The sequence below is a fragment of the Amblyraja radiata genome, chromosome 10, assembly GCF_010909765.2.
Source record: "Amblyraja radiata isolate CabotCenter1 chromosome 10, sAmbRad1.1.pri, whole genome shotgun sequence".
NCBI classification, from domain to species: Eukaryota; Metazoa; Chordata; class Chondrichthyes; order Rajiformes; family Rajidae; genus Amblyraja; species Amblyraja radiata.
Genome location: NC_045965.1, coordinates 14,209,773 through 14,316,539, shown reverse-complemented (window position 1 = coordinate 14,316,539; position 106,767 = coordinate 14,209,773). Strand labels below are relative to the sequence as shown.

Genomic DNA, 106,767 nt, shown 5'->3' with positions numbered 1-106,767 from the left:
TGAGAATTCTACAATAAAGATTCTGAAGGTTATTTTTAATCTAATAAAGATTAGCCAGTGAATAATGAATTTTTGGATTTTCAAGTAGTATTCAGTAAGATGCTACTAAATGCTACTAAAGTACTACACATAATTAGCATTAGGGCTGGAGTAACTAGCATGTCAGGCAGTATCCGGAGGTGAACGGCTGCGGCTCGCCTGCAGTCCGTTTGTCTTTACTTTTTCGTGTTTTTTTTTTCTCGTTTTGTCTAGTTAAGTTTTTGGTTTTTAGGTTGTGTTTATGTGGGGTGGGGAGGGGTGGGGGGTTGAAACGGGGCTTGCTGTCTCTCCCTTCGGGGAAATGCGACTTTTTTGTCGTATCCCCCTTCTCTGCCTCCGTCTGCGCTGAGGCCTAATGGCGGAGCTGGCGACCTTGAGACTCCGGAGGCAGCCAGTCAGGACTCACCCTGGGCTCGCTCCCGTGAGTGCGGCCCAGCTCGGGGCTGGAACGGCGCTCCCGTGAGGGGCTGTGACGCTCCCGTGAGGGCGGCCTGGCGAGGGGCTGAGATTCTCCCGTGAGGGGCTGTGGCGCTCCCGTCGGAGCGGCCCAGCTCGAGGGTGGAATGGCGCTCCCGTCGGAACGGCCCAGCCCGAGGTGGAATGGCGCTCCCGTCGGAGCGGCCCAGCTCGAGGGAGGAACGGCACTCACGTGAGGGCGATCCGGCTCGGGGCTGGAACGGTGCTCCGGTGGCTGGGACGGCGTTCTGGCGGCTATGACCTGAGTCCGGGGTTCAGCCGCGGGCCAGCGGCTTCGTCCGCTGGACTGGAGGGCGGCAGCTTCGACCACCCCGGGCCACGGTGTTTGAGCCGGCCTGTTTGCGGGGTTCGGTGAGCCGCGGGACTGTTTGTGCCATCGCCCGGTGAGGAATCGTCTCAGCGCAGAGGGAGAAGAGGAGGGAAGAGACTGCAGCCCTAAGATTTTTGCCTCCACCACAGTGAGGAGGTGCTTGGAGGATACACTGTGGTGGATGTTAATTTGTGTTTATTGTTGCTTATTATTGTATGATTGTATGTATGACTGCAGGCACGAAATTTCGTTCAGACCGTAAGGTCTGAATGACAATAAAGGAATTCAATTCAATTCAATTCAATTCAATCTCTGGAATAACATGTATAGGTATCGTTTCGGGTTGGGATCCTCCTTCAGCGGGGGGCGGGGGGGGGAGTAACTGGATAGGTGATACCAGTGAGGAGGATTTGTGATTGGTAGATGTTTGGGCAAAGGCCAGAGATGAAAAAACAAAACAGGTGAATAAGGATGGCGAATTTTGAAGCCAAATTAATGAATATAGGTGGAAGGGCACAGGGGGAGGGAGAAGGGGAGAAATGGGTGCGAATACAGGTGGGACACAGGGAAGAGAAGGGGTTAAATAAGGCAGGGTTATTTGTAGGTTAGTTACCTAAAATGGGAGAATTCAATGATCATATGTTGCAAGCTACCCAAGTGGAATATGAAGTGCCCTTGCTCCAGTTTGCTGTGGCCCCACTCTCGCAGTACGCAGGTCAGAAAGGTCAGTATGGGAATGGGAAGGGGACTTAGTCATTAGTATCCCGGGAGATCCAACAGGCCTTAGCGGATCGAATGCTAATGATTGGCAAAATAGTCGCCTAGTCTATGCTTGGTGTTATCACTGTAAAGGAGGCCTCATCGGGAACACCGAATGCAGTAGATGATGTTACGAGGAAATCCAAGTGATTCTCTGTCTCACCTGGAAGGACGACTGGTATCCCTGGATGGATGCGAGGGAGGAGGCAGAGGGACAGGCATTACATCTCCTGCGGTTTCAGGTAAAAGTACCAAGAGTTGTTGGGCGGGTACGGATAAATGAACCAAGGATTTGTGGAAGGAACGGTCTCTGCGGAAGGCAGAAAGCCATTTTCAACACGATCCCGCCGCCAGTCACACCTTCCTATTCCGATCCTTATCACACTTTTTGACTTTTCATCTCTGGCCTTTATCCAATCATCTGCTGATCAAAAAACCCTCTCTCCTGTATCCACCTATCACTTGTCAGACTTTGTCCACCCCACACCTCTCTTCCTGCTTACTCTCTTCTCCACATCAATCTGAAGGGCCCTGAATCGTCACCTATCCACGTTCTCCAGAGATGTCGCCTGATCCGCTGAGTTACTCCAGCACTTTGTGGCTTTACTTGTAAAGCACATTTCTGAGATAACAAACCATCATTAGTGCTGTGTCAAAAGGGCCACAGCTTGACCCTCACCTAATTGGATGTTTTATACTTGGCTCTTCTGTTGGTTTTGCTGGTGAGACAAACTTGATGTGCGAGTAAGCGGTATGTATTATTTATATCTAGATATAGCTGCAGGCACATGAAAACCATGAATAATGTCTTGGGTTTCTACAACCTGAATATGAGCACAGACAAGGAATAATTTGTTGATGATAAAAAAAACGGGTGATTACGTTGCAAATCACTGCTTGTGCTGGACAATTTGGGTGGCTTCGAATTATAACCAGTCCTCTTTGATGGATTTTGGAGTTAGGGAGAAAACATGCTTTGACCGACGTACTCCAGGAATTGTAATTTCATTTCACCTTTCGCAGAACATTAACGGATAAATAACATGTACGTTCCTTGGTCTACTGGAACAGAAACACAGTTTAAGCAGACATGTTTTCGGGGCTACTTTAATTTACTTAAACTTAGATTATCAATTTCAAATTTATTACAAATATGAGCCATAGAAATCTGTTTGACAATATATCTTGATCAATAAAAACACAACTAAAGTCCCCCCCCCCCCCCTCCACATCAATACAGATCAAATATTACAAATATACAGGGAAACCAAGTAGCAAATTTGATAGATTTCCACCTCATCTCAGAAAAATATTGTATTAGGTTTATAAATGAAAACCATTTTAATGCATCTGTTATAAAACCTTTGGCTATTTTTAAGGAAATCAGCCTTACAGTTATTCAAAAGGCAGGCTTTTACATGATCTATATTTCAGATCCACTATATACACTTTATATTAAATTGGTTTCTTCCTTGTATTCCCCTCCTTCCCTTTAAAGCATCCCAACTCAAGAGAGTCAAAAGTGTTTCATTGTCATATGTCCCAGATAACAATAACATTCTTATTTGCATCACCTCAACTCTTGACAGTACTGAGCTACCAACACAGCCCTCTCAACATATTTCCATCATTCCTGTGTGAACATTATAGACTGCACAAGTTCCTCAGGTGTAATTTCTGACAGTACTCACCGTGAACGCACTGTGATTGGGTTTTTTTCCCCCTCTCCCTTCCCTCCAAAGGGCTCATTAACTATTGCCCAATCACCTGTTACCTTGCAGTCTCTGTGGGCTCAGTCCCATACCAAGTAATTACATTCTCCATTCAAGTATCAGAAGAACTACATTTATGTTGCGAATTGGACAACTTTGAATGTAGCAACAGAATTACAAAAACTGTGCCTTGAAAAAGATAACAAATTAAATAGAACAAATAGATGGTGAAAATTCACTTGTCGTTGCTCAGCCCAGTTTGAACCTTAAAATAAATAAATTCTCAATATTCAGACAATGTATGGCATATACAGGAAGAAGCAAGCATTAACACATATATTCCCCAATTTTTATAAATACATTTTCCTCTTGTATAAACATATATGCAAATACGATTTCACTGTACAGAAAAGGCAAAAAGCATCAGCAATAAAATATTTTCTACTTCATATATACATAACCAACTTTGTCCAGGAAATAAATCCATAAATAAAACCCTTTTCTTTCTATTCAGTGTAGTTTATGCCATTGGGGAGCTTCAACAAATTAAGCTCTCTGCCAAACTGCAAATTGTGACGAGCACTGTTAAGACTATTTACAAAACTGTATAAATATAGCTTTGATGAAGCTCTGCGTGCAAATGCAATATCACAATTATATACAAATGTAAGGAATTTTACGCTTATGGCCAGTGTAATTTCTTTACAGTTTGTTCTGTCTTTCATCAGTGCAAAAAGTTTTTTTTCTTGCGTTTCATGTGTAGTATAAAATGCTTTGCTCATACAAAAATACACATCCTTTAGATGTCACAAATTTTATGTCCAGTGATTGGAGCGCCCCATCCTTGGTGCAATGGCCGCATCATTTGTTTCGGGGAAGCTGCAGGTCAAGTGGATGTGACACAGCTGGTCTCAGGGTAATCCGTCATCTTCCATACTCAGAGCAACACGCTGACAATAGAAAAATAAGTCATTTCTCCATAAAGATAATTAATTAATTAAAATCTTACTTAGAGGGGCGTTTTTCTTCCCACCTCTTTGCACGCTGAATCAACAACACTGGTTACTAAAGACACCCAATTTTATTCAATTATAGGAACAAAATTGAGCGCAGGTTTATGTTGTATCCTTACATCTGGAGAGTCCGTGTCTCAGTCCCATGCTGATTAGATACATTTCCATTATAAACATGACCGACAGAAAGCTGTTTCTAATTAACTGTCGTGTTCAGATTAATAAAAAGTCCCCAAGCATATTGAAGCATAGAATGAACCAGCACAAAAATGAGGCTTTGTCGTCTGTCATGTCTGTTCTGCTCCTCTTTATCCATAGCCCTTGCTTCTCTTCCTTTTAGCCTTCATTACAAAGTAGACCGTGTAAAAGAGAGGATCAATAAAACTGATGGATGTTTGGGCACTAAGGCAGTCAAAGGACCTTGTACAAGAGTGAGAAAGTAGAATTCTGAAAATTCAGCCTTGGTCTAATTAAATGAAGCAAGAGGTCCAGCAGGGCAGATGGCACTGTTTTCAGGAGACACGGCCCTGAGTTACACGATGACACTGGGGAGCTTTGAGTTACATGATGAGACTAGGGAACTTTGAGTTACGTCGAGACCCTTCCTCCGACATGACAGAGTTGCATGAGATTGGGGATCAACTGGCACAACTTTCTTTTGCCTTTTGCTGCTGAAAATGGCAACCTTTTCTGGACATTAACAGGGGAAGATTGCAATTTTGATTTTTCTGCGAAGGGAATTAAATTTCATATCAAACTGAACCCAAAACAGAACTAGCGGCAACCTCAAGATCCTGGGGAGGGAGAGTGGGGGAGGAGAAGGGATAGAGGGAGAGGAGGGGGGAGTAGAGGTAGGGGGAGTAGAGGAGGGGGGAGTGGGGGAGGTGGGGGTTAGATAGATAAGAGGGGGGTAGGGAGGGGAGAGAAGATGGAGGGAGGGAGTGACTGAAGGTAGGGGAAAGGAGAGGGAGAGAGAGGAGAGGGAGAGAGGTGAAGGAGGGATTGGGGGAGGGGAGGAGGATAGGGGATAGAAGAGTGAGGGTGAAGAGTAATGGAAGAGAGAGCTAGGGATGAGGGGAAATGAGCTGCGCCTGTGCAGTTGGGGACTATGGGTGCGTGGTGGAATATTGTGTGGGGGACCAAGCCTCCTGTGGACAGGGACCCAACGGGTCCCACATAGTCTAGTCCTTCCTAAAATTAGACAAAATACTCCAGCCAGGGTTATGTTAGCGGTTTGACACAATTTCTTGACTTCATCTGTGCATTATTTATAAAACCCAGCGTTCTATATGCTTTATTTACCAAACTTCATAAGCTCTCTCCTCGTCTCTTTAAAACAGCATTAATTAGCTTGTATGTCTCTCCTCACACTTGTCACAAAAAGGCATCGCCTCATCTTTTGCAACAATGTATCTGGTCATCCACTTATCTCAGACCTGCATACCTGCATTTCTATTACCATCTTCTGCAGTGTTTACAAAAAATCCAGGTTGTCTATCACCTGCTGAAGTTATGCTTGGTAGGCCCAAATCTAAGATGTTAATCCCTTTAAAAAAAACCCACGAACGATCTTGTTAGTTAATATCTCCTTAGAAATGCAGATAACGCGTTTGTTGTTGTTAATTGTGGGCAGCCTGTTTTGCCTGAGGATTAATGCAGTAATGACCTTCAGATTCACAGGAAATCTTGTAATTATGGATTGCTGGTCCCTGTGTTAAGTGAAGCACCAATGATGAGACTACTCTGATAGCACAGCATTAAAGGTGTGATTGTAGTGATTGCAGGGGCCAGTGATTGCAGCTGGAATTTAAAAAAGAATTGTAGAGTGAATACTGCTAACAACACTCTCCATTTAGATTTTTCTTTGCTGAACCATTCGAGAGGTCAGTTCATATTTGGCCATTGGTGGGACAGGAGTCACATATACCGGTGGGCATGGATAATAGATTTATTTCCCCGAGGGATAGAAACATAGAAAAGAGGTGCAGGAGGAGGCCATTCGGCCCTTCAAGCCATTCATTGTGATCATGGCTGATCATCCACAATCAGTAACCCGTGCCTGCCTGCCTTCTCTCCATACCCCTTGATTCCGCTAGTCCCAAGAGCTCTATCTGACTCTCTTTTAAATTCATCCAGTGAATTGGCCTCCACTGCCATCTGTGGCAGAAAATTCCACAAATTCACAACTCTCTGGGTAAATAAGTTTCTCATCTCAGTTTGAAATGGCCTCCCCTTTATTCTTAGACGGTGGCCCCTGGTTCTAGACTCCCCCAACATTGGGAACATTTTTCCTGCATCTAGCTTGTCCAGTCCTTTTATAATTTTATATGTTTCTATAAGATTCCCCCTCATCCTTCTACAGTAAATTTCAGTGAATGCAAGCCCGGTCTTTCCAATCTTTCCTCATATGACAGTCCCGCCATCCTGGGGATTAACCTGGTGAACCTACGCTGCACTCCCTCAATATAGCAAGGATGTCTTTCCTCAAATTAGGAGCCAAAACTGCAAACAATACTCCAGATGTGGTCTCACCAGGGCCCTGTACAACTGTGGAAGGACCTCTTAATTCCTATACTCAAATCCTCTCGTTATGAAGGCCAACATGCCATTAACTTTCTTCACTGACTGCTGTACCTGCATATTTACTTTCATTGACTGGTGTACAAGGACACCCAGGTCTCGTTGCACTTCCCTTTTTTCTAATCTGACACCATTGAGATAATAATCTGCCTCCTTGTTCTTGCTGCCAAAGTGGATAACCTCAAATGTATCTACATTATTCTGCATCTGCCATGCATCTGCTCACTCACCCAACCTGTCCAAGTCACCCTGCAACCTCCTAGCATCCTCTTCGCAGTTCGCACTGCCACCCAGCTTTGTGTCATCTGCAAATTTGTTGGTGTTACTTTTAATTCCATCATCTAAATCATTAATATATATTGTAAATAGTTGCGGCCCCAGCACAGAGCCTTGCAGCACTCCACTCGCCACTGCCTGCCATTCTGACAGGGACCCGTTCACTCCTACTCTTTGTTTCCTGTCTGCCAACCAATTCTCTATCCATGTCAATACACTACCCCCTAGACCATGTTGTCTAATTTTGCCCACTAATCTCCTGTGTGGGACCTTATCCAAGGCTTTCTGAAAATCCAGATACACTACATCCACTGGCTCTCCTTCATCCATTTTACGTGTCACATCCTCAAAAAATTCCAGAAGATTAATCAAGCAGGATTTCCCCTTCAGAAATCCATGCTGACTTGGGCCAATCCTGTTACTGTTATTCAAATGTGCCATTATTACTTCTTTAATAATTGACTCCAGCATCTTCCTCACCACCGATTTCAGGCTAACTGGTCTATAATTCCCCCTTTTCTTTCTCGCTCCTTTCTTGAAAAGTGGGATAACATTAGCTACGCTACTGAAATAACTACTGTCAGTTTCAGGGTTATCAATATTTCAGGACTAACATCTTTATTACATATAATTAATTTCCTTGACTTAAATTCCCCAGCAGCAGTGGAGGTCTGCAGTCCTGGATCAACGTTTAGTATCCAAACCTTTGGTTACTAGAGCTGAAACTTAATCAATAGGACTGTATACACCCAATAAAATAGTTATCTCCAGTACACTTACTTTTACTGACACACTCTCCTTTCTCACATCTAGACAGGACAAATGAAAACCCATCCTCCATACATTACTCGCTGCAAGTACTGAAAGCAAGATTGATGTATGAAAATGATTGAGAAACAAGCAGGCAGAGGTAAAGAGCAGAGGCATTAATGAAAGGGTAAATTGTAGATACAGCAATCCAACAATTAGCGAGAACACTAAAGTTACAAAGTCTCCCAATTCTACCAAGGTCATTGTACAATTTCCTGTTTAAAATGGATGAGAAAATGGCAAGAAAACTATTCCATTTCTCATGAGAACCATTACATTGAAATTTGTATGTCTAATAATAAATGTTTCTAGGCACGGTCTCGTTCACTTTCACCATTTACCTTTTGCAGAACTCAGTCAAATCAACATAGCAGGTGGATTTCATACTTCCTGCACGTCCTCATCCAGATTCCGACCCACAAAATGGAACTCGTCACTTTCAGCGAATTCATATCAGTCACAGAACTCACCCACCCTCAACAAGATTCAGTATCTCAGGACCTTGTTCACCTCAGGTAGAAGGTACATCACTCAACCTCTCCAGTAATACGCACTGCCAATTGCATTAAACAAATTCTTGACGGGGTAAACAAACTCAGTATGGGGTACTGATTGTGGATGATCAGCCATGATCATATTGAATGGCAGTGCTGGCTCAAAGGGCCGAATGGCCTACTCCTGTGTCTATTGACAACAGTGGGACTGGTGTGTTGGTGGATATTAATCTAGCAAAGTTACACCTGGTGTGTTGGTGGTTCTTAATCTAGCAAAGTTACAGGTTTTAGACCACAGCTACCAAGCTACAAACTTACACCTGAAATGATCAAGAAGACACCTTAAGTATAAATGGGAGGAGTTCACAAGAAATTTTGCGAAAGGTGCAGTATTGCAAACAAGCAAGAAACAGAGAATCTTAGCAGGGAATATTAAATGACTGTGAAGGAAAATAAAAATCAAATTTTGAAAGTAAAAAGATGTTCACCACACTTAGAAGCATCAAAATTAGATTTCAGATTAAAATGTATTTAACATGCTTATGTGTTTACACATGTGTAACTTGGATGTGGATTTCCAGTAACTTGGATGTGGATTTCCAGTAACAAAAGCTATAGCTGGTTTGCAGAATGATCCACTGTCCAACAGCAGGACTCATCGGTTTGGTGCAGTGCTTGCCAGGTGCTTAACAGGTGGGGAAGACTTACTGCAGGGTAAACGTGGCCAATTTGTCCGTTCCTTCCAATGTGGGTCTCCTCCAGTTCCTCCTCTTCTGTGGTTTTCCTATAGACTGGATTGTCAAAGTTCATACTCTTGGTGTTCTTCCTTCTCCAGTTCCTCCAGATCAGGAAGCCGCCCAGGCAGAGCAAAATAATGATCGCTGAAAATAGTCATGGAAATTAGAGCTCTGAGGAAAATTAACTCAATCGTTAAAATTTATCAACCAAAACACACAGGCGTTACCTTATATGCAATTATATACAGAACTGATTAGTCAATGATAATGAGTCACACAAAGAAAATTGTCAAAGCTCAGATGTGTCACTGATTACGATAACAGAATTGTTTAAGGGCCTGTCCCACTTGGGCGTCATTTGCGCGTCACGCCTTGCGCGCATCACGTGGGAATCACGACGTGCGCATCATGCATCGTGACGCGTAATTGATGTCGCGTAAATGACGCCCAAGAGGGAAAGGCCCTTTAGAGTGATTGAACATTCAATCAAGTTTTCACAAAATGGATCCACTGACGGGGAAACATCTTTGCCCCTTCACTCTGTCAATTGTGCTTAGATTATTTTTTATGTTTTAATGAAACCACCTTTCCTTCTAAACTTCAGAGTGTCGAAGAACCTTGTCAGTCAAGAGACACCCGGCTCGGCTATTCACTCCCTCGTTACTTGAAGGTCCACTCAAGTCTCTGCTCTCAGGCAAAATACACCAAGAACATGACAGATCTCTAATTGGTGGTTGGTTGAAATGAAGTGCTAACATTCCTATAGAGGGGAAGAAAAGTCTATAAAAATAGTAAAACAAATAAGAATTATAAAAATGTCTCGTCTGATCAGGAGGGTTCAATGAAGCAGGGAGCTGGCTACAAGTCTTCTGCCTTTGGGAGTTGGATGGGATGTGTCTTGACCCATAACATCACCCATTCCTTCTCTCCACAGATGCTACCTGTCCCGCTGAGTTACTCCAGTTTTTTGTGTCTATGAACAGGTTGCATACATAGCATACATACTTGGGCATCCACCCAGCCAACGGTAGCTGTTACACATATTTTGTGTTCAAAATTAAATGTTGCATTCCTCTGCAGTAATATAAAAAAGCTATATTTTTTTAAAACAAGAAGGAGTTACCCACCAATAGGGGTGATAATTCCCACGATAGCATTGGTTGAAGCCGACTTCTTGCCTTCTTCCTGACTGTTTGCTGTTGGGATAAAGAAACACGAGTTTATGCCAACTTGTGTATGTATGTTGTCATATGTGAACATGAGCAGCTGGAGCAACAACAGGGCCTGTGCAACCTCACATGCCGCTCAGCCCATCATCTCTGCATTACTTTTGGAATGTGTTGGAAAACCTATAGAGAGGAATCCAAGCAAACCAAGTGGCAGCGAGGCAACATCAAGCTTTGATCTGAAAAGCCCAGTCTGGAACATTAGAGAGAAATTGAGAGGGGTAACTAGCTCCAGTTCTGAGATTTGGAAATTGAACTAGAAGATGACTTTAAGAAATAGAAGTCACATTAGAAGGGAAGGGGAGATGAGAAGATCCATTTCACATTCATAGAATGCGATAGTGGAATAACGAAGGAATGGAGAGTGCAGAAATCAGGACTGCCTCTTGTGCACACTCGGGACATGGTGATGTTACAACCCTGAATAATGGTACAATATGATTAATTGGACCATATATAGATATATGTGAAAAATGGGCTGACAGCAATTCCGGGCCTGTCCTTGGCCAGATTCTCTCTGCCTGTGCAGAGTTGGATGAGGGAATGTGGAATCAAGTTGCCTGCTTTACTTTGTCATAAAACATAAGCAGCAAAACGGGAGAGATTTATACCGGTCAGACTTACATAGTTGTGAGGAACTGTTGCTGTGGACCAAGTATGCGTCAGTGCTGTTGCTGTCAGAAGGGAAATGCAACCGTGGGTCTCCGGTGCCGACGCCATTTGGAACTGCTGTACCAGCTGGGGTTGTGGTTTCTGCAGGGATCCATGTACTGAAGAAAGGTGCTCCAGATTTTGGAGTTGGGTTGATGTTCGTGACTGAGGGAGACTCTCCAACTATTGAGAAATAAAGATACACAAAAGCACACACCGTGAACTGCAACTTGAATATCAAACAGCTTAAAACAACCGCACAAAGGCAATTTCCCCTGTGGCCAGATGCAAGGGTTCAGATTTGCAAGCGATGTGAAAAATATAGAATATGGCAGCTATACAGTCCAAACAGGTCAAGGCCAGGGATAATGCTTTACTCAAATCATCTCCTACGACTATTCAAACATTCATTCTTCTAAGAGTTCTTTCCCAGCTTCTTCTAAATACATGTATGCATGGTGCTTCAACAATCACCGAGGCAGGGAACTACCTCTCCTTGGTCAATAAATCATCATGAATTCCTTATTAGTAGAGCCAGGATGTTTAGGCACTAAAAAACTCTGAAATAGGCAGGCAGGCAAAAAGGAAATAAAAAAGGCTTTTATTGACAAAAAAATGGCATAAAAATGCATTTATTTCCACCACCAAAATATGGTTAAAAATAATAATATAAAGGTATACTACATTAAATGACCAAAGTTGCCTGGTTGCACATAATTACTAGCATTTTTTTTCAAATTATCTGGTGTTAAACTATGCCATTTGTCAGACAGAATATGCTTCAGTTGTGAAAAACTTCTTTCACCCCAGCTGAGGTCACTGGTGCATACCCGAAACAAGCTACACTCTATATTCATGTCGATATCTTGTGCATTACACCTACCTTTGAGAACCTTAGCTAAGTTTTGTATTTTGTTAAGATCTTTGTTAGCTAAAATCACTCTCACATTTTCCTTGTAGGTCATTACCTATATCGCCAAGAACTTTACGAATATCGTCAGTTACTTTGTTAGAAAACCTGCAAGTAATTCACAAATGTTTTGCCATGTTTCTCAAGGGAAGTGATAGCTTGTGGGAAGTTTGCAAAATTGGAATCAATAAACATAAGAGGGACTTTTTCTGCATGATTTTACTGACGATTCTGACTGCAGCAGATTCTTCTTCTACAAAACAGTTGATGATTTCTTTTATCTTTTCAAAATTTGCAGCATAGTAGAATACAGGAGAGAGCTATGTACCCCACCTAGTCAAAACAGGCTAAGGAGGTAGCGGAATCTCAGGTGCCATTTCCTTGAACAACTGCACTCGTGATGGTACTTTGAGGAAGATTTTCTTGACATTGCCTAGGCAATCGACATTTGGAAACAAGCTACGTTTGTGCTTGGCAATTCTATGAAGTTCTTGAGCTAAATATGTCAAATGCAACATTTTGGGGATGAAACTTTAAGTCACAAACAGAAGTACATTCTCGTGTTTTATACTTTCTGGCCAAAGTACAGCAAGTGAAGATGTAAATAACTGAGCAATAGTTGAGCTGTTTGACTTCCGATGTCAACAAATACTCCTTTGATGGTTGACCTGCCTCTAGTGTACCGATGACCACATTGGCATCATATCTCCTCACAGCATCAGTTGTCTCGTCTATTGGGTTCCATATTTTGTTGCATGCAACTTCATCTCTAATATTCTGCACAACAATGTTGAAGTTGCTGTCAACATAATTTTTCCATAATGATGACTTACATGGTATATGTTCCTCTGTGTATTTCTCTAAAAAACCTCTGAGAGATTTGTTTTCCAATTTCCACAATGGAATTCCAGCATCAATGAATGCCTTGCACAGATCACTTGAAAACTCAGATTTGCAACTGGAGCCAGCAGTAAATGTAGTGAGGTGACAAGCTTGGGTATTTTGCTTGGGTAGTCTACACCCCAGCAGTATCAACATTGATTTCTCAAATTTTAGATAGCCCTTGTCTTCTCCCTCCTCCCCCTCGCCCTTCCCAGCTCTTCTTCTAGTCCTATTGTCTCTGCCTCTTCCTTTCTTTTACCGGCCCACCCCCCATCAGTCTGAAGAAGAGTCTCAACCCGAAACGTCGCCTATTCCTTCTCTCCATAGATGCTGCCTCACCCGTTGAGTTTTTCCAGCATTTTTTGTCTACTTTCAATGTTTCCAGCATCTGCAGTTCTTTCTTAAATAGATCTTGGAGAAAACTGAACCAGGGGGCAGCGGCACGAACGAATGAACGACTGACGGTGTCGCCCCCAGTTTTGGCCTGGTGGTGGAAGTTTTCTTGTAAGTTATACTATGTTAACACGTTAATAATAACATTAATATTAACGTGTTAACATAGAAAACATCATTGTAATCATGGTACAATTAGAGAAAATAGCACGACCTTTTAGCAAAACGGCAAAAAAGGCTGATTTAGGCACTTGATTGTGAAAAAGGCGTTATCCTGGTGAAATCATCAAAATAGGCATGAAAAGACACTTATGGCAAAATCCTGGCTCTACATTAGCGAATGCCTAACATCAAAAGTTTTAAATAATCTCAGTCAGGAAGAACAACTCTGGCCTGAGAAGACTCTCCTGCTTTAGAAACTGCTAAAACGAGCACAAGTCCCATTAGCAGAAAAGATACACATACCTCTGTAACACTTTCTCATGTCATGCCCAAGTTCCATGTCGTCAGGGCAAGCGCATGTGTACTTTGCAGAGTGGCTGCTGATTTGTGGAGCAGGTAAACAGAGATACTGACACCCTCCTTTTGGTGTCCCGCCATGTACACAAACGTTTACAGCTAGTTAAACATAGAAAAATGAACAAGGTATGGAAAAAGGCTTCCTAAGTCCGCCCGCACATCACAGCAGTTCAGGAAATGGAAATTCGCCCCGATGGAATTCTCAAATTACTACCAAAAAAATCTATCAAGATATCAAGTAAATAAATAAACGGAAAATTATCTTTCTTCACCTCACATTTCCAGATTCAGTTTAGTTTAGTTTGGAGGTACTTGCCCACCGAGTTCATGCCAATCAGTGATCCTACACACACACAAGGGACAATTTACAATTTGACTAAGCCAATTAACCTACAAACCTGCGCGTCCTTGGAGTCTGTAAGGAAGCAGGAGCTCCAGGAGAAAGCCAATGCGAATTACGGGAAGAATGCACAAACTCCATACAGACAACACCCGTAGTCAGATCAAACCCAGGCCTCTGGCACTGTGTGGCAGCAACTCTATCGCTGCGTCTCCGTGCCACCCACGTGGATTTCACGTTATGAAAGACTGCAAAGCACACCGTGTTCTAGGATCACACCCCACCCTTTTCACCCCGTTACACTGAAGGCAGAAATAGATTCTTCATTAGTACGGGTATCAGGGGTTATGGGGAGAAAGCAGGAGAATGTGTACAGTTTTAACTGAGTAGCTTCTGAAAGGTGTTACCTTTGGGTTGTTTTAGTTCATGAAAAATGGCAATGTCATGCAGGTTGTTCAGATTATTTGCAAGTAACATCACATCTCTCCCTGTCAGTCTATTTGCACAGTAAATAGAGTCCTGCTCATTGTCAATCCAGTAAATCTTGTCCTGCAACAGAAAGATCATGCATACAATTAGCAATTACCTGTTTAATTAGTGTCTATGGGGAAACATGTTTGAACAGAGGGGCATTTTCTGAACCTCATCCAATACTGTACTTGCCATCTGCAACATTGAAGTGCTTTCCTTCACTAATAACTTGCTACCAGAAAATATTAACATGATAATGCAGGATGCCTCTGGTTTGTAGTCTCTCGTTAATATTAAAGCCTTGCACCACATTGATCTGAAAGATTCAAAGATCAACCTTGCAGTATCCTTGTAATGTTAAAACTGAATTGCAGTCACGTTCACCTTTCATCACATTTCAAGTGGAAGTCAGATACTGCGTTCAGCAGAGGTAGAAATCACAACTTAGTCTGTGCTGATCTTGGCTATGAATTGCTGGTATTTTAGAAATGTTCAAAAGCAACAACATAAGAAGGGTCTCAACCCGAAACGTCACCCATTCCTTCTCTCCATAGATACTGCCTCACCTGCTGAGTTACTCCAGCATTTTGAGTCCACGTTCGATTTTATCCAGCATCTGCAGTTCTTTCTCACACATTAAAATATTGCTCTGTACTCACAGAACCATGTCACCAGTGCATAATTACAAATGAACAAATCTGACATAATAAATAAAGTAAACCATAACTCTAAACGTAGCCTGGATAGAGTGGATGTGGAGAGGATGGTTCCTCTAGTGGGGGAGTCGAAGACGAGGGATCATAGCCTCTGAATAGAAGATCCTTCCTTTATGGAAGGCAATGAGGAGGAATTTCTCCAATCAGAGGGCTATGAATCCGCGGCAATCATTGCCACAGAAGGCTGGGCAGGCCAAATCAATGGATATTTTTAAGAGAAAAATGGATTCTTGATTAGTACGGGTAACAGGGGTTATGGGGAGAAGGCAGAAGAATCGGGTTGTGAGGGAGAGATAGATCAGCAATGACTGAATGGCGGAGTAGACTTGATGGGCCGAAAGGCCTAATTCTCCTCCTATCACTTATGAACTAATAACACACTGAGGCTCTTAAAATTGACCTTGGCAGCCAGAAGGCTTCCCGACAGGCCGCAGCTGTGGACTGGGAACGTGGCCGGAGACCTGGGTCGGATCGGGCACCACAGAGAAGCCCAGGTCGGACGAAGCGGCCGACGGAGCCTGTGTCTGGGTCCCGGGCCGGCACCACAGAGGCGTGAAGTGGGGCGTCGGCAGCGGTGAAGCGGCGGCAGCAGTGAAGCCTCGCGATGACGGGGCTTCGGCGGCGATGCCTCGTGGGTCGACGGTCGATGAGAGTGTGGAAGACCACCGTGAGGGGAGATGGGAAGAACAATGGAGGATCCGGCGTGGAGGGACCGCCGTGAGGGAGGTGGGGGGGGGGGGGGACAAAAGGGGGAGCCGGAGTGCTTTGTAACTTTGTCGGCACCGTAGGTGGCACTATTTGTTTACATTGTGAATGCAAGCAAAGAATTTCACTGTGCCTAGTCACATGTGACAATAAAGTATTCCTACTCCTATTCCTATAGATTGAAAGTAGGTAGTAATAGGGACCAAGGAAGCGAACAGGTTCCTGTCACTTGCTGCAAGCTGTACCAATCCAGATGGCAGGAGAGGGCTGGGCTTGACAGTTCGTTTGCTCGTGTGTCAGTCGATGTAGCTTGCTGTTGGCTTCTATCGTCGTTCAACATGTTGACAGAATTGTCGCCCGACACGTCACAGCGTGCATCGCGTCATCGCTTCCAGGGATCGCTAAGAGGAGCTTCAGTCATGATCCCAGGCTTGACAGTGAAGCTATCCACAACAATAATGACCACAAACCTCCTCAAGTCCCTCATCCCAGCTAGAGTCAATGATTGAGAGGCAGGAGCTGATGCACAGAGAAACTTTGGACCCAGGTCAATTCAATTTTTCAGTGGACTCAAGTCCTGCTGATCTTAATTACCGCAGATTTGTGCAAACTGATTATAACTTAACTCAATTTAATTTAAAGAAAATGACTACATACAAAACATTCACATTCAGAAAGGCTGTGTTCAGGTATTGCATGAAGCTTAAAGAAAGGAAATTGTGGGCTTTTCTGTTTTGGTGCTAACTACAGGTACACAGAGCTTCCAAGTCTTACCTCAAATACCGCAAGTGCAGATGGATGTGTCAAATATTCTTCTGAGAATAGCAATGTTTTTCTATTCCCACCGTTGAGATCAATGCTGGAAAGCTGGTGTAGTTTGGAGTCAACCCAATATAGGCGTTGGTTCAATAAATCTACAATTAGATACAACCCTTGTGTCACTACAGATTCATCAACTCCTTTCACCAGGGGCAACAGGCATTCAATATTAGTTTTAATCCAAAACTAACATACAGGGAGAAATAAAGTTCAGCTGGAGAGACCACATCTGGAGTATTGTGTACAGTTCTGGTCTCCTAATTTGAGGAAGGACATCCTTGTGATTGAGGCAGTGCAGCGTAGGTTCACGAGATTGATCCCTGGGATGGCAGGACTGTCATAATAGGAAAGATTGAAAAGACTAGGCTTGTATTCACTGGAGTTTAGAAGGATGAGGGGGTTCTTATAGAAACATATAAAATTATAAAAGCACTGGACAAGCTAGATACAGGAAAAATGTTCCCAATGTTCCCTGAGTCCAGAACCAGGGGCTGCAGTCTTAGAATAAAGGGGAGGCCATTTAAGACTGTGAGAAAAAAACTTTTTCGCCCAGAGTTGTGAATTCGTGGAATTCCCTGCCACAGAGGGCAGTGGAGGCCAAATCACTGGATGGATTCAAGAGAGATTTAGGTAGAGCTCTAGGGGCTAGTGGAATCACAGGATATGGGGAGAATGCAGGCACGGGTTATTGATTGGGGACGATCAGCCATGATCACAATGAATGGCGGTGCTGGCTCGAAAGGCCGAATGGTCTTTTCCTGCACCTATTTTCTATGTTTCTATGTTGATGTAAAATAAATTACATCAGATTAAATGTCTACTCTGTCCAGACTCAAATTCGGTCAGATTACCTCCAGATTTAGCATTCTTATTTTTCACACGTCTACGAATCTATTGATTGTTATTTTGAACTCAATGACTGCACAGTCTAGAGAACTCTAAAGATTTACGATCTTCCAATTGAGAAAGCATTTCTCCTTATTTCAAACTTAAATAAATTGCTATTTATTTAGAGCCTGTGAAAGTTGAATACTCCTTAACCAGGGAAACCATTCTCCCAGTTTCTATACTGTTAAATGCTCTCAGAATTTCATGTTCATGTCATAGGAGGAGAATTAGGCCATTCGGCTCATCGAGTAGACTCTGCCATTCATCCATGGCTAATCTATCTTTTCCTCCCAAACCCATTCTCTTGCCTTCTCCCATAACCCTTCACACCCTACCAATCAAGTGTCTGCCAATCTACGCCTTGAAAATACCAAATGTTGGCCTCCACAGGCGTCAGTGGCAATTAATTCCATAGATTCACCACGCTTTGATTAAATAAATTCCTTTATCTCCTTTCTAAAGGTACTTCCTTTTATTCTGAGGCTGTGCCCTCTGGATCTAGACTCGCCCACTAGTGAAAATATCAACACATTCACTTTATCTAGGCCTTTCATTATTCGGTTGGTATCAATGAGGTCCCCCTCATCATTCTAAATTCCAGCGAGTACTGGCTTAGTACATTCCAATGAGGTCACTCCCATTTTCCAAGACTAGAGAACAGAGGCCTAATCTATCCAATTTCTCCTCATGTGGCAGACCTGTCGTCCCAGTAAATAGTACAGAGAATCTTTGCTGCATTCCCTTCACTGTAACTGCACTTTTTCCTCAAACGGTTAGAGAACAAAATTGTACACTGTCCTCCAGGTGTGCCTCGCCAAGACCCGGTTGCAGCAATTGTAACAGACAGTTTACCTTTTCTATTCAATCCCCCTGCAGTAAAGGCCAATATACTATTTGCCTTCCGAGTTGTGTCTGAATGTTAGCTTTCAGTGATTTGTGTGTAAGGACCTCCAGGCCCTTTTGAACATCTGCATTTTTCAATGCCTCTGCACTTAGTAAAAGTGCCCAGGATATTCTACCAGTGGATTTTCCCACATTGAACGATATCTGCCATGTTGTTGCCCATTCATTCAGCTTGTCTATCTCTCCATGAACCCATTCGCATCCTCACCAGTGCTCAGATTACCACTTAGTTCAGACATCAGCAAACTCATCCAATTCCTGATATAAACTGAATAGTTGATGTCCACCTTTGCTTCACTGTGCAATCCAAAGCAGCCTCACTAAAATAGAACACATTGCTGTAATATCACCTACCTAACGTGATTCCATTTGGCCATTCAATGTTGTCCTTGACAAGTGATTGACGATCAAGCCCATTTAGTCCAGCTTTCTCGATCTTTGCAGAGCTTCCCCAGTCTGACCAGTACATGAACCTGATTGAACAGGGTCAAAGGATGAGAGAACAAGAACGAGAACAATGGCAAGACAAAAATGGAATTGATAACTTTCCCGTCACTTACCCTTGAATGGGGTCGACCACAATGGCTCTGGGATTCTCAAGCTCAGTGTTGATAAGGGTCTTTATTTTAGTCCCGTCAATCGTGGCCACAGAGATTGACTTGGTACCAGAGTCTGTCCAATATATATTTTTGTGAATCCAATCTATTGCTAGACATTCAGGAATTAGGAGTCCTTGCTCAATCAGATGGATATGCTGGCTGGGATCACTGCCTTTATCCAAAGGTGCACTGGAACACAGTTCATGGAATAAGTGTTTAATTCATTTGTAATTTACACTCCACTTTTAAATAGTTTTAAATGCAAGACCAATCACATTGCACAATTAATATAATTTCAGACAGTGGGAGTGTAGTTATGAGTTAGAGGTTAATGATGAGGGCAAATTATGTTTGGGAAATCAGTGAATAAAACTCCTGCTCCTTCTGCTTGTTATTTATGAACTCTGTGGGAAGGAATTACAGATTCACAGAGAATACATGCATGGATGTTGGCCATCATCTTAATTTGTGTTGGTAGTATAATGTTTTGTGAAATACACTCGGATATTGACGTTGCTGCCGTTGTTACGACAATCACATTATTTAGGACCAGTGTAATATGAGAATCACCCTCGCTGGTGACATTTTGGTGGGCAATACATAAATGAGTTTCACACAAATGAGGAGGATTTCCTTCCATTGTGTGCTGCCGTCTCAGATGCACTATAAATGAAGACAAAGTTCAGAGCAGGAATTCAAATTAGACGCAGGTGGACTTACATTTATACAGCACTTTTAATGTGTTTCAAAATGTTCGGGAGCTTGGGGAAGTAAATAGTGATGTCTTAGACAGAAGGTGCTTGAGGGCTTAAAATGCACATGTATAAATCATTGGGACCTGATTGAGTGTATTCTTGAATATTGTGGGAAACCAGGGATGATCATCAAGTTGAAAGAAAAATCACTTACCTATAGATTATTTTGTAGTACAGGTCAATCCAGTATATCTTATTTTCTTCAACATCCACATCAAGGGAGACCACATTCTTTAACGTGGATACTAGACGAGTGTACTCTTTCTTCAACAAATTAATCATTCTGATATCATGGCTATTAGTGAAGAGCACAGCAGGGCTTTTGCCTATTAAAAAATGAAAAGTTTACTCACAGACTTGAAAGTAACAAAACGTAGTTGGTAGAACTCATCTGAGACCAATAGAGTGAAACTGTACTTGAAGCACCAATGTGCCGGGTAGGTTCTTGTATTTATTTATTTTGGGCTGCGTTTTGCTGTTTGCAATGTTCCCTAGAAACATAGAAACATAGAAAATAGGTGCAGTAGTAGGCCATTTGGCTCTTCGAGCCTGCATCGCCATTCAATATGATCATGGCTGATCATCCAACTCAGTATCCTGTACCTGCCTTTTCTCCATACCCCCTGATACCTTTAGCCACAAGGGCCACATCTAACTTAAATATAGCCAATGAACTGGCCTCAACTACCTTCTGTGGCAGAGAATTCCAGAGATTCACCACTCTCTGTGTGAAAAATGTTTTTCTCATCTCGGTCCTAAAAGACTTCCCCCTTATACTTAAACTGTGACCCCTTGTTCTGGACTTCCCCAACATCGGGAACAATCTTCCTGCATCTAGCCTGTCCAACCCCTTAAGAATTTTGTACGTTTCTATAAGATCCCCCCTCAATCTTCTAAATTCTAGCGAGTAAAAACCGAGTCTATTCCATTACGGATAAAGTAAACAAGATTTGCAAGCACTTTACTAATGAATAATATTTGTTGGATCCAAACTCCTAGACCTAGGGAAAAGTTGCAAGAGCACAACTGGTGCAGGGTCTCGACCTGAAATGTTGACCATGCCATCACCTTCACAGATACTGCATAACCTGCTGAGTTCTTACACCCGTTTGCTTTCTGCTTTGAAAGGACCTCAGTGACACTTTATTCCTCTGCCTCCCATTACTAAAGTGAGCAGCATAAAAACAGCTGGACTGTTACAATGATTCCACCTTTAAGAAACTCCACTGACAACTAACCCTAATCCAGACAAAAGGATGTTTTCCACCTTGCAGAAGTGGTGCTCCTCTTGAATGCATCTCAACAAAACAAGACTCATTACTGATCAGACACCAGCACCAATAAATTAGGTGTTTAAGAAGGAACTGCAGATGCTGGAAAATTGAAGGTACACAAAAAAGCTGGAGAAACTCAGCAGATGCAGCAGCATTTATGGAGCGAAGGAAATAGGCAACGTTTCGGGCCAAAACCCTTCTTCAGACTGATCAGGGGTGGGGGGGGCGGGGACAAGAAAGGAAAAAGGAGGAGGAGCCCGAAGGCTGGGGGATGGGAGGAGACAGCAGGGGGACTGAGGAAGGGGAGGAGACAGCAAGGACTAACAAAATTGGGAGAATTCGATGTTCATGCCCCCAGGATGCAGACTCCCCAAGCGGAATATGAGGTGCTGTTCCTCCAATTTCCAGTGCTGCTCACTGTGGCCATGGAGGAGACCCAGGACAGAGAGGTCGGATACGGAGTGGGAGGGGGACTTGAAGTGCTGAGCCACCGGGAGGTCAGGTTGGTTATTGCGGACCGAGCGGAGGTGTTCAGTGAAACGATCGCCCAACCTCCGCTTGGTCTCACCGATATAGATCTGCTGACATCTAGAGCAGCGGATGCAATAGATGAGGTTGGAGGAGATGCAGGTAAACCTGTCGCACCTGGAACGACTGCTTGAGTCCTTGAATGGAGTCGAGGGGGGGAGGTAAAGAGACAAGTGTTGCATCACTTGCGGTTGCAAGGGAAAGTGCCCGGGGAGGGGGTGGTACGGGAGGGAAGGGAAGAATTGACAAGGGAGTTATGGAGGGAGCGGTCTTTGCAGAAGGCAGATATGGGGGGAGATGGGAAGATGTGGCGAGTGGTGGGGTCACGTTGGAGGTGGCGAAACTGACGGAGGCACCTAGTGACAGCCCATGAGATCTGGGCAGCATTTGACCAAATGTTACATCAAGCAACTCTGGTCATACATTGCACAAAAGAATATGGTTGTCAGGAACAGCAGGTTTCAGCTTCTTTATCAATGACCCTTCTTTCATCAGAAGGTCAGAAGAGGGCCATCCACTGATTCTTGTGCAGTGTTCAATTCTATTCACGCAAATACAGCAGCGTGCTTACGAGCAGCACGATCTCGACAACATTCAGGCATGTGGTGATAAATGGCAAGTAACATTCACTCCACAAAATTGTGAAGAAACGACCATCTCCACCAAGACAGTGTAACCACCACACCTTGACATTGTGATATTATCATGACCAAGTTCGCCACAGACCAGACATGCAGCTGGACCAGCAACATAAAAATCACGGCTGCCAGAGATCAAAGATACCCTGCAGCAAATGACAAGTTTGCAAGAATAAAGAAAAAAATGACAGAATAACAACTAATAGGCAAGGGTGATAAGAATTAGGCATAAGGAACTTCAGATGCTGGTTCATAAAACATATATATTGAATGTTGGAGTAATTCAGAGGGCCAGACAGCTACTCTCGAAGACTTCAGACCAATTGTAGTTGGGGCCGAGAAAGCTGAGAAAAGACGACAGCAGCTCTTCTAGATGAGGCAAAGGTTCACATACTCCTCTAACCTAGTCTACTGCATTCAGTGTTGCTGATATGGCTTCCTTTACATCAGCGAGACCTAGCTTAGAACGGGCATATTCTGAAACCCCAAGGCCTTTCCATCCATAGCAGTCAGAAGTGTGATGAGTGCAGCGCAAATAACTCTATCTTCTAAAACAAAGCAGCCCACTTAACTGCACAAAACATTCATTTCCTCCCCCAGACACACCATGTGTACTATTTACAAGGAGGGCTGCAACTACTCACCCAGGCTACTTCAACAGCACCTTTCAAACTCCTGATCTCTATTAGCCATATTAAAAAATGAACACAAAGTGTTGGAGTAACTCAGTGTGTCAGGCAGCATCTCTGGTAAAGTTCTCCACCTCTCCTCAAGGTATGCCTACTTTAAAGAAGTTCTCCTCCTCTCTAGAACTACTGCCTGATCTGCTGAGTTACTCCACAACCTTATGTCTTTCTTTGGACAGTGCAATGGCATAGCAGTAGAGCTACTGCCTTATAGCGCCAGAAACGAGAGTTCAATCCTGACTACGGGTGCTGTCTGTATGGAGTTTGTACGTTCCCCCCGAGGGTTTTCGCCGAGATCTTCGGTTTCATCCCATACTCCAAAGACGTTCAGGTTTGTAGATTAATTGAGCTGGTATAAATGTACAGTATATTGTCCCTTGTGTGTGTAGTCTGCGGGGATCACTGGTCAGTGACGACTAGATGGGCCGAAGGGCCTGTTTTCGCATTGTATCTCTAAACTAACCCAGCACCTGCAATTCCGTGTTTCTCTATTACCTAGAGTTTACCATCCTGTACACACGCCATCCTGACCTGCAACTATATTGCCATTTGCTCATCATCAATCTAATGTTTCCAAGTGCACAGTGGATCGTACCTTCATCAGTGGTTCAAGACTTTCATCGTCACTCCTTCCTCAAGGTCAGTTAAGGACAGGAAATAATTGTCAGTATTGTCAGTGACGCCCAAATCATAATCATAATCACACTCACACTTTATTAGCCAAGTATTTAATGCAACATACGAGGAATTCCATTTGCCAAGAGTCATGCCAATAAAAAGCAACAGAACACTCAAAATACATTTTAACATAAACATCCACCACAGTGACTCCTCCACATTCCTCACTGTGATGGGAGGCGAATAAAAGTTCAATCTCTTCCCTTCTTTGTCCTCCAGCGGTCGGGGGCTTCTAACCTTCCATTGACGGGACGATCTTACTCCCGTAGTCAGAGGCGTGCCTCCTCGTTGGAGCGATCTAGCTCCTGCATCGGGGGGGATGTCAGCTCCCCGCGCCGGGCGATCTGACCCCGGGTCGGGGCTTGGCGAACGTCGTGCGACTTTTGGAGCTCCCGACTTCGCTCTCTTACCCGAGACTGCGAGCAAGGGATCGATTCCGATGTTAAGTCCACGCCCCGCGGTGGGGCTCAAAGTTAGTCCAGAGCAAGGCCTCCAGCTCCACGATGTTAGGTCGCAGAGCGACCGGAGATATGACCCGGAAAACAGTCGCATCTCGGGCAAGGTAAGAGATTGAAAAAAAAATTCCCCCGACCCCCTCCACTACCCAAAACAATTAACACAAATTTTTTAAACACACTAAAAATAAAAATAAAAAGGACATACAGACTGTCGGCAAGGCTGCCATCGAGGTGTGTATCAACAAAATAAAATAAAAAATAAATCTCACGCTTCACTGGAATATTATTAAACATAATTTGTTGCTAACTGTTGTTATCGAGAATGGAGCGGCGTTTCCTGTCGGGACCGGCCGGGACTACAGCTTCGGCGGCGGCGCAGCGCAAGGACACCATCACGGAGCGGAGCCACGGAGCAGGCGATGCCTTGCCGGGTCGCCGTGCGGTAAGCTCCGGAGCGCTGTGGCTGCCGACTCCCAACATCGCGGAGCTGTGGCTGCGGGCGTCCGGCCGCGGGCGGCGCTGGATTTGGAGCGCCGCGGAGCCTGGGATCGAGTTCGCCGTGGTCGGAGCTCCAACCGGCGCGGCCTGAGGTCTACGAGTGCCCCGGTCTCCAATCTCCGGGGAGGAGGCAGCCGCTCCAGACTTTCCAAGCCGCTTGAGGAATTGTTTCACCCGACGCCAGAGTTCCATCTTTACGGCAAGAAGGCCCTGAAAATCATCGGACTGGCTGCAAGGCCACAAATGGGCCCGACCTCGGTGTTTCAGAGGAAGAGGACTTAACTTTCTGGGCCTTTCCCTAAATTTTTTATTCTGCTGTGGGGGGATGTTTGTGTTGAACTCTATAATGTGTTGTGTCCATTTTCTTTATTTATTTATTTTTAACCTTTTTCTATGGTTTGTATGGAAACTTATTATTTAATTTATGTAAAGCACTTTGGTGGCAATGCGAGTTGACTTAAATCGTGCTATATAAATAAAACTTACTTACTTACTTACTTACTAAAGCACAAGAAAGCACAAAGATAAATAACTAATAACTTGGTGAAAGAAATTGGTCAAACACATCCAGGGATAATGAAGTTGAGAGGCAGAAGGTTTGAGAAGGGAATTCCAGAGATTGGTTCTTGGAAGCTGAAAACGTGAGCTTAGAATTGGAGTGCAGGCATCTTGAAGGATTGTGCGCTGTTTCAGAGGCAGGGAAGGATGAGGCCAGTGAGGAACGTGAAAACAAGAATGAATCTTTTGAAAGTTTTGCTTAAGTTGAGATCAAATTGAGTAGATGAAAACAGCAAGTTCTGTTGTGTTTAGTGTGGACCACAAGCACCAAACTGGCCTTTCTAACCCAACAAGGATCTGTGAGAATGCTTTTTTGTCATCTCCCATGTTCTACTCAGCACAAACTCCATCATGGTCTGAATTCCATCTTGATCATCATACCTCGTATCAAGTTGACCATGCCTGGTCTTTCTAACTATATTTAGTTTAGTTTAGTGATACAGTGTGGAAACAGGCCCTTCGGCCCATTGGGTCCGCGCCGACCGATCCCCACACATTAACGCTATCCTACACACACTAGGGACAATTTTTACATTTACCAAGCCAATTAACCTACAAACCTGTACGTCTTTGGAGTGTGGGAGGAATCCGAAGATCTCGGAGAAAACCCACGCAGGTCACGGGGAGAACGTACAAACTCCGTACAGAGTTAATGTTTTATGTGTCATTCCTAACTGTCACTGTATGTCATATTGTCACTTGCGGGCGGAGCACCAAGGCAAATTCCTTGTATGTGAATACTTGGCCAATAAACCTATTCCTTCATTCAGACAGCACCCGTAGTCGGGATCGAACCGGTGGTCTCTGGCACTGCATTTTCTGCAAGGCAGCAACTCTACTGCTGCACCACCGTGATCGCCCTATTGCCTATATACTGCCTTCGCATACAGCCTGGTTTGTGAATAGCTCCATCCAAGGATGCAAGAAATTGCAGAGAGTTGTGACTTAGCCCAGACCATCGCACAAACCAGCATCCCTTCCCCCAACTACATCCATACTTCATGCTGTCTCGGCAAGGCCGCTGGCATAATCAAGGACCAGTCTCTCTCCAGTTACTCCCTCTTCTTCCATCTCCCAACAGGCAAGAGATACAGATGTTTAGAAAACGTATACCTCCATGTTCATGGATAGTTTCTTCAGCTGTCATCAGCTGGAATGCAGTCCTGACCTCCTATCTACCTTATTTGAATTATCTTTAAATCAGACTTTATCAGAATGTTATATTATATCTTGCGCTAAATGTTGTACCCTTTATCCTTAATATGTGCACTGTGGACAGGTTCATTGTATTCATCTTTAACCGGATGGTACACAAACAAAAGCTTTTCACTGTACCTCGGTAGCCATGACAATAATAACGCAAACTAAACTGCCCCCTGTGGAGAATTCAATCAAGGCCACATCATAGATAGACACAAAAAGCTGGAGTAACTCAGCGGGACAGGTAGCATCTCTGGTGAGAAGGAATGGGTGACATTTTGGGTCGACCCGAAATGTCACCCATTCCTTCTATCCAGAGATGCTACCTGTCCTGCTGAGTTACTCCAGCATTTTGTGTCTATCGTTGGTTTAAACCAGCATCTGCAGTTCCTTCATACACATGAGGTTACACCTTCTCATTTGTCCTTGCCTGAATGGTGTCTAGGTTTCACTACATGTACTGATTCATTACAGTGGAATTGCACAACCAAAAATGAATAATGGGACTGTTTACTGATGAATGCATGCAAATCTGATATAAATCTCATGGCGTAGCCTGTTTTTCTATTCTTCACTCCCCTTGCAGCATCTTGACTGTACAGCCCTTGGCCAATGGACCGATAGTCTGAATTCACTGTTTAATATCCTTCATTTCTTCAAAACGCTCAGCAAAGCCACCTCTTTGATCACATCTTTAATCCGTTCCCTTGACTGAGGTTTCATCACCAAATGGCACTCATTTTATTTCGATAAGTGATGCAAAAAAATGAATTGTTAATAAAGTTCTGAATCTTCACGTGCAAAATAAAAATTGCTGGTGGTAATATGTGGAAGGGAAGGTTAAGGAATATAGTGATGCAAAAAAACCCAACACAAATTGAAATTTGATGATTTGAACCCTCATTCCTGGAGTACATTCTCAACGTTTAAACCTGGCACCAAAACAAGAAACAACACTTGGACCGGATCAATTGCATAGCATCAGCGAGAAATCGCTTTACTGTTTATAGAATGCAGCGGTTTGAGCAATCCACATACACTAAACGTGCCAGCAAGGGATTAACTATGAACTTTAAAAGGATGTGCACCAGGCAGTCAAAGCATTCAATTTTGGAAATCCAAGTGGATACAAATGTACAACACTGTCGAACACTGGATGACAATGGGAGCACATCAACAATGAGAATTAACATTCTTGGTAAGTACTGCCACCTTCTGGTTTGGAGCCAAGCTGCATTTCCTGATGCCATTCCGAGTCAATGCAACAGGAAGGGCATAAACATTGGTCTCAATACGTCCTGGGAATGGATATGCTTGAATATTTCACCCGTCTAGTTCGGTGACTGAACTTTTGTAAGTAAGAATGATTTTAACCAAGTTAAAAGCTCTCCCAAGAAAGGTCTCGACCCGAAACGTCTCTCTCCAGAGATGCTGCCTGTCTGTCTGCCTGAGTTACTCCTGCTTTTTGTGTCTATCTTTGGTTTAAACCAGCATCTGCAGTTCCTTCTTACACACTTTATAATTAACTATCTTTCTCTTACAACCATGTTCAGGAGAGGTGTGGAGACACAAACGACTGCAGATGCTAGAACCTAGAGCAAAAAAAATAAACAGTTGAAAGAACGGAGTGGATCAGGCAGCATCAGTGGAGGCAAAGGGATGGCCGTTGATCTGGGACTGATCAGGGCTAGAAGTGTCGAAGGTAGCCAGTGTACTGATGTGAGAAGAAGGAGTGAGGCTGAGGCTGGTAGGTGATAAGTGGAACCAGGTGAAGGGAAATAATGGGTAGATGGTGTCAGGAGGAGAGGTGTTAGTGATGAGAGAGAGGTTGCTAGGTGATAGATGGAAGCAGGAAGGGAGGGATAATGGTGACATAACAGATGGATGCGGGTAGGGGAGGGGAAAGAGTCTTCAATTTTCAAACTTCAATGTTCAAAACCATTGGGTCATTTGAACACCCCTTTCCTCTCCACGCTGACCTATCTGCCCTTGGCCTTTGCCACCATCGGGCCAAACACACACCAGAATCAGCACCTAATATTCTGCATGGGTAGTATATAACCCAATGGTATGATCATTGAATTTTATGATTCCAGTTAAATAATTTCCCCGTAGACCCAAAATGCTGGAGTAATTCGGCAGGACAGGCGAAGGAATGGGTGACGTTTTGGGTCGAGACCCTACTTCAGACAATGATTTCCCCCGTGTCCTTTCCCACGCCCATGTTTTCTCTCTCGCTCTGTTCACCTTTTCTGGTGTCTCTCACCCCCCTTCCCTGGTTACCCTCTCCCACCTGGTTTTAGCTGCTCATACCCCACATATCTAACTACCTGGGTTTCTGCTCTCTTTTTCCTATGTCCTCCCTCTCCTCAACCCGGTTCCATCGGCCATTATTGCTTCCGTATCTGCTGCCACCTACCCCCCACCCCCACCCCACCCGGTTCAGACGAGCCCAAATTCGCCTCTCCATTTCCAACTACCACAGCCTCTGTCTCAACACAGATGTCTCCACGTACCTATCATCCATCCCCATTGGGTTCCAACTAGCACCTACCAGCCCCTGTGTCAACCCTCACGCTCACTGCTTTGTTTGTTCTGGAATGGTTTACTGGGAGAGGTTACTGTGATGGCAGTTTCTTTCATGCTTTAACTAGATTTTGTCTTCCCTGCGAATTGACTCTGCTGAACAGACAACTATTTTTTTACTGCAGTGGTGTCAGTAATGTTTTTTATGTTTAATGTTAAATTCTATAATGTTGTTTTTATTTTATTTGTGTGTTGCAATGGCAAGTCAACTTTCACTGCACCAATTGGTGTACTTGACAATAAATGTCCTTTGTCCTTTATTTACTTTGTAAAAGGTTTCAGCTCGTGCTATTCAGTACGGGGATAGAATGCAAAAATGTATTAAACTTTACCTGCTGCACATGACAATAAAGAAACCATTGACCAACCTGTACCTTCGTGTCAGCATCCAGGTGAATGAAATGAAGAATGATACGTTTTCCCTTCATCCTCCATCCAGGATGTACATGGATTACTAATAGAAGTTTACCCAGCACGTTCACCTCATTTCAAAGAGAGAAGAGATGAAACAAGCCTTACCTACTGCTTTACAACTCTCAGTCATTGGATCCATCTCATAACCTTGGAAGCAGGTGCATTTGTACCCTCCTTTAATGTTAGTGCAAATCTGGCTGCACTGGTCGAGATCTTCACATTCATTTATATCTGAAAGAAACATTTCAACCAGTCAATAAATCAGCTGAGTTCTGTCCAACAGCGCTGATTACTGAAACCTGTGTTTCAATTCAGGCAGCTCTTTGTTTAAAAATGAATGAAGGAAGGAGCTGCCTTGCATTTTAATTACCTCCACATGTCTTTGTGTCTAACAGTGTGTATCCAGCTGGGCATTCACATTCATATCCAACCTTCCAGTCTCTACATATGTGGGAGCAGCCACCATTGTTGGTCAGGCACTCGTTTAAACCTGGCACCAAAACAAGAAACAACACTTGGACCGGATCAATTGCAAAGCATCGGTGAGAAATCGCTTTCATGTTTGTAGAATGCAGCAGTTTGAGTAATCCACATACACTAGACGTGCCAGCAAGGAATTAACAATGAACTTTAAAAAGATGTGCACCAAAAGTTTTCAAATTACAATTTGTGGATCCCAAAATCAACCAAGGGGGTGGGGGAGGGGGAGAATTTTGACGAGATTAATTATAAAGTGAGAATACCCGGGTTAGTTTCAGGTACACGCCTGATTATGACTTTATTTATGGGAAAATGATGAAATCAATATAAGAGCCACCTCCACTTACGGCGGAACAGTGGTAGTTGCTGTTTTACAGCGCCAGAGATCCGGGTTCAATCCTGACAACGGGTGCTGTATGGAGTTTGTACATTCACCCTATGACCCCGTGGAATTTCTCTGGGTGCCATGGTTTCCTCCCATATTGAAAATATGTTCACCTTGTTAGGTTAATTGGCTTCTGAAAATCCTCCCTACTGTGTAGAATAGAACTAGTGTAAGGGTGATCGCTGGTCGGCGCGGACACGGTTATCTGAAGGGCACGCTGTATCTCTAAAGTAAACTAAACTACACAGCACGACAACACAACAAAAACATCCCAAGACAGTCTATGAATGTTTTCATACATATAGTGGCAGTGAGCCCCAAGATGATATCGAGGGAGATAACCAAATGCTTAATGAAATGGCTTGATTTTAAGGAGCATCTGAAAAGAAGAAAAAAGATAGTGATGGAAAGGCAGTGGAAATCCCAGACTTTATCCCTCAGCAGATGAAAACACAGCTACCATTAGTCAATTCATGATTGAGCAGTGGCCAGAATTATGGGATCTCACGTTTCTGAGTTAACTTTAACAGAAGATTTCTGAGTTATTGGGCTGGAAGGGATCAAAGTTGGAAAGGGTGAGATCATGGGAGGATTTGAAGACAAAGACAACAATTTTAAAATGGATGTGTTATTTAACCAGGAGACAGTTTGGGGAAATATAGGAATGTTTACTAAATAGAATTTGGTGCACATTAGTTTGTGCAAAGCAGAGCGTTGATTGACTTTTGGGTAATAAGGGAGGCCACTAGAATGTATTAATGTAGCCAACTCTAGAAAGAAAGGCAATGATTCCAGTAGATGAGCTGATGCAGGAGTCCAATCGTCTGTCACCATGGATGGTCATATCCTGATTCCTCCCTTTAAGGATCCAGCTCATGTTAAACAATAGCTTCACAAACACAACCAGCCTCACAGTATTGGGATATGGGGAGAAGGCAGGCACGGGTTATTGATTGGGGACGATCAGCCATGATCACAATGAATGGCGGTGCTGGCTCGAAGGGCCAAATGGCCTCCTCCCACACCTATTTTCCATGTTTCTATGTTTCTATATTTGCCCATGGAACCATTCATAATATTAGTGCCTGCAGACTGTCGGACTGAGGGATGGAAAGACTCCTCCGATTGCTACAATTGACCCATAGAAAATGTAATTTGTTTGCTTTGCGCATTTCCCGGTGGCATCGACAACTACCTCTAACTGACTGAATAACTGGGGAAGTTTGAATTGAAGGGCATTCTCTGCTATGCTGCCCAAGCATGAGACTGAGATGTAGTGTTGGAGACTGTGCAGCAGAAATATTATACTAATCAGTCTTTCTTATATCCAATCTGGTGCTACACATTGTAGTCCCAGCCTTCATTCTTGGGTAGAAACTCACTTCAAAGTCACAAGGTTGTGTCCGATTCCTTAGATTGAAGAGCAACAATCAAGTTTTTAAAATGCAGTGTCATTCCTATCGATTGGAAAATAAGTGTAAAGTTCTCCTCGTTATCTTTAATCTATTGACAGTTTCCACCTGAATATCCCAGGGCTGTGTGCAAATTGGTATCTTATTCCTTATATTATATCAAAGACTATACTTCCAAGGTAGTTCAGTAGCTATAATTCTGAACTCATAAAGGAGACTATTTTTTTATTTTCACAAAGCAAACACTAGTTATGCTCCTGATTTCAATTACCAGAGGGGGAGTGAGGGGAGGGGGGGGGGGGGGGGGGGGGGGGGGGGGGCGCGGGGGGAGAGAAACAAATGCAGAATGATCAAGAAACCATCAAAGTCATCTTTATTTCAACCCTGAAATATTCCACATTCTGATTGCTGTGCTTTTATGCAAAACATTAAGGAGATCATGTATGAGATGTAATGATTATCTAAATCATCATATGGACAGGCGAGGAGAGGGACATCAGTTTGAAGGTCGATCCAGACGTCCAAGGAAGGCCTGCAGCAGCCTGGGGCTCGCCTGGATCGGGCAACACCAATAAGACCTAGAGCACAGACTGGACTTTGAAAATGGCGCCAAAACATGACACTTCTTGCAAGTGGGGTCAGTGGACTATTTCTGTACACTATGCTGAGGTGTGGCAATACTCTACTGGACTGTTTGTAAGAAAATAATTTCACTGTGCCTTTGCACGTGACAATAATGCATAAATGAACATTTGATCCACCTTACCACATTCTTTTAGCGGTTCGTCTGACCAGTCTTTGCAGTCCTTGTGAGAGTCGCATACTTTCTTTGTATCAATGCACTCTCCACTCCCACAGAGGAACTTCAAGCGGCCTTCACAGGGGGTCACTGTTTGACACCAAGAACAACAATGTTAGATTTGAAGAGACACCAACAAGTTGCTTTGCAGGCACCTGACCTGGTGACCAGCACTAACCATTTCTGCAGTCTAGCTCGTCAACGTGCTCCGGACAGTCAAACACTTTGTTACACTGTTTGGATCCATGAATGCAGGTCCCATCGTTGCACTGGAACTCGTCGGGCTGGCAGGTCACCATAGCTTTGAATGGAAAGACAAGAGTTTATTTTAACATTTCTCAATTTTCAAATTTCTCATCGTTTTTGGGAGAAAGTTTCTGAAATATCAAAAAAATCTTGAAATTTAAAATGACAACCTCCAGCATGAAACTCAATACAAGAGCTAAACTAGAAGAGGATCAGGAATGTGAAAGATATTAAAGATGGTTTCTTACGAGGACAGATGAGCCATCGTTCTATCAGATAGTGATACCGTGTGGAAACCGGCCCTTCGGCCCAACTCGCCCACACCGGCCAACATGGCCCAGCTACACTGCCAGCATTTCGTTCATACCCCTCCAAACCTGTCCTATCCATGTAACTGTCTAATTGCTTCTTAAATGCTGGGATAGTCCCTGCTTCAACTTCCTCCTCTGGCAGCTTGTTCCATACACCCACCACCCTTTGAGTGAAAAAGTTATCCCTCAGATTCCTATTAAATCTTTTCTCCCTCACCTTAAACCTACGTCCTCTGGTCATCGATTCCCTTCCTCGGGGAAAGAGACTGTGCGTCTACCTGAACTTTCCTCTCATGATCTTATACATGATCTTATCCTTTTATCTTGTCTCCATTCTCGGCCTCAAAACATCCCAGTGATCTAGAAATGCCAGTCTGCAAAGCCAAAAGTCTAACTCAAGTTCCCCACGAAATGTAAGGTTCAAAGATCAGCTAGCTGTTACCAGTGTTAAATTACTGGTCATGGCGCTCGATATTCATAAATACCAGCAAAATTATCAGGTTAAATAACCAAATAGGCTTCAGGAGTTAAATGGCCTCCTGTTGCCATCTTTTCTTTCCACCACCATGAAGGAGCAAGAGGTTGCAAGGTGAGAAATCCTGATCTCCCAGCTTTGTTCAACGGCTTAATTTACTCTTGAGAGATAACTGTCGGCAGTTTCTATTAAAAACAGTTTAAGCGTACTGTACTTACTGGGATATTTTGTTTCGCCAAAAGGATTAAAAAAAATCAAGCCTCCAAAGTCCATGGAGAATGGTAGAATCAATGCACAAGCAAATTCATCCTGAAACTCCGGAGGCTGAAGGCCCTCATTTATATGCATGCTAGATACTTAATTAAAATTCTCGGCGTTCTGCATGTCTGCATCATAGCGACGCTGGGCCCGATGAGGAATATACTGCTGGTAGAGATCCTTCAACAATCCCCAACTTTATTTTATCCTCCGTAAATACCAATCTAGAATCTAGAACTCTGCTACCTGTATTTTGACTCGCAATAGACTCATTTACTCATCGGCCCAATGGTCACCGATTTTAAAATCTTACTTTTAAAGTCTCCATTAGTTCACACTTTATTATCCTTGATTTCTCACCAAACTTCAAGTTTCCTACTCCAATGCTGGCTCTTGCAGATCCCAAATCTGATCAATGCTGGCCATGCCTTCAGCTGTCTGTCCTTTTAACTCTGGAACTCCTTGCCCTTGTTTCCTTCCCTCTTTCTACTCCTCTAAAACACTCTGTATAAAAACTATATCTGACCAAGCTTTTATTTTTCTCTCCTAATATATTCTTACGTATTGGATTCTGCTGGCCAATGCTCCACAGTGTGTTTCCTGCCAAAGCACATACACCAGCTGGATGAATGAGCTAGTTCAGGGCACCCAACACCCGAAGAACCAATGTAGGAAGGAACGGCAGATGCTGGTTTAAACCAAAGATAGACACAAAATGCTGGAGTAACTCAGCAGGACAGGCAGCATCTCTGGATAGAAGGGATGGGTGATGTTTCGGGTCGAGACCCTTCTTCAGACAGGAGTTACTGAGTTACTCCAGCATTTTGTGTTTACTTGAAGAACCAGCCTCAGCAAGCATTCTAAGTCTTATATTGGGGGGGGGGGGGGAATGTTAAAAGACCCATTTGCTTTACTGTACAACACTTTTTAATTGTAACCGGTTACATCAGACTATTCCGCCAGATGCCTTGTCTGTTCCAAAGCCCTTGGCATTCAGCAGTTAGAATGAGATACCTAGCAGGTACAGTAACCCTGCGGAAATGTGTCCCCCCCCCCCCCCCCCTCATAAAGAACACACAACCCCACAACTGGATCACCCTGCCAATTCAATGGAGGTCGGTTAGCTCAGTACAGACTGGGATAAAACATACCAGGCATTTCCAAACACCCCTCACCATCTATTTATCACTTGTCAGGCTTGTCCTGTTCCTCCTCTCTTCCAGCCCCCCCCCCCACCATAATCAGTCTGAAGAAGGATCCTGAACCGGAACGTCACCTATCCACAGGTACACAAAATTGCTGGAGGAACTCAGCGGGTGCAGCAGCATCTATGGAGCGAAGGAAATAGGCGACGTTTCGGGCCGAAACCCTTCTTCAGACTGATGGGGGGTGGGGAAAGAAAGAAGGAAAAAGGGGAGGAGGAGGAGCCCGAGGGCGGGCGGATGGGAGGGTGGGAGGAGACAGCTAGAGGGTGAAGGAAGGGGAGGGGACAGCACAGGCTAACCAAATTGGGGGAATTCAATGTTGATGCATAAGGGCGCAAGGACCCCAGACGGAATATGAGGTGCTGTTCCTCCAATTTCCGCTGTTGCTCACTCTGGCAATGGAGGAGACCCAGGACAGAGAGGTCGGATTGGGAATGGGAGGGGGAGTTGAAGTGCTGAGCCACCGGGAGTTCAGGTAGGTTAAGGCGGACTGAGCGGAGGTGTTCGGCGAAACGGTCGCCCAACCTACGCTTGGTCTCACCGATGTAAATTAGCTGACATCTAGAGCAGCGGATGCAGTAGATGAGGTTGGAGGAGATACAGGTGAACCTTTGTCGCACCTGGAACGACTGCTTGGGACCTTGAATGGAGTCGAGGGGGGAGGTGAAGGGACAGGTGTTGCATTTCTTGCGGTTGCAACGGAAAGTGCCCGGGGAGGGGGTGGTGCGGGAGGGAAGGGAAGAATTGACGCGGGAGTTGCGGAGGGAGCGGTCTTTGTGGAAGGCAGACATGGGGGGAGATGGGAAGATGTGGCGAGTGGTGGGGTCACGTTGGAGGTGGCGGAAATGGCGGAGGATTATGTGTTGTATTAGCCGGCTGGTGGGGTGAAAGGTGAGGACCAGAGGGACTCTGCCCTTGTTGCGTGTGCGGGGATGGGGAGAGAGAGCAGTGTTGCGGGGTATGGATGAGACCCTGGTGTGAGCCTCATCTATGGTGGCGGAGGGGAATCCCCGTTCCCTGAAGAACGAGGACATTTCCGATGCCCTGGTATGAAATGTCTCATCCTGGGAACAGATGCGGCGTAGGCGGAGGAATTGGGAGTAGGGGATGGAGTCTTTACAGGGGGCAGGGTGGGAAGACGTGTAGTCCAGATAGCCATGTGAGTCAGTGGGTTTATAATGTATGTCGGTCAGGAGTCTGTCCCCTGCGATGGAGATGGTGAGGTCAAGGAATGGTAGGGAAGTGTCGGAAATCGTCCAGGTGTATTGGAGTGCCGGATGGAAGTTGGTGGTGAAGTGGATGAAGTCAGTCAGTTGTGTGTGGGTGCAGGAGGTGGCACCAAAGCAGTCGTCAATGTAGCGGAGGTAGAGGTCGGGGATGGGGCCCTGGTACGCATCGAACAAGGATTGTTCAACGTACCCGACAAAGAGGCAGGCGTAGCTGGGGCCCATGCGTGTGCCACGTTCTCCAGAGATGCTGCCCGACCCGCTGAGTTACTCAAGCACTTTGTCTGTAAAAATCTGCTACGCATGAATCCAAGCAACAACAAAAAGAATGAATTAACCATCACACTACACCTATTCCTTCTCTCCATAGATGCTGCCTGACCCACTGAGTTACTCCAGCATATTTAGTCTACCACTGAGTTACTCCAGTATTTTATGTCTTTCCTTGGTAAATCTATACACTGCATCCATACATTGTAAATGGCCCGATTGTAATAACGTATTGTCTTTCTGCTGACTGGATAGCACACGACAAAAGCTTTTCACTGTACATCGATACATCTGACAATAAACTGAACTGATCTAAACTAGCATCTGCAGTTGCTTGTTTCTACACTAAATGCCCCCACATGAAGCACAGTATAATACAGAGAAGAGGAAACTTACGACAGTCAATTTCATCCGACTTGTCCTTGCAGTCTATGCTGCCGTCACATTTCCAGTTGAAGTGGATGCACTCGCCATTGGTGCACTGGAACTCGCTCGCTGAGCAGGAGTCTGTCGGCTTCTGTGTTGCCAGCTGACCGCAGCTCTCCGCTCTCTCATCCGAGCCTCCAGGACAGTCGGGATCACCGTCACAGGCCCACAGCTCAGGGATACACGTGGAGCTGTTGCACTGGAACTCATGGGGTCCACACGTGGGTGGAGAACAGTCCCGTTCCTCTGTGCCATCACCGCAGTCATCGTCCCCATCACACACAAACATCATGGCAACGCACTTATCGTTGTCACAGAGGAATTCATTGGCCGCGCAGGTCTTCTTATCTGCAGGGTGGGGCAAGAGCCACTTTCAGTATGTAAATTGATGCAACATTGAGTGCAGTTCATTAAAAACACTTCCCTCTTCTCACTAAACCATATTTCAAATGTCTCTTTACCTCGTCCGAATACACAGACTGTTATTGAATAACGTGCTCAGGGCTTGCTTGCAAGTCTAAACAGAGTTGGCAGGTTATTCAACAGATGGTATCGCACTGCTGAACATAATCCTTGCCTCACTTGGGGTCAGCATGTGCACTTTCCAGCAGGTGTCCTGGGTAGTAACCAGAAGGGCTTACTTCCCTCCCCTGGAGTGGCCAAATTTAATTATGGAGCCCAGCTGTAGTCTCCACCCTCCCCCATCCCCTAACATAACTGCACAAGAGTACCTGCATCTCAATTCAGTTTCCTGGTGTCCAGCCTACTCTGCATAGGTCTGTGAGGTAATCCATAATGTCAAAGACAGAAATTATATGGGAACTTTAAAATGGCACAACATGTTCTCAGGGAAGTCAATTAGCCAAAGCTAATTAATTTTACAAATCACTTTGCTTCATGGGATCATTCAAAAGTGAAGTCTGGCATCATCTCCCGTCGGGTGGTTTCAGAATGCACAAGCTTTCGCCTGTGATCGCTGCCATCCTGCTTTTGCTCAAGAAATGTGGTCTCCAAGGAAAACAGTGGCAGCGGTACAAACTGCAACAAACTGGTCATCCATCTGCTCATCCTTGGACAAAGTCAGTAAGTGTTGAGATATTAAGAGAAACCTCAACAAAGACCAGAGATATTATTTTCAGCAACGTTTAAGAATGAACTGCAGATGCTGGAAAAATCGAAGGTAGACAAAAATGCTGGAGAAATTCAGCAGGAGAGGCAGCATCTATGGAGGGAAGGAATAGTTGACGTTTCAGGTCGAGACCCTTCTTCAGACTGATGTGGGGGGGTGGGGAGGGAAAACGAAAGGAAGAGGCGGAGACAGTAGGCTTGTGGGAGAGCTGGGAAGTGGAGGGGAAGGAGAAAGTAAGCTAGTGTCATTTAACAATAAATATTTGCTCCTTCTCTGGTCTCCAGGAAAGCAAGCCCACGGCTGGGATGATGTTAACACAGGAGCCACCTGCTTGCCGGCATCTTGCTTGTCAAAGGCACCCACAGCCAAAGTTAATCCTATAAACAGATATCAAAGGTAGACACAAAAGCTGGAGTAACTCAGCGGGCCAGGCAGCATCTCTGGAGAGAGGAATGGGTGACGTTTTGGGACTCTATCAATGTACATTCACTTTCCAGCTGGGCTCGCTGATGGTGAACGGACATAGGAATCCTGGCTTTAATAGTGCCCTCTCCGCCACATAGCCACTGAACCACAGTGGTCGTTTGCCGACATGGTTTTCTACTGAAGCCCCCTCGGATGGAACGTGGAAACTTGAGATGCGTGTAGGTCAGAATCACACGGGTGGTAGTTCGCTTCACTCGCCGAATCTTCGGGGAAACTAGATGGCAAGGGAGAGCCAGAGCCATCAGCAAAATTCACTGAAGCAAGCTTCCGCATCCACCATCTCTATTAGGGGTCGTTAGGTGTGCAACACCCTTCAGGAGTTACAGAGCAATTAATATGTAAACGAGAACCAATCTTCATCAACTATTTCAAAATGTAAACTACAAGCAGTAATTGGATTTGAAATTAAAAGCACAGCTGCATGAATGAGCACCTCTGTTTGAAGAGAGCTGGCGACAAGCTCACAGCAGGAGGTTGCTTAACATGGCTTGTATACTAACATGGCCATGAGATGTCCTTGTATCCATCAGCCGTGTGTAAGACAATGGGACTTTGTTAACCAGTCAGTATCAAACCAGGCAACAGTCATCTGCAGCTATGATATACTAGACCACTGTGAAAGAGATCAAGGATGGTTCCTCGCTTGTTTTTTGTCATTTCACACATCAGATATAGTCATGGACATATTTATTAATAATTGGGGTATTTGTGTAGCCAAGAAGTCGGTCTGTGTAACACTAATGTGTAGGAATGTGCTGATGCTGGTTTAAACTGAAGATAGACACAAAAAGCTGGAGTAACTCAGCGGGTCAGATAGCATCTCTGGAGAAAAGGAATAGGTGACGTTTCAGGTCAAGACCCTCTTCAGACTGAGTCAGAGGAAAGGGAAATGAGAGATATAGACAGTGATATAGAGAGATATAGAACAAATGAATGAAAGATATGCAAAAAAGTAATGACGATAAAGGAAATGACCCATTGTTAGCTGTGGGTCAGGTGATAATGAGTTACACAGGCAATAAAACAACGAAACTAGTACAACGAGTAGGGTGGGGGAGGGACGAAGAGAGAGTGGATGTTAGAGAAATCAATATTCATACCGCTGGGTTGCAAGCTGTCAAAGTAAAATATGAGGTGTTTGTGTGTTTGGCCTCACTTTGAACATTAATTGAGTGTCTGGGGTCCCTGTTCTCAGAAGCTCTCCAACTTTCATGCACATTCTTTATGACAACAATGATGCTTGATGGGCTTGCCAGTTAAGATGTGCTCTGTTTGTAATAATGTAATTTGATGGAACCATTTGTCTGCACCCAAGATATTGAGGTAAACCAGGCAATTGTAGCTTCTGATATTGTAACTACTTAAATTGCACCTGTTGTCTTTGTTTGTAAAGAGTATAAATCCTTGATACACTTTGAGTTCCAAGAGATTCAACAGAGGGATTCTCTCAGGAGAAAGTCTTCTATCAAATCTCCTTCCAAATCTCTGTTTGATCCGAACAAAGACATTTTAGATCTACAGAGAAAAAACAAACTGCTGGAGGAACTCGGGAGGGAAATGGACAGAAATGGTTTTGTGTCAATACCCTTCTTCAGACTGGTACATCCCAACTCAAAAGGCCATCTGTCCATTTCCCTCCACAGATGCTGCCTGGCCCGCAGAGTTCCTCCTGTAGTCTGTGTTTTCCTCGAGAGTCCAACATCTAGTCTTGGGCAGGCTAGATGCAGGAAAAATGTTCCCGATGTTGGGGGAGTCCAGAACCAGGGGTCACAGTTTAAGAATAAGGGGTAGGCCATTTAGGACTGAGATGAGGAAACATTTCTTCACCCTGAGAGTTGTGAAAATCTGTGGTATTCTCTGTCACAGAAGGCAGTGGAGGTTAATTCACTGGATGTATTCAAGAGAGAGTTAGGTATAGCTGTTAGGGCTAATGGAATCAAGGGATATGGGAAGAAAGCAGCAATGGGGTACTGATAGGGGATGATCAGCCATGATCATATTGAATGGCGGTGCTAGCTCGAAGGGCTGAATGGCCTCCTCCTGCACCTGTTTTCTATGTAACATCTACAATCTTGTGTTTGTTTCCCTCTTACATAGACAGCTCTCGACTCCGTGGCTCTTTCAAGGTCACATTTGGGAGCTCGTCCAGCATGAGGTGAAGGCTAGAGCAGGAGTCGTGTTTGCCGAATTTCACCTCAAGGTAGTTCTCACACTCACCATCACAATACAACTCGTCGGTTCCATTTTCACAGTCCTGCTGACCATCACACTGCCATGCAATTGGGATGCATCTGTTTCTGGCACAGCCAAAGGTGTCCGGTGGGCACGTGACTTTATCTGCACCACACGGGAAAGAAAAGAATCAGAGTGCATTTGCTCCATGAGTGGGGACTTTCAATCAGGCTTCTTTTGGGTCTACTAACCAGAGGGGCTTATATCAGGCCCAGTCCTGCCATGTGCAGGCAGTGAAAGAAGGGCCAGGATCTCTAGTCCAGAAAGCAAGCAGGGCTGGACCAGAACAGAAGACACGGTACATTTAGAAGCCAGTGAGTGGAAATGCCAAGCTTTGGATTAAAAGTCTTAAAAGTCTTCTCCTTTGAAAAGGAGAAAGAAAAAGATCAAAGAAGAAAAGTGGCTAAGCGAGCTTTCAGCTTTGAGATCTCAAGAAAGAACAAATGTGAAATGAACCTTGATTTTTGCAAAGATGAAGGTAAGAACAAGCGTTTTTGTTGCAGATGATTAAAAAACAGGCAGGTGAATGGTAACGTCTGTTTGAAATTATTCCATCAAGTTGGAAGAATCCATTGTATAAGCCTTCTATTAACCTTGTTCCGAATCTGTTCTTTAAAATGGTTCGATTTCTCACAGGCAAAAGGCCAGTTTACTGAGCAATTTACCAGAAACCAGGTGTTGAGACATCCATTTAATAATTTGGATTTAAAGCTAGTTTAAACAACAGATGCAATGAGCCCTAAATGCCACAGACACTTTTCAAAACAAAAATCTGTGGATTCCCACTGTGAACTTGACTGAGTGTATCCAGCCAATAGTTTTAAACAACGGCATACAGGTACAATGACAATGAAGGGGGATATCACACCCACCACAAATGTACACTGAAAGTGATGGATGTGGTGTGAGAAGGACCAAAATAACCCAGTCAGATCCCCACTCAAGAATTCCTTGCCTGTTTTTCCACACAGCAGACAAAGGGAACATAAAACATGCAGGTGGGAAACTGTAAATCAACTTGCTCTCATTACTGGGCTTGATTATTTTATTCATGAAGCTATTCAATGGAAAAAAAACCTCACACAAACTGCCTGATTTTTGGTTAAATGCATTGAGCACATTTATGACTATCAATGAAAATGTAATTGCTGTTATGTTTCCAAATCAGTTTAGGACTTTTGTTTATGGAGATGGAACATTTAATGTGTCAACAGTAAAACAATGTAAACCCCCACTGTCTCCACTCGTCCTGGTTCATATAAAACTTAAACTGGCCAACCTCACAACATTAATCAAGCGTTAATGGCCGCGGGACAATTGCCATCGGCCACCGGGGGCTTTGACTCTGACATCGGGAGGGGAATGGGGAGTGCAGGGGAGAGATAAGTTTTTTTGCCTTCCATCACAGCGAGGAGGAGATGCGCTGTGATGGATGTCTGTGTAAATTGTGTTGTGTCTTGGGTCTTTTTTTTCTTGTGTGTATGACTGCAGAAACAACATTTCATTTGAGCCTCTATGAGGTTCAAGTGACAAATAAATTGTATTGTATTGTATTGTAAATCTGCTGGTAGACAACGGGAATCATCATTCAGCACAGAAAAAGGCAACTTCCCTGTGGCGATTAATTCATAGCCCTTCTGTTGTTTGAGCAGATTCCAAAGGACAAGTTGGCACGTGTTACAGTGACTTTTTCTTATGCCAGCATCATATTAATACAATGCACCACCATTAGACATCTCAGGCTGAAACTTATTTTAGGGCAGCACAATAGCCACAGTTGGTAGAGCTACTGTCTCACAGTGCCAGAGACCCTGGTTCGATCCTAACCTCAGGCACTGTCTGTATGGCATTTGCACATTCTCCGTGCGACTGCGTGGGTTTTCTCCAGGTGCTCCGGTTTCCTCTCGCATCCCAATGACGTGCGGGTTTGAAGGTTATTTGGCCTGTGTAAATTTGCCTCCAATGTGTAAAGAGTGGATGGGAAAGTGGGATAACATAGAAAAAGTGAACAGGTCTGCATGGAGTAGGTGGGACCAAAGGGCCTGTTTCCATGCAGTATCGGCAAAAATGATAATGGGATCAAAAGCAGGGACTACCTAAAATTGGAGAAGTCAAGGTTCATACCGCTGGGGTGTAAACTACCCAAGCGAAATATGAGGTGCTGCTCCTCCAATTTACGGTGGGCCTCACTCTGGCCATGGAGGAGGCACAGGACAGAAAGGTCGGATTCGGTTGGTCAAAGGTCAAAAAAAAAAAAAAAAAAAAATGGGAGGGGGAGTTGAAGTGTTGAGCCACCGGGAGATCAGGTTGGTTATTGCGAACCGAGCGGAGGTGTTGGGCGAAGCGATCCCCAAGCCTGCGCTTGGTCTCGCCGATGTAGAGCAGTATTTGAATGTAGAGCATTTGAATGTAGTAGATATCATTAATAAGTTTGCAGATAACATGAACATTGGTGGCATTGTGGTGCAAGGAAGGTTACCCAAGGATATAGATCAGTTAGCACGTTGGGTAGAGTGTTGGGAATTGCAATTTAATCCCAACACGTGCAAGGGGATGCAATTTGAAAAGTCAATTAGAGGCAAGTCATGTGCAGTAAACAGAGCACTTATGAATAGTGATGAATAGGGAGACCTAGGGATCGATCATAGTTCCCCAAGAGTGACAACACAGAAAGATGGAGTGGTGAATAACGCAAATGATATTCTTGCTTTCATAGGTTGAGGCTTGGAATGTAAGAGGGAACCTTATGTTGTATCTTTACAATAAACTTCTTACTTAGTGCAGCTTTGTAGACACGTTAGACGCAAATATACAATAAATGATCAAGTATTTTAAGCAAACTAGACCATGATATTGCTCTATGACCTTTGTTGACCAGAAAGAGAAAGCGAGGGACCATGCGCCATTCTACAGGACCGCTATGGAGAGAATCAACAGCTTCAAGTTCCTGGGTGTACACATCTCTAATGATCTATCCTGGGCCCAGCACACTGATGCAATCACAAAGAAATATCGGCAGCACAATTATGAGATTGACCAAGTAAGGTTATGTGCATGTAAGATGGCAAGAGTGTTATGTTATAAAATGACATGTTAGTGCCTGAAGAAACTGTTAATTGAAAGTTCTCAGCTCTTACTGGAGGAGTGGTTGAAAACTAATAGGGAGACCAAGTAACAGATGCTTCAAGGAGATTTATGTGACTGGGAAATAGCAAAAGCCTGTGTGACTGACCTGATCTTCAGCTTTGCTATTTATTGACAAGGAGAGATTGAGAGTTTCATGTGGAAGCAAATAAACGACCTCTTATGGAAAGCGTGCAAACATGATAACATCCAGCATAAACTCAGCTGTAAACACCCAATAGTCAACTCAGTCAAAATTCACATGAAAATGGCCACTATAGTATGGATGTCCATAGAACGGGAGTCTGAACCCTCAGAAGATGAGAGGAGAGGAAAAACTGATAAGATTGCTTTCATACCCTCGTTGATAAGTAAAATATTATGTATCCTGGAATAAACATCATGTTGGAAATACTCAGCAAGTTAAGTAGGAAAAAAACTGATTACATTTCAGGTCTACAATCTTATTCCAGGATTACACATTTACCAATTATGCTGGAAACCTGAAAATGCTTCTTAAATCCACCAAGAAATCCCAATGTATTATATTTTTTATTTGAAGCTAAAGTACTAGTGTGTTGGAATATACCTAGACAAAGTAAAAACTAAACATAAGATTCAATTTATTTGCAATCCTCGTAGCTTTTCAATCTACTGAACATTCCCAGTTTAAAAATTGTTTCATCACTGATGGTCATGGCTTCAAGCTGCCAAGCCTCGAGCTCCAGAACCCTAAACATGTCTGCCTCTCTACCTCACATTTGCCTCGAAGGTGCTTGTTACAATATTGCTCATCTACCGTGACATTTCCTTTGGTTGCTTGTAATTTTTTATCTGCTAATATTGCTGTGCAATGACATGGGACCGTAAAAGCTTCTTGCTGTGGTTATCCATTCACATTCGATATATAAAGGCTTCCTCAGGCCAGTCATATCCCTTGTAAATATTTCAGACGAGTCTCTGGCAACAAGCGGCACTGGTTTGTTGGGTGTAAATCACTGAATGTTTCTATAGAACTAACCAACTGGCAGCTGCTGTGTGTCTGACAGGATGCCAACTTTCTGCACTGTAATAGACACCTTTTTTTCCCCCAATCTTTCTTGCTAAAATGCCACAGCCCACTAACAGTCTTCCCACAATAATAGAGGTAATCCTCAGAACTAATGGGAAACTGTTCAACGTACAGCAACTGTACTTCAAATGAAGGTGACCAAAACCTAGGTAGTTGGACTGCAGTACATTGACAACGCTTGTGTTGGCGTGCTCTCCAGAGGCCAGGCTCCAAGCCACTGAAACAGTCTGAAGAATCCAGACCCAAAACATCATCTATCCATGATTTCCAGAGATGCTGCCCGACCTGCCAAGATACTCCAGCATTTGCAGTTCCTCGTGTCTCCTAGCTATTGTTGATGTTTTCACCAAAGCTTGTAAGAGGATGTGCCTTGCACCAAAAATCTGCATGTATTTACCGACTTGCCCACAATTTCCAACAATATTTCCTATTACTCGTGATCTGGATCACTAGAATCAACAAATTTTGCCCTTTTAATTTACTTTATAATTCAATCAGAAAATATTCAGCCCTCGGTCAAGTGAGGGCTATATCAACCATGAAGGTCCCGGTTCCGATCCCTAATCTGCACTGCATGAGATAATTTAAGCCAAGCCAGGAATATGCCTGCACATTTGGCCAGAAAGAAACAAAGGGAATTACAGCAAGGGCATGCTCTCCTGGTCCTTGGCCAGTAGATTCTGTTGGAATTGAAGCAAAAACAGCAGACACAGGAAATTTAAAACCAAAGGGATTAAAATATTTCAAAGGGTCATTGACCTGTAATACTGATCCCGTTTTTTGGCATTTTCTGTTCTAGTTTCAAATCCTGCTGGAAAATGTGCACATGTGGAGATTCGGTGAGGAGAGGAATAGTTTCAACTGTGATACCATGGCACTTATTGTCTGTGCTAATATGTGACACCAATGGTCACAAGCTTCTGCTTCCCTCATACCAAAATGTCATTAGCAATGAATTCTATAAAATATCCTCTCAAACCATCTTCTATTCAACAGTTTAAAAACATGAACTGACAGAGTACTAGCTAACTTGATATTTATCGCAATAGCATTTTTTCAGATCGTGGCATAATTCAGTAATTGCCTCTTTAAATCTGTGAATAAATTATTAATTTATTCCAGGCTATTTTACGGGACTTTGCTGTTCCTATCAGTTGAAATTACTTACTGCACAATTCAGTCACCTCGTCCGAACCATCTGTGCATTCCTCTTCTCCATCACAGCGCCAGTCCCCAGAGATGCATTCCCCATTGTCACATGTAAAATGCGTAGCTGCACAGGTTTTCTTGGCTGTTTGATAAGCAGAATTTACAACAGTTAGCACTATGGAGAAATTAAAATGAACAATACCTGCACCAAAGGTCTGTCAAATGTTCCACCATTTCACATGCATACAAGCAAAGACTTAATTTAATGATTCAATGGGGGGGGGGGGGGGGGACGGGGGGACATATACATTGGACCATGGTCATCATATGAAGGTTACCACTTCTAAACAACTATGATGAATGGGCACTCAATTAAAGGGCACAAATAATAAACTGAACTTGTAATGTTCCTGTCAACCTACAGATGTATTCTGCTATCTTTCTCAAACTAGATGTTCTGGAACCACTCGCGACTCTCAGATATCTAAGTTTATAATGGGATCTAGATCATTTGGAAAGGTGGGCCAAGGAATGGCAAATGGAATCTAACTGTAACAATTGTATTGTTTATGTTTAGTTTAGTTTAGTGATACAGTGCCGAAACAGGCCCTTCGGCCCCGTGCCGACCAGCTATCCCCGCACATTAACACTATCCTACACACACACACTAGGGACATTTTTTTACATTTACCAAGCCAATTAACCTACAAACGTGTACGTCTTTGGAGTGTGGGAGGAAACCGAAGATCTCGGAGAAAACCCACGCAGGTCACGGGGAGAATGTACAAACTCCGTACAGACAGCACCCGTAGTCGGGATCGAACCTGGGTCTCCCGCGCTGCATTCTCCGTAAGGCAGCAACTCTACCGCTGCGCCACCACTTCCTGTCAAACCAGGAAGGACCTACACAGTAAATGGTAGAACCATGGAAAGTGTTGTAAAACAGAAAGATGTCGTATAGGTGCACGGTTTCCTGAACGGGGCAATTCAGGTGAATAGGGTGGTGACAGCTTGACACACTTGTCATTGGGAAGGATGACAATTACAAAAGTTGGTTCATCATGCTACACCTATACAATGTTGTTGTTGAGACCACATTGAGTACAGTGTGCCATTCCAGTCACCCTTCACTGTCAATGCTGACTACCTGAAGGTGCTTGGGATCTGGTTCAGAGGATCCAGAATGAGAATCAACAACTAGTTGGAGCGGATCAACAAGCTCCAAAACTACATTGGGAACATGGGAACAGCATGCCCTCTTGATTACGGGGAAAAACCAGGTCAACAGGTGCTCTCAGTGTTACTGTACACGTTGCAAGTATGGCCCATACCCCATTCTTCCAGCATGGCAGCCACTCGGACTATTTGCTGTTAACTCTAGTCATCCTAAATGGAGTGCATCCATCAGATCCAACTCTCCAGAGAATGGGGAAACACATACCCACAGTGCCCTTGATCCTGATGGCCACCTTTATGTGTTCAAGCTGTGCACAGAACCAAAGTGCGCAAACGCCAAGTGTCATCGTGTGCTGAGGTTCTACCTCTCCCCAATGTTGTGAAGGATGGGCCTGGCCTTGTCATTGCACAATGTTCCATTCAATTGGATTTTGTAATACCATCCATCCTTTCTCAAAACGTTCCTTCGGAGGAACACCTTTGACCACAAGTCCATCAGACAGTGGTCAGCATGGAACTAGGAGAAGGAGTTTATAAACCAGGAGAACCATCAAAGCCATTTAGCGGAATGTCTCGTCCTGAGAACCTCTCTAGCAAGCAACAAGGCTTCTCTTGGCCAGCAGTGAGAGGAGTCCTCCTTCTCAGATCCTTTCTGCACTGAAGGAGTCACTCCCAGTGCTTGCTGCCCTTACAATGGCTACGATGAGGATGAGACAATGGTCAACATCAGTGTGAACTGTGCATTTGCAAAGAAGGTATAGCAAAGGATGCAAGGATCTTTAGTGTAGTTTAGAGATACTGCACGGAAACAGGCCCTTCTGCCCACTGATTGCGCCAACCAGCAGTCCCCGCACACTAACGTTATCCTACACACTAGAAACAATTTACAATTATACTTTAACCCACAAACCTGTACGTCTTTGGAGTGTGGGAGGAAACCAGAGATCCCAGAGAAAGGTCACGGGGAGAATGTCCAAACTCTGTACAGACAGCAGCCGTGGGCTGGATCAAACTCAGGTCTCTGGCACTGTAAGGCAGCAACTCTACTACTGCACCCTCATCATAAACAGGGTCAGGTCTACGGGCTGTTGCCAGGACGCACATGAAAACAAACATCAAATGCTGCTGAAAGATTGTTAGCTCAATGAAAGACATGCTTTGGTCAACCCAAAACATACTCTTCCAATGCAAAAAAATATGAATAGATGAATATTGTTGCCCAGCACATTTCTGGCTGCAGGAGTGCATGCTAAGGGACACACTGAAGCTTGGTGCAGCCAACAGCACAAACGTTTTGTGGGGAAGGACTGCTATCTAAGCTCCTGCTGCTACTGGGCACTGAGGGGCTGGATTCTGTGTTAACAGCCCTGCAACACTTGAAGAAGCCACAAATGATATTGGTGCTTTTAACATAGAATGTAATTTGATGAAACTACGAACGTATAAATTTTACATCGTAATGAACATATAGCTTGGGGGACACTATGACTATAAAAAAAAACATTCTACTTGGTATTTCTGGAATATATTTTTTAGGAATAAAGTTTATTTTTGGAAAAAAGCACTGGAAATATTCAGACGCTCATGTGCAGTATGTGGAGAAAATTAAGATTTCAGATCAATGGCCTTCTGTCCTTTAGTTCTGAGGTTAGGTCACTGACCTGAAAAGTGTTTTATGCATTTGTCTTATAGGAACAAAGGCTGAATGTTGCAAGGGCAGTTACAATGGAGGAAGTGAGAACAATGTTTTTTTATCTCTCTATTTTAGACTGTGATCAGATACTATAGGTATCTGTTTTTTTATCTCTCTATATTTGTATGTGACCAGATACTATAGGTATCTGGTTTTTTATCTCTCTATATTTGACTGTGGCCAGACACTATAGGTATCTCATGCCTGACACTAGAACTAGTTCAAACTTTAAATCTGATTCATTAGCACAAATGTTGTGCATCACTGATCTGGAAAATATTTGATGTGTCCTGCAATTCAATAATTGTAATGAAGGTTGCAGATATTGTGACTCTTGACAGAATTTTATAAAGGGCTCTTCTTCTCAGTTGGATGCATTGCATGAGTGCCGAGGCAGCGATGAAATAATGTGTAGTGGACATTTGAGGATAGATTATTATTTTGAACTGCTTTAACTGCTTTAATGGAGATCAACGTATTTATACTTAGCTTCCCCTCAGGACATTAAAACATATATATTCAAATGCATCAAATAATGAACACAAAAGGAAACTGAAAATATCAAGAAGGTTAAAAGATAACTTAGATCCTGGATGGTGATATATTATTAACTTATGCAAATTTGAGGGGAGTATGCTTATTGGAGGCAGAATTTTCCCTATGTAAATAAAAGGATAAATTACAGCTCACGTAAACACCCCAATTGTAAACGAATGCTTTATGTATAGCTGCATAACCTAGAGTTTCCTCATAATTAATAAGGGAACTGCATTTTTTGTATTGCCACATCGATCTACACGTCACCAGTCATAAAACTTTGGAAGGATCAATCCTGGCAAGTCATGTTTCTTGTGAGACTATGAGCCAGACAACTGATACACACTACACGCACACTACCTAAATCAAACACGGCACTAACAAAACTAGCAGATCCTTATGTCAGCACTGCAGCAAGCCTGCATGGAGTAGTGGCAGGTTTTAGGTTGTAAGTGAACTAGAGGAGGAGCAGGTTTCTGGTTGTAATCGGTACTACTGCTGATTGTGCCAGCATTGCTGGTGATGGTAGCCCACGAGATGATGACAAGATTTAAAAAAATTAGGATCAGCTTCATTTTCCTCAACTGATAAACAGCTAGGTAACAGTAATGGCTAGGTTTTGTTGCAGTAAAGCAGGTCATTTAGCCCACCATGTCTGTGGTGAACATGATGCCAAAATCAACCCTTATATGCCTGTATATAATCCATATCCTCCCATTCCCTACATGGCCTGCCTATCCAGATGTCTCTTAAAGGCTACTATCGTATCTGCCTCCATCACCATCCGTGGCAGCATGTTCCTGACACCCACCACCTTCGGTGTATAAAACATGTCCCGCACATCTCCATTATGCTTTGCCGCTCTCACTTTAAAGCTATGGCATCTAGTATTTGAAATTCCCATCCTGGGAAATATGTTGACAGTCAACCCTATCTATGCCTCTCATTGTTGTGTACACTTCTATCACACTGCAACCTCTGGCGTTCCAGAGAAAATGATCAAAGTCTGTCCAGCATCTTTTTGTAGCTAATCCTGGCATCATTTTGATAAATCTCCTCTACATCTTTTCCAAAGCCTCCACATATTTCCTGTGATGCGGTGAGCAGAACTGCATGCAATACTCCAACAGCGGCCTAATCAAAGTCCTATAAAACTGCATCAGGACTTCCTGACTCTTAAAACCCCGACCAGTCCCCAAGCATGTGATCGATCCTTCCAATTATACCATTGCTCGCTTTTATTCATGTTCTCCAGAGATGCTGCTGCCTTGCTGAGTACCTCCAGCACTTTGTGTTCAAAAATATATGGATGCAAGACAACTGTGGAAACTGGTAGTGAGCAGTTCTGATCAAAGAGAAAAAAAAACGCATAAAGTATGAGGACAGAACAAAGGCAGAAGGAAGAAAACCAGGAGTCAACAGATGAAAAGAAGAGGAAAAGAGACCTCGTCACGGTCACTCACAGACTGCGATGTAGTAATCACTCATTGTGCTTTTCAAAAGTCAAGTGTATTTAATTATTCTATGTACCGAATACGGATCAATGAAATATTTACTTGCTCAGTTAACAGGCCCATAAACGCAATAACATGCAGAAAGTAACAATAAAATGGGAGCCTGGCCAGGGTGGTATAGGTCTTTGATGATATTGTTTTTTTGAGCCAGAGCCTCCTAAAGATCCCTTCGATGATGGGGAAAATCAGGTGAGGTCTAGACTGGGCTCTGAAGTCTAGTCTGAAGATGGCTCTCAACCAGAATTGTCATCTCTGAGATGCTGCCTGATCTGCTGAGTTACTCCAGCAGTTTCTCTCTTAAAGCGCTTGTTTTCTTAATATAATATGACCAATAAAACCTGCGTTCAAATCAGTTTGTTGTAGGCATGACCAGGTCCCCTGAATTTGGCTAAATTAAATACAAATTGATAAATCTAACATAGACAATGGACAATAGACAATAGGTGCAGGAGTAGGCCATTCGGCCCTTCGAGCCAGCACCGCCATTCAATGTGATCATGGCTGATCATCTCCAATCAGTACCCCATTCCTGCCTTCTCCCCATATCCCCTGACTCCGCTATCTTTAAGAGCCCTATCTAGCTCTCTCTTGAAAGTATCCAGAGAACCAGCCTCTACCACAGAGAATTCCACAGACTCTCAACTGTCTGTGAGAAAAAGTGTTTCCTCGTCTCCGTTCTAAATGGCTTACCCCTTATTCTTAAACTGTGGCCCCTGGTTCTGGACTCCCCCAACATCGGGAACATGTTTCCTGCCTCTAGCGTGTCCAAACCCTTAACAATCTTATATGTTTCAATAAGATACCCTCTCATCCTTCTAAACTCGAGAGTGCCCAGCCGCTCCATTCTCTCAGCATATAACAGTCCCGCCATCCCGGGAATTAACCTTGTAAACCTACGCTGCACTCCCTCTATAGCAAGAATGTCCTTCCTCAAATTAGGGGACCAAAACTGCACACAATACTCCAGGTGTGGTCTCACTAGGGCCATGTACAACTGTAGAAGGACCTCTTTGCTCCTGTACTTGACTCCTCTTGTTAGAAAGGCCAACATGCCATTTGCTTTCTTCACTACCTGCATAGAGACTAATCACTGACAAATAAAGTGTTCAACTACTGACATGCCTTCAGGCTACTGAAGATCCATGGATTAGTCGCCACTACAGAAGATGATCCCATATATAAGAGGTAGCTTGAACACAGAGTGAAATGTTATGAATGCATTAGTACTCTAAAGTATCCCTGATGTGTCGCTGTTGTTAAGATTGTTTGTAACAGCGAACAGACCTTCAGAATCCATGTTTAAGCAAAAGGAGCCTGGTAATGCCAATATTTCAGCCTTCTCCAAAGCAAAGACAAGGAATCTTCCGTTTTCTTTTCAATGAAAGCCAGGGCAAATTTAAATAAATCCAGCACACATGACTAATGAGCTTAGAGGGTAAAAGTCATAAAATATGAAGTTAGCATGCTGCTAACTTTAAACAATAACATCACATTGCTAAATTGTCCTGCTTTTTCATGGCTTTACGCAAGAAGTTTGGTTTGCCCTTTTCCAAATCTGCCCCGTTTTCTAATTGCCTCCGAATCACATTGGCGAGTATGGATTGGCTCGGCAGAGTATCACTATATTGTGATGTGCATAATGGCTGACAACCAGGGGACAATGGTCAGTGATGAAGCGTGATAAACATGACTGTTTGAACAACGTCAACTGCAGGGGCCTCGTTATTAACCATCACTCTCTGCTGACACAGCACAGAGCACATTTCAAATTGTGAGTCTCCCCCTCCAGTCTCCTCTCAACTCCTTCCCTGATTTGTTTGGCAATGTATCACACCATGGGGTTCCTCTAACGCGCTGAAACAGCAGAACACGTCTCTTGTTGAGAATGATATTAACATATCATAATTGTGTTTAAAGAGTTTAATGCCAGGCCTGTTGTAAACTATTAAAAGCAGGAGGAATCTATGGATCAAGAATGCCTTGAATGTCATTGAGAAATAAATATTTTGCAAGATAAACAATTCAGGAAGGTCATGGATTTGAGCCCTGTTGTGCTGAGTTGCTGATAGTATGTACAGCAATACAACAAGTGCCATATTCGGCCTTGATCTGAAGACAGGCTTTGGAGTTGGCAGGAGGCAAGAGAGGGGAATAATTTCTCTAGGATGCCTGCTTTCAAATTAAATAATGCATGAAAAATAAAAGGGTCAGGTTGTTTAAATGCTAATCATTGCATTTAGAAAAATATAAATAGGAACGTCAGAGAATTTTCCCCACAAAGCAAGACATTTCTCATTTCAAACTTCCAATAACTGTGCGTGAATAATGTCAGATATGATTTACGTTGCAGACCAGAAAACTTGACTGCAGCGGCACAAATTGAACAATGGAAACCAAGTCATGCTGAAACTTTCTGCTGCAAGGTCAGACGCAAAAGATGTTTCTTAGATACCTTCTATTGTGCAACTATACTAAGCAGAAACCAGCTACACAGAGGCTTTCCAGTGGCTACTGTGTTACCTGGGCAACTTGGACATCATCAGAATCCACCCCATTAGCGGCAAGCATAATTCAACAAGTATGGAACAAAATAAAAAATAATTCAGAAATGCAGATGAGAAAACACTTGAAATAAAATTAAAAATAAAGAACATTTTAGCACATCAGACTCGCATGCAGTTAATTTCAGTTTCATATACCCCCAAATTATTCAATCCATACTCAGAAATGCATTCAACGTTTAAGTTTGTCCAGGAATTGTGCCAAAGAAGACATTCCGAGTGTTCCAACCGTGGTCCATTCCCAGGTGAAGGCTAAGACCACTGCGTAAAAGTCAAACGATCCTGAGCCGAACAAGAAATGTTGCTACAATCTTCACAGACTTACCAGGAATACCACGAGGCAACACTGGGACAAACTTCCCAGCATAACCATCCGGCCACCTGTAGATTGTGGCAAGGCCCGAATACTATAACGGGCTACAAAGTGAAGTCAGACAGCCTTGCTGGCATTAGTGAGGATCCCTCTGATGAACTTAATGCATTCTATGCCTGTTTTGAGCGGGAGGCCAAGGCGGCAATGACATCCGTTCCAACAGACTCGAGTGTGCCATTTCCCAGGGTCACTGTTGTAGAAGTAAGATCGGCCTTCCTGAGGGTGAACCCACAGAAGGCAACTGGCCCGGATAGAGTCCATGGCCACGTCCTTGTGAACTGCACGGACCAATTAGCAGAATGTTCACGGACATTTTTAATCTCCCCCTGCTCCGTTCAGAGGTACCAACCTGCTTCAAGAAGACCACTTTTATCCTGGTGCCATAGAAATGCAAGATACCATGCCCTATTGATTACCGTCCAGTGGCCTTGAAATTCACCATCATGAAGTGCTTCGAGAGGCTGGTTATGGCTCAGATTAATTCCTGCCTACCAAGCAACCTTGATCCACTGCAATTCATCTACCACCACAACAGGTCCACAGCTGATGCCATCTTCCTGGCCCTACACACACTCTGGAACACTTGGATAAGGACACCGACGTCAGACTCCTATTCCTCAACTATAGGTCCCCTTTCAATGGCATTATCCCAACCAAGCTCAGCCCCAAACTCGTGGAACTTGAAGTCAGCACTCATCTCTGCCACTGAATCCTCAACTTCCTGACCAACAGACCCCAATCAGTGAGAATAGGTGACAAATCATCCTAAACGGTAATCCTCGATACTGGTGCCCTGCAAGGATGCGTTCTCAACTCCCTAGAGTACTCCTTATATGCAGCAAAATACCAATCCAACTCAATCTACAAGTTCGCAGACAACTGCACTGTAGCAGGCCAGGTATCGAATAATGACGAGACAAAGTACTACAAGGAGATCGAGAACATTGTAACTTATAGTGCTAAGTCAACAACCTCTCCCTCAATGTCAGCAAGACAAAGGAGATAGTGATTGACTTCAAGAAGCAAAGTGGTACACATACCACATCGATGGCATTTAAATAGAGCTGGTCCAAAGCTTCGTTCCTACGAAAAAATATCAAAGCTATGGCCAAGAATGCACACCAACACCTCTACTTTCTTAGAAGGCTTAGGAAATTCGGCATGTCCCCATCAACCCTGAACAACTTCTACAGATGCACCCTAGAAAGCATCTTATCAAGATGCATCACAGCCTGGTCTGCGAACATTTCCACCCAAGACCACCGCAAGGAATTGCAGAAAGTTGTGGACGTGGCCCAGACTATCACACACAAACCAGCCTCCCTTCCATCACCTGTATCTGCAAGGCCACCATCATCATGAATGACTAAACTTACCCCAGTCACTCCCACTTCTCCCCTCTCCCTCTCCCATCAGGCAAGAGGTACAGAAGTTTGAATATCTCCAGATTCAGGAACAGTTTCTTCCCAGCTGTTATCAGACAAATAAACGGTCACCTCCTCAGCTTGAGTGCAGTCCTGACCTACTTCATTGGAGACCTTTGAACTATCTTTAATCAGTCTTTATTGGACTTCAATGTTATATCTTGCATTAAATGCTGCAGCCTTTATCCTTTGTCTGTGCACCGTGGATTATTATTATTATTAATTCTTTATTTCGAACAGAATAAAAGAATAAAAAGCAAGTGTGAAACAGCATACAAAAAACAAAACAAGAATATTTATAAAGTGTCATAAACAATATCTATAAATAAATGAAATCATATGTGTCCGAAAAGGAGCAGGAAGAAGCCAAAGCTTATTAATTCCCACCCCTCATTCAACTGCTTATAATTATCTTATACAAATTTAGCAGCTATATGTACACCATATGTACACCAGCAGCTATATGTACACCAAATTATTTACATTTATACACTAATCAAATATTTACAAACCATACAAAGAGAGAAAAAAAATAAAAAATAAAAGAAAAAACCCTCATATACTATACAGTATCTTAGTCATATCTACAACACATCACCCTATAATCACCCTTCCCAATGCAATCAGTATAACAAATATCCCACTCACAATCACCTATCCTCATCCCAATATCCTTTAATAAAAAGTGTTTTTGTACATCTATTTAAACTGAATGGCTTGATTGTATTCATGTGTCGTCTTTTCTTTGACTGGATCGCATGCAAACTAAAGCTTTTCACTATACAGGTACCTCGGTACACATGACAATAATAAACTAAACTAAAACTAAGTCTCTTTCCCCATTTCAACAAATTCTCTGGTAAACCGTTCCATAATTCATTTATCCTCTTTGTAAAAATATTCAGCCATTTCATTTTTAAAACTGGCTCCTCTTACTATGCAGTTTTTAATCGGGAAATAAATTTGTCTGGATTGGTTGTATCAAATCCCTACAGAATCCAGGAAATTTCTATAATGCATCTTGAATTATCCTTTCTTCCAAAGTTTTCCCCAAGATATAAAAGGTATCACTTTGATTACTCCTCAGCATTCCTTTCGTAAAACAAAAAACCCCTTCAAAACAGATGCTACATTTGGGATTGAAAACTGACATCTGCAAACCACGGCAGAATTATTTAATTCATTTCTCATGTCACAACCATCAAACCTACCATTCCAAAGGATCTTCAAGACTATTTAATACAATATTTCTCAAATAATTGATATCAAGGAAACCATCTCAAAACTGTCAACCGATTCAAAAGATTGATATCTCATGGACTATTAAAACAGCAGTGTACAAGGGTGGTGGGGTTTGTCAAGATAGGACAGGTAAATAGAAGTAATAGAGAAGATTTGATAATTGTATATTTAACCCATCAGCGAAGAGAGACAGGTCAAAGCACAGAAAATCAGCTGGGAAACACAGCTCATGAGTTTGTTGAAAGTGGATAAAAGGTTCTTTTTTTCCCCCCTAATAACTGGTTTGGTGCGACTTTTCCAGACCGGAGACCAGCCCAGAGCTTCAGCAGCAGGCGCAGCGGACTTAATATCGCGGAGCCTGCGATCCCTTGCTGGGGATCACCAGAAGAAGTGCTCCGACCGCTGGCCCGTGGTCTTTAACATCGTGAAGCCGCGGACTCCGGTAAGAAGCGGCCGATCGGGAACTTCAAGCCGCGGAGTGTGTTCTGATCCATCCCGACGTCGGAGTTTTGATCATCTTACTATGTAAGGTGTCCTTGAGATTTTGTATGAAAGGCGCCCATTAAATATAAAATTTATTATTATTATTATCCCAAAGAGAGGGCTTGTACAACGGGCGTCCATCACGGCAACTGCGGAGGGTTCAAGGCTCCGACCACGGGTGAACAAAAGGAGGAAGATTAACTGAACCTTATCGCCTTCAATCACAGTGAGGAATGTTGATTCCACTGTGATGGATGTTTATGTTAAACTTTAGTGTGTATTGTGTGTGGATCTTTTTACTTGTATGTCTGTATGGTAACTCAAATATCACTGTACCTTAATTGGTGCATGTGACAATAAATGTGAACTTGAACTTGAAATGGTGTCGAAGAAAATAAGTGTAAAGGAAGCAGACTGTTGTAAATATCCAGGATCTTGGCTTTATTCTTCTCCACAAAATAACACATATAATCCTTGCAAGATTTGATGGTGGACAGGCATCCTAATGGACATCTACATCAACAGTGCTACATTTAACATCTGTTATTAAGGTTGGTTTGACCAAATAAATATAGCAAAAAGGGAGATTGGGTGTCACAAGTACACTTGGTAAGTTCTTGCAGATGATGTTTCTGGAGAATGTAGATGAAAAAAAGAGAGTCCTGGAATGCCATTTGGGCTGAGGAGGGAGGGGTGTGCTGTCGGGGTCTAAAACAGGATGATAGAATTGAAAGGGCGGCATGGTAATGCAGCTGCAAGTTGTTGCCTTACCGTACTTGCAGCGCCAGAGACCTGGGTTCGATCCCAACTGCAAGTGCTGTCTGTACGAAGTGTGTACGCTCTCCCTGTGAGATCTTCGGTTTCTTCCCACACTCCGAAGACGTACAGGTTTGTAGGTTATTTGGTAATGTTGTAAATTGTTCCTGGTGTGTGTAGGATAATGTTAATGTGCACGGATCGCTGGTCGGTACAGACCCGGTGGGTCGAAGGGCCTGTTTCCACACTGTATTTCTAAAACAAGGTGCACACAATGAGGAGAAGAAATTATTTTCAGGAGATATTTGTCCAGTGAATTTTGTAAAGGTATTCATGAAGTGGGAAGGCAACATAACATTCACTGGCATCAGAAAGTAAGAGGAAATTGGAGACAACAGGGGTTGTCTTAAATTAACCAAGTATTGAAGTATTAAGGCACAGCTAATAAAATGAGTTGAGTGGGGCACTTTTTTTTTTAAACATACAGATTAGCGGGTGCCTGGGGTGGTGGTGGTGGAGGCAGATACGATAGTGGCATTAAAGAGGCCTTTAGGTTGGCACATGGATATGCAGGGAATGGAGGGATACAGATGGCGTGCAGACAGAAGTGATCCCCCCGCTTGCCCTGTCCCCCCGCCTGCATAGTGTGTGTCTGTCTGTGTCTGTCTGTGTCTGTGTCTGTGTGTGTCTGTCTGTGTCTGTCTGTGTCTGTGTCTGTGTCTGTGTCTGTGTCTGTGTGTGTGTGTGTGTGTGTGTGTGTGTGTGTGTGTGTGTGTGTGTGTCTGTGTCTGTGTCTGTGTGTGTGTCTGTGTGTGTGTGTGTGTGTGTCTGTGTCTGTGTGTGTCTGTGTCTGTCTGTGTGTCTGTCTGTGTCTGTGTGTGTGTCTGTCTGTGTGTGTGTGTGTCTGTGTCTGTGTCTGTGTCTGTGTCTGTCTGTGTCTGTGTGTGTGTGTGTGTGTGTGTGTCTGTGTCTGTGTCTGTGTCTGTGTCTGTGTCTGTGTGTGTGTGTGTGTGTGTGTGTGTGTCTGTGTGTGTGTGTATGTGTGTGCATGCATGTGTTCCACTCTGACAGTCGCCCTTCCAGTTGCCGTTTTTTCAGGCGACTGCCGACAACTTGACAGTCGCCTGAAAAATCACCCGTGGGACAAGCCCATAAGGAGCCTGCTAAACAGGTGGAATTTGAAAGAAGACTAAGAGAGAAAGAACAGGAAATAGCCAGTTGAACAAAATTACCAAGATATAATTTGTGCTTAGCTTTACGTGGCCACGTTGAGAATCTGTGTGAGGGAAATGATGGAAATTATAACTGGGATGGGTGAAAGGGAGGTAGGTTAGAAGATCAATGTTGGCATTAACAAAATAGGATAATACAGAATTTTGGGTCTCTTATAAGTGGGACATAAAGAGGAGCCACAACATATGCAACAAGTGGATGGGAGCAATGGAGATGCCGAAACATGCTTACCAGCCTATTTACTCCCTCATGTTCTTCTATGAATGCCGAGTCATATAAATGCACAGTCACTGGGAGTTCTACTGCCTCTGGCAACTTACTTAAATAAAGAAGGGAGAGTTTTTGTTTGCTTTCATTATCTCTCACGCATCCTCTTACACACACTCAGACCAGAGCACGTAGGATGGTGTACAAAGAAGTTACTGTCATAAAAACAGGTGGGATGTTACAGATTTTCAACCAAATACTTCCTTCATAAATGCTTATTGAGGATGAAGCTTTATTATGCAACAATCACAAAGCACTTGTTATCAGTGGATTGTTCAACTGAAAAGAATGAGTGCATCTTATCAGAGAGCTGATGGTTTAAATTTCAATATACAATTAAATGTTCTTCCTGATTGTCTACTTTAAGAAGAATAACTAGCAAAATCAGCAAGAGAAAGCATGCGCATTCAGCTGAAAATGTTACTACATGCAATAGTTTGAACAATCGCTGACCTTTAAAAATGTAAATAATTTATCTAGAGATTATAATAAATTGAGCTCTTTCTCAATGCTACATGATGTGTAATTGCAATGTACTAAAGTACATTCTGTCCATGACATGCATTTCATTGACTCCAGGGTCAATAAATACCAACAATGCTTAAAGGTCCACCCTACTGTCTTAATTTTGACTAATCAAATAAAGGTCCTGTCCCAATTACACAATTTTTTTCGGCGACTGCCGTCAGCCGTCATAGTCGCAGCAGGTCGCCTAAAATGTTCAACATGTTGAAAATCCAGCGGCGGCCAGGAAAAGGTAGTCTCTTTGTACAGCATGTCGCTGTGGGCCAAGCATCAAAAATGTGTCTAGAAATCAACTTTCGTGACCCATGTCTCAGAACTACATTAGATTTTGCACAGATTTAGATAAGATAAAATTGAGAAGGAAGTCATAACTCATGCCAAAAGTTGCGCATTAATTAATTAAACTAATTAGAAAAAGAGATCGAAAAAGTAAGCACCATCTAGTCATATATATATATATATGACATGAATATGACTGTAATCATATATAATTATATTATATAAAAATATATAATTGTGAGTGTTTTTTGAATGAGACTGCCGCAGAGGTCCGGCTCCTGAACCAGCCTAATTAATGGGTGAGGGCAGTTCCTGTGGGTTCCACTGTTTACTGAACCCCACTGACTGCCAGTGTGCAGAGTGGGGGTCACGGCCATAGTGGGACTGGGGCAGTGCCAGGCTGGGGGAAGGCTAAGGCAGCTTCCAATGACAGGAAAATGCCTAACCCTAACTTGCCCTCCTTCCAGAGCTGCCCACGGCTGGAGCTGGAGCCGCTTTGGGACAGGCTGTGGGCTCCGTACGTGTGGCCCCGCAGCGCGTCCACCTCGGCCAGCATGCCCTTCTGGATCATCGTGGTGATGATGGTGGGGAGCAGCACTGTCCTGCACGCCGCCCGGGCCGCCTTCAGTATCCCCATAGTGCCGGCTCCGTCAGTCCGCCCGCTCACTGCAACACCGGCCTACCGACAGCACGGCCGACCCCTCGCAGCACCCATCGGCCGTCCGACCAATTGTAACACCCACCGGCCGTCTGACCACTTGCAGCACTCACCGGCAGCCCGGCCACTCGCAACACTCACCGGCAGCCCGGCCACTCGCAGCACTCACCGGCAGCCCGGCCACTCGCAGCACTCACCGGCAGCCCGACCACTTGCAGCACTCACCGGCAGCCCGGCCACTCTCACAACCCACCTGCGGCCCGGCCCGGCTGACCACTCTCACCATCCACCGGCGACCCGACAGCCCGACCGATCCTCCACAGCATCCATCAGCCTACCGACAAGCCCGACCGACAGATTGACCGACAGACTAACCGACTGACCCTAACACGAACCCTAACCCTAGCTCTCCTCCGCCCAGCGGAGCTGGTTCTTACCCTTAAGAACTTTTCGTTTGACTCCTCACATTTCCTCCAAATACAAGGCGTAGCCATGGGCACGCGCATGGGCCCAAGCTATGCCTGCCTCTTTGTAGGGTACGTCGAACAATCTTTGTTCGAGGTGTACCATGGCACTATCCCCAAACTCTACCTGCGCTAAATCAACGACTGCATTGGTGCTACCTCCTGCACCCACACACAACTCACTGACTTCATCCATTTCACCACTAACTTCCATCCGGCACTCAAATACACCTGGACCATTTCCGACATTTCCCTACCATTTCTAGACCTCACTATCTCCATCGCAGGTGATACTACTGACCGACATCTACTATAAGCCCACTGACTCCCATGGCTATCTGGACTACACTTCTTCCCACCCTGCTTCCTGCAAGGACTCCATCCCCTACTCCCAATTCCTCAGTCTACGCCGCATCTGCACCCAGGATGAGGTGTTCCACACCAGGGCATCGGAGAGGTCCTCATTCTTCAGGGAACGGGGGTTCCCCTCTTCTACTATAGATGAGGCTCTCACCAGGGTCTCTTCTATACCCCGTAACTCTGCTCTCACTCCCCATCCCCCCACTCGTAACAAGGGCAGAGTCCCCCTTGTCCTCACCTTCCACCCTACCAGCCGTCACATACAACAAATAATCCTCGGACATTTTCGCCACTTCCATCGGGATCCCACCACTGGCCACATCTTCCCATCTCCTCCCGTCTGCTTTCCGCAGAGACCGCTCTCTCCGTAACTCCCTGGTCAATTCGCCCCTTCCCACCCAAACCACCCCCTCTCCTGGTACTTTCCCTTGCAACCGCAGGAAATGCTACACCTGTCGCTTTACCTCCCACCTTGACTCCATTCAAGGACCCAAGCAGTCTTTCCAGGTGCGGCAGGGGTTCACCTGCACCTCCTTCAACCTCATCTATTGCAACCGCTGCTCTAGGTGTCAGCAGCTCTACATTGGTGAGACCAAGCGCAGGCTTGGCGATCGCTTTGGCCAACACCTCCGCTCGGTTCGCAATAACCAACCTGATCTCCCAGTGGCTCAGCACTTCAACTCCCCCTCCCATTCCGAATCCGACCTTTGTGTGCTGGGCCTCCTCCATGGCCAGATTGAGACCCACCGTAAATTGGAGGGGCAGCACCTCATATTTCGCTTGGGCAGTTTACATCCCAGCGGTATGGACATTGACTTCTCTAATTTCAGGTAGTCCCGGCTTTCTCCTCCCCTCCGTAGCTCTCCCTCAGCCCACTGTCTCCGCCTCTTCTTTTCTTCTTCCTGCCGCCCCCCCCCCCCGCCCCCCCCCCCCCCCCCCCCCCCACCCCCACATCAGTCTGAAGAAGGGTCTGGACCCGAAACATTGCCTATTTCCTTCGCTCCATAGATGCTGCCTCACCCACTGAGTTTCTCCAGCATTTTTATCTACCTTCGATTTTCCAGCATCTGCAGCTCCCTCTTAAACACTAGTGCTACATTTGTTATTTATCATTTTTATTTAAAAGTTCACATCATAACTTTATAAAGATAAATCAATTGTAAAACAAAATTATCAGCAAGGTTAGCATTACCTTTATTCCTTGGAAACCTTGTTATTGTTTTGATGTAATGAGGAGGCAGCCATGATCCCAGGGTCCTCGCTGCCTAGCGACCATAAAACAAAGCGCGGGATTGAGGTCGGACGCAAATTGACCAATGTCGAACGTGCATTGATTGGACAATTACTACTTGGAAAATTGGACGTTTTTCTCATATTTGATAAAAATGTGCAGGTTTTGGTCTTGACGAGTTTCAGGTATGATTTATATAATATTTTTACACAATATGTTAAAAATACAGGTAGTTCCATGACTTGAGTCACGAACTTGAACGAAAAAGCTCCTCGGCCCAAAGCCTAGTGATGCCTGTATGGTCGTGAGTAGTCGCCCAAAGAGTCGTACCTTTTCTGGTCGCCGCTGGATTTTCAACATGTTGACTATTTTCGGAGACCTGCTGCGACTACGAATGGTGCCGGCAAGTTGCCAAAAAAAATGCGTGTGGAACAGGCCATTAAGAAATGTTAATAAAACTCAAAACAAAAGTCATGCCACTTTCTGTGATTGATGTTTGCAGTCATAGCTTAAAGGGCATGTCCCACTTTCACGGCCTAATTCACAACCTTTTTTACTCGTGAACATTTTTCATCAGGCTTAAAAAAACGCCGCAACCTACTTGATGCCATGAGTACCTACGACTAGCATCACGACCTGCTACGACCTACCTACGACCATGCTGCGAGTATGAGTCAAGGGCAAACTCGGCAGAGGTGGTGAATTAGGTCGTGAAAATGGGACAGGCCCTTAGTCAACTAAATGTCTTGCTGTGGTTTGTTAGAAAGAAGAGGAAAGGTTTTCAAACTTTCACAGGCACCATCAAGAGCAATGAGAAAGAAATCTATAATATTTAGAAATATTTTGCCACCTTGGATGTGCATCTGTCTTGCTGTCCAACGACAGCTTTAAATTCACCAACAACAAAACTATCATTAGACCAATGAAAAGTAATGGTAAGTGAGAGTACAGGAGGGAGATTGATAACCCGGGTCAGTGGTGCCAGAAAATATATATCTTAATTTTGATTGACAAAGTCACGGTGCTGATTGTCTTCAAGAAGGGAAAGCTGAAGGTCATTGCACATGAGTTTATTGGCAGGAAGGAGTTGGAGATAAGTAATAACTGCAAGTTCCTGGGAGTACACATCTCTGACGATCTGTTCTGGGTCACAAAGAACGTTTACTGATGTCACTACTTCCTCAAAAGTTGAAGGAGATCCAGCAAGTTGATAAATACTGTTTTGAACATCGACAAGTGTATGGTGGAGATCATAGTAACTAGTTGCATCACAGCCCGCTTTGGAAAGTTGTAGAAAGCGGTGGACTTTGTCTGATCCATCACAGGTTCAGGAACAGCTTCTTTCCAACAACCAATAGGCTATTAACACAACAAACACCAACTAACTACAAACTGTCTTGGTTGCACTCGGGATTTGGGGCTTTCATTTTGTTTTGCACTAATATTGTTTTTTTGTTTGTTTATTAGGTTAACAATTGAGTTAAGAACCTGTTTAAGAAGGAACTGCAGATGCTGGAAAATCATAGGTACACAAAATACACAAAAAAGCTGGAGAAACTCAGCGAGTGCAGCAGCATCTATGGAGCGAAGGAAATAGGCAACGTTTCGGGCCGAATCCCTTCTTCAGACCAGTTAAGAACCTGTTGTCCAATTGCACCCGTCCACTCGTACCATCCCGAGTTCCACCCTAATAAAGTTGTAGTTAGCCTTACTCCTTACTGCAAGGTCCTGCCTTCCCTCTATTAAAAACAACCTTGATACCGCCTGACCCGCTGAGTTACTCCAGCTTTTTGTGTCTATCTTCAGTGTAAACCAGCATCTGCAGTTCCTTCCTACACATTTTGTCAGCTCCACAAAATCTCTTCAAGGTACGCCTACTTTCTCTGTCGCTGCACCCCCTCTGTGATTCCTCCTGTTCTCCAGCTGTATGTACCTTTTATATCTCTCGTTTCCCGTTCACTTGACTCTCAGTCTGAAGAAGGGTCTCGACCCAAAAGGTCACCTATTCCTTTTCTCCAGAGATGCTGCCTGGTCCACTGCATTACTCCAGCTTTTTGTTTCTATCTTCGGTATAGAGTTGTGAAATCCTCAAATTACTCTGGTCAGGTTCATATCCCATCTCAAGGTCCACTATGTTCCCTTCTTGTGCAGGACTATTCACATATTGTTTCCAGAAACCCTCTTGGATACACCTCACACATTCTGCCCTGCCTGAAGTCCTTGGTACTGAGCAAGTCCAAGTCAACATTGGGGATATCAATAGAATCACCCATTATCATTTTGCATTTTCCAAATGTTCTCTTCACAATTCACTTTCCAACAATTCACTTTATGTCATCAGCAAATTTGTGTCTTCGCAAACATAACCTCAGTCCTTTCATTCAACTTATTTATAAGCATTTTAAAATTATGTAGAAACTGTACAGGCCTCACCAAAACCTTCCATAATTGCACCAACACTTTCTTACTTTTTTTTTGTTCCAATCCCTTTGCAATGAAGGGCAGTTTGCAGTCCTAAAATATTGCTGTTTCTTCACAGTAACATTTTATACTTGCTTAAATTATAATTCACCTGCCAGCTTTGTGTCCAGTTGCATTCCTTTTGTAGTCTTGTTGTGCCCTCGAAACAGCTTAGCTTTCCACCAACTTCAGCAAACAGAATGCCGATGCAACTCGTGGACATCACAGCACACATGCTATAGGGTGATATCCCAAAAAATTCAATGCATTCAATACCGATCTTCCTTTTGTAGCAAGGCCAGACAAAGAGGCATTTAGTGGTGACTGGGGCCAAGGAAAGAGCGTTCACGTCGCGGCCCTGTTTCAACCAATCTTTCCACCACCACGCACAAGAAGCACAAGAAGCGCAAGACAGACACCATTGTGCAGATGCCGAGAAGTGTGTTCAGCTCTGGCTGAACAACTTCTAATCTTGTGTGTGGACTCGATAAGAAGAAGAAGAGTGGTGACTGGTACAATCTTAATCCCATTTAATTTGCCCAGGAACTAAGGCAGTCATTACTCGTGTACAAGAAGACCCGGCCAGCATTCAGAGATGGGTTGATATGTGGGAAATAACATTTGTGTCACTAAAATGTCAGCAGAGACCATGAGTTCCATTTGCATGACTGACATTTAGTTCCCCAACATCAGTAGCCTGATAATCAGCATTGGTTTGAAACTCGTGAGCCACATAAATACCTTGGCTACAAAAGCAGATCAGAGCCTACCCTCCTGTAAGTAACTTGCCTCCTGACGCTCCAAGGCCTTTCCACCATCCACATGCTACAATCAAGAATGTGTTTAAATACCCTTTACTTAACTGGATGAGTGCTACTCTGACAGCACATGAAAAGCTTAATCTCCATGACAAATCAGCCTACTTGACTGGCACCTTGATAGCCAATTTAAATATTTATTCTCTCCACTGTGGCAGTATTTACTATCTACAGATTTCCATGTTACGTGCCAGCACCTGCCGAACCTGTGATCTCTACTACCAAGATGAAAGAGAGCAGCAGGTATATGGGACAACCTGCTGGTTCCTGTCCAAGTTGCACAAAATACTGACTTGGAATTGTCTTGCTTGGCCTAAGTCCTAGAACAACTGTAATATTACTATTGGGAAGACCTTCACAAGAAGTAGTTCAAGATAGTGGCTCACTGCATTCCCTCCCTCATGTTTACTTTTTCCTGATTCAACTGGCAATCTAAGGATCACAAGTGAATGAACGGGAGTACTTTGTGGATAATCAACGAAAGCAGTGCTGAAGATTGAATGTCATGTAAAGCAATTATATTGCACTTATTATATTCAGAGAGGCTTGAGATGCTTTCTTGGCTGAACGTCAGTGTCCAAAAAGTTTTGTCCATCACTAAAGATGAGAATTGTTTCTGCAGCAGTTGATCTATTTAAAGCCGACAGTAGTGTGGCTGCTCGAGTTGGCTTGTTGCCCAAGGCAGATAAGCACAATCAGAATTTTTAAATTAGTTATGGGATGTGAGAAATGGAGGCTAGGCCATTGATGAGCCATGACATGATGTATTCGAGAGGGTGGTGATGATCCACCACTGCTAAACATTGCAGCTGCAGTCCATCAGTTAGGGAACTCTAGTATGTACAAGTAGAAATGATGAATGAAAGGTGATTATATTTCCAAGTTAGAATGTTTGCTTTAGAAACTCAAAAGATGGCATCCCTTACTACATGGGTGGGTGGGTTTGAGTAGTGCCTTTGAGGGGATTCAAGTTCTTGTTACTATTCAACAATTATGTTATGCGTCTGTCAGTCAATTGAGTCATGCAGCACTGCACCTTCAGAATACTTTCATGAGAAGTAGTTCAAGGTAGTGGCTCACTAAACCTTGTCCTTCATATTTACATGCCCATGAATCATCAGGTAATCTAGGGATTAAATGTGATTAGATAGGTGTGCTTGGAAAACAGGTCCTTTGGCCCATCGATGCTATGCTAACCACGTGCATCCAACATGGGGAAAGTATTCCAGTTTAGGTGAAGAGTCTCGACCTGAAATGTCGACTGTCCATTTCCCTTCACAGATTTTGCCTAACCTGCTGAGTTCCTCCAACAGCTCGTTTCTCCCCCATGGTGAAAGTGTTTGTGAGCTCTTGCAAAGGCTTGTGTAAGTGGGGCGAGGGTCCCTCCAAAACAATATGGTAATTTCAGCCTTTCCAAGTGGCAAATGGTAGGTCCCCAGCAAGAAGATGAAAGGTGTGTAGGAAAGAACTGCAGATACTGGTTTATACCGAAGATAGTCACAAAGTGCTGGAGTAACTCAGAGGGTCAGGCAGCATCTGTAGAGAAAAATAAAGAGTGACATTTCGAGTCTGAAGAAGGGTTCAGACCTAAACGTCAACCATCCTTTTTCTCCGTAGATGCTGCCTGACCCGTTGAGTTACTCCAGCACTTTGTGTCTATCTTCAGCTGAAAGGTGTGTTGTCTATCAGCGTGAGAAGTGGAGTCATGATGGTGACTAGCAACTTTCAAAGGTTTCACTGTAAAGTACAAGCGTGATAATATCCCCAGGGAAGAAGTATGGTTTTTTTTGTTGGCATTATACAATACAAGCAATAGATGGCAAGCGTGAAATGCAATTTGCATGATTTAAGAGTGTTTATTTACACTTGAACTTTGGATATGGAGGCTGTGGGACGTGCAACGTAACCATGGCACCGTGGATCAGGGAGCCATTCAAGAGGGGGGTGAGAAGAGTCACGTAGTTGGCATTGAGGATAGCATAGTCAGGGGAATATACACAATTCTCTGCCACGAGAATTGAGAGTCCCGAAGGTCGTGTTCCCTGCCTGGTGCCCAGGTTCAGGGCATCTTGTCTGACCTGCAAAGGAATCTAGAGTGGATGGGGAAAGCTCCAGTCCTCATGGACCTTGTGGGCACCAATGACATAGGTAGAACAAGGAAAGAGGTTCTGCTGTGGAATTTGAGCAGTCAGGGACTAAATTGAAAAGCTGAACCAAAAAGGTTATAATCTCCGGATTGCTACTTAAGTCATGAGCAATTTGGCAAGAAGATTGGGTGGGAGAAATGGGTTTAAATATGCAGAACATTGGCATCAGTATTGGGGAAGGAGGGAGCTGTTGCAAAGGGACAGACTCAACTTGAACCTGGCTGAGACTAAGCTCCTTGCGAACTGCATAACTGGCTTTAAAATAGATAGTATGTGCGTGTATGTTGGGGGGGCAACAAATTGGAAATGTATGGAAATGTATGGATGAAGTTACAGGGCAGGAGAGGTTAGTGAAGTCTCCAGCAGTAATAGGTCAGAAAGGTTAAGGAGGGATAAGAGTCGAAGGTCAGGGAAAAGGGGAACCAATGTGAAGAGTGGTGAATACTGAGCTAAAGGTGTTATATTTGGCGGCACGCACAACACAGAATAAATTGGATGAGTTTATAGTGCGGCGTCACCTATCCTTTTTCTCCATAGATGCTGTATGACCCGCTGAGTTATTCCAGCACTGTGTGCCTATCTTTACTGTTTGAGAATCTGCGTTTCCACAAGGATGTTGTCAGCAGAGATTTCAGCCTTCTGCAGCCAGAAATCCAACCTCAGAATAGCGGAACAACAGTACAGCTAGAGGTGAATTAGTGATGAGATTTTTTTTTTTTTTTTAAATATGCAGTAGGTTTCAAACAGACTAGAGCTGCAGATCTCCGCAAAATCTTGCAGCTTTGCCCTCTGGTGTTGCAAAAGAACCGTCCTGCACGAGTTCAGCAGGTGGAGTGAGCAGAGGGATTGGCAATGGTGGTGCCAGGAGTGGATGGATGATATTTTTGAAAGAGTCTCCCAGGGATTCTGGCGTGTACTGGAGTCATTATGAAGCCTCTCTACTGTGTCCGCTGCACTTGTCCTCCATGAGAAATGAGCGGGGCAGCAATCAGGATTTTTATATCCACATGCAGACCGTGTATGGATTCTTCTTGTGAAGCAGTGGAAGCTGTGCTGTAATCTTCAGCTGGGGTGGGGTGGGGGGGGGGGGGGGGTGGTCAGGGTGGAAGGGTAGTGATGTGCTGGGAAAATGATAATGCAGTCACATTTATATTCATCCCAATTGGTTTTCAGTATGTCCAATAATGTGCCACTTTATCTCGAGAGGTGTGTAATGGGCCTGTCCCACTTAAGTGACTTTTTAGGCGACTACAGGAGACTCTGCGGTCGCCACATGGTCGCCACATGTTCAACATGTTGGAAAATTAGCGGCAACCAGAATGAAGCCACCGTGGTGAGTAGCGAGAATTCTCGTGCCGTAGGTGGGTCGCCAGGAGGTCGTAGGTTGTCGCCGGTGCTGACCGGTGAATTTCATTGGCTCATTGGGAGAAAAAAAAACGTAAACATTAGTTTTCAGAACCAAGGATAACCGAATGTTAAATGTCCGCTGAGCTTCACAGCCGTGTATCTCTGGCTTCTTAAAAGCTGTCTCCCTCTTCTCCCCCCCTTTTAAAGGACTTAAGTCACCCTTCCCGTACACTGTGCTTTGACCGTCTTAATTACAGCGCCAACCTTCCTGTTCATCGTGGTGTGTGTCTGTATCACATTGGCTTCGCACTGTGTGAATTTGACTCAAACCACGCTCTCCCCATCTCCATAACTGGCTGGTGAAGTAAGCGGGGGGGGGGGGGGGGGGGGGTGGGGTAGGGTGTGTGTGTGCGCGTGTGTTCCACTCTGACAGTCGCTGTTCCAGTCGCCGTCAGGCTTTCAGCAACCGGCTACAATTTGACAGTCTCCGGCAGTCGCCTGAAAAATTGCTTAAGTGGGACAGGCCCATAATGCAATGAATTGAGAGATAAGTTGTCATGCTAGAATATTTTGAGCTTGGAGTGCAAAGACGACACAAGTGCCATGTCTGTCTGTTGTAAATACGAGTGCTAGGCTTGATGGAAAGGCTAGAATAATATGAGCAGTGTCTGAAGCTAATGATGCAGTTTTTGGGTTGAGAGATTCACTGCCCTTGACCATTCATGCAAGACCATTGAATTGTTCAAACACAGCACTCTGGTCCTCACCCCTATTCTTTGCACCGATTCCCAGACTGTCTGTTCCAACTATCTTGGAGGCATTTCTATGGAGGGAACATTACAACTGCATTTTAGGTTGAGGTTTATTATTTTCACATGTACCGGGGGCAGAGCGAATAGCTTTGTTTTGCATGCTTTCCAATCAAATCAAATAATACTACAAATAAAATCAAGCCAACCTCAAGTACAATACAAAGGGAAAGACACAGAGTGTAGAATATAGTTCTCATTATTGGACCACAGCAGTTCCAGGCACACAGTCCAATGTCCACAACGAGGTAGAGGTGAATCCAACATTATGCTAGATTATAGAATCGCCTGTGATCAGAGAGGAATAAGCTGTGTCTGAGGCTGGTGGTGCACGCTTTCAGTCTTCTGTACCATCTGCCCGTCGAAATCAGGAGGGAGGAACGGTAGTGGTGGGATGTCTCTGATTATGTTGGCTGCTTTTCCGTGCCAGCGTGTAGATGGAGCCAATGGTGGGGAGTCTGGCCTGTGTGTTAGACTGGGCTCCATCCACAGCTCTCTGCAATATCTTGCTGTCTGGGGCAGAGTTGTTGCCAAACCAAGCAATGATGCAACCCATGCTTTATATGGTGCACCTGTAGAGGTTTCTAAGTTTCTTCATGCCAAATATCCAGTCTCCTGCAGAAGTAGAGTTATTAGAGTGTCCTCTTGGCTATTGCATCAATGTGGTTTGTCCATAACAGATTATTAGTAATATTTCTGCCAAAGTTCTCAACCACACCATTGATGCCGATTGTGACATGTATGGCACCATGCTTCCGAAAGTAGATAACTAACTCCTCCTTCTTGCTGACAAATGGCAAGATTTTTATCTTGACACCATGTTACCAAGTTCTCTTTTCTCCTTCCTGTAAGGCGTCTTATCATTGTTTGTGATCCGGCCCGCCACAGTAGTGCAAACTTGTAGATGTAGTTAAGAGCCAAATTTGGTCACACAGTCATGAATGCATATGAAGCACAGTAGTGGACTTGTGGGGTATCCTCATTCTTTGTGGTCTGTGGGTCGGAAAATCAAGGATCCAGTGGCAGAGGAGGGTGCTGACCCCTAGGTCCAGGAATACCTGCAGGTGTCCACACAGGTCCAGAGGACGTGGCCGGTGACTCCATTCAGGCCTGTTACTTGCCGCAGAATAATTCTCAGGAAGATCGTGCTTACCTCTGCCACGGTAATTGTCGGTACAGGCGCACCCGAGACTGGTGGGGCAGGTTGTACTGTTCAAAATGGGCATTGAATACAATTAGGGTGGGTACACACAACATAGAATACAATTAGCTCATCAGGGAGGAACCCTGTTCTTTGAATTGATACTGCCCGACTTTACTTTGTAGCCATTGTAGCATGAAATATGACGTGGTCCAGAATTCCCTCTAGGCATACTTAATGACTTTGCAAAGGTTGTAGATCGATTTCTTGTACCGCTCAGGATAGTTTGAATTGAACGCTGCAGACATGAACTTCGCCTGGGAGCAGACCTCACAGCCAAGGGCCTGTCCCACTTGGGCGGCCTAATGCATGAGTTCTGGCGAGTTTGCCCTCGACTCATACTCGCAGCATGGTCGACACGAGGTCGTAGTAGGTCTTTGTAACTCTCCTTCAAGCTCGAGAGTGGTCTCCGCGTACTCGCGGCGTTTTTTTCAATATGTTAAAAAAATGCCCGCGAGTAAAAAAAGGATGCCATGGAAAAAATCGATACTTTTTTTACTTGTAGGCTTAGTCGTAGTAGGTCGGCATGTTAGTCGTAGGTAATCGAGGGTAGTCGAAGGTAGACGTATTCATCATAGTCGAAGGGAGGTCGAAGGAGGTCGGCTTCGCTCTCCACTATTCGGAGTCTAATTTTCCCGAAGTTGGTCGTAGCTAGTCAAAGCTGGTCTTCAACATAGTCAAAGGGGGTCTACTACATAGTCGAAGGAGGTCTTCAACATGTCATTTTTTCGAACTCTTCTAAACTCGCCAATTAGGTCGCCCAACTGGGACAGCACCTTCAGGGAGCAGTCGCAAAGTAAACAGGGAATAGAAGCACAGACAGGAGGTCGGATGTACCAAAGTGCAGGATGGGAATAAAGCGGTAGTCATGCCTCCTTTTTGACCACATCTGGGAGTTCTCAGAGCCAGCTCTCTTCCACATTGTACCAATTTTTCAATGTTTCTCATTCAGCTACCTCATTCACAATCACAGCTCCTTAAGAGGGGGGCTTTCTACAACTAAAGATAACTTTGCACAGTATCTTTATCTGTTGATAATGGATATTTAATGCAGCAGTCACGGAAATGGGCCAATTCAAATAAAAATGAGCCAAGTTACCAGCACCATGTGACTGTGGGTATTATGGAGTTCAATTTATCATTGAAATCCACGATTAAACAAAAGCCCACAAAGATGGCAAGCCTCCTTTTGACATAGTGGGCAACAATATTTCACCATTTGGCTAAACACTTAACATAACACAGTGGAAATTGCAACCCATTGATTCAATCAATAAAACTTATGCCCGAGCTGTCTCAATTGGTTTGGGAACATTGTTTTAAAAATGAGGGGCAATTAAATGAACAATTTCACATTAAAACTCGATCCAACACAATTGTGTAAAGATATTAAATTGTATATTGCGGTGTGTGTGAATGAATGAGTTTGTTTGCAAATGTGCAACGTTAAGTTTAAAAAAAAGACAGGCAGACCTGGAGGAACAGATGGTAAAGAAAGGATAAACGACTATTAAAATTTAAAAAAGTTCATGTTTCATGGCGAAATTGTAGAATTAAAAGGGAACTGTTCACCTTCAACATATTTTTATTTTCCCCAAATACAGGTGTAAAAAAAAGGGTATTATGTAAACACCCACAAGGTGAAGATTATATTATGTATTTTCTGCTGGAAGGAAGCACAGTTGCATAAATTCCAGAAAATCGATGATGCCCTCAGCTGGTCAGGCGTGATCAGCAGGGAGGTAAAAAATGTTAAACTGCAGAGAAGCTGAGGATAGATAACAGCACTCTATTTCCTTAGAAGGCTAAGGAAGTTTAGCATGTCCCCAATAACTCTCACCAACTTCTACAGATGCATCATAGAAAGCATTTTAGGATGCATTACAGGTTTGGGAACAGCCCCATCCAAGACCGCAAGAAATTGTAGAGCGGACCATTACACAAACCAACCTCCTTTCTATTGACTCCATTTATACCTCATGCTGCCTCAGCAAGGCCAGAAGCCTAATCAAGGACGAATTGCACCCTGGCCACTCCCTTTTCTCCCATCTCAGGGAAAAGGTATCTAAGTGTAAAAACGCACACCGCCAGATTCAGGGATAGTTTCTTCCCAGCTGACATCAGGCAACTGAATCATCCCACTACAACCAGAGAGCAGTGCTGGGCTACCATCTTCCTCTTTGATGACCCTCGGACTATCCTTGATCGGACTTTGCTGGCTTTACCTTGCACCAAACGTTATTCCCTTATCATGTATCTTTACACTGTAAATGAATCGATTGTAATCATGTATCGTCTTTCTGCTGACTGGTTAGCACGCAACATAAGCTTTTCACTGTACCTCGGTACGGGTGACAATAAACTAAACTGAAACAGTGTCTGTGATAGGGTGCAGTCCAAAGTAACAATTACTTTAAAAGAGACCATTGGTGATCAAATAGAAACAAAGCCAAAAGGTACATCCACAGAAAGGAGAAAGCGTTGGGGAGCACAAGTGGTTACCAAACATTCTGAATTCAATATTAAGCTCTCTGGACTCATCTTATCTCAAAGGAAAAATACACAGAAACTTGAGTTTGCTTTGGTATTACCCCATTACTGTCGGAGGCCAAGAACTGACAAGATCCGAGTTGTAAAGGTGTCTGTCCCGCTGAGTTACTCCATCATTTTGTGTCTACCTTCGGTTTAAACCAGCATCTGCCGTTCTTTCCTACACAGTGTAAATTGCCTTGTGTGTCGGTGAGTGGTGGAGTTGGGGCAAGTGAATAAGCATGTGAGTAAGAATAAAAATCAGGAGGTGAATGTTTGACAGTCAGTATGAACTCTGTGGGCTGAAGGATTCGTCTCCATGCTCCATGGAAACGAAGATGAGGGGTAAACTTTAATTTTTAAAGCTTGTGGTAAGAAGGAACAGCATTACACGATTGACAAGGCTACAATCAAATAATAATCACGGGCAATGACTTGATCTGAAGAAATCAACAAGAAGGGACGAATCACTGATGTTCACCACACGATTGAGAAAACACAGAAGATACAAACGCCGGGATGAGAAAGAAAGACAGTAGTTAAGAGTGCATGCAAGCACGAGATAGAACAGAAATAGTTATAGTTATGCTATGATAGTATAAAATGGGCAATATTGATATATTTCTCATTTGTAACCAAATTTCAAAATAAGCAGTGGAAGCAAAAAGGGAGCAAATCTTACCATGAAATTAAAGCAAATGAAGAGACCGATTTTATCTCCTTCAGTGTTAGCTAACGCCGAGATGGTCACATTTTAGAAACACAAGCAGTAGTGAGTTGTCATTTAAACATGTTGTTGAAAAACATAATAGTCCAATTGCTGATTGACTGTACGTAAACACTGGAAGAATTCTTCCCTTTTTCGACAGCTTCCCGAGGTCATGACAAGCAAATAATAGACAAGATGTTCACTGTTCTTAGCGAACGAGCACAGCTGCAAAAGACTAAATGATAGATCATGACATCACGTTCCGCTAATCATAGGTGATCTTTATACAAAGGTCTACTGTCAAGATATCTATATAAATTTATGAATTGCTTCCGTCAGATACTCAAAGCATACTGGCGATTCTAACACAGATTTTAATGCACCTTTTCTCCACACTTAACACAGTGCTCACGTTTTCTCCCCAGTCACAAAGACATGTGGGTTGGTACGGTAATTATGATAAACACTAAAAGACTAGTAAAGGCCAATATATAAGTATGTAAGCAGTTGCTTCTCAAAACTGTTTCATCCGGGTGTGACAATCCCTGCACTGTGGTGCAAGATCAAAAAAAGTCATGCCCTCTTATATCAGTCAAGGTGAGGCCCATCACTGTCTCATCCATCTAGATCCCACTTATGCACTTGCTCCCACTGATGATATTCAAACTTGCTATGTGATAAAACTGTCCTCACACTGGCACTGTCCAAATGCATTCTCATTCTTGGCAAAAAGTACTTCATCGCACATGGGGTGGAAGCTGCTGGCATTGCTGCATATCCTGCCACATCTCATATAAACTATTTGCTAACTCCATGCGAGTACACTCACTAAGCTATTTCCTCCCTGACTATAGCTTCACAGGCACAGGTTGCATGCATGTGAACTATATATTCCTGTGCCATTCTAGTAAAGACTACCCATCTGAAGTATGTGTAGGAAAGAACTGCAGATGTTGGTTTAAATCAAAGGTAGACACAAAATGCTGGAGTAACTCAGCAGGACAGGCAGCATCTCTGGAGAGAAGGAATGGGTGATGTTTCGGGTTGAAACCTTTCTTCTGAGTCCGAAGAAGGGTCTTGACCCGAAACGTCACCCATTCCTTCTCCCCAGAGATGCTGCCTGTCCTGCTGAGTTACTCCAGCATATTGTGTTTACCCATCTGAAGTAGATTATTATATGGTAGTTCTTATTGCCTGCTTATTATTTTCTTACTATGTTAATCACATTTATCCATTAAAGGGCCTCTCGTTAGAGACAGAAATGAGGGCAGCAATATGATGAAATAAAACACTTTGCATTGGCACAAAGTAGGAAACCAAGAGAAGAGTAATAGTTATAAGCAGGGAGCATTGACACAGTACAGCATGTCGGCACTTTGATTGCATCTTGCACGCTGGGTGAAGCACAATGCTTTAACTGCAAAAATTCAGTTTTGCCCTTGTGTAACTTGAAATGTCAATTAGTGAGGTGGCTTAAATGAATCTTTGTAAGATGTGGGATTTCCAATTGTTCTTTGGCCTGAAATGTGCTCTGATGTAATGCATGAATGGTTAGGGCTGTATTGTGCAAGCCACTTGGCTTGGTATGGAGGCAATGACTTTGCAGATTTATTGTGAAAGTACATTCCGGTTAGGGAGTTTCTTATACTCCACACAGGCAGTGCCAATCTCCTCCAGGCTGCTAGGAGACAAGGCATTGGATGCCAAAAAGGGACCTCCCTGTAACTCCAACGGTTTTCTGAGCTCCAGAACTCTCAGCTCCTCTTTGTCTAGCACCAGCGGCGATCTTTAATTGGCAAGATGGTGCAATCGTTTGGCAGAATCTTCAGAAGAACTCGAGTTGCATTTTCCATTACAGTTCTAGTATTTGGTGTTTCTGCTTTCTGCTGTGGCTAGAGGGTGCACTAATAAGCAACTGTAGGTATGAACTGCAACCCTTGATCCCATGATCTATTACTCCAGGTAGTTCCAATCACTTTAAGTACCTTGCAAGATGGATGCAAAGTAAATAAATATTACACTTTCTGGAAACAGAGTGTTCACTAAGTATATTCTTCTTGTGATATAGAGAACACACACACAGGCCTCCATTGAATGAGCATTTCAGCCTCTATATTCTGGAGAACAAACGGCCAATTGAAGTCTATAGTGGACTTCAGAACATCCTGCAGCAAGTTCCAAGTCTGCCTAATCAGATTTCCCCGTCAACAGACTGTCCTTTAGACAGTCAGGGCTAGTGTGAAGTGCACCTTGTGCTCCTTAGAACTGTTCCATGGTCAAGGGTGGAGCTTTAACATCCAGTTTTCTGCAAATAGGCCATTCGATAACTTACTGTGCAAATGGAGCCCGGAGAGCATCACAAAGCCAGATCACTTCTGGAAGCACCAGGGCCAATTTTATCCAGATTGCTGAATCATAACTCAAAGTACAAATTGAAAATTCTTGGCATCTTCAAATACAAAGACAGCAACTAATGTTCACCTAATGCCTTCAATGTAGACAAATTACCAGAGGCACCCACAGAGTGTTTGCAAATGTCCACAAACTGTTGTTACTCTACCACATGCTGTTTTTGGAAACCACTTAAAAACATTAAGTATGTGACTAAAACCCTAGATAAAAAGGCATGTTTTCTGTTAAACATGGGCATGTGATGACAATTGGGGGAGAGGTGGAACGAGGCCACAGTGTGATTTGAAAACAAGGTGAGGATTTTAGAGTTTCCGACGGAATCAATGAGTGAGAGGACATTGTACGAAGATGTTGGGACCAGGTCTTGGTGAGAAGTAGGATAAGGGTACTGGACAAAAATAGATAATAGATGCAGGAGTAGGCCATTCAGCCCTTCGAGCCAGCACACCATTCAATGTGATCATGGCTGATCATCTACAATCTGTACCCTGTTCCTGCCTTCTCTCCTTGTCCCTTAACTCCGCTATCCCTAAGAGCTCTATCTAACTCTCTCTTAAAGGCATCCAGAGAACCAGCCTCCACCGCCCTCCGAGGCAGAGAATTCCACAGACTCACAACTCTCTGTGCAAATACTTTAGTACTATTAATTTTCCTCACCACTATCACCATGATTTGTCTCAATTACATTTAGCCCATATTTGGAACAAAATAATGTATTCAACTCATAACTTAAAATTGGGTGTTCAAAGCATAAGTAATTGACATGTTGCAACTAACATAGGCAGCACAGTGGCATAATGGTAGAGTTAAGGGCCTGTCCCACTTTCCCCGAGTTGCTCACGAATTCTCCCGAGTTTTTCCCTTGATTCAAACTCGGAGAATGTTCGTAACAGGTCCGTAGGAGGCCGTAGATATATCGTAGCGGCTCGTTATGCCAGCCGTAGGTACTCGGGGCATCGGGTACGTCGGGACGTTTTTTCCAGCATGACAAAAAATGTCCACGAGTAAAAAGATAGTCGGGTGGAGAAAAATTGCAACATTTAGTGTCCAGAGTACCTACGGCTGACATAACGAGCCGCTACGATATATCTACAGACCTGTTACGAACATTCTCCGAGTTTGAATCAAGGGGAAAACTCGGGAGAATTCGTGAGCAACTCGGGAAAGTGGGACAGGCCCTTTACTGCCTTACAGCACCAGAGACACGGGTTTGATCCTGACTCCAGGTGCTTGTCTATGAGGAGTTTGTACATTCTCCCCGTGACCTGCGTGGATTTTTCCCGATATCTTTGATTTCCTCCCACACTCCAAAGGTTTGTAGGCTAATTTGCTTGGTATAAAATGTAAAATTGTCCCTAGTGTGTGCATGATAGCATTAATATGCGGAGATCGGTGGTCAATGCAGACACAGTGGGCCGAGGGGCCTGTTTCCGCGCTATAACGAGATGCCAACCGTTTTCATTTTTTACACCATTTTTATACAAGACCCAAATGACTTTGAGCCAATATCTTAAATCACTTAAATCAGAGCCAACATCCTAAACATTACCTGGCCAAATCTGTGCACCATGGTGACAGGTTTTATATAGCCAAACCACAGAACCAAAATATAACCAAAAGCCTCAGCCTGATTCCTTGGTTGTAGTTGGCTGGAGTCTTTGCTTATTTGACAGATGCTTTAAAATGATGCTGCCTCTTTATATTTTGCACCATATAAGGAGAATTGTTTAAAAAAAGTATTGATGCAATGCATATACAGTTGCGGCATTGGGGTTCCATTGGTGACATTTATAGGACCCAATAGTTTAAGAAATACAGATGTATTTTTGAAGGTAGACAAAAATGCTGGAGAAACTCAGCGGGTGAGGCAGCATCTAAGGAGTGAAGGATTAGGTGACATTTCAGGTCGAGACCCTTCTTCAGACTGATGTGGGGGCGGGAAGAAGAGGCAGAGACAGTGGGCTGTGGGAGAGCTGGGAAGGGGAGGGGAAAGAGGGAGAAATGTTTTTAATGTTTACATGATACATAACATTGGTGCTTAGAAATCCAATACACTCTTCTGCCAGCAACCCCAGAATTTACAGACCAGTTCAGACTTTCCCTTATTTCTTAATAAATCTTCATTTTCACAATCGTGTCTTTGTTTTTGTTGCCCATTCCATTCATTTTTATTCCTGCCAATGTTTTGCTCCCACCACTGCCCATCATATCCTACAAATAAATTGAATTGGTGTGAGACACACCTTCTGAAAGATACGTGTCCCATTCTAACAGCAAGATATAAAATGGTTATGATTGCTATTTACTGTCAGCAGAGTTTTAATCAATTTTTACCAGATCTATGGGGTTTGATCTGCTGAAACAAAATTGATTAAAATCTAAAAATTCAAGTGCCAGTGATCATCTGCTGATGGCTGATCATCTCTCAAGCTCTATTTTCTCATGTTCTTCAAATTCCTTTCATGTGCAGAAATCAACTGAATTAATTCAAAATTGATGGCAATCAACAAGTAGCATTCTTAATTTGCAAATTCCAAAGATTCACCACGCTGCAAGCGAAGAATTTAAGGTCCTGTCCCACTAACGCGACTTTTCAGCGACCGACTTCGACCTTCAAGTTAGAGGGCACTCGCCTGAAAAGCCTTGAGCTGGATCGACCGTCAGCGATGAAACCACGAGCTGGATCGACCGTCTGCGCGCGCGCACACACACACACACATCGCAAAGGCGGGGGCCAGAGAAAGCGAGGGAGCGCCATCTGAAATTCACACCCGCGATGAACAGGAAGGTAAAGGATGGCTGGCACAGTTACGGTAAGTCCTTTAGAGAGCGCAGAGGGGCACAGAGGAGAAGGGGAGATGAGAAGGGGAGACGAGAAGGGGAGACACTTTTAAGAAGCCAGACAACTTTTAATAAAGTTTAGCGGGCATTTAACATTATCGGTCGGTTTACTTACCTTTTTATTCTCAACGAGCTTTACCTTCGACTACCTTCGATTACCTACGATAGCATTACGATCTACTACGACCTACCTAGACTAAACCTACGAGTAAAAAAATATATATTTTTTCCATGGCGACCTTTTTTACTCGCGTGCATTTTTCAGCATGTTGAAAAAAACGCCACGACCTAGCTGAGGCCTCGATTACGCGGGAACTACTCTCGAGCATGAAGGTGAGTTACAAAGACCTCCTAGGACCTCACGTCGACCATGCTGCGAGTATGAGTCGAGGGCAAACTCTTCTAAACTCGCGAATTAGGTCCCCGCAGTGGGACAGGCCCTTTACTCTTCAACTCAGTCCTAGCTTGGCATCACGTTCAGTACAAACATTGTGGGCTGAATGGCCTGTTCCTGTGCTGAACAGTTCTGTGTTCTAGGAGGCTGACCACAAGTTCTAGATTTCTCCGTCAGAGGAAGCATCTGTCTCCCATCTACCCTGTGGATCCATTCAATAATTTGTACCTTTCAATTAGGTCACATCCCATTCTTCTAACACTCGGGATAATAGTCCAGCCTCAATCACTCTCCACATGACAAATGCATCACCATGGATACCAGTCTTTATTGTAGGAAGTACACGTTCTTCTGTATGGAGACCAAAATAATACACAATACTTTGGCCCAAATTAGTCATTCCAACCAGGTTTGCAGCAAGAGGATGTCTCATCAATGCTCACTTTCAATTACTGCAAGAGGATTTTAACACAAGAGTAACAAAGATAATGTACCATCCATCTTCCTAATTGCTTGCTGTATCAGCGTGTTAGTTTTTAGTGATATGTACAAGAATACCAAGTCCCTTTGAATATCAACAATTCACAATCTCTCTCTCCTCATTAAAAAATTCAGCATTGGTTTTTTTTCCCCCACATAAAACTCCATGTAGATATGAGACAGTAGATGCCGGAATCTGGAGCAAAAAATAAATAAGATGCTGAAGAACATGGTGGGTAAAGCAGCATCTGTGGAGGCAAATGGATGGTTGATGTTTCGCATCAAAACCCTGCATCAGGATGGAGATGCAGAGGGACAATAACCAATGTACAGATGAGGCAGGAGGGCGAGACAGAGGCTGATAAGTGATAGGTGGCAGCGGGGGGGGGGGAGGAGTTTATGGGAAAATGGAGTTTACCTTTTATAACTGGTTGCATCATACCACAGTTCCTCCTTAAACTAATTCCACCCCATCACCAACCAGCCTCCGCCTCTTCCCCTTCCAGCTCCATCTGCCATTTTTATAATGATTCCACCTCTCATCTGTCTCAGTTCTCCCACCTTCCCCTCCCCCACCCAATCACCTACCAGCCCACACACCCTTTCCTCTCACTTCTATACACTGGCCATCTTGCCTCTTATCTCAGTTGTTGTGCCAGGTCTCAACCCAACACATCATTGAGGTGCTGGGCCTCTACTAGCTGGAGTTTAGAAGGATGAGGGGTCCCCTCATTGAAACTTACCGAATAATGAAAGGCTTGGATAGAGTGGAAGTGGAGAGGATGTTTCCACTGGTGGGAGAGTCTAGGACCAGCGGTCATAGCCTCAAAATAAAAGGACGTTCCTTTAGGAAGGAGACAAGGAGGAATGTCTCTTGTCAGAGGGAGGTGAATCTGTGGAATTCATTGCCATAGAAGGCTGTGGAGGCCAAGTCAATGGATATCTTTAAGGCAGAGATAGATAGATTCTTGATTAGTATGGGTGTCAGGGGTTATGGAGACAAGGCAGGAGAATGGGGTTTGAGAGGGTAGATAGATCAGCCATGATTGAATAGCGGAGCAGACATGGGCGGAATGGCCTCATTCTGTTCCTATCACTTATAAATCCCTCCACCTTCATATTTGCTGGGTTCTCCCTGGTTGGTTTTGTACAACACGTCTTAACCATCTACTCCACTTAAATATGTCCCTTGGAAGCCACCCTGCTCCTTATCATTCCTACGTTACATTAAACTCCCCCAGCCATATTATTGCTATAGATTGTGAAACATGATGTATTTTCCCATCGTGCTGAAACACATCATCAATGATTTTAAAAGCTTTAAGTGACTAACACAAAACAGCAAGACAATCATTAATTTGTGGCAGCAGGCCACTCCCTGACCAAAACAAATATAATCCACTGCTAATAACTTCAAATTGTTGATATCAGTTTATCGAATGGTTTGTAGTGGAGTTCCTAATAACTTCAAATCATCTATCAAACAAACGGTAACAGATGATACTGCTGTAACACCAAATATTCAGTGAAGTGCAGATTAAGCAAGTTACTGTTCCTTATCAAAATCCCACATAATTTCAGTGTCAGGTCATTTTTAATTTGGAGGTTTAGGGTTAGGTTTATTATTGTCATGCAACAATATTATTATTGTACAGGGTAAAGTTGTGTTTGGAATGCCATCCAAACTGATCAGACATACTAAACTTAAATACCATACATATATACTACAAAAGTCAAATTCAAATTCACTGGATAGAACAAATAATATAGTTCTCAGCAGCATAGCGCAACAGTTCCAGACTCAAGTCCAATGTCCGCAATGGGGTTAAGGTAAATCAAACAGTACCCTAGCTTATGCACGGGCCATTCAGAAGCATGGTGACGGGAAGAAGCTGATTTCATGTCTGGTTATGTGTGCCTTCAAGCTTCCGTACCTGCTGCTGGATGGGAGTTTGGAGAAAAAGGAATGACTGGGTGGGACAAGTCTTTGATTAAGTTAGCTGCTTTTCCTAGGCAGCGTGAAGTGTAGATTGACAAGTTAACACCAGTAGTTAAACCCTCAAATTTGGTTTGCGGCTGGCCCTATCTGGAGCAAACACAGGGCGTTCAGGAACAAGAGCTGCTATAAGGTGTGTAGAAAGGAACTGAAGATGCTCGTTTAAACTGAAGATAGACACAAAAAGCTGGAGTAACTCAGTGGGTCAGACAGCATCACTGTAGAAAAGGAATGTGACATTTTGGGTCTGAAGAAGGGTCTTGACCCGAAACATCACCTATGTCCTTTTCTCCAGAGATGCTGTCTGACCTACTGAGTTACTCCAGCTTTTTTATATCTAAGAGCTGCTATAACACTGATTAAGACACCTAGTTACATTTAAACTGTCAATCAAAAAAAGGTTCAGTGCTGAATGTATATCCCAACAAAATACCCACACATGGCAGGACATATTATTTCCTATAATAGCTAGCAAAGTGAAATTCTTATACATGCACCCAATGTTAACCAACGGAGACACGGGTGATAAAAAGGCCAATCATGCATTCAATTTGTAGTAAATGCCTACTATGTTCTGTGTGCTGAAGCAAAGCAAGAATTTCATTGTCCTATCAGGGACACATGACAATAAACTCACTTGAACTTGAATTTCAAGAGGCAAGAGCGGTAATTGGCATATGCACCCGAACCAGGACAATGAAAGTCCTACTTGCTGTGGTTTTACGGCACATGGGTACAACAGTAAATACACAATACATTCAGTTATTCTAAATGAACAAGACCATGACAGTGCAAAAGAGAAAGTATGTAGAGCAATTATTGTTGTACAAAGTCCATTGTGGTTGGGTGCTGAGAAAGGGTTGTGGTTAGGGTTGTGCAGGGCAGTTAAGAAGCTGACGATTGATGGGAAGAAGCCATTGTGAAATGTGGATGGACAACTTCCAACACAGCATTGCCACCACTTTACTCAGGGCTATCCTTTGTACAGATACACAAATAGTAAAGGTGAGGTTTTATCAACCGTATATTACGCTAAGTGAAATTCTATTTTCACCAGAAGCCAACACAATTGCTCCGGCCAAAAAAAAAAAGGAAAGTTGCTTTAGAAAATCAAAATGTGACGGAGAGGAACAGTGCAACCACAAGCAGAGAGAAAAAAAAGATGTGGGCTTCCTAGAATATTCTAAAGTGCAACAGATAAATTAAAGCTATTTAACTGTCAGACTTTGTTCAAATGTTACTTGGTAAATAAGAGACCTTTACTTCAAGACCAACCCAGACAATAAGCCTGATGCTTCTGTGCTCAGCTGACAGACTGCAGAAGGTTGCCTGCCTAACTAAGTTCAAGTTTAAAAGCACACATTGGGATACAAATGACATCATTAGCCAAAACTGTTCTATTTGCCCCCATCTGCCTCGCGGATGTGTAGGAAGGGACTGCAGATGCTGGTTTACACCAAAGATAGACACAACATGCTGGAGTAACTCTGCGGGACAGGCAGCATCCCTGGATAGAAGGAATGGGTGACGTTTCGGGTTGAGAACCTTCTTCAACGGATGATCTCAACGTTATCTTAAAACATGGTGTTACAGGAACACTTCTGCAATACATCAGACACCACAATGACTCACTATTCCCATTGTGTGTTCTGGGTTGAAACTGTGCCAGATCTCAGGGTCTCTACTGATGGTTTGCTCACGAAGAAGACAGAATCAATTCCCTCGCAGTTCCACCTTAATATCACACCACTGCTTCAAACAATTAAAATTAAATACACATTTGTTCTCATTCAACAAACCAGGTTAAAATAAGAGTTCAATTAAATGGTACACGTTTCTCTCGGGTATTGAATTAGGCATTTATACCTGTTGAGCATGGAGGCAGCACAGTCACAAGGTTAATGCTAAAAATAATCACCTTTGTCAAGATTTATCTTGCAACATTCCTGAGGTAATGCTGTTAACTAAATCTTGCGATTATCAAATTGAGTTTTTGAAGTAACTATGTCACCACTTATTTTATCCTAGTGCTGTATGCATTCCCTTAGAAGGCTTAAGAAGTTTGGCATGTCCCAAAACTCTCACCAAGTTCTACAGATACGCTGCAGAAAGCATTCTATCAGGATGCATCACAGCATGGTTTGGGAACGAGTCTATCCAAGACTGCAATGATCTGCAGAGTTGTGGACGTAACCCAAACCATCTACTCTTCACACGGCCTTGACAAGGCCACCAGCATGATCAAAGATATGCCTCCAGCCCCGGTCACCCTCTTCGTTCCTCTCCCACCAGTCAGGAGGTACAGAAGTGTGAAAACGCGTACTTACAGTTTCAGGGACAGTTTCTTTCCAATTGTTATCAGGCAACTGAATCATCCTACCAACATCTTGAGAGCTGCCCTGAGCTACTATCTACCTCATTGAAGACCCTCAGACTATCTTTCATCAGACCTTACCTTGCACTAAGCATTATTCCCTTTATCGTGCATCTGTGTACTGCGGACAGTTCGACTGGAATCATGTACAGTCTTTCCGCTGACTGGTTAACACACAACAAAAAGCTTTTCATTGTTCCTCGGTGCACTTGACAATAAACTAAACGCATATCCCACTTAGCCCTCAGCAGTCCTTCCCAAGGATAAGAATGCTATAAGATTTCATTGTAGCGCCATATGTAGGGATGCATGACCCACACCACTAGTCTGACACATGTTGTTGGATTGCTCACTTCCGACCTCCCTCACCATGTGCTGGAATCTGCTGTCTCCCTTTTCTGAAGAAAGGTCACGATCAGAAACAAAGATAAACACGAAGTGCTGGAGTAACTCAGCAGGTCAGGCAGCATCTCCAGATAAAAAAGATACATGTAGGAAGAAACTACAGATGCTGGTTTACACAGAAGATAGACACAAAATGCTGGAGTAACTCAGTGGGACAGGCAGCATCTCCGGAGAGAAGGAATGGGTGCCGTTTCGAGTCGAGAGTCTTTTTTTTTTTCTTGGCTACCTACCCGGAGACCAAGCTAAAAATAGAAAATACTGGAAACTTAGCAGTTCAGGCAACATCTATAGAATTAAAAACATTTCAGGCGAAAGATCCGTCAGAAAAAGGAAAGAGAAAACAAGGCTAGTTTAGAATTGAAAAAGGATTAAGAAGATTGCATAGGATGAAAGGAACCTGTCAAACAGGTTAAAGCCAAGACTGTTATAATGACAAACTGTTGCAGTCATGAGGTTCTTGGTTTACTGAGGGAATTTACAAAAACAAAGGAGGATTTAGCTGGAGTATGTAATGGGAAGCCAGGTTAGACAATGTCACCAGGTACATCTTTCTCATCCAGCATTTCAAAGGGACTGCTCCCTTCTGAATTAATGGATTGCCCTTCTCTTCCATTTCCACCAACTATTCCCCTTCCCAGGAAACTTCAAAAGATGCAGCACCCATCCTTCCACCTCTTTCCACATTAAGAAACTCAAGCAGTTCTTTCAGATGAAGCAGCAATTGACTTGCATCACTTCAAATCTGGTGCAAAGCATTCAGTGCTCACAATGTAGACTCCTTCACAATAGAGAAAACAGGTGCAGATCCTGCGACATCTTTGCAGAGCACTTGCGCTCAGTCTGCAGGGACATGAGTGCCCAGTTGCTTATCATATTCATGCTCAATCCCACTCCAATCTGTGGGCTGGACTCTGCCAGTATTCTAACATCAGTCTGAAGAGCTGCACCTCATTCCTATCAGGGAACGTTGCAGTCTTCCCAACTCAAAATGTAATTCAACTATTTCAGGTAACTCACTGTTTTCCTGCTGCAGCTGTGCTCTCTCTTTCTCTCTCAATTCCCCCCCCCCTCTCTCTCTCTCACTCTCTCATGGCTGCAACAGTAGTGACAAAGCATGCCTGACCCAAAATCATTTCCACTGATGCTGCCCATCCTACTGAGTGTTCCCAGTGTTTTCAATTTACATTCCTAAAATATTTTTCTTATTTTTTTATTTTTCGGTCCTCAAGTCAGAGCGCCGTAGTAATTAGCATCAGATTCAGAGCAGTGCACAGCCTGAGTGAATTCCTTTGTAAGCAAAGGGGAGTTATATACCGGTGAGAGTTGGAACTGTAGGACGAGATCTGTAATGAATTAGAGTCATAATCAGCGCTCTGTTTGGTAGCATCAAGCAGGATGTCAGTATACAGCACAAACTCCTCTTACAATCATTCCATTCAGAGGCTGTGGATTGGGCATTTACAGCACTTGTAGCACATTGGATGTTGACTTTGTGTGCTGTGCCTCTGGGCGTTTACAAGGTGACAGGGGAAGAAGTGTGGAAAACTGAAGGGATCGGTTGCTGCTGCTTTTGGAAGGGACCAGAGACGAGCATGGGTGTCAAAATAAAAGAGGAATTGCAGTGTGGAAAGGAAGAAGGGATAGGACTGGCATGTGCAAATTAGCTTGCATTCACAGGAATAAACTGCATTCACGTCATGTCAATTAAATTACTTAAAAAAAAGAGTGCTGATAATATGGCACCAAATTTTAGAAGAATAAATTTATTTCAAAATTAGAGATAATATTGCAGTGATTTAAGTATTAAATATAGGTCACCTCAATAGAGTCACAAGAGGCTTGAAACCATCAAGAAAAGATCATTTATTTAGCAGCCATACCATTAGATTTAATATCCTCTCCACTGGGGCTGCAGTATTTATAGCATCCACAAAATTCAATTCTTATTTTATAATGATTTTAACTACTAAAACAGTCTCTTTTTAGACTTTGATTTGTATCGATCTGAATTTTCAGAACAGCACAACAAGGTTTGGTTGGGGTGGGAGTTAAAGAGTCCATATATATATTAACTGTAAACCAAGTTCATGTCAAGATCTAATTAAGAGTAACGTCAATGTCATATTTGAGAATATTATTAAATTCATACAAAAATGAGTATAAATGTCTTTTGTTACATGGGTATTAACTTTACATTATTAACAATGGAACCATATTTTTTATTAAACCCACAAAAGTTTGGCAAAATGTTTCACATTTATTGATTAAAATAAAATCAGATTTTTGACAAATCCAGCTAGGTACTATCTCTATATTCAGGATGCAAGGAACAATTAATAACCTTGAACATTAACTTTGTTTCTGTCCCCGCCGGTACTGAATGACCTGCAGAATATCTCACGTTAATTGTTATTTGGGGTAAATGAAGGTTGCTTTCTTTGGAACAGGATACTGAAGGGAGACTAAATTGCCGAGTGTGATATTTGAGTATAAAACAGAGTTCAGATAAACTAAGAAAGGTGTTTATATTTTTTAATATAAAGGGTCAAAGGCCAGGAGTTGCTGATTTAAAGTAATGGTAAGGATTAGGGGAACGTAGTAGTTAAAACGTAGAAGTAAAAAAAAAATCACAATATCCATCGACTTTTGTATTGCTGATCCAAGTTACTGGATTGGCCAAGTAGATCAATGTAACTACCAATACGCTGCTGAATATTTTCAGTCTAACCAATACCTGAATGTATGATATAAACCTGGCAATGAAGCCTTCACCTCTATGCAGTTTTCCAAGATCCAGCACAAACCACTGATTCAGAAACAGCCTCGTCCCCGCTGTTATCAGACTACTGAATGGACCTTTCATATGTCAAGGGTGTGGCCGGATCTCCCAGCCTCTCTCATTGCAGCCCTTTCATTTTTTTTCCTGCATTCTTTGGATATATAACATTATAACATACAGTACTACATGTGTAGGAAAGAACTGCAGATGCTGGTTTAAATCGAAGGTAGACACAAAATGCTGGAGTAACTCAGCGGGACAGGCTTGATTATACTGATGCATGACATAATTTGATGGATAGCATGCAAAACAAAGGATTTCCACTATTTCTCGATACACGTTATCAATAATAAACCAAAATAAATTACATGATTTTCGGCAGAATGTCTATATTTTTAGTGGGTAGGTATAGGTTTATTGTTGTCACATGTACAGAGGTACAGTTAAAAGCTTTATTTTACTTGCTATCCAATCAGATAATCAGATAAGCAGGGCTCTCACTTAACTTTTTTTCCCTGTTGCCAGCCGGGCAACTTTGACAGCTTTTTAGGTTGCCAAATGGCAGTTTAGGTGGTCATTTAAGACGGTTTGCTTGACATGTGCGATAATGTGCATAGTTACCAGTCGGAATTATGCTCAATGAAGCATTCACATATTATGTTCAAGAAGGAACTGCAGATGCTGGAAAATCGAAAGTAGACAAAAGTGCTGGAGAAACTCAGCGGGTGCAGCAGCATCTATGGAGCGAAGGAAATAGGCAACGTTTCAGGCCAAAACCCATCAGTCTGAAGAAGGGTTTCGGCACGAAAAGTTGCCTATTTCCTTCGCTCCATCGGTGCTGCCGCAGCCGCTAAGTTTCTCCAGCACTTTTGTCTACATTTACATATTATTTCTGCTTCAAATAACTCACAAACTAAACATATTCACCAATCAAGACATGATATATACCACAATGACATGCAGCAAAATTATAATACAATATCTCAACTCTTTTAACACATTGAAATTAATGCAATTTCTATTAGTTCTTTCCACTCTTCCAAACAAAAATGTGGTTGGATTATTCAGCATATGATCAACCTGTGTCAATAAATCCTGGACCATGGTAACATATGCTTAACCATGTACACTACAGATTGATGCAAGCATGTTTTCTGTGAAGGACCGAAAATTACCATGACATGGCCATAGCCTGGGTCGTTGTTGCTATTGGCACAGAAACACTCTGGCTTCCCACATAATTTATCCATAACAAAATATACAGGTTGCAAGGACATTTCTAAAGGCATTTTATGATAATAGCTGTTAAAACCGACTATACCCATCTGACAGGTTAAACATTACACTAACTGACAAGAGATGGCCAAAGGGCATAACTGCAGCAAATGTTCTTTTGGTAATTTGTTTAAAGGTGTCAAAACAAATAATAACATTGGGAATTAAAACACATTTGACTGCATTCCGTCAAACATAGTCAATGATCGCTCTGAAGACCATGAAGCACAATAGGGTCAGGGGGTGTGTGAATCAGTGCGGGGTGGATAGATGGCGGGGGGGGGGGGGCCCAATCGATGCGGAATGGATGGATTGAGGCGGGTGGATTAGTACGTGTTGGTTGGAGTATGTAAAATTGTGAGGGGAGAGCACGGGGGATGTCAGTGGTGTTGAATGGGGGGGATCAGTACGGGATGGATGGGGGGGGGGATCAGTACAGGATGAATGGGGGGAGGGGATCAGTACAGGATGAATGGGGGTAGAAAAAATGCTGGAGAAACTCAGCGGGTGAGGCAGCATCTATGGAGCGAAGGAAATAGGCAACGTTTCGGGTCGAGACCCTTCTTCAGACTGTTCCCCCATTCCTCTTGAATGGGGGGGATCAGTACAGGATGGATGGGGGGGGGGGGGGTCAGGACCGTTTGGATCGGAGGGTCTGTGCAGGATGAATGGGAGATCACTACAGGATGAATGAGGGGATCAGTATAGGATGAATGGGGGATCAATACGGGATGAATGAGGGGATCAGTACAGGATGCATGAGGGGATCAGTACAGAATGAATGGGGGATCAGTAAAAGATGAATGGGGAGATCACTACAGGATGGATGGGGGGGATTGGTGCAGGGTAAAAGGAGGGTGGGTCAGTACGGGATGTCAGCGCTCCTCGGACAACATCGCCCCGCTGCCTTGGCCGTCCCTGTCCAACGCCAAAGTGCCGCCGCCAAAGGGGGTGGCGGTTGGGACTCCCCGCCACCGCCTCCCCTCCTCTGCCAGCCGACAGGAAGGTGCGGGGCCGAGCGGTACAGCCCAAAGATCCTATAGCTATAGGATCTTTGGTGCAGCTGCTTCAGACGGCGGAAGGAGGACTCCCTCTCTCCCTCCCTCCTCCCGGCCTCAGCGTGCGAGAGGGGTTATTTTGGAAGCGCCGTTGGCGGATTTGCAAGCAGCGACAGTTATCAGGGCGATAGCGGCCGCTGCCTGCAAATCCGCCAACGGCGCATTCAAAACAACCCCTCTCGCACGCCGAGGCCAGGGGGAGGGAGGGAGAAAGGGAGGCCTCCTTCCACTGGGCGGGGTGCGGGAGGAGGTTGTGGAGCCGCTATTGCGACCGCTGCTGCCGCTGTTCGGGGCCCGTCATTCGCTCCGACCCTTCGTCACCCCGCACCTAGTATCTTTGCCTCGCAATATAGCCTCCGCCGACATGAAACGTCACGTTCCTATTCTCCAGAGACGCTGCCTGACCCGCGGAGTTACTCCAGTTTTTTGTGTCTATCGGTATAAACCAGTATTTGCTTGCCAAGCCGGGCAAAATGACTCGGCGTTTAGGTTGCCCGGCGGCACTTTGAGTGGTCAATGGCACCCGGGCAACCGCTAATTTCGAGCCCTGGTTAAGCCAAGCCCAAGTACAATAAGTAGTGCAAAGGGGAAGAAACAGAGCACAGAATATAGCTCTCACCATTATAGCACATCAGTTCCATAGATAGAGTCCATTGTTTTCAACAGGGTAGAAGTGAAATCTATTAGTACCCAGGCTTATGAAATGACTGTTCAGAAGCCTCATAGGGGTTCAGAGAGGAAGAAGCTGTTCCTGAATCTGGTGTTAGGACAAATTGTAGAAAATTTACATTAAGAATCAATGTTTTTTAAAAATGGGTCAAGAGATCCACCCCGTCAGTGACTGGTGACAATGAACTCCATCCTCTAACTCAGTGGATTAACCGCATGTTAACTACACCCGTTATAATGTAAACACAACTCAGAGCCACAGTAATTCCAACTGAATTCATCCATGGAATGCATAGGATCAGTAGCGAACTGGGTCTAAAAATATTGGTTGCCAGGAGACAAAGGGGGCCCACTTCATCGGGGGCCCACTTCATCAGGGGCCCACTTGATATAGGGGGCCCACTTCATCAGGAGCCCACTTGCCATCGGGCAAGCTGACACCCTGGCCAGTCCGCCACTGCATAGGATATAATATCTAGCTTTCAAAAAGTAATTAAATAATCTATCTCATAATAGTTTAATGCAGTTAGAGAATGTGGAGTCTACGGGAAGGAGCAGAATGGATTGTTAGACACAAAATGCTGAAGTAACTCAGCGGGACAGGCAGCATCACTGGAGAGAGGGAATGGGTGACATTTCAGGTCGAGAAACGTAGTTGGTTTCAAAGCAGAAAGGGTGGCTGCTCAGTGAGAATAAAGTAGGTAGTGGCATTCCACAAGTCAAGTCAAGTCAAGTCAAGTTTATTTGTCACATACACATACGAGATGTGTAGTGAAATGAAAGTGGCAATGCTCGCGGACTTTTGTGCAAAAGACAAACAACCAAACAAACTATAAACACAATCATAACACACATATTCTTTTACATAATAAATAATGGAAGGAAAAACGTTCAGTAGAGTTAGTCCCTGGTGAGATAGGCGTTTACAGTCCGAATGGCCTCTGGGAAGAAACTCCTTCTCAACCTCTCCGTTCTCACCGCATGGCAACGGAGGCGTTTGCCATGCGGTGAGAACGGAGGACCAGTGCTACAAGCACTGATGTTTGCAAATTTACTTCAGTTATTTAGACCTCAAAATCACCATCAGCACAAAATCGCCCTGCAGGATATTACAACAAATTACAGGGAGGACCTTAAAAAAAAGGACAACAGTCAAATAATTGCGACAACAAAAATGCAAGGGAGTATTATTTGTATAAAGAGAGGGCATTCGTTATTTGGAAGCAGCAAGATCATTTTCTATTTGCAAGGGGGTTGAGAAAACAAGAAATCTTGGAGTACTAACATTGCAGTCACCAAAAGTTGCATTTCACATGAACAGAAGCAAAAGAGAAAAAACCCCAAAATCAAACACTTGGTTTACATTTCCAACAAATTGAAAATCAGGAGATTTATAATGAATCTGCATCAAAATCTACCCCAAGTAGATCACATTTAGAGAACTGCACACAGCTCTGGTTGCCACATACAGACACTGTGGAGAAGATTTACAAGATTAATACCAAAAAATAATCAAAGCTATACATAACAGGAAAAGAAGAGGGTGGGCTTCTTTTCCCTGAACAAAGGCTACAGAGGGAAACCCCTTGAGTTACAAGATGCGGAACCTTTCACTGTACTACAATACAATAATAAATCTAAACCAAAATTTAACCACCAGAGCAGGGGAAGCAAATGATACAGATTATTTGAAAACGGAGGCACAATATACATGAATGAGAAAGTAAAAGTCACAGGAGCATAAATTTTAATATTGACAGGTTATGTCAAATGGTCTGTTTTATGACATTCATCACACATATTGCATTATTAGAGTCATAGTTACAATGTGGAAACCGGCCCTTCGGCCCAACTTGCCCACACCTACCAACATGTCCCATCTACATTAGTCCCACTTGCTTGCGTTTGGCCCATATTCCTCGAAACCTGTCCTATCCATGTACCCGCCTAATTGCTTCTTAAATGTTGCGATAGTTCCTGCCTCAATTAGCTCATCCGGCAGCTCGTTCCACACACCCCCTACCCTTTGTGTGAAAACGTTACCCATCAGGTTTCTATAAAATCTTTCCCCCTTCACCTTAAACCTATGCCTTCTGGTCCTCGATTCCCCTATTCTGGGCAAGAGATCCGTGCGTCTAACCTATCTATTCCTCTCATGGTTTTACACGCATAAGAATACCCCTCATCCTCCTGCATTCCAGGGAATAGAGTCCCACCTTGCCCAACCTCTCCTAGCTCAGACCCTTGTGTCCTGGCAACATCCTTGTAAATCTTCTCTGCGCTTTCCAACTTGACAACATCTTTCCTATAACATGGTGCCCAGAACTGAACACAATACTCTAAATGCAGCCTCACCCACATCTTATATAATTGCAACATGACCTCCCAACACCTATACTCAATACTCTGACTGATGAAGGCCAATGTACCAAAAGCTTTTGTGACCACCCCATCTACCAGTCATGCCACCTTCAAGGAACTATTTACCTGAACCCGGGCAGCATTGTGGCAGCAGTAGAGTTACTGCCTTCACATTGTGTTTTTGATTTTCTGTTTTTGGACTGAATTCTGTTTTTAGTTTGTGTCTCTGTGATGTCTTTATTATTTATTTTACTCTGATTATATGTTTATATTCCTGTTAATCTATGTAAGGTGTCCTTGAGATGTCTGAAAGGCGCCCAACAAATAAAATGTATTATTATTATTATTATTACAGGGCTTGCAGCGTCAGATACCCGGATTCGATCCCGACTACTGGTAATATCTGTGCGGCGTGTGTACGTTCTTCCCGTGGGTTTTCTCCGAGATCTTCGGTTTTCTCCCACACTCCAAAGACGTACAGGTTTGTAGGTTAATTGGCTTGGTGTATGTGTAAATTGTCTCTAGAGTGTGTAGGATTGAGTTAATGCTAGGTGCTGCGGACCCGATGGGCCGAAGGGCCTGTTTCCGCACTGTATCTCCAAACTAAACTAACAGATTTTAATTTAAGATTGAAATCATTAAACGTGGATAAAGCTTTCAGACAATTGCAATACCTTAAAGGTTTACTTTAGACCAGAGATACAGAGCGGAAACAGGCCATTTGGCCCACTGGGTCTGCGCTGATCAAATTAACATAAACTTTCGTGTTCAAGTTGTTTATTTTCTGACTAAAGATCTTGACTCAAAACGTCACCTATACCTTTTCTCCAGTGACACTGTCTGACCCGTTAAGTTACTCCAGCTTTTGGTGTCTATCTTCTTTTATTTCAACACCCTTAGGTCAGCAATCACAATCATACTTGGCCTTCAATCACATACTTGGCCACAATCATACTCCCCAATCATGCTTGCCCTTATGGCAACCTTGGAGCACAAAATAATATTCAACATCCTTCCTGACACAAAAAGCTGGAGTAAGTCAGCAGGACAGGCAACATCTCTGAAGAGAAGAAATGGGTGACGTTCGAGTCGAGACCCTTCTTCAGGCTGTCAGATGCTGTCTGACCCAGTTACTACAGCTTTTTTCATCCATCTTCGGTTTAAACTAGCATCAGCAGTTCCTTCCTACTACATTCTTCCTGACTGATCTTCCACCTTAAACAGAATTTTCCAGCCTCAGTCCTAAAACAAATAATTCAGGCTACAGAATTCCAACAATTCACCAGAATGAAGAAATGTTTCATTCTTTCTCTCACTGTATCAAAATAACATTTTTGATACAGTGAGAAACAACATGCTTCCTTTTGTCATAACATACTTGGCTAATAAAGTATTATTGTAATGTATTGCAATGAACAATTGTAATTTCCAGGCAGCACCCAAAACTGCTTACTCATACCTAGATTCAGCACCCGATGATGCAACACTCAATTCTATTGTCACTATGTGCTCTTCAAATATACTTCCTACTTCTTTTCCACATTAAATACATAACAACAAAAGATCTGGGCCACTCTCCACATGTGTTTATGATCCAATTTTACATCATATTTGAATTGAATAATGTCCAAGCAAATCAGCCCCACGGGCAAGTAAACCAACCACAGGAGTACCCCTCTCTTCGCAGCAGAGGATGTGAATTGGAATCGTATTTTTGCATGAGTAGATGAATGCTGGAGATAAGTTTATAATTAAACGCCATTGCTCCAGAAACAAAAATACAGCTATTGTAATTTTTATTTGTAAACCCAGAATTTGTGTTCCTGTTGCATTTTATGTAGGCAACAACCTGCAGCTGGATATTAATATTCTTCCTACTTCGAGACCAGTCTGAAGAAGGGTCTGGACCCGAAACGTCACCCATTGTCCTATCTGGGACACATGTCAATAAACTCTCTTCACTTGACTCTTGACTCCAGAGATGCTGCCTGACCCGCTGAGTTACTCCAGCTTTTTGTGTCTATCTTCGGTTTAAAGCAGCATCTGTAGTTCCTTCCCCACATACTTCCTACTCCTCCCAGGTCAGTGATGAGTTGACCCAAGGCAGGCCTAATGAATGAACTGCTTCTCGCTGGCTTCAAGGCTTAAAGGTAGAGGAGGCGTGTCTGCACTGCCAGTGCCTATTGGAGACTGGCGGGCACATGGCACATCTGCTGTTTGCAGCCAGCCAACGATGATGTCGCTTTATTTCCAAACACATGCCGCCGAGACGTTGCTGCTTATTAGAGCTAAGCCCGTGGCAAGGCTACTACTAATGACCCGGCAGCCAAGCAGCAAATGTTGCCCGCCGCCGCCGCTGCCGCCGCCACCACCTGGAGTAATTGACCAGGGTCCCTGTGTGCGACGTGTTTAAAGAGCTACTGCTACTCACGGCAGTTGTCCTCGTCGCTGTTGTCCGTGCAGTCGTCGTCTCCATCGCAGCGCCAGAGTAACGAGATGCACCGATTGTTCCTGCATTGAAACTGAGCCACATCACAGTGCGGCCGAGTACCTGAAGGGAAGGGAAATGAAGTCTCTGTCACTTTTATTTACAAGCTTTCACATTGCAAAATAAAATAAAACCACAACAACAAACACGGCTGTAGTAATGCAGAATATACGATGTGCGCCCAGTCCAGCAGCTTCAAGCTTATGTCAATAGTGGCTCCCCTGGAATGGCAATATTTCCAATAAGGCTGAATGACTTACCAGTAATATTGCCAAGAAATAACAAGTTCTGTTAGGCCTTTATAATTCAAAAACATTTTAGTGAAGAATGGGAATGAGGTATTGAATGGGATCCGCGTTTACACGCAGCGCGTTGGCAGGATAGCACACGGATGAAAATCAATAACCATCCGCTCGGCATTTCATTTCAACCCACTGAACACCAGCACAATCAAGGAACTGGAATGAATATATGACCCATCATTGTTAATTACAAAATACCCGTTGAAGACTGTTCTGCAAGAGAGTACTGACCTTCAACCACGTGCAAATTCAATAACAACGCGATGCAAAGAATCCACATTGTCTCTTTCGCTCATTCCCCAATGCTGCAACCTCTCGTCCTAAATAACACTGTTCTCTGGAAGCGCGGAGCCAAACGCCGGCTTCTGACGTAAGATTTTGAAGGAGGAACGTAAAGTTAAGGCGCAAACATATCACAACCCCGATTACTCAGCAGGAGTGCAGTTAAACGAATGGGAATACGGATATTCAATGGATTGAACGATAAGATTGGCTGGGATGTTAACCCCCTATCCATCCTGTGTTTGCGGTAGTCATTTAAATGTGCACCAGAGGCATTTGATAAAGTCCCTATCTGATAATATTACTTAAATTTGAATCTCAAGGAATAGACTGAAAATTGCTGACCTACTTAGGAAATTAAATTGATTGTTCCTGAACGCAATAATCCTGTTTTGAGGATCATAATTAATATCGGTATTAAGTGATAGTAATAATATCACTATTAAGTGATAGTAGAATTAGGCCATTCGACCCATCTACGCCATTCAATCATGGCTGATCTATCTGTCCCTCCAAACCCCATTCTCCTGCCTTCTGCCCATAACCTCTGACACCCGCACTAATCAAGAATCTATTTATCTCTGCCTTAAATATATTCACTGACTTTGCCTCCAAAGCCTTCTGTGGCAAAGAATTCCACAAATTCACCACCCTCTGACTACAGAAATTCCTCCTCATCTCGTTCCTAAAAGAATGTCCTTTAATTCTAAGGCTATAACCACTAGTCCTAGACTCTTCCACTGGAAAGGTTTGGATCCTCTCCACAACCAATCGATCCAAAGCTTTCACTATTCTGAGCATTTCAATGAGGTCCCCCCTCATTCTTCTAAACTCCAGCTCAGTGCTGTCAAACGCCCATTATATGTTAACCTAGTAATTCCTGGGATCATTCTTGTAAACCTCCTCTGGACCCTCTCCAGAGCCAGCACATCCATCCTCAGATATGGTGCCCAAAATTGCTCACAATATTCCAACTGCGGCCTGACCAGTACCTTATAGAGCCTCAGCATTACATCCCTGTTTTTGAATACAAGCCCTCTCGAAATAAGTGCTAGCATTGCATTTGCTTTCTTTACTACTAATTTGACTTGCAGATTAACTTTTTGGGAATCCTGCACCAGCACTCCCAAATTTCTTTGCACCCCCAATTTCTGGATTCTCTCCCCATGTAGAAAAAAGTCTATGCCTCTAAGTCCTACTATCAAAATGCATGACACACTGCTACACTATATTCCATCTGCCACTTCTCTGCCCACTCTCCCAACCTATCCAAGTCCTTCTGCAGGGTCCCTTCTTTCTCTACAATACCTGACCCCCCCACCTATTTTCGAATCATCCGCAAACTTGGCCACAAAACCTTCAATCCCCCTCATCCAAATCATTAATATACATCAAGAAGGCCCCAATACCAAGCCCTGCGGAACTCCACCCAACCAGAAAAAGCCAACTTTATTGCCATTCTTTGCCTTTGCCATCCAGCCAACCTGATATAAATACTAGTATCTGCCCTTTGATACCATGGGCTCTCATCTACCTCAGCAGCCTCCCATGTGGCACCTTACCAAAGGCTTTCTGAAAATCTAGGTATACAACATCTACTGACTCTCCTTTATTTACTGCTATTTACTTCTACCTCCAAATTCAAGCAAATTTGTCAGGCAAGACCTTCACAAAGCTATGTTGACTTCGGCCTATTGTATTGTGAACGTCTAAGTACTCCGTAAACTCATCCTTTCTAATGGACTCTAAAATCTGACCAACCACCGAAGTCAGACTAACCGGCCAATAGTTCCCACTATTCTGCTTTGCTCCCTTCTTGTGCAGCGGGGCATGTAACTATTCACCACATAGTTGATGAATAAGAAACTCACAATTCCAAGTATGCAGACAGCAGAAAGCTTGGTGGCATTGCAGGGAAGTGTAAATAAAAGCACCCGTAATACGTCGAGGTTTTAAAAGACTAAGCAAGCAGCCAAAAACCATGGCAAGCCAACTTCAATGTTGGCAAAAATACTTCAATTTTGGACCTAAATAATCTCAAAATTATCAAAAGATTGGATCTGCGAAGGCCCCAAAAAATATAACGGTACATGCACAGATTATTTTTCCGAATACGATGGCTGGATCCAAAATACCTGGGGACTGCCCTCTCCTCCAGGTGGTAACACGGACCGCCAAGGCGTGTCCAGACGGAAGACGAAGGCAAGGAAGTGCAGAATGTGCAGGAGCATTCTGTACAGTATGCGTCTCTTTGCATCACAAAACGGCACGCTGGGCATCTCGGCAAGGCGGCTCAAGTTGTGTGGAGCCGGCGCCCGAGAAATATCCCGGAGCCTGGGCCCGATGAGGAAATCCGACGGAGCGGGGATAAGCACAGTCAGAACCACTCCAAGCACACGCCTCTCCTCAACACCCGCCATGTCAGGGTGAGGACTGGCCACCCCCGCAGCCACAACACCCCCCTCCCCCTGTGGAGTAACACGATGGCTGAAAACAACCAAATTCCTCACTCTTAGCACATCATGATAGAAAACAGGCAAACCCCATAGGGCGGGTCAACTGATGCCCGCCACCGGGAGCTGCGAAACCCCCCTTTAGGCGACAACCCTGGAGGAAAAAATACGTGGCCAGAGCGTGCCATCTGAGGGGGTTCTCCGCATACGTATACCTCCGCAGAGTCCTGAGACGGAGAGCCGCCACCTGGGTACGCACACATACCAAGGACAGGCTGCCCTCCTCCAATGGAAGACTCAGGACCGCTGCGGAAACACAGTGCTTCCTATCTCTCCAAAAGAAATCCACCAGCTTCTTCTGTACTGCAGATACAAAGATAGAGGGCGGGAGAGGGGTAGCCAGCCGGTACCATAACATGGAGGCCACCAGCTGGTTTATCACAAGCACCCAGGCTGGAAAGAAAGAACTCTAAGTAGCCCTGACCAGCGCCCCAGTCGGGTGACGACTTTTGTCTCCAGCTCCAGCCAGTTCTCCGGCCAAGCATCCTCAGTGGGACTCAGGTAGACCCCCAGGTAGAGGAGGTGCGTCGTGCTCCACCAGCATCTGCAGTTCCTTCCTTCCTATAAATTAAGTTTGTAGTTAACAAGGTTAAAGGGAAACTTGATGGAAGAAGAACTAAGAGGCAAGGGTGACAATAGTTAGGCACAAGGAACTGCAGAGGCTGGTTTACAAAAACAAAGATATTAAATGTTGGGGTAATTCAGAGTGCCAGGCAGCTGCTCTGGAAGATAAGTGTTTCTTCAGACCAATTGTAGTTGGGGGAGAGAAAGCTGAGAAAAGACCACAGCAGCTCTTCTAGATGAGGCAAAGGTTCAATACTCCTCTAACCTCATCTACTGCATACAGTGCTGCCGATGTAGCTTCCTTTACGTCAGCGAGACCTAGCTTAGAATAGGCAAATGTTTCATCAAACACTTGTACTTGGTCCTGCTAGATTTCCCAATCACTAACATTTTAAAGCCCCTTCCCATACCAATCTTTAAGTCCTGGAGCTCCTCCATTGCCAGAGTGAACAGCACCTCACACAGCTTACAACCCATCGGTATGAAGATTGAATCCTCCAACATTAGGTTACAACCCACAACCCCCTCCCTCTCCACCTACTTTCTTTCCCCTCTCTTCCCTCTGCCCCACCTGGATGTGTATCTCTTTCTTCATTCATAATTTACTCCTCTCATCAGCCTTTTGTGTTTAAGAAATAACTGCAGATGCTGGAAAAATCGAAGGTAGACAAAAAAGCTGGAGAAATTTTAGAAGGGTCTCGACCTGAAACATCGCCTATTCCTTCGCTCCATAGATGCTGCCTCGCCCGCTGAGTTTCTCCAGCTTTTTTGTCTACCTTCCAGCCTTTTGTGTCTATCTCCAGTTTAAGCCAGCATCTGCAATTCCATCCTGCACCATACATCTTCGATAATCTTTGATCAATCGCTCATTTTTTAATCTGAGGTTGATCGATTTTGTTGTGAAGATAGAATTCTAAACCCGATCAAGGTGGCAGCAAGAAGCCACTTGATTAACGAAGCACCCATTGAATGGAAGTGCCTGAGGAAGCAAAATACTCTAATCCTCGCCACTTTCAATTTACTGAATGTGCTGCCCATTCCTCTAGAAAATACTGATGAAGATGTTGCTAGAGCTCTGATTTGCTGCTTACCAGAATCTTTCTGAAATGTTTTTTTTACATCTGCACACTTGACATGAATTACACCAATTGTTTAAAATTTAACAGTGTTATGTCAAACACAGACTTCTTTCATCATTGAACGTATATAACTACTGGATTATTTAGAGCCAAGGCATTTATGTGCTTCAAAAATGAATAATGTAGCCCAAGATCTTCCTTTTGTGTGCAATACTTTGGCAGATCACATTAAACATAATTTTAGGACACATTCTCCCCTCCAATTGAAAGTTGGATTTAATTATTAATACAATTGGACACAAATATAAACTACATGTAGTAGAAATTCCTGATCAATATAATGTTTGAGAATGTCTTTTAACATTGGTAATTAAGAATCAATTTATATTGCCTGTAAATGCAGGGCACATTGAACTAGAAATTGGTGTGTTTTATCTAAATGTGTTAGAAAAAAATGATTATTTAAATATTAATTAAAAGGTATTGTATTTGTAACTCATTCCAAAGTTTATGGAAATAACCCCTCATCCTATCTTTGTATTAAGATTAAATGAAAGGCCAATTGTAAAAAAAAACAAATGTATAATTTCTATGCCAAATGAATCCAGAATCCAGATGCTTCATCTACACTCACGTGAATTAACAAAAGTGAACCGCTTTCAGCTTCATATTTTTAACCAGTAATAATGGTCCTTGATTTTCTGTCAAAGTAATTGCATGGCAAATTGCACTTATTGCTATTTGTGCATTAATGTTGCAACGATTTTAGGGAACTAGCATGAATGATTAAACAGGGAGCTACACATACCGTTCTCCTAAATGCCTTCAGCATCTGCAGGAGCAAAAATGGCTGAAGCTTCTACACTCGATAAAAAAGATGAGTCATTAGCATGCATTGACGATTTGGATGAATCAGGTCTTGTACTCTACTTCGAAACAATTAAATAGATGGAACCCAATTTCAAGATTCATAATTTAAAAACATCTGAAATTTAAAGGTATTCCTGCTAATGTGAAAATTGGGTTGGATCGAGTTCTCCTGTACACTGACATTCTGGATTCAAGACGGTGCTTGAGCAGAATGACATGTACAAGTATCCATGTGATCATGTTTCCTCCTGTGGTATGAAAAGTGTGTAAATCTACAAATATGCAAATAACTGAAATTCTACACATACTAGATCAGGAAGAGTTGGCATGCAGATGAAACGATAAATGCTATTCTACAAAGTCTGATTCTAAAACTCATTGTGCGTTGCTTCATGCTTTGTAAAGTAAATCTGCCAGACTTGAAATACCTGTTTTTTATTCATTAAAACTATTTCTGCACGTGTACTTGCTTCTGGGCAACTGTTGTGCAGTCAAACAATTTCATCAGGGCTTGCACATTAGTGAGCCTTGTGAGTTTATGACTGCAAAAATTGAAGTTGCAGCTAAAATCCATTTAGTAAAAGCAAAGACTGTCTACAATGAACTTTGATATAGCGTTATAGAGTCATTCAATCAGAGAACGCACCACAGGCCTCTAAACCAGCATGTATATGAATCCCATTCACCAGCACATATCCTTTAATGCACTGGCAATTCAAGTGCTCATTTAAATACTACATTTAATGTTGTAAGAGTCTCTGCCACACACGCCACTCACGCCGTTCATTCCAGATTCCAACTACCCTGTGGGTGAGAAGATTTTTCCCTCTGGGTGGGAAAGCTTTTCCTCAGAACCCCACTAGGCCTCTCACCATTACTCAAAATCTATGCAATCTAGTTATAGATATCGGGAAAAGTTTTCTCATATCCACAATATACTTCCCCTCATAATAAAAGTGAAGATAGATGAGGCTGTCCTCCTCTGGCATTGCATTCCAAGGAACTGGTTGAAAGAAATGAACATCTTTACATCTGCATATGCATAAATGTTAGCAATTGCTGACAGCAGAGGTTCAACTTCAAATACTGAAGAGAGCGACAGTGATTGTTCTTGCTTTAATAATGTAGTTGAGCTTGGAGCAAAGAAGTGGGCCAGAGTGGTTGGATAATCACTGTGGTAAAACTTCAGGAATGTAGGAGTGTTTCAAGAGAAATGTAAGTATCATTTGCCTGGACAATAGTTTTGCATATGTGGATATTGATAAACTCTTGTTTAGAACTGTCTTTTGCAGCATTGCTTCCACTGCACCCCTAAGAGCAGAATTAGGCCATTCGGCCCATCAAGTCTACGCCGCCATTCAATCATGGCTGATCTATCTTTCCCTCTCAACCCCATTCTCCTGCCTTCACCCCATAACCTCTGACACTCTTACTAATCAAGAATCTGTCAATCTCTGCCTTTAAAATATCCATTGGCTTGGCCTGTGGTAATGAATTCCACAGATTCACCACTCTCTCACAAAAAACATTTCTTCTCGTCTCCTTTTTAAAGATACGTCCTTTTATTCTGAGGCTATGGCCTCTGGTCCAAGACTGTCCCATTAGTGGAATCATGGGGTGGAAGATTGCAACCTTCACGTGGTCCGCCCTGTTTCAACTAATGCAATCAACTCGACGTGCACAAACAGAAGATCTAATAGAACAAGTTGTCCTACAACTTTAGGCTGTGCACGCCACACGAAAGAAGAAGAAGAAGTGGAATCATCTTCTCCACAGTTACTCTGTCCGTCATTTCACTATTCGGTAAGATTCAAGAAGGTGTCCCCTCATCCTTCTAAACTCCAACGAGTTCAGACCAGTGCATTTAAACGATCATCATATGTTATTCCTGAGATCATTCTCATAAACCTCCTCTGGACCCTCTCCAATGTCAGCACACCCTTCTTCATATACGGGGCCCAAAACTGCTCACAATACTCCAAATGCGGTCTGACCAGTGCCACATAAAGCCTCAGCATTACATCCCTGCTTTGGTTTTGTAGCCCTCTACAAATAAATGCTAGCATTGCATTCACCTTCCTTACTACCAATTCAACTTGCAAATTCACTTTTTGGGAATCCTGCACCAGCACTCCCAAGTCGCTTTTCACCTCCGATTTCTGAATTCCCTCCTTATTTAGAAAATAGTTTAAACCTTTAATCCTACTACCAAAATGCATGACTCCACACTTTGCTATGCTGTATTCCATTTGCCACTTTTCAGCCCACTCTCCCAACCTGTCCAAGTCCTTCTGCAGAGTCCCTGCTTTGTCTACACTACCTGTCGTTATATCCCCAAACTGCACTATTTATTCAATGTACATGACATATTCAATGGATTCTGGTCAATTGCTTTACAACCAGAAGATCAAGTCAAACGTCCCTTTATGGAACAGTTATACAAAGTGACCTACTTACCCTAGTCATTGATGCATGGTCAAATTCCTGCCTGATTTCTCACTGACCCAATTCATCCACCATATGGATGACTTGTTCCTATTTTCATAAATTGTAAGAGAGTATAAAGTATGATTAAAGTAACCACTGAAACAATTTAAGACTTAAATAGATCAGATGGTGATCTAGTTTTTGGACTGATTCTTCTGTTGGAATAACATGCAGTAAATAAAGAATAGGCTATCCAGGATTTACTCTAACTGGGATTAATTATGGCTCTCGGGTATTTGTCTGGCTGGGAAACTGCAGAGAATCTGTAGAAAATTATGCCAGGTCTTCCTCATTAAGTTAGTTGAGGAAACACGCGATGTATGTTTAGATTACAAGGAGCTGCAACTGGACCTAGTTACCAAAGGTTGAGACACCATAAACCGAAGACTCTCCGGTTTGGGGTGATCGCAACTGATGCCACAAATTGTCGGGGCAACCCAGGCAGCATCCCTGGAGAAAATGGATAGGTGACGTTTCAGGTCAGACCCTTCTTCAGACCCGACCCAAAATGTCACCTATCTATTTTCACCAGGGATGCTGCCTGACCCACTGAGTTGCTCCAGCAATTTGTGTCTATCTTTGGTATAAACCAGATTATGTGGTTGCTTGTTATTCCTAATGATGCCAGTTTGCGCACCGGCATTAAGAAATAAACATAGCATATTTGGAAATACTTATGCATCCCATGTTATCTTAAGTTGAAAGAGGTACACCCCACACGAACGGCACTCGCTAGCCAACCTTTAGGCAGTGAAGTAATTTTTCACCTAATAAAGTTAAATATGAAATTAGTTGGAGACCATCATTAAAGGAGGCACTGGCGCCAGTACTAGGAGTCTCAGGGTGAACAAATAGAAGGAACATATTTGAGATTGGAAGCATTAAAACTGTGAACTACCAAAGGAGAAGAGACCCATTTGAATACAATCAGAGAAGTGTGTAAAAAAGGGGAAGGATTTAAATGTAGCATCCACACCAGGGATGCATGGCTGGCTACAATTAAGAAGATAATAGAGAAGCACAGAATAAGAGGCAGGCTCTCGTACCACAAATGGGGAACTGAATTGGTAATCTCACTGCCCACCGTCGAGACCAACAGGCGAAACTGACAGCTGGTTTGTGCTCCTTCTTGCAGAATTTCCCCCAGCAAACAAAACCAGCTCCGATTCTACGTTTACAAATGTCTCTTGTGCAAAATATCTGAACATCTGGATGAAGAAGGAGCTGCAAGGTAGCAGATGGTAAATCATAAGTGTCAGCAGTGAAATTGAAAACTATACCCAAGGCCATAGAACAGGGAGCTGAGAAAGGTTAGAGCTCACTACTAAAGGGGACTGGAAGGCAGATGAAATATCCAGATGGGAGCAACGGATGGGATTTTCCAGGAGATATAGTAGAGGCTATCCCTCAGTCTGTCATGTGTACGAGGGAACTGCAGATGCCGAAGATAGACACAAAAAGCTGGAGTAACTCAACGCCACAGGCAGCATCTCTGGAGAGAAGGAACGGGTGACGTTTCGAACCCGAAACGTCACCCATTCCTTCTCTCCAGAGATGCTGCTTGCCCCGCTGAGTTACTCCAGCTTTTTGTGTCTATCCTCAGAACGTCAATTCCCTTCGATACTAAAGAGACTATCAAATGCAATGTTTTCCCTGAATCAGGGAACTAAATGAAAGCACTTAGTGAAAGTATAATCACCCATGAGCAATAATAAATGATGATGGCTAGTACACGAAAGGGGTTCACATTCACCATGGGTAGCTCCTACAACTTGGCTATGTAGGTTTGGATCAGGAGATGTGTGTGCTATTATTGATAGCACCATGTACTAATGGAAGATGATTTGGGGGTCAGTAGAATTTTGTGTGGATGACATTTGGCAAACCTACCCGATACAAAGTTATAATTGGTTATAAGGAAATGGCTACTTGGTGTCCACAGCACATACCTGAAACTATGAGTGGCCCAATGACCATTATGACCTGAATAATAACAATATTAATACAACGATGTTAGTCACCCTGTTATAGGAATGATGGTGTCAAGCTGGAAAGGGTGCAGAGAAGATTTATGAAGATGTTGCCAGGACTCGTGCGCCTGAAAGTTGGGCCGAAGGGCCTGTTTCCACGCTGTTTTACTCTAATCACATACTTAC

The 106,767-nt window shown here is 43.6% G+C and overlaps 1 protein-coding gene across 3 annotated transcripts; it reads right to left on the bottom strand.

Annotated features, from left to right (window-relative positions):
* Positions 1–2,676: 2,676 nt before the first annotated feature.
* Positions 2,677–97,445, bottom strand: lrp8 (LDL receptor related protein 8). 3 transcript variants are annotated; one of them, XM_033028120.1, is made up of 19 exons: positions 97,048–97,430; positions 96,458–96,577; positions 46,206–46,328; positions 40,828–40,947; positions 36,966–37,343; positions 32,757–32,879; positions 32,546–32,668; positions 29,873–29,992; positions 29,608–29,733; positions 20,139–20,310; positions 19,191–19,418; positions 18,985–19,103; positions 16,795–16,934; positions 14,536–14,677; positions 13,735–13,887; positions 11,058–11,267; positions 10,335–10,403; positions 9,179–9,351; positions 2,677–4,247 (listed from the first exon to the last, which is right to left on the bottom strand). In XM_033028120.1, the coding sequence occupies exons 1-19, from the start codon at positions 97,094–97,096 to the stop codon at positions 4,209–4,211; spliced, it is 2,727 nt and encodes a 908-aa protein (XP_032884011.1). In that variant the 5' UTR covers positions 97,097–97,430; the 3' UTR covers positions 2,677–4,208. The 3 variants fall into 3 exon arrangements, with proteins under 3 accessions (XP_032884011.1, XP_032884013.1, XP_032884012.1); XM_033028122.1 differs by lacking the exon at positions 11,058–11,267 and having other exon boundaries at positions 97,048–97,445; XM_033028121.1 differs by lacking the exon at positions 40,828–40,947 and having other exon boundaries at positions 97,048–97,428.
* Between the last annotated feature and the right edge of the window lie 9,322 nt (positions 97,446–106,767).

What these genes read in the sequence shown, in the direction of transcription:
- lrp8 (XM_033028120.1), bottom strand. Translation starts at nt 97,096, where the DNA reads ATGTGGATTCTTTGCATCGCGTTGTTATTGAATTTGCACGTGGTTGAA. An exon ending in CGACGAGTTGTATTGTGATG is followed by an intron (nt 37,344 to 40,827) that starts GTGAGTGTGAGA and finishes CCCACCCTGCAG; the next exon opens with ATAAGAAGACCTGCGCGGCC. An exon ending in TTGGCCACGTTTACCCTGCA is followed by an intron (nt 4,248 to 9,178) that starts GTAAGTCTTCCC and finishes TTCTATTGTCAG; the next exon opens with CGTGTTGCTCTGAGTATGGA.